Here is a 144,179-nt window from a genome sequence, read left to right on the forward strand (position 1 = left end):
TTAACAACAGTAAAAACAATTATTAACAACAGTAAAAACAATTATATTTGTAGGCCCCTAGGCCTATTGCCTGGTACTAAAGGGCGTGCCTGGGCTCTTAAATTAATCCAGAGACGGCGCCAGCCGAGCGCTGATGAGGGGGTGCCTGAAATACAGAGAGGGGGCGTTCACATTAACGCACGTCACCACTTTTTGCCAATTTAATTTGTGTGTACCAATACAAATTAAAACATCTCCAGTTAACTAGCAGAGCATTTATTTTGTTCGTTTGTCAAATTTCTCTAGAGTCGTTCTCTAGCGCTGAAATGTGTTGTTTTTTTAAATCAAGTGATCAAAGTGCTCGTTGCCGCTTCGATCAGTGAAGCGGATACATTGTTGTCTTCACACGGACGCGCGTTTCAATCAGTTGCGGAGAGTAGACTAACACACACACACAATTATACATACAAATAAACTGGTAGTGCTATTACCATACAGCAAAAAAGAGGTTGAAATGAGATCAGATCCAGATGGATTAAGCTGAGATAAAGCATTCTTGTTTATTTTTGTTACATTTTAATTACATTTTAATCTTACACGTGTGTAGCAAAAACTTTCTCTGTATTGAGGTTTGACTGTAGTTATAATAATAGTGCAAAAACGTGTACACTTCAAATAAAATAAAAAAATATAAACATTGACAAAAAGTATTATTTGAGAATTACTAAAATATACATTCAAATTCACATCTTAAAAGTTATTAATTTTGTCCAAAAACTATATATATATATATATATATACTGTATGTACTGGGCCCTCGATACAGAATGATGCCCTTAAAAATTATCCAGAAACGATTTACGGTGAAGAGGGAGACAATAGCACTGTTAACTGTAGTCTCAGTAGAGCTGCAATCTTCTCTTCGATGAGTGAAACCTCCTCAGCAATAACTCTTTCCATTCGTCTCTGAATTTTCTACTTAGGTCATTTTCAAATGCCAGCTGGATCAGATGTGCTTTTCGTCTATGCAACATGCTGCGTCTGTGCTCAGAAAATACATTCTTAAGCATTGAGAAAGAGTTCTCGCACATAGCAGTCGATGCCCCAAATGTTAGTGCGTGTTTTAAGGCAGTCAGCAACACAGGCATGGCTTGGAAAATGCTGGAGTACTTTGAAAGAAGTTTGACCAATGTCACTTTCTCGTCCTGGCCTGTGGACAGTGTTTGCCAAAACTGACGTGCAATTGTGAACTGAGACTCCACCATTTCGGTGCTCGTTAAATCCAGTAGTAGTTGCACTTTCCCCGCATTCAAAAAGTTCTCACTACCAGGGTCCAGTGCATCCAAAGCTGCCATGTAGTTGCTATTGCGTTCACTGAAACGAACGGACATTTCACCCAAAACAGAGTCAATAATGCTAAAAAACAGCCGCTTGCACTCCTGTTCAATGTTCACTTCTTGCTGACCAACACTTTCATCCACAATGTAGTCTTGCAGAGTCTTGCTGGCCTGTCGCTGCCGTTTCGGAGGGGCAGGAACCGCATCATCTGCACCTATACTTTCAGCCCACAGTTTCGCAAACTCTGCATCTGATCGTAGACTTTCAATGCAAGAAGAAGCACTGCCAATGAGCCGAATTGCCGTCATTAGATCCGTTTGTTCAGCTTGCAGCATCCTATTCGGTGGATCCATCAGGCACAAAACTTTGTACATCACACAGGCAAGAAATTTGAAAGTCGGTTCTGTGATGGCCTTGTGGAGTCCAACAGCTTCAACTTTTATGTCAGCACCTTTTCTTGTGGTTGCGATTCCATTCAGAAAATCCACAAGGGTGTCGTGCGATTTCAGCACCAAGGACACCGTCTCAAGGTGTCCAGTCCATCGTTGATCCAGCAGCCTTTTAAGCTTATCTCCCTTATACTGTGCAGCTACAGTGGGCTTTCTCAGAAATTTGTACAGTGCATTGCAAATGGCAAAAAAATCTTCAACAGCGCTCTCGGATGAAACTGCATGCACTATAACCAAATGTAACTGATGATTAAAACAATTAATGTAGTGCACTTCTCTGTTTAATTTGTTTTGAATATGTTTCTGCATGCCTCCTTCTCTTCCAGACATAACGCTGGCCCCGTCATAACATTGACTTAATATTTTATTTGTATCGAGACCAACATTTGACAGCTCCTCAAGTACGATGTTTGTGAGTGACAGGGCATCGCACTTGTCTGTGATCAATACTCACAACAGCCTCTCTTTCACTGTGCAGTTCTGGTCAACATATCGAAGAACAACAGCGACATTCCCTTGGTTCCATCCACTTTAATTGTAAACCATGACTCCCCAACATCTTTAACAATGTTCTCTGTCATGATTGTACTCATCAGTTCAATTAAATCATTTTGAACATCGTGTGATGTGTACGTAGCATTTTTTGGAATTGTACTGAAGGCCTGCGCTAGCTCTTTGTTTTTTCTCAGCGTGTAATCAAATAGAGACCGGAACAGTCCACTGCCCGCGTCACCTCTGTCATCAACTGAATCAACGGTACCCCTCAATGGCAGTTCGTTTGATACCAGGAATTCAATTATGTCAATTATTGAAGACACATAAAGGCGGTTTCGAGAAAGCTGATCTGAATTAACTAGGGTTGAAATCTCTTTTCCTGTGGAACATCGCAATTGCTGCTCTTTCCAAATAGCCATGCAAGCTAGATGCTCTTTACAGTTAGCATGTCTGTAAAATCCTTTCGCTTTATCTGTTGCATGCTTCCAGTTGCAAAAACCAGTACTTGTAAACACAGAGTCACTCCCGCCAAATTTCCGACAGGGAAAACAAAATGCCGAATCTGCTTGCTCTGAATATTCTAGCCATTCCCTATCATTGTACCAATTTGCCGAAAATGACCGTTTACAGTCGTTTTTGTGTTGTTGTTTCTTTGGAAACTGCTTTAAACAGACCTGGACTGGCTTGTCTTTACTGAGGTCCTCTGGTAAACTATACGATGACGGCGTCGTCGAGTCCTTGCTTTTGGCGGGCTGAGTAACTGCCAGTGCCGTTAGCGCACTTTGTCAGAGTCCACACAGCTTATTTGGAGCTCGAAGAAGAAGTAGCAGCAGGTGTTGTGGGTTCTTTCTTTATAATCCATTTACGAATGTCCATTGTGAAACTAACGATATAATGCAATATGCAACCTTGAAGTTATGGAATGTCGCTCTACAGTCCGTAGCCGTCTGAACTTTCCCGTATGAGACATTTAACATAATGTTAGATGAGCGAGCACGCAAAATCATACGACCAATCAAAATTCGACTTTGCCTAACAGACTGTCCTTAACTAAAATATTATTAATTTAGCTTAATATTCACAAAAATAAGAAAATGTGAAAATCTAATTGGCAAATGTGATTTTTAAATAGCATATTTTATCAGTAGAATCCCGTTTACATTCATGGTGATCTGAGGGGCGGAGAGTCCCCGTGGCGCCGGCCCTGAATTAATCCCAATAAACTGTATATAATATATAGAATTCTTGCTGACCTCCTGTTTAAATGTCTGTTTGTGTAACTTTACTTGTGCTTTGAATAACTAATAAACTTTTAAACCACAACCCTGTATACTTACTTGTGTGTAACTGGACACACACACACACACACACACACACACACACACACACACACACACACACACACAACCCGTGATTCACCCACCCCAGTCTTAAGGTGCATACACACTGCCAGCGACATCGCGCGACAGCGACTCAATACCATTCATTTTCAATGCGAGCACAGCGACTTCCGGCGACACAAGCTGTCGCGACCGTTGGCGCTAGATGTGGGCGTGTCCAGCGACGTGACAAAGTTGAGAAAAGTTCAACTTTGGAGCGACTAACGGAAGCGACAGCCAATAGGAGAGAAGACGGGAGAGCTCACGTGATCCTTTCTCTCTCTCTCAGCTCCTGCAGTAACGGAAAGGTGGATGAAAGGCTAATTCTTGCTGTTAGAAATGTTCCAGTGCTCTATGATATGTCTCTTCCCACGTACAAGGACATTTTTAAGAAAAATACTGCGTGGAAAGGTGTATCTGAGATCGCGGGGATTTTATGGACCCAGACAGACCGGCGTTTGCATTTTCGCCGCAGATAAACAGCCGCTATGGCAAACAGCACGCCTTGTTTCTCATTCATCTTTGATATAAAGCATTTTATGTACTGATTCCATTTATATTTAGTCTTTTCCCTCCAAAATGTTTGTTTTTAGTGGCAAGAAAAGATATTCGCTGTCAACAGCAATGGAGTGGCATCCGTGAATGTCATTTATAAACGTTACTAGACAACCAGTAGTGGGAACACCCACTAGCGACTTCACTGCCAGCCACTGGCGACCTGCAGCGATAAAGTCACTGGCAGTGTGTACGCACCTCTAGCCGGCAAATGAGCTAAAACTTAACAGCTAACCGTTGCAGGCCTGGAGCGTCGCTTGTGTTCGGTGTGGCCAAACAAAATGACCCCTTCACTGCCTTTGGAGCAAAAGAAACAATTCAAAAATACCTTAATCCCAAGTGGTGGTTCTTCCGTCGAATTACCACACCGTCACAGGCAGTCTCTCACGCGCGATGACCAGGGGCTGATAATCACTCACGCGACAGGCATCCTCTCAGTGACGAGACGTTAACTTCAGCAAACCGTCAAGAAATACAAAGTCTTCGGCTTCCAAGTTCACAATGCAGTCCGATTTGTGTGCACAAGACCTAAACAAAGTCCAACTGGCAAATATACAACGTTTGTCACGTTCTATTTTACAGTTTAACCAAAAAAGCATTGAGCAAATCCTCGACGCAACTTCTCCTCAGCTATATCATCTTTTTTTTTTCTCTTTCTTCCCGGTTGCGCCCTTTCACCTCACGTACAAAAATCATATAGTAAAATATTTTTTACCACCAAACATCAAAATATTACATGTTACATTATACATTTCACTTCACCAATGAAATCCTTTAAACAAAAACTCTTAGAATAAATTAAACACATACTTGAAACAAACACAATTGTATATCAAACTACAACTCCCTTTTATTTACCTAAAATGAATAGAATGGATATGAACTACAATAAATTTGTTTCTTGAGCTTACTTCTAAATTCTAATATTGTATAACTTTAAAATAATTTAAATCTAAGTTATTTAGCACTTAGTTAACTTAAACTTAACTTAGATTTTTAGCACTGCGCTACATATTTAAATAAAAAATCAGAATTAATTTGCTTCTAGTTTCCTTAACCAAAATAGTTAATTTAATTCTATATGAACACCAAGTTAATAGAACTTAATGACATATGTTTTGGAGACACCATTACTCAATTCAATTGAGGAATGAGTTTCCTCATCAAATGAATAGTCAACTTTTTTTTTTATTATTATTATTATTAGAAGTATAAAATCCAACCTTTAAGAATTACCTGCTCTTCTGCAGTTTGTTGTTTGGATACATGCTGATTTTTCCCATGCGGCTTACTTTGTACCTTGACAAGAATGTTTAAAAGAAGAGTAAAAACAGCCATTTTTGCTTACCCTGCTAGAAAGACCAGTTTATACATGAACCTTGCAGGTTAATCTAGATAAAAAACCTGATGGGGACACCGACATCATCCACAATACAACATGCTGTATGCTGATGATTGGCCATGCTGGTCTTTTCAGCAGGTTTGGTTTCAAATGTGGCTTTCATCTCACCAGTTAAAAATAAGTAGGATAGCACCCTGATTGAGATCTACGTATGTTCAAAATGACGACTTTCCAACACAGGCTGATGTTCACTACTTTGTATTTACACTCTAAAGAATCAACTTCTGAGTTAAGGGAGAATTACCCAGACAACAATCTTGCTTCAGCTGGATATCGGTCTTCTCCACACTGAGCTACAGGTTGGTCAGCTCCATACAATTACATTGCTGCTCATGTAATCTCCCTTCAACCAATTTCTTTTCTATTTTTAACCACTCATAAAGCTGTTATTTCCTAGATGAATGCTACAATTTTGTCAGTGGAGTCATGCATTGTCTTTTTAACTATGTTGAGAGTCCAGGATTTGCATTACATTCTCATTGCATGGGAAAACATGTCTTGTGATTTAAGAGAGTCATTTAATAGTTTTAAATCTACACAATTACCTCATCACCAGCCATGGGACTGTGGCATTGATTTACTGCCCAGCACAACTCCATCTGAGAGTAAGCTAATATTTATTTTGGAAACGTATGCGTCACATTGCCAGAGAGCATGAGGTTGTGCTATGTGAACATGGTAGTTCAGCAAAAGGTGAGCTTGTACGCTACACTACCCTTCGATAATAAATAAATAGATAAGTAAGGTATCTTGTTGTTTTGCCATCATGTCAGTGCAGCTGCCAGCTAAATGCTGGCCTGGTTCTGAATTATCCCCGCTTGGACGGCTATTTTTCCACTGAGAAAGCTGATCTTCAGAAAGCTGACAGCATCTCTGCTTGGGAGTGGCGACAGGTGATCACACACGCTCTCTCTCTCTCTCACACACACACACACACACACACACACACACACACACACACACACACACTCACATCCATCCTGGTTTATCCAATAATAAGAAACAGCACAAGATGTGATACTATTTCTGAAGTGAAATATTTTAATTACTTATGGAGGCTTGGACACATCATTTGTTTTGAACCAGCAATGGCAGATTCTGATCCGTTGCGTAAGGAAGTAGTTGCACAAATGATTACCTGCGGTCGAATCACAGCAGTGCTGATGTAGGGCCATAAAGTAGTCTTGCTCGTGTGATATTGCTTAAATATTGGCAAAGCATTTTTCCTTAAATCCCGGTGAACACACACAAAAAATCCCTGCATTAAAACCAATAAACATGTATGATCTTGCAGATCTGTGTGTCCTAATTTGCAGGCGGATCATTCTGCTTTCATATCTCCATTGTACAATTGAGCATTTGATTGGTAAAGATTTCTGCTCTGGCATAGAGAATTTTATGGAATGATATTCCGGACATTATTCAAAAGGAATTGCAAATTGTATTTGCAATTGCGTTTTCAATTTGTGGACACATAAAATGTGACATAATCCAAACGCAATTGCAAATCGCGCATTACGGTTTGCATTTTCGTTTAAGCGAACACACAGTGACTGCCAGATTTCAAATGGAAAAGCAAAGTCCGTTTGCAACTGTGTTTCCCATATCTTACGAGTTTTGGCCCTGTCATATTTAAATAGCAATTTCAATTACCACGTCTGCTTTTTCACTTTCTCAGCGTCGCGTATGTAGCCAGCCAAAACTCAAATGGAATACTAATTCCCTTAGTATTTCCATTTCCGATGCCGTACACAGAAACCTGTCAATCAGGGTCAAGGGTGGGATTATGCTATGGGGCGTGTTTGTCTTGGGAAGTGACATCACTCACAGTCTATCAGGATCAATAATTAGCACTGCACTTTATTCATCTATAATCTCACACTGGACTGTCAACATATTCTCCTCAATATACTACTTCATATATATATATATATATATATATATATATATATATATATATATATATATATATATATATATATATATATTTCATATACTCCTACTTATTGTATTGTATATTGTGTGTATTGTTTACTGTACATTGTATATAATTATTGTGTTGTGTAAGTATGTGTACATTTGATTTGTAAATTGTTTTGTGTAAGTATGTTGTTTACTGTAATTGGTATATGTCTCGTCACTGTCATGACTGCTATGTTGCTCGGAACTGCACACAAGAATTTCACCTGCACTTGTGTACATGGTAGTGTGACAATCAAGTGATTTGATTTGATTTGATTTAATAAACCGGCGTCTGTTCAGGGCATCACCTCTTGACCGCCGACTGTGAGTGACGTCACTTCCTAAGACAAACACGCCCCATAGCATAATCCCACCCTTGACCCTGATTGACAGGTTTCTGTGTAAGGCATTGGAAATGGAAATACTAAGGGAATTAGTATTCCATTTGAGTATTAGAAAATCAGTTATTTTGTATTCTTATAATAAAGGTGGCTTAAATTTCATTGATTTTGATTCTCTTAACAATACCTTAAAAATTAATTGGCTTAAACGTTTCCTTCACAATCAATCTTCTATTTGGAGTATAATCCCAAGATATATTTTTTCTCAATTAGGAGGTATACATTTTCTTTTAATGGGCAATTATTCAATTAGTAAACTTCCTGTCAAACTTTCCAATTATCATCAGCAGATGCTTATGGCTTGGAAACTTATTTACAAGCATAATTTCTCGCCACACAATTTTTTAATTTGGAACAACTGTAATATTCTTCATAAGAGGAAATCTTTATTTCTTGAAAACTGGTTCAATAATGGGGTGATATTAGTAAACCAGCTATTTGATAGTGAAGGTAATTTATTTAATTATTCCGATTTTGTTTAAGGATACCAATTCCCAGTATCTAGTAAAGAATTTAATATAGTTTTCAAGGCCATCTCTTTGGAAATCTGTATGCTGTTTAGAAACAATAATAGTGCTACAGTGACTTCTGTTTCTCCCCTAGCCCTGAATCTACTGTGGTTGGTTCTATTTGTTTTTCAATACATAAATCCAATTATAAAATTAGGTCATTATTTTTGGACCCTGTTACTTCAATTCCTTCCTCCATTTCTTATTGGAATAACCTTTTTGATGATATTAAATGGTCATATGTTTGGTCACATCCTCAGAAATTCTTTCTAACTAATAAAGTTAAAGAAATATCCTATAAAATTATTCATAGATTTTATCCAGTTAACTACATTTTTAAAGAAATTTGGAAATGATATTGATACTTCCTGCTCTTTTTGTGAAGCCTCCTCTGAAACTGTTGATCATTTGTTTTGGGAATGTCTTTTTACTCGGTCTTTCTGGAACAATATTGATGCTCTGATTGTCCAAAAGGTTTTATGTAACTTTTCTTTATCATATAGACACATTCTTTTTGGATTTTATGTTAAAGACAAGAATCTAATTAATGCATGTTTTTGTATAAACCTTCTTTTATATATAGGAAAGTTTCATATCCATAAATGTAAATATATGAAAAGTAAACCCCACTTTAGCTTTTTCAAAGAAGAATTGAAGATGTATTTAAATACAATTTCAACTTCTGTTAACAAGAAAGCAATGAAAACGTCCAGAATTAGTGCCATGTTTAATATTCTCTCTTAATGTTTTTTTCTTTTGTGCCCTCTTCTTCTTTTTTTTCTTTCTTCTCTTACTCTCTTTTCTTTTTAGACTATTGTTGAATATATTTAAATTTCTTTCACATTTCCTCTCTTAATGTATTCTGAACCATAATTTCTCTTTTGTTTTGAAAGATTGTTTATATTTCTTGTATGTATCGTCTTGTTCTGTTTGTTAATATTGCAATAAAAAAAAAAAATAAAAAAATAGTATTCCATTTGAGTTTGGGCTGGCTACATACGTGACGCTGAGAAAGTGAAAAAGCAGACATGGTAATTGAAATTGCTATTTAAATATGACAGGGCCAAAACTCGTAAGATATGGGAAACACAGTTGCAAACGGACTTTGCTTTTCCATTTGAAATCTGGCAGTCACTGTGCGTTCGCTTAAACGAAAATGCAAACCGTAATGCGCGATTTGCAATTGCGTTTGGATTATGTCACATTTTATGCGTCCACAAATTGAAAACGCAATTGCAAATACAATTTGCAATTCCTTTTGAATAATGTCCGGAATATCATTCCATAGAATTTCATAGCAGAATTATTAATCGACCGCCTGTTCTAGATTAGTGGTTGCAGATAACATCTTCGACATTGCTTGCTGCATTCATGCACAGAGAAAACAAGCTATAAATGATTGTACATTGGAAAAAAAATACTTTTCTTAAATGAAGGCAGTGTAATTTGTGAATTCAATAATTTTTATTTGTTTAAAGATCATTAAGCATGATTTCAGCTCATATATATATATATATATATATTGGATAAAATCTGACTTTAGGACAAATATTTTAATTTGCTAAATCCATGGTTAAACCCTGCTGTACATATAAAGAGTGCATACACAAGACATGATCGTTTGATATATATAAAGTCCAGATTCACTTTATGCTGCTTTAAAAATGTCAAGGAAAAACAAGGGGGGCACATGGTATCTACTAATATAATAGCTAATTATTATATAAACATCCACAGTCTTAGATTACATACAATTCCAACATATAACATTTAAGGGAATAGGCCATTAATCATGCAACAATACTGAAAATAGAAAAACATTCACTGCTCTTCTGGATAGCTTAATATGCCCTTTAAATCTAAACACAAAAGAAGAATAAGAAATTACTCATTATAATTTACAGGCCCAAAGTCTGATAGTATTATATCAAATCAACAGTATAATCATTCTGTGGAGACAATTGAAATATTTTTCTTGGTACCAATCCATGTTTTCATTATTGTCATAAACGACCCAAATAAACTTTAAAGTTGAAAGATTGTAGACATGTTTTATCACTTGTAGAGGCATGTTTGATGACTAGTTTAAAGTAAATAAAGGTAATTAGAACTGAAAACGTCATGGTTACTGTTGTAACCTCCATTCCCCGAGGGAGGGAACGAGACATTGTGTCGAATGAAGTGACACAAGGGGTCTTCCTAGGATGCCAAACGTACCTCTGAACTTGAGAAAAGGCCAATGTCAAGTTGGCAGACAGAATTTGCATGCCCCGCCCTGGACATACGGGTATAAAGGGAAGACGGGCAGCGAGTGTCAGTCAGGATTTTACACTGAGGAGCCGAAAATAAGGTACGTCCGTTTACAGTGGTAGGTTTAGTGCTGTGGCAGGAGGGACATAACGTCTCGTTCCCTCCCTCGGGGGAATGGAGGTTACAACAGTAACCATGATGTTCCCCTTCTGTCACACACTCGACGTTGTGTCGAATGAAGTGACACAAGAGGTCCCATCTAAAAACGCCATGGACTGACCATGTTACGTGAACTGTCAAGACAGGTGAAAGCAGGCTACTGCGTGCTAGAGGCAACTGTGTAGGCTGCACGTAGCCCTCCCCAACGCCCCAAAGATATGTCACACACAGACCTTAGGTTCCCCGCACCCATGAAGGGGGGAATAGGTGCAACATGACTAGCATGGGAGCAAGCCCAGCAGTCCGGCCTTTTCTCTCACTATGTCTCTCACATAGGACATGAAGCATCTGGGGCTATCTTAACGCTATGAAATGCGTTGGGGAAGGCGGTTTTTCCTGGTTCTATTCTTTCAGGGGGAAAAGACCCTGCGGAGGCCACATCCTGCCCAATCTAGGGGGAGGTAACATGAGGCAAATACACTACGAGGGTTGTGAAGCCGTACGTGGGAATGACGCAGTGGTAGGTCAAGCCTAATGAGGGGGGGATTCTACAAGCACGGTGACTGGGGCAGCGGGGCTGCCCAAGGGAAACGTGGGTCCGCCGACAGGGGGACTGTACTGCAGGAAATACATCACGGGAAGTTTGCCTGAGAAGGGAACTAAGCCTGTGTAGCCCAACCCCAGTACAGAGCACCTGTGACTCGTAGTGGGTCTGGACGTGAATTGCTCTGCTGAATTGGCAGGCCAGAAGGCTAGGGAGAACACCATCCAGGGAGCGATGCTTAGTGGCTAACCTAGGATAGAAGGCGCACTGGATCAACTTGGTGAAGGGTGCTGTGTTCAAATCGATTGTGCCAAATTACCGAATTCTATCGGCTAAGACCTGACAAAACACGGAACGAGACCGACTCAACCCTGAGATTGTAGAATCTGGTGAAGGTATAGGATGTTGCCCACCCTGCTGCTCTGCAGATGTCTGCTAGGGAGGTGACATGGGCCAGTGCCCACAAGGATGCCACACTTCTCGTAGAGACTGCTCGAACCCACAAGGGGGCGGGCACAGCCTTGGTGTGATAAGCTAAGATAATAACATCAACGACCCAGTGGGCTAACCTCTGTTTGGAGATGGCATTCCCTTTCCGGCATCCGCCAAACCAGACAAAGTGCTGCTCAGAACATCTAGAGCTCTGCGTGCGGTCCAAATAGATTTGCAAAGCACGTACCGGACACACCAATGAGAAGGCTGGGCCTGCCTCCTCCCGGGGCAGCGCTTGCAGGTTCACTATCTGGTCCCTGAAGGGTGCCGTGGTGGTGCTGTCTGATCGAATCAAGAAGTGTTTGCCCTGAATTAGCAGCCAGCCAGCGTGACGGATTGGAAAACGAGAGCCATGCGTCCAAGCTCCGTGCTAGGGGCTCTAAAGGGATGATTATATGGGTAGAGAGAGCGGATGAGCGAGAGGCACGGTGATGGGTGGAGAAGGGTGTCCTCCACGATTTCGTCAGCTCATCATGCACTTCCGGGAAGAAAGGAACCGGGGGGTACGCAGACCTGAGGAACCAATCATACAGCCGCAAAGGCTGTGGGGAGGACGGAGGGTTCCAGTCCAGCCCCACGCTAAACGCTGAATTTCGGACATCTGGGCTTCGACTGAATGCGGCAGCCCAGTCGAGTCATCCGCATCAGACGCCGGACCACTCTCCGATGCAGTGGCAAGCTCATCCGGCTCGGGGGGCTCAAGAGGATAGGCAGGCTGGCCGTTAGGTGAGCCGCTGTTGCCTCGAGCCCGGACAGAAGTCATCGAGCATGTCGGGGGGGCGGGTGGTTCACGGGGATGTACCCGGCGAAGCCACGCCCGCTGCCATTCCCAAATCGCCTCCATCGCCAGCTGGGTCATCCTCAATCCCGTGGGAAGGAGCGATGCAGCGGGCGGCTGGAGTGTCGTTCCTTCTGAGGAAGGAAAGCCACAACCGCAGGCGTTGCCATAGTCATGTTCTCGCAGTGAGAACATGAGCCATCCACAAATGCTGCCTCGGTGTGATCGCTGTCAGGAACGGAGAGCACTCTACCGCATCCAGGAACTACACAGGGGCGGAAGGGCATCTTTATAAAGACGCGTCCTGAAAAGGACTTTCAATGCCGCTGTGTATTGCTCTTTTAGAGAAAATACTCTTAATAAAAATGTCTCTTTTACTAGAGCTGTCGAAGCACCCAGGGGCAAAGCTGCACAGCTGTGCAGAGAAGGAGAAAGCCGCTGATATACACCGTAGATCCAACAGCATACGCTGGTCAGAGATGAGAGAAAAACCAATTGGGACGTTCAATGCCGCTGTGTATTGCTCTTTTATAGAAAATACTCTTAATAAAAATGTCTCTTTTACTAGCGCTGTCGAAGCACCCAGGGGCAAAGCTGCATAGCTGTGCAGAGAAGGAGAAAGCCGCTGATATACACCGTAGATCCAACAGCATACGCTGGTCAGAGATGAGAGAAAAACCAATTGGGACTCGCAGCTCGCTGCTCACACAACCGGTCAGATCTGAAGAAAATTTCTGAATGAAACAGACGCATTTCCCTCCCTTTATACCCGTATGTCTGTGGGCAGGACATGCAAATTCTGTCTGCCTTTTCTCAATTTCTCATTGGCCTTTTATCATAGATCAGAGATGTAAAAGGCTCTCAAGATAGACCCCTAGTGTCGCTTCTACATTTGCAGCCAGTGCTGAGGCCAAAAGGCAGAATAGAATCAGGTGTTTCTTCATTTCTAGAAATCTTTTTTTTTATCAGAAATGTACATATTTGACATTCTTCTCAGGATGTCACCAGCATCATATTTGTTCTGTCTTAAAAAATCTAATTCCCTGAAAAGCTAAAAGAGTCTCCATCCCTAAAGATGCCATATTTCCTTCCATATTCTCACTGTCTAAAAAAAGTCTGCTTTACTGCCCTACAAACAATTCTCACTGAGAGTTCAGAGTTCTCCATCTGTATGCTGGACCTACTCCTGTCATGACACCCCAGCATAAATCAGCTACCTCAGTTGTCGTGGCAACAGAGCCCGAGAGATGAGCCCCACTCAAAAGTCACATTCAAAGTCTGGAGGGGCAAAGCAAACATCAGAGCGTATCAGACTGGAAAAAGAGTTGACTAAGTACACAATCATTTTTTGCATCCTGCACAGAGACAAAATACCCATTATAAGCCATGTTGATGTGGACATTGGCTCTTTTGCTGAGGTGTGCGGCATGAAGATATTGCATGACTGAAGATGATTTATAATCACAGACTTTTTTGTATTATTTCATTGAATTCTAATTTATTTTATTTCCAGCAATTAGAAAAAGCAAAACAAATGACAGAATTGTCATTGATCATTATTATTCATGATTAGTATTATCAGCATTGCATTAAATTATTATTCCGTAAGTAGTGTAAAAATATCTTAGAACAATCATCCAATTATCTCAAATAACTATGCACTGGAATAAAATATTGAGACTTACCTGAGCTGTGAGGTTGCAAATGAAAAGGGGAGGAATCTTTAAATTTGGAGTGGCAGAGAGTCACCGAGAGGCAGTCAGTCAAAGCACCTCTCACTCCCTAATCCCTCCCTCTCAGCACTGAATTACATCAAATGCCCTTCCTCTGCAATGGGGTTCACAAAGAGAAACAACCAACTAAAGCTTTAGTGTGGTTAGGATGAGGATCATAACTATGCAGAATGACACTGCTGCAATGTTACCTTCCTTAAACATTAAAACAAATAATATATATTTGCATTTTACTACAAATTTGTGATACATTAAATTTTTTGGGGTGGAGACCATAATTTGTCCTTTATTCCAGCATGGCAGATTTTTGACAGACATATACAGACAATTAAAATGAACAGCATGTATTTAAAGCCACCTCTAGATGGTGCTCACTTCTTATTTTAGCTTTGTATCTTTGCCAACCTGCTCACCTGCTCACCCTATCATATTATTTTGATAATGATTGGTTTGGATTTTGAATTTTGCAGTGTTAAGCCTATTTCTGTTATGCCACTGAGCATCAGCATCTTATAAAAGTTAAAATATTTATCTAAACATTTTTTTTCTGATAAAATTTTATTAGATTACGTCAAACATTTAAAACATTGAGTGGATGCTCAATCACATTGTACTCCAGAAATCAGCCTAGCATGATCTAAATCCGTTTTAAATAACTTGAAATCAATCTTAACTATTATGGAAATCAAACTAAAATATTAGTGATGATTCACTAACCTAAACTAGTTGGAAATTCCAATATCACTAAATCTGTTCTCTTTAAAACACCACAACTATTCCCGAGCACTTCCCTGATCCCTGACAGATGGTGGATAAAAGTCCATCACCCTACAAAGACAAAATACAGTAACTATACCGACACTGAAACTGAGAAAAATGCTTTAACCTTGTGTGACCCTTGTATTTTGGCTTCATTTAAACCGACTGATCTCAGTTCAGGACACTCTGGTCTGTCAGTAAAGGGTTAAACTTTCAACGTATGAGTCATGTGACAAAACAACATGGCGCCAATCACAGCAGAGTTTTTCTTTGGGAAAAACTTCAACATAACTAAATCTGGTTTACTACAACCTAATTATGTTATTATATTGAAACCCGTTTGACTCAAAAGAGTCTCTAGTTTCATCCGATATGCCATTTAAAAATGTTTTGAAATGTATCGTAAAACACCACACTTCTTAACACAATGTGCACTATTGTGTACAATAGCACTAAGTTTTCATTAGAAATCCTGTTTTTTCTGTGCATTTTCACATTGAGAAAATAAATTGCTTTCAGAGGCTTTATATGGAGTTAGGGTGAAAATAATATGCATTCCGAACTGTCCTGAGACCAGTGCAGTCAGCACATTGGAGGTTAAACCAATCACTAATAGGGAGTAAGGGAGCATCCTATATCTTTCCTATGAAGCCAAGTGCATTCAATTCAAACTTCAGATCAAAAGTGCCATTTCAGGCTGCAGATGATGTTTGAACCACTAAACATGGTTGACAGACAGAGACAGGGCCATCCTTTGGGTGGTGCAACCGGTTTGAATATAAATCATTGATATTTTATTGCCAATGCAGAAAAAAACATTGTAACGCAAAAGTAAAATCAAGTCAAATAATTTGTAAACATTTTCTTTGAAGCCCATATTTATAATGCATTGTAAAGGCATTACATATGCATTATACTGCATACATAATGTCACATAACACACCTTATTTCAAGTTATAACTTCTCATAAATAATTATAATAATTAAATAATTAAATAATGGTGTTTGCTCTCCTTTTCTACATATCGCAGTGCTGTTTTGTGGTTCGTTCTGCATAACGCAGCTGCACATTTTAGCTTATCACGGCCCATTTGGCCCGTTCCGCGGCAGATCCACTCCCCCGCACTGTTCTCCCAATGGCCAGTCCACCCCTGATTGGCCCCAAAGTGTGTCGGGCCACCGGAAAAATGCCCAGTATGCCAGATTACCAGTCCAGCCCTGCTGAAGATAATGCCATTTTGGTGAAATGCATCCTATTTTCTCAGTGGAAAAATAGCCGTCCAAGCGGGGGTATTCCTCTCTATTTTGCGATAGCTGGTGCGCAAGAGTCTTTCACTATAGAAACCACAATCTCTTCTGCCATTTTGTCCTCTCCAATGTGGAAACTCTGGTAAGAGGTAAGCGCCTTGAGTTTGGGTAATTAATCAGTCTGTTGTGTCTCTCAGCTTAATGCTGAAGTTGTTAGTTTAAAGCCATTTAAAGCTTTTTCCTAGCTTTAGTAGTGTAGTAGTAATAAGAGCAAACACAGAGTTCTGTTGAATATAAACACTGAGTGACACTGACTCACTTCAGGTCACCAACTGGCTCATTTTACACACAAAAATGTTCTTTTGCCTCCACCTGCTGGCTAAAATATGTATTGTCACAAAATTAAATCTAAAGAGACAAGTGGCTCTTAAGACATAAGCACTGCTCTTACACATGCTGTGAGACCATCAGCACTAATGGAACGTCTCTCATCCATTCAGATCCGAGGACCGGAACTAACTGTTTTGTGTGTGTATATATATATATATATATATATATATATATATGCATATACAGTTGAAGTCAAAAGTTTACATACACTTAATCTGAAGTAAATAAAACAAATTTTTTTTAACCACTCTACAGATTTAATATTAGCAAACTATAGTTTTGGCAAGTTGATTAGGACAACTACGTTGTGCATGATACAAGTAATTTTTGAACAATTGTTTATAGACAGATAGTTTCACTTTTAATTGACTATATCAAAATTCCAGTGGGTCAGAAGTTTACATACACTAAGTTAACTGTGCCTTTAAGCAGCTTGGAAAATTCCAGAAAATTCTGTCAAGCCTTTAGACAATTAGCCAATTAGCTTCTGATAGGTAGTGTGCTGAATTGGAGGTGTACCTGTGGAAGTATTTTAAGGCCTAACTTTAAACTCAGTGCCTTTTTGCTTGACATCATGAGAAAATCAAAAGAAATTAGCCAAGACATCAGAAAAAAAAAATTGTGGACCTCCACAAGTCTAGTTCATCCTTGGGAGCAATGTCCAAATGACTGAAGGGCCCACATTCATCTGTACAAACAATAGTATGCCAGTATAAACATCATGGGACCACGCAGCTGGAGGAAACAGGTAGACAATTATCTATATCTGTGGCAGGGCGGAGGGCGGGGCCGGGTCGTGATTATACACACCCGGTCCCTTATCAGGCTAATCAAGCCTCAGAGAGGGATAAAGGCCGACTGCGGAGGATTGTGCGGGAGAGAGAGATCGTTTACTGACATGTCCGTCATGTGTGTGTTGGTGTCTTTTGTTTCAGTTTATTATTAAAATATTATTTATATTGAAAAGCCGGTTCTTGACTACGTTACACTGGTGCCAAAATCCGGGAAGGAGGAGGGATACGCCGCAGTAGAGTTCTCGCCACTACCGTCCACCCCAACGGAGCAGCCACGGCCATCTGCAGGGGGAAGAGGAGCCCGGCCGCCTGGAAGCGGACGACGGCCACCGACCACGAGGGGAGAAGGGGCTCCTAACCGACCACCTGGAGCGGTCAGGGCCGCTTCCAGGGGCGGAGGAGTCCCTTACCAGCCTGGCAAGTAAGTGTTTTTTTTTTTTATCTCTCTCTCTCTCTCTCTCTCTCTCTCTCTCTCTCTCTCTCTGCCACTCCGCATTGGCCTTTTCCCTCTCATAAAAATTTTACAGTGTTTTTTTTTGGGGAGTACTACACTGTTACAGGAAGTTTAATTATTTTTGTTTCCCTCCCCTTGTCCCCTCCCTCCTCCAGGTAGACGGGGATGACCTGCCGGCAGACGGGGCAAAAGGCACGCCTCTCCCCAGGGAAAGTACGTCATGCCGGGGGCTCCCCTGACTGAGAGAACGAGGGAGGAATGTGGCAAGGCGGAGGGCGGGGCCGGGTCGTGATTATACACAGCTAATCAAGCCTCTGAGAGGGATAAAGGCTGACTGCGGAGGATTGTGCAGGAGAGAGAGAGTTTACGGACATGTCCGTCATGTGTGTGTTTGTGTCTTTTGTTTCAGTTTATTATTAAAATATTATTTATATTGAAAAGCCGGTTCTCGCCTCCTCCTTTCCATTGACTACGTTACAATATCCACATTAAAACTAGTCATATATAGACATATGCTGAAAGCCTGCTCAGCAATGAAGAAGTCACTTCTCCAAAACCGCCATAAAAAAGCCAGACTACAGTTTGCAAGTGCACATGGGGACAAAGATCTTAATTTTGGAAAAATTCTTCTGGTCTGATGAAACAAAAATTGAACTTTTTGGCCAAAATCACCATCGTTATGATTGGAGGAAAAAGGGTGCGGATCACAAGTCGAAGAATACCATCCCTATCGTGAAGCATGGGGGTGGCAACATCATATTGTGGGTGGGGGTACTTTGCTGCAGGAGGCACTGGTGCACTTCACAAAATAGATTGAATCATGAGTAAACATATATATATATATATATATATATATATATATATATATATATATATATATATATATATATATATATACAGTATATTTTACAAATATATGCAATACATTACCATTTCTGCAGATTAAATTAAAATGTTGCTTGTATTATAATGCATTATACTCTAAGGTATAAATAGGTTACTATTATAATGTATTAAAATTGTGTTTACAATTATTTTTGAGAATTTATAACATATTATAAGGTGCAATATGAGACATTACTAGTGCATAATAATGCCTTTACAATGCACTATAAATATGGGCTTCATAGAAAGTGTTAAAAATCATTTTAATTTGTGCTTTTTTGTATTCCAAAGCAGCTATATAGAAAATCAGCTGTGATGTCTATAATGTCTCAAAAACATGAATAATCAAAACTTCTGGAAACATGATAAAGTCAAGTCATTTTTATTTGTATAGCACTTTTCACAACAAAGTGTTTCAAAGCAGCTTTACAGTAAATAATGCATAACAAACAATTTAATAAAAAACTGTAATATCTATAATGTCTTACAGTGATCATTGTGTAGTTTGATTAAATATGATTATAAAATGTACATAGAAGTTAAATAATTAAATAATAATTGTATTTTGAACCCCTGTGAGCAAGCTGAAGGCGAGGAACACAAAATAACTGAACACAGTTCAGTGGAAAGGAGGAAGCAAAACCGGCTTGACAATATAAATTATAATTTAATGACAAACGTAACCAAAAAGACAAATACACAAACAGGTGTCAGGCAGCTGCACGTAACTCTCTCTCTCTGTTGCACTGCCGTCTCCGGTCACCTTTATCCCTTTCGGGCTTCATCAGCCTACTTAGGGGCCGGTGTGCAGAATCACGACCCAGCCCCACCACAATAATCTTGGGAGAAACCAGACTCACTCTACGGGCCAGTTCCCCTCTGGCTAAACAACATGAATATAATGCCAATATTAGTTATTTATGTGCAGTACAAGTCATGGTTTAAGATTAGTAAACTAAGTAAATGTTAAGGTCCAGTGTTTAAATAAAAGAAATAAAAAGAAATTTCTTTTTTATGGACTTTAAGATTTAAGATTGAAGTCCATCCTGGATTAACTGTATAAATTCACATAGATGCATTGTCATAGATGTTTTGTTAGCAATTATATGATAGTCTATGTATTCCATTTCAATAGTGTAGTCCATCAATAGATAAAGGTGATGCAGGCAGAGATAAATTATGTGGTGCATCACAGTTTAATCTGTAGGGCATTTTGGTGAGGTTCAGTGGGGTCCATCCGAAGTCCAAGGTTCAGGCATTGGCATATGAAGTATCCATGTCTTACAGTTGTAGCTGGCATCAGTTCATCCTCTTTAAGTAAAAAAAACTAAAGTGTCTAGCTAGCACCAGCTGTATTTTGTCATCATCTCTCAGTGACATGTAGCAGTGGAGTCTGATAGGAATAGAGCTGGATCTGGCAGTCACTGATTACCTCGGGATATGAATTGTTGAGACATGGAGAAAAAAATAATAATATTAGTGTTGATGCCATTCAATTTTATGCAGAGATCACGATGGATATTTCTGGTTCCGGCAGACCGATTAAAGCAGCCTAATTGTGAGTTGATGGATACATTTGGTGTATGCCTGACTTAGTAGATAAGTCTTTAGTCTAGACTTAAATTGAGTGAGTGTTTCTGCAACCCGAGCATTGTCAGGGAGACTATTCCATAGTTTAGGAGCCAAATATGAAAAGGATCTACCACCTTTTGAGGATTTTGATATTCTTGGAATTATTAACTAGCCAGAATTTTGTGATCGTAATGAATGTGACAGAATATAGCATGCCAGAATGTCACTTAAGTACTGTGGAGCTAGACAATTCAAAGCTTTGTATGTAGCAGAATTTTCAAATGAGTACAAAATTTAACAGGTAGCCAATGTAAAACCGATAAAACTGGGATAATATGATTGTATTTCTTGGTTTTAGTCAACACTCTAGCAGCTGCATTTTTAACCAATTTAATTTTATTTATTGAACTTGCTAGAGATCCTCCCAGTAATGCATTACAATAATCTAGTCATGAGATCATGAACGCATGAATTCATTTTTGGCATCAGCAACAGAGAACATGTGGCAATTATAAGTGCAGTCTCTGTACTGTGATGGGGCATAAATCCTGACTGAAATCACTTATACATTCCATTTATCTGTAGAAATGAACATAGTTGGGAGGACACTACCTTTTCTGGAATTTTCTAAATAAATGGGAGATTTGAAATTGGTCTATAATTAGCTAATGGTTGTGCCGGAACAGGATGAGATGGATTCATATGCAGAAAAAGGTTTCATTACAGAATTCAAAAACACAGAGGGCAAATCCAGATAAGCGAGGTTAAACAGAGTCCAAAGTCAGAGCCAATAGATCAGTCCAAAAAACAAACAGACGTAGCAGGGCAGGGGGAAAAAACAAACATGAGAATGAACATTAGAATTTACAACTAGTGTTTCTAAAGTAGTTAGCAAAACAGGATAACTACATTCAATAACCAAAGAAGTCAAAGTGAACAGGCAGGGTATAAATAGAGTCCAAAACAGCGCAGGTGAAATTAATATTCAGGAGATTGAGAGCGAAGAGTGTGGGAACTGGAAGAAGTGGGGTGGATTGTGGAACTGGATTCCATGACAATTGTATAGGATCAAGCGGTGGCTTCTTAATAAGCGGTTTGATAACTGCCATTTTAAAGTTTCTTGGGACCTGTCCTATGGATAGCGAGGAGTTAATAATATTAAGAAAATGTTCTGAGAGTACTAGGAATACCTCTTTTAAGAGCTTAGTTGGTATTGGATCTAACATACATGTTGCGACTTTTGATTTTTTAGTGAATGATTGAAGTTGCTCATGAGCAAAATATGAGATACTGTTTTCTGAGGTGCTTTGATAGTTGATTGCATTTTCCCAATTTCATTTCAGATATTTTTTATTTTATTAGTAAAGAAATTCTTGAAGTAACTACTATTGTGCTGTGACGGAATATCTGATTCAGTCAAACAAGAGACGAGGTAACAATCTGAGATGTCATCGCTCTGCAGTAGAATTTCTATAGAATCAACATCAACTCCATATGACAGAATTAAATCAAGCGTATGATTATGTGATGAGTTGGTCCTGTCATATTTTTCTGACTCCACGAGAGTTGAGATTGTGAATAAATGCTAATCCCAATGTGTAATTTTCAATATATATGTGAATGTTGAAGTCACCAACAATTAAAGCTCTATCTACATTAACTACTAGATCAGATAGAACATTTGTAAAATCACCAAGGAAACCAGAGTATGGCCCGGGAGTAGGGTTGCACCAGCTGTGCGCAAGTTCTCACGTAATTTAGGATGTAAAGTTCACACTAAGGGCTTAGTTAACTACTAGTTAGTTTGTAACCAAGTCAGTGCTTAATTTGGTTGCACCACCTGTTCTTAAGGCAAGACTTAAATAGTAGGTCGTAAGCTCTCCATAAAGTGATGCGTAGTCGCATAATATGATGTTTACCTGTATTGATCCAATAAGCAGCCTTCAAATTTCTACACAGAACTGTTAAAAAGCTGTGAATTTCAATTTGATAGTTACGGTTGATGTTCAAATCTTGTTTGTCCACGTAACTGTCAGCTGTAATAAATGATATCCCCATTTAAATATGATACCTAATAAAAGTAGATTTGATAAATATATTTGCCCTGTGTAAATAATAGTATAAAATAAATAAGGGGTGATAAATAAATTCTAATACAACAGGCTGGAAAAATACACATTATTCATTTTAATATCCTATATATATTTTGAATGTGTTGAAACTTGACACTGGGTGACACACTCTGAAAACTGCACCTTTTGAACAGTTTCATGCTGAAGAGAAGCTTAAAAGTACGTTTTTTTTCTCTCTCGTAAATGTGTAAATGTCAACATCATACTGTATGTCGAAATGATTGATGCCTGTCACGCAAAACATGAGCTCATTGATGTCATAAAATATTAGTCTGATTTTTGATTCCATTCGTTACTCCTGGTCGGTGGCTTCCGTAAATATTTAGTTCATACGTAGGGTTACGTCCTACCTAATCTTAATGGTGCAATGCTCAAATATTTAGTAGTGCATAAATTGTGACTCAGTGGCCCTTTACGCCACAACTAGGCTAAGTTTTAACTTACGCACAGCTGGTGCAACCGGCCCCTGGTGGTCTATATACAGTAGCAAGCACAAAAGACAGAGATTTTTTTTTTACTTATATCTGACGGTGTCATATTAAGCATTGTTAGTTCAAAAGACTTAAACCTGTCCTCTGAGTAACGCCGAAAACTTCACTATAAATTGTAACAACCTAACCTCCTCCTCAACCTTTCAGATGAGGCTCATGTTTATAACAATAACCTGGGGGAGAAGATTCATTTAAACTAATATATTCATCTGGTTGAAGCAAGGTTTCATTGTATTTTGTCTTTTCAGGGCTATGCAGTGTAAGTGTTATTTTTTATGTATATATGAATTGCTTTTTGTTGATGAGTGCTCTACCATTAATAATAAATAATTTTCTCTGTCTCTTTCTGACTCTCAAATCACAGATCAACTTTCTCACATCTACCGTAAGTATCCACATCCACCCTTTCTCAGGAAATCTTATTATAAATTCAACCAAATCCCACTTTAAATTGCTAGAGCTGAAAATTAACATGTTAACCACTGTGAATTGCTTTATATTTCCTCTACTCAGTTATCAGGAAACATCTTGGTGTGCCATTTTTGTGATGGCTATGATGATTATGAGTCTGAATATGAGGAATGTTTGTAAAATGGAAATATTCCTCTCTCCACCAACACCAAAAAGAAAAAACATAAGCACTCCAAAAATGGAGCACAGGAAATTGTGGTATTATACACTGGTATAGGGATATTTATGTAGGGATAGAATTTTATACAAGAATTACAGTACAACATTGCTTGTTTTACACAATAAATATGCATATGTCGATTGTCCACTATAAACCTATACAATTTTACAGTAATAAGATATAAACTGCTTGTTTACGTGGGACAAACGGAAGACTGGAATGCTCTCATATGGACTTCCTGTCCCAGTGTGGGATCAGACAAACTCTTACTCTGTATTTAGAGGCCACACACCCTATAGTTTAACATCCTAAAATAGACACGTACAGGAGAGGAAGTTCGGGTTAGTGCACACTAGTGTGTGTCAGTGCATATTGTAAACATTCTTAGTGTGGCACTCTTATTTTCTTGTATTTATATTCCCGCTTCAGTTAACATGCCCCCGCAGCCGTCTGAGTGTGGAGGCACGAGTAGAGTGTTGGCGAGCAGGAAGTGATGCTGTTACCTTAATGAAGAGTCAGGTTGATAAATAGCTCGTTCTCCCGACATACCGTACCATTAAATCCAGCCTTTAACTTTAACAAAACACAGTACTCTGTTCATTTAGTGGATTACTGCTACTTTCTTGTACTTTATTTTTACACTGAGAGAAAAGAAAGGTAAGGTTTTCAAACCTAGCCCATACATAATTTATTTAGAAACAGAAATGTTAAAACATGATAAAAAAAATACATTGAACAGTATTTTATACTCTTAAACTCAAAATTGTGTATTTCAGAATGAAACTTGCCATATTGATTCTGTTCCTGCTGGGAGCAGTCTGCGCTAATCCAGTGAGTATACTAGAGTGAACAACCAAACTAGACTTGAATAACAATCAGTTCAGTGGTGATGTGCAGAATATTGTAATGCATTACAAAAATGACTTTTTATGATTTTCTTGTGATATTTTCTTGTGTAGATCTTGCATAAAATGGCTATGGAGATGCTTAAACATGCATCCAACTCTGTAAGTTTAAGTTTAAATTTAACTTCAATAAACTAACTTTAAAGAGTTTTCTTACAAACTTTTTGTATTCCACAGTCAGAAAGTTCCTCAATATCTGAAACTTCTGAACAGAGCATTACCTCAGAACCTTCCAAAGAGGTATGCTTTCAGGAAATTTCAGTCAAATTCCATGTCACATATATGCAAAAATTAAATTAGATGTGTATCTAGAGGCAGAAAAAAACTAAATACTGTAAATGTATACGTAGTGTATTCATACAGAAATTACTACACTTACTGCCCAAAGGTTTTCAAAGCTGTCCTTTTTTTTTTTAAACAGAAGTCCAAGGAAAATACCTCTGACAGCAACGTAAGTGGAAACATTAGAACTTAAATCTTATTAGAACACGTTTAAAAAAAAAAAAAAAGACTTATAAGGTTATGGAATCACATTTATTTCTTGATTTTCTTGATAGAGCTCAGAATCACTTGAGTCTGAATCAGCTGAACCGGTAAATTAACAATTAATGTTTACATTCAAATATTATCTTTTCAAAAATGTGCAAAATCACAGAACAGGTGAATCTAACTGAAAATTTTGTAACATGTTATTAATATATATATATTTATTTGTTTTTTCTCTGATTCAAGATCTCTAAAGAGAGCCAACAGCACTCAGTAGAAAGTCTGGTAAGTTTTTACCCCATTATATATAACAAAACTCATGCTACATCAAGCCTATATATTTAAGAGATTTTCCCTATACTTAAAAAGTGAAAATGTGCAGTTCATATCTGATCAGATCAAATTACACAAATTATTTTTGATGGTGCAACCTAATGTATTCATGTTGATTCAGCCATAATTATTATTTTACATACTTAAAAAAAACATAGCTCATTTAGTTTTATATCTGGTTTATGGTTATATTTAATTATATTTTTATATAAATACACTCACTGAGCACTTTATTAGGAACACTTGTTGAGCTACTTATTCCATGCAATTATCTAATCAGCCAATCGTGTGGCAACAGTGCATAAAATCATGCAGATATGGGTCAGGAGCTTCAGTTAATTTTCACATCAACCATCAGAATGTGGAAAAAAAAAATTGATCTCAGTGATTTCGACCATGGAATTATTGTGGCATGATTGTTGGTGCATGACAGGCTGGTTTGAGTGCTTCTGTAACCGCTGATCTCCTGGGATTTTCACGCACAACAGTCTCTAGAATTTACTCAGAATCTTGCCAAAAACATATAGTGTTCCTGATAAAGTGCTATGTGACTGCATATATTTATTAAATAAATGGTTTTATATTATTGTTACCAAATGAAGCAAATTTTTTTATGTTATCTGAATACGTTCATTATACACAAAATAAAGTTAACGAAATTAGATTTATGTGGTAACATCTACATTTTATCCATGTCATAAAATATTATGTTAAATTATTTTTCAATCTGACTGTAAAACTAAATTCATTTTAAGGGTAAAATAATGTATTTGTTATGTTATTTTTACCTATAGACTGGAATAAGTGAGACTGCAGTGACATCAGATAACACTCAAAGCAGTAAAGAGAAATTTCGTAGGGTAAGGAACAACAAAAGTGCATACAGCAATTTATCTCAGGAATAACGACTAATATGCATATCATGATGAATTCATACAGGGCTGGATATACACTCTCAAATGGGTCAATGCAAACTACACCAGCAAAGTGCCAGCAAGCAGTCAACTAGATGAGGATGACCAAACGGATGATGTACAATCCATTGACAACACAGACAAGTCTACTAATGCTGTATCAAAGAAAAGTGAAAGCAGTGAATCGAGTGAGAGCCAGGAAATGGTTGCTCTGAGCAGCAATGGCACAAAGGAAGAGGATAACAGTGCCAACACAAGTGAAAGCACAGAACACAGCTTCACTGTTGATGGTGCTGAATTTAGCTCCAGCAATAGCAGCAGCAGCAGCAGTAGTAGTAGTAGCAGCAGTGAAAGCAATGAGAACAGTAACAGTGCAGCGGATGACAACAGTCACTCAACTGAGTGTCTACCTGGGACCGACAGCAAAGAATGTGACAGTGAGGAAAACTTTCCCCAGGATATCGGTGATGATGGTGCAACTGACCCTTTCAATGGTTTCCTAATGCCTGATGAATCTGAGCTCTAGCAGCAGTAAAAAAATAAAATAAAAAAAAACATACATTTATATTATTCAATGCTCTGATATACGCAAGTGGAAATCCCAGGAACATATTAGAATGAGAATGTGTTTTTAACAATTAAAGGGAGGGTATTTAAGTACATTTCTGGCTATTCTAATATAAACAGGTCAATATAGCCTAGATTACTATATTATTTTTAATAATTTATTAATATATATATATATATATATATATATATATACATACATACATTCATACATACATACAAAATGGGTATATATGTGTGTGTATGCATGTATGTATATATATATATATTATCTTTAAATTACCTCAGTCTACATCTTCATCAATTAAATATATTTACAAGTATTTACAATCCAAGTTAAGCTCCATTGACAGCATTTGTGGCACAATGTTGATTACCACAAAATAAAGCGAGATTACAGAGTGGCACTTACAATGGAAGTGAATGGGGCCACTCAAAAGCGTTAAAATAATCACGGTTTCAAAAGTACAGCTGCAAGATGCAAACAATGTGTGTTAACTTGATTTTAGTGCAATAACGTCACTTACTAACATTTTCTATGTGACGTTATAGCCAGTGTTACAACTTTGATGCCATGATGACATTACAATGTAAACCATGAAACAGATGTAAAATTGATGATTTCAACAACTTTACAGCTCAAATAATACACACGTTTTAACAGAAGAATTAATGTAAATGCTTTTATAAAATTATGTGCATCACATTTCTGCCTTTAAACTCTACAATAATTGGCCCAAATCACTTCCATTGCAAGTGCCTCACTGTAACCTCAATCTTTTTCTTTGCTTTTTTCTTTCTTTTTTTTAAAGAAAAGGAATGTCAAGTCGAAATGATTTTTTGGTGGTAATCAGCATAACATAAATGCTGTTGATTGAGCTTAACTTGTATTGAACCCAGAACATTTCTTTAAAATATACTGTACTCTATAAAACATATGTTTTATTTCATACTGAATTAATTTGAGCAGACTATGCTTTTTATCATGTTGATTCTTAAGCCTGGTATTGTGTGCAGTATTTGTATTTATAGAGTTTGTGGTCAATTATTTATAATGTTGGTGTAAACCATTTTCAAATAAATAAATAAAGAAGCAATGGGCTGCTTGAGTACTGTTTTTCCCGATGTGTTCACATAGCATTCATAGCACTAAAACGTATTGTTTGTTCCTAAGATCACATTTCTAAAATGATGGGAAAGCCTTGCTATTGCAATTTTGCAACAATAGAGTAATTACCAATTTCTTTGACTGTAATTTCACAGATAGTATTGATACCTTTGTAGAAGCATGCCTAAACAAAAGCATGCATAAAAGGCTGAAATAGCAGCAGGCTATGCAAAAGCACATTTAACAGTGAGCTGATTTTAAAGAGTGAAGTGTTCATTGTCATTCTATTTCCATTAAAAAAATTTCAACTTCAAGATTGTTTTGCTAAAATGTATGTTTATTACGTTTTTTAATCACCATTTTATTCACTAGTTAATAAAAATAGTCCTGCAGTGTGGCAAATGCATTTTTAAGAGTACACATATTCTTTGAAGTGTCTTAATTAATGAAGTTGCATGCATAATTATAATAAAATATTTAACATTTTTAATTGTTTTAGATTGTGCACATCACACCACAAGTGGGACATGGCAATATGTTTATAATTGGCTTGTACAGTATGCACACCATTTCTATCAAACCATGTCATTGCTGATCTGATACCACAAGATGGTGGCAAACTTTAGAGAAAAGTGGTGGAGTTTCCCTGTTCAGAACATCATAAACTCACATAAACATTGCATTCTGAGCGGGACTTTCTGCTGTTTCATGTGTGCTGTTTTTGGAAGAGGGATAAAGACACCTTAGACTAAGAATGAGGGTTTAGACGTTGTAAGTTTGTTAATTACTATATAATTAAAATGGTGCAATCTTCAGATAACAAAGTAAGCACCACTGGCATTCATTGTCTAGACAATCGACATAATGTGATCCAAGATAATGACATGGCATTATGTGGCTATTATGGAAATTGTATAAAACAATGGAAGGTTTTTTTAATGGACAATAAAAAGAAGAGATGGTCTGAGAGGAAAATTTGAATAATAATTCTTTACATTTATGTAGCACTTTTTTTTTAGACACTCAAAGCACTCTACATAGTGTAGAGGGAATCTCCTCAACAACCACCAGTGTGCAGCATTCACCTGGATGATGCGACGCCAGCCATAATGCGCCAGTACGCTCAACACACACCAGTTTTTGTGGTGAGGAGAGTACAGTGATGTAGCCAATTCAGGGATGGGGATTATTAGGAGACCACGATATATAAGGGACAATGGGGGGAATTTTGCCAGGACACCGGGGTACACCCCTATTCTTTATAAGAAGTGCCCTGGGATTTTTATTGACCACAGATAGTCAGGACTTCAGTTTAACATCTTATCCAAAAGGTGGTGCCTTTATTTCTTTCTTTTTTTTTTACAGTATAGTGGCCCTTTCACTATACTAGGGCATTAGGACCCACAGAGACCAAAGGGTGAGCACCCCCTGCTGGCCTCCCTAATACCTCTTCCTGCAGCAACCACAGTTTTGCCCAGTAGGTCTCCCATCCATGTACTGGCCAGGATCAATAGGCTCTATGCACGTCGCAGTTCCGGGTTCGCGTGTACTAGGCTATCAACTTCCGGTTCAACTTCCTGTTTATACACAGACAGATATGGCTCTCTTTTATAGTCATTGTCTTCAAGACTTACCTCGTCTGACGGTAAATGATGTAGACCGACTCATAAAAAAATCATGTGCTGCTCCTAACAGGTTTCGAGTGGTGTGATTTTGTTGTATGTGCGCAGGAGGACATGCTTGTTGAGCGTATATACAAAAATATTGATGTAATGTGCACCATTAGAGACCGAGAAGATCTGTTTTTTTTTACCACTACTGTTACGAATGGGCAGCGAAGGCAGATGAGGAGATGCGGATCCAAGTGCAGTTCAACTTTTATTGAGGAACAAACAAGGCAGGTACATGGAAAACACGGGAACAAAGGAAAAACCCTCGATGGCGAAATTAACACAAGACTGAGGAAAACGGGCAGGGAACACACACCAGGCTAACAACATTCAACGATAGACCAGGACTAAACAAAGAACCAGGGTATAAATACATAAACATGGGACAAATGGGCCAATGAACAAACAGAACTCAAACAAGATAACAAGGTGATTAACAGAAGCAAAATGGCAAATTAACGAGGGCAGGTGCAAACAATGAACGGTGAACACGAAAGCTAACAAAGAGACTATGGAGTTACAGAAGGGACAAAAGTGAAAACTAAGGAATGCAAAGGTGACAAAAATGGCAAACAAAAGGGCAACAGTGAAACAAGACAAGGCAAACATAACAACTACCTACTGAAGTGTTTGCATGTTTAGGTCATTTTTAGATAACCAGTGAAGTATTTCTCAATTTCTACAATTGTACAAATGTTGCTTTATTTAATGACTGTGTGTTACAGTGTGGCCACATACCACTGGTGGTCCATTCAATTATAATATACAGCATTATATTTATTGTATTCTTATTTATTTACACTATAAACAATATTTACATATATACACAAAATACTCATATATATATATACACACACACACATACTATATTTATACAATATAATATATATACACCTATTTATTATATTACATTAGACATGTATATGTACATATATATTTAGATTTGTATAGGCTAGTTAATAAATACATATGTTATGCATTATGAAATTATAATAAAAAATGCATAAGGAAACACTGTCTTAGTTTTGTCTGTTGATCAGATTCATGAACAGAGTGTGAAATCCATAGTTTTTACAAAAGTATATGTACAATATTTACATTTACCTTACCACATTAACAAGGATGAGGGTTTGTAGACTCAGTGGCTCCATGCCTTGACAAGTGGTCCACATTGGTAGTTCACAAGCAAACATGCCACTGTAAACAGTTGGTTTATGCTACCAGAAATGGACAAGGGGATGACTGTGTCAAACAACTTATGCTCCTTCACTCGACGGATAAGACGTTCAACATGTACCCTGAGCCTGGCCACAGACTGAGTGTGTATCACTTCATGAGGTAGCATTTGTTTTCCCTTGGTCAGGAAAACAGGCCGGTGAACTTTGCATGGCACTAGGCTATCAATTAAGAAGCCCTTATCCACCATGATGGCCATGTCAGGAGTAAGAAGGTTAATGATCCCTGACTGTTTGAACAACTCCCTGTCACTTATAGACCCTGCATAGAGTCCAGACACAAATGTTATTGCACCATGAGGTGCCATTCCTATTAAAGCCTTGAATGTGCAGTGAGACTTATAGTTTGAAAAACCTCACTTTGTAATAGCAATGGGGAAGGTGTTTGGCCGCGGATCTCAGTACAATCCAGGATAACCTGTGTGTCTCGGAAAAGATGAAATTCCTCTGGCAGATGGGCTCGTACTCTCTCTTTCGGCATCCAAATGCACACTGACCCCAGGACAAAGTACAGGAAGTTGGCCCAGGTTGTTATGATGCGGCTCACAGTGGCCTGATGTACATGGAAGCGATGACCAAGGTCCTTTTGCTTGAGGCCCAAAGCAAGATGCATCATGAACAGGAAGTCTATTGCAGGAAGTGCCCGAGTGTTTCCAGCCTCCTTGGTGACTTTGGAGTTGGTGACACGAATCATTCTGTGCATTGCTGGTTCAATCAGTTCCCAGAAGGCCATCAGGTGGTTATAGGTTGCAAATCTGTCAAGAAATAAACGTACATTGGTTCTCACATGGCATAAAAGACTTACACTTAGCTTTATAGTATAGTAATTTCCAGTTTAGGAAATAAGAATACTGAACTACAAGTAACTGATACAACAATCTTGTAATACATCACGAGTCATGAAAATTATGGAATTCGGTATGTATGATTAAACTAAATCTGATTGCTGTTGAAGACAACAGATGTTATTCATACTTGTAATTATGTTAGCCTATGTTGTTGTTATTATTTTGGTCGGTGTAGCCTACTTTTACGTGCAGCTAGCTTATACAACTCCAATAATATTTAATAACAACGTGGACTTGTGTTTTCAAGACAAAGGCAACGCTATTACAAATGCTTATCACAGGCAATATAATTTTACCTTGTATAAAAGTGTATGTCCTCATCGGACCCAGCAAATCTCTGGAGACCAAAGCGAAGTATGATCTTGGTCTGGTCCAACTGCTTCCGTAGATCTTCTATCTCCCTCGTCAACTCCTCATTTTCATGTAATACCATGTCCACAGCTGCAGCTTCGGAAACTGAACAATAATCGTGTCCAGTCCTCTCCACGTCAAAGTCCATATCTTGCTCTACATCCGAGTCAGGATCAGGGGCAGCGCTCTCTCTCGCCGTTCCACGGTTCCACTCAAACAGTGTATGGAAAGCACCTTTTTTCAGACGTCTCAGTCCCTTCCATAAAGTCATCAGGTTTGAAATGAATGCTACACACCTTTGTGTTTTTGTTGACTTGGAAGTCATCCCTCCTGATCTTAATGATCCATTTTTTTCTGAGATCCTCTTCCACGGGAAATGAATGAAAACTCACAGTCGAGTTGTATCTTGCCGACACTAACGCACGACGGCACACAACAATGTTCCGAACTAGGTCTCATTAGCTTTTGATATCGGAAAACCCTTTTCTCCATAGTTCAGCTGCCAAGATAAGAATAACTAGAATGTTTGTCGTTGTTAATTTTCGCGTGTCCGATCTAATACGGAACCCGGAAACTGTTTGCCCAGTATAGAGTGTAGTCGGAAACACGTCACAATCCCCGCTGCATAGAGCCTATGCTGCCTTGCTTTAATGGGCTACCGCGCAAGAGCCGCAGGGTGATATGGCTGCTGGCTAAAGTAAAGGGATTCATTATAGGGACTTCAGTGACTTCAGTGTATCACTTGTAAAGAAGCATACAGTATTTGGGGTAAAGAAATATTAAAGAGAAAACCATTGTAAAAAAATAAAAAATTAAAAAAAAGGGAATTTCATTGGATCGGTTTTCCTGTTTCCTTCTTAATTTGCAGTCAACTTTAAAGGGTAACTAAACCCTAAACCAACTTTTTTTAGTTAATGATCTGTAAGAATGGGGCTTTATTAGTACTGGTCATTGATTCAAGTAATTGTTTTTACATTTGTTTATGAAGTGTTTTAATTCTACAATATATGGTGTAAAAACGTCTGAGTGCTGCCCTCTTCAGGTTGAACGGTGGCTACTGCAGTTGAATTTTCCTATTGGCTGTTTGCGGTACTTCGTGACGTAAGCAGTGACAGCTGACGTAAGCAGGTTCCAGCTCACCATGCCCTTGGTACGAGCTACCATGCCCATGGCAGTATAAAAACCATCTCGTTTCATCAAAACCACTGTAGCGAGTCAGGAGCTGGAATTGCGAGTATTGAAAACGATCAGGATAGAGTATTTTAGCATCTATTTAGCATAGCATTTATATAGTTATTTAGATTATTTCGTGTAGCCTAGGTAGTTAATTAGCATATTTGTTAGTGTAGTATTGTTAGAAGCATAGTTAGTTAGTAGCATAGTATTGCGTCAGTTAGGATAGCTTCAAGTTAGCGTAGATTATCTGTATTTAGTACAGTGGTCAGGATGGTAGGTAGGTGTAATGTTGCTGGTTGCAACAGCACTGCTGGACTGTATTGCTTTCCATATAGACTTGGAAATTAGAGCCAGGGGTTGCACGTCCTTGTTCTGGAAGACCATGAGTTCCGCCTAGAGCTGTAGGAGTGTGCAAACTGCATTTTACGCGGGATTGCTTCTCCAACGCAATGGAGGTGGAAATGGGCTTCTCCAAACAGCTTGCGCTGAAAAGCGACGCAGTGCCAAACGCTGCTCCTCCTGCATGGACACCACCACCTCAGCGGCGTCTTGAGGTGAGTGATCATATATATTTGAATCACAATTTATGGTTAGGCTAAAGTTAATCCTCTGGGGCCGACAAACGCGTGTTCGCGATGCGGGAGTGTTAAACGTATTGCAACCTTATACATTGTATTACAGTATTGACTACCTGTATAGTTTTATTTGGAGATATGGTTTTGTACATGATGACGTTACGCTTTACGTCACATTCTTTTAAGTTGAGAGAACAGCTAACTGATGTTATGTTCAAGTGAAGCTTGCTAAATAAAAATCCTGCTAAAAGGATAAGTGAAGGTGAATGCGCACTCGGATGCTCAACAGGGAGTTAAAACCGCAGTTTGAGCCAGCGGCTCGAATTGATATGGCTCCGGCCCTGTGTCCACAGACAATTAACCCTCCTCCACTTCAGGTGAAGGTGGGGGAGAAAGGTCCTCGACTTCAAATGACCGCTCCGTGGCAAAGCTACTTGCGTCACTCTAGTCACTCTCCATTTTAGAGTCTGACAGCAGCTGTCAATTAATCTGTCACTACGGGTCTCAGGTGCACGCCCCCCCCACTCATCCCCGCCCTCGGTTCGTCCCCTCTATCCCCGCTGGGGTCTGCCCACTTTTCGAGCATTTTTCAAATATTGCTAGTGGGTGGAGTCAGACTCTGAGCAGGGGTTTAGTTACCCTTTAAAGTAGTCATTGCAGCAGCTAGCCAAAGTGTTACAGTATGATGACAAAATAAATAAATTAACAAATAAATACAAAATTAAGCAACATCTGGGTTTCTGTTATTTTAAAAATAAATGTACAGCTATAAAACGCATTTACTTTTCAGATCTGTGAATTATTTTCTTAACATATGCCTGTAGAAGATCTATAAACCTTGCTAATAATGCCAGTGAGCCAAGTTCAACAGTTGCTCTGTTTACATGCTATACAGACAGACGTATGAATTTTGACTGACATGGGTGCATTTACACTGAAAACCAGCGAGAAGCGAAAGCTTCCTTTATTTTAATGGGTGCATTCTAGTCTGTCGCGTCACATCACTGGCGGTGAAGAGGATGGGACGCAACGTTCGTGTTCACGCACCAGGTGGCGTCCAACTGATCTTTTATCTTCACAAACCACACAGAGACAGAACTGTCTATCAAATATGTAAAATGACAGCTAAAGCGCACATGACTCGACAAATAATACGATTAGATGATGCCAAAAAAATGGTCTCTAAACTATTTTTCGACATTTATGTGAAGTGGAAAAATATACCCTATTTGAGATGGGGGAAGTCCCTTCGAGGAAATCCCCTCTTCATAAAATAATTTCGAAATTGAGTGTGGCTCTTACACAGCTCTACGTCTTTAGTGTACAGCAGACGCATGTGTTGACGCTCAAACCTTTTTTACAACGTATGGGAAAATAGTACTTTATGTGCGGCGGTTATTTTTTGTTTTAATGCAAGAGCGGATTATTCGGTATGGATGAAATAAAGCGGGAGAACGAGGCGCTGAGGGCGAAGTTACGCAGCTGCTCTAAACTCAACACCTTTTATCACGAAACACAACAAGAAATTACCCATTTAAATCAGATGGTTTCCTCCAAAAATGGAATTATTGCCGATTTGAGGGCAAGACTGGCAAAGTATGAGAAAACTGTGGTTATAGATGGAGAAGAACCGTATATTGTTGGACCGTCGAAATCTCTTATCGAGAGTTTGTGTAAGGAAATTTGCAAATTTCAGCAAAAACTCAAGGATTCAGAGGCGGACGCCGCCCAGAAACAGGAAACCAGTAACACAGTAAGTAAAATAATTTTGTGATTTTCCCCTACTCCTCTGCAGTCATCTGACCACCACGCCGTCTGTCAATTTTCTTTTTTTCTTCTTCCCCCAGCACAATTTATCTACTTCCCCCAGCACAATTTATCTGATTGTTAAACGAAAAGCTAAACGCAGCGCAACGAATGGAACAACACTAGCGTCTCGAGTCGCGTTTGTAACCGTTAACGTTTCTTTATAGTGGTCGTTCACACAGAACACGTCCTTGCGCTTAAAAAGAAAAAACGCCGTAGCGCCACGAATATAGCAGGATGTAGGTTTCTCGAGACACGTTTTAAAAAGTTTATATACTTTTCAACTTGACATGGCTCCTGCGCGATACGCAACAATGTATATACATTGATTAATAAAAACGAGACGCGCCGTAACGGTCAAAGACGTCCGTAAATAGACTATGAACAGTAGAGCCATCTTTGATTTTTGACGGAAATGAATATGAGGCTGTTTGGGATAGACTTACCATCTCTTTATTAACATACACTGTGTTAAGCAATCAAAATGCTCATAGGTAACATCTCATTTTCCACAACTCATGTTGTCTAGAGTTTTTTGTCTACTGACATTTCTTGAAAATATATTTTTATGATGTAAACGAAAATATTTTAAACAACTGTACAACCCATTTAGACTTTAAATCTATCCCACACAGCCTCATTTTCATTCCTGTCAAAAATTCAAAGATGGCACTACTGCCTTCAGCTGCTATTGTAAATATGCGTTTCCCACTGGGATGTTGCACATGTATGACCCCTCATGTTGCAACTATGACTAGGAAACTCAGATAATGTTGATAGCATAGTTTCTAAGATGGAAAGTGTAAACTTTCAACTGAATTTACGGGAGAGTACAGTTTTTCTAGTGAATTACTTCTCATTTTTCCAAATACAGCTAATTGTTAGCGCTTGCCATTTTGTAAAGTTTATATTATTTGTGAAATACTTTAGTTGTAGGCTAATGTCTTTTTTCCTTTGTATGTAAATGATAGGTCACTCATACATGGATGCTTTAGTATTGAACTCTGATGAATCTACACTACATTTATTGCCCACTTTCACCTGACCTGTGGGGAAATGGCCATGAAGGAGTCTTTCTCTAGAGTGCTATGAGTCTAACCTGACTGTTTGCTTATTCTAGGAGATCCAGAGATTGCAAGAAAAGTTAAAGGAGAAGGGTCAAGAGCTGGAGACGATCAGGAAGAGACCCGAACAGGAGAAAGAGAGGGAGATCCAGCTACTGCGCTCCACCCTGGCCGACAGGGACAGGGCACAGGCCACCAGGGCAGTCCTCTGCAACTCTCTTGCTGAAGAAGCCACGCAGTTGAGGACCCAGCTGGGGGCCACAGTGCAGGTGTGCCAGGAGCTTTTGAGTCGGTTGGAGAAAGAGAAAAGCAAGACTGTCACGACGGATCAGAGAGCTCAGGTTCATGAGGTATGGCAGGGAAATGCAACACACCCATTTTCACTATTGAAAGCCACCTTCCAGCACCCAAACTCTAAATTTAACTGCACTGTTTGGAATTGAACAGTATTATCGACAGATACGATGCACACCAGGATCACCATGTATACACTTAGCAATTGAGTTTTTACAATTGTTTGACCTTGCTCTTTTTGTATCTTTACCAGGCAACAGATTCCTCAGAGGTTTCCCATCTAAATGTCATTATCAGCAAGTTGCAAGAGGAGAATGACCAGCTAAAAAAGAGAGTTGCCTATGTAAGGACCACTTGATGGAATTGTTATTTGATCACCAACTGACAATTGTTGTACCCATGTCATACACAGAAAATGTTACTCTGTACCTTTTATGCAAAGTAAAAAAAAAATGGAACTTGGAAAATGCCCTCTCATTTTCTACTTCACATGTTTTAATTCCTTTCTTCTCAGGTGGAAAATTTAAACTCAAAGTGGCAGAAGTATGACTCCACTAGAGAGGAGTACGTGAGGGGGTTGTGTCAGAAGTTGAAAGAATCCAATGGCCTGGCATCTGCAGGTCCCACCATGACCCAGACACCAACAGTGGGCAGCGCGGCTCTGATCCAGCAGGAGATAGCACAACTAAATGGCATTCTGGAGGAGAAGATGATTGAATGTGAGAGACTCAGAAGAGAGAGGGATGACAATTCAAGAAGAGACCAGGAGCGCATTCAGATGCTTGAGCAACAGGTCTTTATCAGTTTTCCACATGCACTTTTTGATGCACCAACCAGCTGAACTCATAATTCATTTAAACAGGAATAGTATTTTTGTTTTTGCCTTTCTGCACATTAACCCAGTGCCATAATTGTTTGCTCTCTCATAGGTGCTGGCCTATATTGAGGACTTTAAATCGGAGAGAGCAGACAGAGAGAGGGCTCAAGGAAAAATTCTGGACCTTCAAGACCAAGTTGGGCGACTCCAGTTGCAAATCCGCACACAGGCAAGTCTGCATATTTCTACTAAATAACTCAACCATTGTGAGTTTCTCAAATCATTGCAGCTACTTCATCTCCAGTAGCACACACTGTAAAAAAAAATTTGTCAGGTAACGTTAAGAAATGTCATCTAAATTAACTGGTTCTATTCAAGTAAAAAAGTATTATTTACTATGACTAAATCAAACTTTTAATAACATACATTGTTTCTTTGTCCCACAGAGCATCCAAGAAGCTTCTTCCTCACGACGACTCCAAATGGGCTTAAAAAAAGCTCCCCACCGACAGACCAACACTGCCGAACCTCTAAGGAACAGTCCCCCAGAAACAAGCTCAAAAAGAATTATCAGTAACTCGGCTCCGCAGGGAGCCGCTGAACTGCAGTGCCCTCGTTGTCTTACTACGTACGATGACGAACACACGACCGAATACCTAAACCACTGGGACGAGTGTGCCAAGCTGTGAGTCTCTGACACCTCACTGACTTTTTACAGGGCACAACAAGCACTGAGGATTGAATCACTACAAACTCACTGACTATGGAGTGTGTGGCAGAAAGGGTCTTGATGAAGGCAGAGGCATGTTGAAACAGGATGGATTCGGAGGAAAAGCTTTGTTTCATTTCATTGATTCTTTTTTATTTCTGATGTTAAGTCTGGTTGTGGCACAGTGCTCATGATATGACTTAGAGTTGGTCATTCCTAGTTCAAGGTCATTGAATGCAAATGGTTTGTTTGTTAATTAATGATTATTGCTAAATTCAATCTCAAACTGCTCACATCAGAATGGCGAGCATGTATGGTTAATAAGTTGGTGAGTTTCCCCATTTGTTTGGTGTCACAATTTGTCTAAGAGTCTTTTGTTTGCGTTAAATCAAATTTTTGCTTAATACTGTATGGCAGGTCTGTGTAAAATCCAAACGGATGCTAAAATTGGTATCATATACCTCATTGATATGTATTCGGTTTATCAACTGGTTTGCACTTTTTGCTGTTTTAATTATTGCCAAATTCAAATGATAAAAGCACATACCTATTATATTTAATACATAAGCTTCTTTATTAGTAAACTTTAAAATATCATTTATACAGTTTATTGTCATGGTGCTAATTGTAATGTAATGTTCGTTTATATTTCTTTCTCTTGTTATTTGTAGGCTGGATATATTGTTATTATTTGTCTTGGGTTTGAATTAATATTAAATAATTATTAATTTTTACCAGGAAATACAGAGCAGCACACACTATTAATAATCTGTTGATTTCTGATCTATTAATTTTATATTATATATATATTTTTTTATGATAATAAATATGTTATTACAAATAATATTCTAAATGGTTCAACATGTGATTGCTTTCTCAGACTTCAAGGCACCTTTTGACTGTAAGGTACTTGTCAAAAATACCCTCCCCCTCTCTGCAGTTGAAAACATTCTAGTTTTAAGTATGAGAGGAAGTTCCCTACATCCTGGTAAACTGAGACGAAGTATTTGTTGTGTCTGACCAAATGGCTTTCAATTGCAGTGCATTTGAACAGTTTAAAGGGTTTTTAATTGAAAGGTTTTTATTGAAAATATCAAACAGACATTTAAATGCTATAAGAACAAAAGGGTTTATTTTTGTAATAAAATCATATTTGCTAGAGGCCCTTTCTTTTCAATATATGTGATCATTTGACAAGTTGCCTTTGTTTGTACATGGCTAGAGGTAATTATTAGTTGGAATTAAGGAAACCAGACACTGAAATAGAAGTGTGATAATGCGGGTAAAATCATGAGGCATAGTTTGTCATAAAGCATTTAAATTCAAGTCCCATGGGATTTGAAAGTGTGTGTAGTGTGCAAGTGGTGGAAAGCCCCTTCCCAAACAGAACTGAAAGGACAGGCTGTATAACTGCAGCAAATTCTCAGCTGTCCTGAGGCCTGGAAGTGAATAGCACACTAGAGAAGCAGGCCACTGTAGGGTAGATGGATATAGCAGTGCTGGTTATTTAAAGGGGAGGAGGCTATAGCCCTATTAGAATGGTATTAGCTTTATATGGGGATGTGGGCTTATGTAATAATTAGCAGTGCGTCTCATTAATTTGAATCGAGTGCGAATCGGTCACGTCATTAATTTTTACGGACTGCGTGTTCCCACGACGGTAAAAATTACACCGTGATTTACCTACTATAAAAAATAACATCTGGCCTGTAAAAATAACATCTGGTACTATTAATTCAGTACAAATTGGCATGTTAATAAAAAGCCAGTAAATTCCACTTCCTAGCCATTCAGCCCTTTAAATATCACTGTTTCTTAAGTTCTTAGAGAGCCTGAAGTGGATGTTGATAAAGGTAACCAGAAAATGTAAGGCACGCTTCACAAATTCAGTTCCCTTTCTATTCAGTTCACTTGACAATGTGAGAATCGGTATGGGAAATTCCTTCTGAATTCCTTCTGATATTTGAAGCACTTGTACAATAATGCCAATCCTGAGATTGGCAAGGGTGTTTGAACACCACCCCTTTAGGCGTTCACACATTCACACACTGCTCATTCCCCGGCAGAGTTTGCCGGGATGACACACAAATATGTGTCTGTGTGTGGTGTTCACATAAGAATATTCTCTTATAAAATAGAAAGCATTCGCTGTATGAGACGCATTTCACATGCTATTCACTCCCCACCAGAGTTTTCTGGGATGTTACATGAAATGTTGCTCTTCAAAAAGACATAAACTTTCTAATTTCTCTCCCCCTCCCCACCGGAGTTCGTTGGGACTGGTATGTTACACAGAATGTTGCTTCTGTGTGTTGTGTTAAAAGGATGTTCTCATAAAGAGAAAAGCACTCATTGCACTGCACAAGGCACACACACACCCGAAGAAGCCCTTCATGCTTCTTTTTCCGACGCATTACACATGTATGTGGAGCGCACCTGCCAGTTTAGGCTGTCGGGATCAGCTTTTTGTTTGCTATGGAGGATCCACAAAAGGCATGTCCATCTCCAAGCAAAGGCTCTCTCACTGAATCGATGATGAATGCCCCTCGCTTAGGAATCACAGCGCATGAGATGCCCTATTGGTGTGAAAGCACATTCATCTAGAGGCATGGCCACTTCATAGGCACGGATAAATGGTGTGTCCTTGCAGGACATATGCTTTGCAGCAGGTTGGTCGTCACAAATACTATGCGGAGTCCATCTCTTCCAAAGTCCTCTCTGTCTTGAGCGCTTATTGTTCCAACACTCAGCAGGTGAGCCCAGGCCCTTTTATTACGGGTGGTCTACCTGATATATGTATATTTCGCTACAGCCACCTGTTTATAACAGTGAGTCACAGTGACACGCATGCGCCCTTGGCGCCATTCGTGCCGTGGTATGTGATGTTAGAGCCAGCACTGGAGAGGTCTCATGTGTAAAAGACCTAATGGTATGATGGCAGATGTTGCTGTCATAAAACCCAGCATTCACTGATGAATCGTCAGAATGCGCTCGCTCGTGAGGTGCTCATGGAGTTGAGAAAAATTCCCAAAAAGGAGATTTGTTGGTTGGGAGAAAGTGTGTTTTTCACCCAGTTGACATTGAGACCTAGACTGTTCAAATGGTGAAGTATTAAGTCTCTGTGCTCACATAACAGAGCCTCTGATTGGGCTATTAATAGCCAATCATCAAGATCATTTAGAATGCGCATGCTGCTTATCTTCAAAGTGGCGAGCACTGCATTGACAGATTTCGTGAATGTGCTGGGAGCCAAAGACAGGCCGAAGGGGAGGACAGTCTGTGATGCGATACAATTTGAACATGAAAGTATGCATCCTTTAGATCTATTGATGCAAATCAGCCCTGTGGGTGGATGTGCAATAAGATCCGTTTCTTAGTAAACGTTTTGAATGGTTGTTTTGCAAGCACGTGAATATCTTCACAAGTTGAAGCGTCAAGATTGGGCAAAGAAATGCATGTAGACAGATTTTTCAAAGGTTTTGTGGACAGATGAAATGAGAGTGATTGTTGATGGATCAGATGGATGGGCCGGTGGCTGGATCACTAATGGACACAGGGCACCACTTTGAGTCAGGTGTCAGCAAGATGGAGGAGGGGTACTAGTATGGGCTGCTATCATAAATGATGAGGTAGTTGGACCTTTTCGAGTTGAAGATGGACTGAAACTCAACTCTAAAGGCAACTACCAGTTTCTGGAAAGTATTTTTTTCAACAGTGGTACAGGAAGAAGTCTTCCTGTACCACTATTCAAGAAGGCCATGACCTTAATGCAGGACAATGCTTCATCACATGCATCCAAGAACTTCACTTCTTGGCTAGCCAGCAAGGGCCTCAAAGATGCCCAAATAATGACTTGGCCCCCTTCCTCACCTAACTTAAATCCTACTGAGAACTTGTGGGCCCTTCTCAAACGTGAGATTTACAGTGTGGGAAGAAAATACACCTCTTTGAACAGCATTTGGGAGGTTGTGGATGGAAAGCTCATGGCAGTTATTGAAAAGAAGGGTGGCTATATTGGTCTCTGAATATTTTTGAAAGGCTAAAAATGTTGTTTACAGTAATTGTCATTTTGTGTTACTTATTTGTTTCACCTACTCTTAAAATTGAGAGTAAAATTGAGTAATTTAGTTTCCTAATGATTGTGCACACTAATAGTTGCCTAATAATTGTGCACACTTATATATTCCCCTGAGAAAGACAAAACTAACATGTTTTTTGTTAAACATTCAGGTTTGAGGTTCAATATCATTTTGGATTGACTGAGGGCATTGTGGTTGGTCAACAATAAAATTAATCCTTAGGAATACAATTTGCCTAATAATTGGGAATGTAGTGTAAAATAGGTCAAAGCCCGGCTTCTTTTTTCGAAATGAGAAAGTAGCAGCTGTATAACCCTTTGTGGGCATGGCATTCCGGAACAATCTCAATACGTTTTTTTGCCAGGAGAGAGTTCTGCCCGAAACAGCCGGAACCATGGACAATATAATGCCATTGAAACGAGGTGGCTGTCATGCAAACTAGATTGTATAACCATGTTCGATAATTTTTTGCACCCAATCTGACACACACTTGAGAGCTTGCCATGCATCTACCTAATGAGACAGCGGGTGCATTGGTCCACTCATTATAAAGAGGAGATAAAGTGCCACTCGCCATAGGGAAGCGGTTGTGCATAGTTTGTGTGGTATGAGAAGAGTGAAGAGAAATTGAGCCCCTTCTTTGAGAATGTAAGTGCATCTCATGCAGCAGCAATGAGTGCTTTTCTCTTTTCTTGTTGAAAGCATATTTATACACAACACACAGAAACAACATTTTGCATAACATCCTGGACCCGGCGAACTTTGTTGGGGAGGGGGAGTGGAACAGCATGTGTGTCGAACAGGGCTTTCTTTGGATCTGGGCCGAGAAGACCAGTGGGCTCCAGATTCCCCTTCTCGGCGTTGAGCCGGTCAGGAACGTGCCAGGTAGGATTTCTTCCATCAGCTTGGGATTCTCACTGAGATGGGCGAGGCTTTTGCTTGGGCCATGGTTTACATGGTGTCACCGATGGCTCAGTGGCGGCGGGAGTTGGGTTCTTCACGGGAGCGGGACAGATGAGAAGCAGTACTTCTTTATGGCAAAAAAATCACTTGTGACTGCTTTTTAAACATCATACATCTCTGTGAGCTTTAACCAGACATGCCGGTCCAAAACCACCAGATTTACTCATTGCTTCCGATGGCCTGCGCAGTGATTTTTGTAGTATGCAGTGCCAAGTCTGTGGGCATGAGGAGTTCCTTAAACACTTCGGGGTTCAAGCCTTACTCATCTATATCTTTGAGAAGTTTGGCCTGGAAGACTTGAAGCACCACCATGCTATGAAGTGCAGAGCCGGCCTGGGCCGTCACCTTATAAGCTTGTCAAGCCAGTGTGGACATCAGTCGACATGGCTTGGAGGGGTGGGACTTCCATCCCATAGCGGTAGTTGGGCAGAGATGGGCTGCAACCGCCTTTTCATTAGGGGAAAGCTTCAAATATCCCTTCTCCTCTGCATGGTCCACTTTCTGCAGCTCCGATCTGGGTGGGAAATGAGTAGGGAGCGCACCCCATCCTTGTGAGCTCTGTGTGGACCACTGGTAAATATGGTGCAGGTTTTTAGGCTGCAATCTGCTGGCAACAGCCGGCCTGCAGGAACCACTCATCCAGGCAGGACTTTACCAGCTCCTCTGGAGGGAACACTCGATACCGAGCTCCTCAATCACCCATGTGAGGATGCGAAGTAGCTCTCTGTCAGTGCCATGTGCCATTTACTTTTAACATCCCGTGGACGGATTTATATTATAAATGATACAGCTCCGGGATGCTGCGAGAAGTGGGTAGGAGTCTCACTGAAGTGCTAGTGTGAAGACGACGAGCATCTGAAACTAATTGCAGGGGGCGGGTGAGTCTTCGTTGCAGGTGCAGAGATTCAGGCGACGAATCATCCTGTTGCATCTGAAGGGAAGTCCCGTCCACTGAAGGGTGTATGTCGATGGCAAAGAGGGCTTTTCAAGATAAGATGTAGTCATAGTCAAGATGCCTTGAATGAAGAAAATTATGAAAATATGGTAATTGAGCACCTGCTTATATAGGCCAACTGCGTGCCTAAAGGGGCAGGGCGGGGCTCAAACACCATTGTCAATCCTGTACACCTAATTATTCATGCAATTATCTAATCAGCCAATCGTGTGGCAGCAGTACAATGCATGAAATCAGGCAGATACGGGTCAGGAGCTTAAGTTAATGGGGAAAAAAAAAATTCTCAGTCATTTCGACTGTGGCAGGAATGTTGATGCCAGATGGGCTGATTTGAGTATTCCTGTAACTGCTGATCTCCTGATATTTTCAAGCAGAACAGTCTTTAGATTTTACTCAGAATGGTGCAAAAAATAAAATAAAAAAATCCATTGAGCAGCAGTTCTGCGGATGGAAACACCTTGTTGATGAGAGCGGTCAACAGAGAATGGCCAAACTGGTTTGAGCTGACAGAAAGGCTATAGTAACTCAGATAACCACTCTGTACAATTGTAGTGAGCAGAAAAGCATCTCAAAATGCACAACATGATGTGCAATGTGTTGCCGCTAGTTTTAGCGCCTTAGCCAACCTCAGTTTAAAATGTATATTTCAAACAACATTCAAATTCAACCTTAGAAATCAAGAGTTCATGGCAAATTTGCCACAAACATGGCAAATTGTCAATTGTTGCCAAAGGTTTGCTGCAGGTTCACCACTACCGATAAATAGCTGTAAACTTCTGGCAAACATTTGTGGTAAATCATAAGCTCATTTGCATGTGAAAATATTGAGTGGCAAATTTGTCTCTAGTTTGCCAGAACTCTAGGTATTTTGAAAGCGCACACTGAAGTGTGGCTAGTTGCTACATTGTTTATTATTTACAATTCGTTGGTTAGACCAGCATCACAGCTAGGCAACTCCCCTACTTACAACAAGCCATGAGTGATAAGTGCATGAACATACAGCACTCAATTTTGACGGTTGAAAAAAAGCATCTTCAGAGTATAGTATACTCCGTTTTGGATGGAGTATACTATAGTTAACATACAACATACAAGTTGTGTGTGCAACGGGACCCTGTCTCATGGAGCAAGCATATGTAAAGAGTTATCACTCCTTTTTCTCAGTTTCATTCTACTGAAAACTGTTTGGAAAAATAATGTAATCTATGAGAATGCTGCACATGATCTCCGATCATCTCGTGAGGTGCTGTGAGTTTCGCTTTATTTCCACGGAGCAGTTCGCTCTTGCATTGTGAACGCAACACTGCAGGTTCAGTAATATATAGAGGTATCTTTGTATTAAAGAAACGAAGACAAAAGTGATTAAATCATAAAATAATACAAGACACGTTTACATTGAACCTAACATTTAGTTCCATTTTCTTTTCTTTAGGCAGCATAAACTGTATTACCAAAACGCAATACAAACACATTTGGTAAGAACACACATTTGGCAGCATTTTTTGGGAACACAAGGGAATTTATTAGGCTTATTTATTATGACGATTATTAGAATTATCTTTACATTTATAACTGTCTTTAGTTCTTAATTTGTATGCTGTTAGTAATTTTCACATGTTGCCGCATACTGATACTTGTGTGATGGCAAATGGGGCCGTTGGAGATGGTAAATGTTTGTATTTGGGGAGGTGGTTATATATATATGATTTTTAATCACTTTGTTATTTTAATTGCTATTTTCGTTTAGTTTAAAGTGCAATTTGAATTTAGAAATGTCTTTTGTTTAATTTTTTCATGTTTCAATAAATTAATAAAATTTTAAAGCAAAATCAATAAAGCAAAACTATTCACCGACCTTGGGGGTTGACCATATAATTGGATATCAAATTTTAAATGCAATTATCATTAAAATATTTTTTACATATCGTATAGCCCAAAAGGGAAGTGATTTTATGGAGACCCGCGTACTCAATTACATATTTTAAGTGTACATTTCAATTACGTGTACTCAATTCCATATTACAACATATTACCTATTATGTTTGCATATTTGTTTGTTTTTGAGTAGTCTATGGCAATATAAACATTTTATTTTATTGAAAAATGTTTTTGAATACAGTAAATTATTTGTTTGTGGTATGGCTCTTTCAAAAAAATGCATCAACCAAAAATAAAAAAATTGGCTCCTTAGTGAAAAAAGGTTCCCGACCCCTGATTTACACAATGTCATTCCTCGTGCCATTCCAAAGTCATATTCTTCCGTGGAATACATGACGAGAAACAAAAATGTGTGGTGAATGAGGTTCTCAATTTTCTGCCTAACAATCTGGTAACTGGCCTTAAGTTCGTGTCAATATTCATTATATACAAGATCATGTTCTGGATGGTTGTCTGTCAGACATGTGAAAGAGCATCATGGTCCCCTGAGTCAGTAAACCCTTGATGAGCTCAGATGCAAGACCCTAGCTGGTGGCAGGAGGGAAAACTCCAGCAGGAGTTTTATGCTCTCTATTTCAGTCAAGTCACAATTTCGAAATGACATAGCCCAGGCACAAACACTTCAGAAAATGCTTGCGGCCAAACCTTTTGTCATGTTTTGCACAGAACAGTGTCATTTTATTACCTAGAGTCATTTATTGTGAAGTCATCGAGAATATCGTGTACTCTGAAGAATGTAACCAGAGATTTCAGAAAAGCTGAAGTGATTGATGAGTGGGCCTGCTGTAGTTTTGTTCTTTTATGAAACCTTTTTCCTCGGAGAAGTGAAAAGTAGGCAGGAAGGGATTCCCCACCCACACACGCACACATGCGCACGCACGCACACATGCGTTAGGCCCACAGATTGGTGTACTATTGCAGAAATGCACACACACCACAATCCACCCTCACGAAGTGGGAATAATTAGGTCAAAATATCACTTGACTTTTACTGTAATATTTTTATAGCAATTTTTTACGTTCAAAATTGTAAAAGTGGCAACTACAATCTTCATTAAAGGAATATTACGGGTTCAGTGCAAGTTAACCTCAATAGACAGCATTTGTGGCATAATATTGATAACCACAAAAAAATATTTACTTAGAAAAAATAAATAACACATTTACAGTAAGGCACATACAATGTAAGTGAATGGGCCAGTCCATAAACATTAAAATTCACATTGTTTCAAAAGTATATCAAAGATATACACATTATGTGTGTAAACATGCTTTTACTGTAATACAATCACTTACTAACCTTATCAGTGTAATGTTATATCCAATATTACAACTTAGTTGCCAAGAAAATTCAAAGCTGGTAAACCTCATTAGTGATTTTATCATACTACAGTCATAATAACACACAATGTTTGTGGCTATACTCTTAAAACTGTTTGTATGCCATTTTAATGCTTATGGACTGCCCCATTCACTTCCACAGTGAGTGCCTGGCTGCAATTGCTTTTAATTAAACAAGGGATGAGCTAAAAATATTTTCTGTGGTAATCAATATAATTCCACAAATGCTGTTGATTAAGATTAACTTGACATATGTAACATGGAATATTCCTTTAAGATTCAAAAATTAAAATAGCAGTTTAGCGCTTCAAAAGACTCCTTCCAAACTGGTAAAAAAACCAAAATGTCCTTGTGCTGTTTTTTTTTTACCTGTTATTTACCAAACAGGCACACCAGAATTATCTTTGACTTCACCTGCCATGTTCTTCCAAGAGGGAAAACTGTGAAACACCATGCCAAAACAGATAAAAATGGCCTTTAATCTATAAAGCAGGGAATTCCCAGGCATTGGCTCACTACATTGCTACATTGAAATAAGAAGCACATTATTTAACACCGATTGTTGTTGTTACCGACTGTGGTAGAATTATTGTGGCCTGTCGTGTAATTTAAAAAAATTTTTTTTAAGAGAGATCAGGGCTCAGACAGAACTCTATTGTCAATTCCAGTATGTGGAACGATGGGGGTTTTCCCTTCTGAGCTGTCTGTGTTTCTCCCCAGCTCTGGGCCATCTTCAATGGAAAGATCTTCACTAGTGATTACAAACTGCACTATCTCATCTCCAATCTCTGAATCCTCTCTAATAAGCCCAGCTCTCTGTCTTTGAACCTGCCATTGTCCAAATCCTGATTCAGAAGACTGACAAGAGATGTCTGGGCAACACACGCAAAAAAATTCCAAGCAGGAGAGCATAATTAAGGACAGTTGTTATACAGTTGAAGTCAGAAGTTTACATACACATTGTTTTTTTTTTTACTAATCCACAGATTTAATATTCGCAAACTATAGTTTTGGAAAGTAGTTTAGGGCATCTACTTGACAAGTAATTTTTCCAACAATTGTTTTCAGACTGTTTCACTTTTAAATGACTATATCACAATTCCAGTGGGTCTGAAGTTTAAATACACAAAGTTAACTGTGCCTTTAAGCAGCTTGGAAAATTCCAGAAAATTATGTCAAGCTTTTAGACAATTAGCTAGACAAATAGGAGGTGTACTTAATTGGAGGTGTACCTGTGGATGTATTTTAAGGCCTGCCTTCAAACTCAGTGCCTCTTTGCTTGACATCATGGGAAAATCAAAAGAAATCAGAAAAAACATTGTGGAGCTCTACAAGTTTGGATCATCCTTGGGAGCAAATGCCTGAAGGTACCATGTTCATCTGTACAAACAATAGTATGGAAGTATCAACCCCATGGGGCCATGCAGCCATCATACCACTCAGGAAGTAGACGCATTATGTCTCGTAGAGACAAACATAATTTGGTGCGAAAAGTGCAAATCAATCCAAGAACAACAGCAATGGAACTTGTGAAGATGCTGGAGGAAACGGGTAGACAAGTATCTATATCCACAGTAAAACGAGTCCTATATTGACATAACCTGAAAGGCTGCTCAGCAAGCAAGAAGCCAGACTACATTTTGCAAGTGCACAAAGGGACAAAGATCTTTTTGGAGAAATGTCCTCTGGTCTGATGAAACTGTTTGGCCATAATTACCACCGTTATGTTTGGAGGAAAAAGGGTGAGGCTTGCAAGCCAAAGAACACCATCCCAACCATGAAGCATGGGGGTTGCAGCATCATGTTGTGGGTGCTTTGCTGCAGGAGGGACTGGTGCACTTCACAAAATAGATTGCATCATGAGGAAGGAACATGATGTGGATATATTGAAGTAAAAGTCATCATCCAGGAAGTTAAAGCTTGGTTGCAAATGGGTCTTCCAATTGGACAATGACCCCAAGCATACCATCAAAGTTGTGGCAAAATGGCTTAAGGATTACAAAGTCAAGGTATTGGAGTGGCTATCACAAAGCCCTGACCTCAATCCAATAGAAAATATTTGTGCACCAGACTCAGTTACACCAGTTCTGTCTGGAGGAATGGGCCAAAATTCTAGCAACTTATTGTGAGAAGCTTGTGGAAGGCTATCCAAAATGTAAACAATTTAAAGGCATTGCTACCAAATACTAACAAAGTGTATGTAAACTTCTGACCTGCTGGTAATGAGAAAGAAATAGAAGCTGAAATAAATAATTCTCTCTACTATTATTATGACATTTCACATTCTTAAAATAATGATCCTAACTGACCTAAGACAGGGACTGTTTTCTATGATTAAATGTCAGGAATTATGAAAAAAACTGAGTTTAAATGTATTTGGCTAAGGTGTATGCAAACTTCTGACTTCAACTGTAAATTGACAACAAGTCAATGTACAATATACAATTAATTCTGGAGAAAGCAGTTGTCACGCTTTTGTTTAAATATGTAAATTTGCAATAAAAAAAAGAATTGTACATGTATGGAATCATCTTGGGTAGTTGCACATAAAAACTACTTTAAACTTCATTTTGACAGTATAAAGTGAAACTGGCCTCAACCAAAAATGTCTTATTAAAAAGATTTGACAGAAATGAGGCAACTCCAGCATTGCATAATTGGTGACCATAGGTAGACAATCTCTTTACAGAAGCACTAACAGGAGATTCTCAAAATCTCCCGTCAATGGCTTAGTCTCCAGTCCCAGGCAAACAAGCATGAATTTTTCATTACATTTTAAACTAGACTGAGTGTATACGGTCTAAAATTCACACACCTTTAAAATGTAGGTACTCAGGTACTGAATACTATATTCAGTACCTGAGTACCAGGACCAGGCAGGCAAGATAACACGCCTCTGACATTATACAGCTTCGGTTCATCCTTCCTGAGGGCTTTTGAATCAGATGCTTTGTTCACTTGCAGGATGTCATCTGCATAATAGTAAACAGATTTTGGCTGGTTTATCTTGCTATATATAGAGTATAAATATGCTTAAATATATCACATAACATACTGTAAATGTTTTATAAGAAGATGAGCAACAGTTCCTATAATCTTTTATATCTGTTTCTTTGTTACTCGTTAAAAAAGGTGGTAGGCGTTCTACCACATTGAAAAAGTTTTTTGGCAGGAAGTGAAGAAAAAAAAAAAAGCCCTGCATAAAACAAAGTTTGATGATGACGGATAGTGACAAAAGTTCCCTTTCAGTGGGAGTCTAGGGTTTAGAAATAGTCCGTACGTGGTTTTTTAGATTAAAAATATGCCCTTCCTCCCATTTAAAACTGCTATTCCAATACTTTTTTTTGTAGAAGAGTGAGGTAATCATTTGAAATGAGAAACCAAAATCTTGTAAAGTTTTCAAGTTGCTATGTTTCAGGGTTTAAAATACACCAAGTAAAATATATCATCTGCCCATTCAATATCAACATGTTTATAAATTATAGTTGCGTCTCAGTTTGAGTTTACTTCTTCAGAGGTCCACAAAAAGGTTTCAGTAGATTGGATTGGGCAAAGTTTACAAATTTCTTAGAATCTCAGATTGGTCAAGAGCCATCTCATTACCACATCACTCCAAAATTCCCAAACAAGATGGAGGATTCAAACAAGAAAGTAAAAAAAATGTTTAGTCTATTTACAGTAAATGTTGCATGGCTTGTACAATGAGTAATGTCAAGCAATACCAATAATAGAACAATTAACTACCAGCAATTGATTGTATTGTGAAAATGGGCAGCTCTATATCACAATAGGGCTTTAAATTGATGGAGGTATTGAAAAATTTGCTGAAATCAGACAAAAATAAAAAGTAGTTTTAGAGGTGGTATTATATAATGTATTAAAAAAGCTACATGGTGTCAATTTTGAATAAATGTTGACTTTGAAGGAATATTACTGGCTCTATACATTATATTGTATAATATTTCTATAATCAATATCTCATAATATTAATTACCCTAATTTATTTTAAAATCGCAGTTGCCATAAATAGCATGCAATGAAAGTGAATAGGGCCAGTCCATAAACGTTCAAATTCTACAAGATGTACATTTTATACGTGTTAACATGATTTGAAAGAGAGTGTTAAAATTGCTTATGAGGCTTTACCAGCATTGCATAGTCATGGTAACAAAGTTATAATATTGGATATTGCTTTACACTGATATGGTCAGTTAGCCATTTAGTCACAATCGAATCATGTTTACACACTCACTAAGCACTTTATTGTGAACACTATGGTCCTATTAAAGATCCTGACATGGTCTTCTGCTGTTGCAACCCATCCTTGTCAAGGTTCGATGTGTTGTGCATTTTGAAATGCTATTCTGCTCACTTTCAAATGTACAGAGTTGTTATCTGAGTTACTGTAGCCTTTCTGTCATCTCGAACCAGTCTGGCCATTCTTGGTTGACCTCTCTCATCAACAAGGTGTTTCCTTCCACAGAACTGCTGCTCACTGTATGATTTTTGTTTTTACCACAATTCTGACAAAACTCTAGACTGTTGTATGTGAAAATCCCAAGAGATCAGCAGTTACAGAAACACTCAAACCAGCAAGCCACAGCCGAAATCACGGAGATCACATTTTTCCTTCATTCTGATGGTTGATGTGAACATTAACTGAAACACATGTCCTGTATCTGCCTGATTTGAAGCATTGCACTGCATGATTGACTGATTAGATAATCGCATGAATAAGTAGGTGTACAGATGTTACTAATAAAGTGCTCAGTGAATGTATTATATACATTTTGTGGCTATACTTCTAAAACAATGTGTATATTAATGTTTATGGACTAGTCCTATTCACTTCCATTGTAGGTACCGTACTGATTTTTGCTTCTTTTTTTAAATATTTTTGGTGAATGCAACCAATTCACACAAAAACAGCAGCCAGCATAATTAACACCTGTGTAAATCTGCATTCATTAGAGCAAAAGAATAGCTAATAACAAAAAGCAGTTACATGATACATTTCAGATTCTCATTGAATTTAAGGTGCAACTTAAACTTCATGCCCTTCAACATGCACTCAACTTTTAGTAGATGAAGCAGAACTACTTTATAGTTTGGATTGAAAAGAATGGTTTCACAGATTAGTGCGAAATCAATATCTTGAACCAGGTTTGTACCTTTCACACCTTTTAAAAAGGTCACACTGAAACAAAACCAAGCAAAATAAAGTTAAAACTATTAAAAATGTCTAAATTATTATTATTATTCCAAGGACTATTATTATTGTTGACTAAATGGATGCAGCCAGTGTAAAACTGTAAAAATCGAGTAAAAATGCCATTGTTAGTGTTTAATGTGCATATGTTCTTACCAGAATTACAGGGATGGCCCCGAGTGAAGGTGCCAAGTCATGCAAATAAGGGGTGTTACGGTGCTCCTTTTATGTTGATCAGCAATCATTTTGTACTTCCCCCTTTATTGGACAAGGTTAGGAATTTGATAACCGTTCATATAAAACCAGGCGACCAAAGGATCTGACCTCAAATAGGAATAAAAAGACACTGACACAGAAATCTCCTGCCACTCTACTGTATTCCATCTTTCAAAAAGAAAGACAAGATTTTTATATTACTTAACAATATGTTAAAAAGTAGCCAGTCTGGCTTCAGTGTTAATACAATATACACTCTATAACAGATTGATAGTGTGAGTATTGTTCTTTTTGATTTGATTCTCAAAGTATTCTGAGCTTGGTACAAGTTTGAAAAAAAAAAAAAAAAAAGAGAGAAAAAAATAAAATGGTAACTTGAGCACAGATGTTATATTGAACAATTTTTAAATGGAACTAAAAACTGCTGAGAACATTGTCAAGTATTCGCCATTCCCCTGATAAAGGGAGAGAGAGGGAGCAATGAAGTGAAGCTGACCAGTCTGATTTTTTTGACAAAGAGTTGAGGAGGTGCAGTGCTAGGTGCAAAGTTGAGCAAAGCCACAGCTGATTTGAAAATGATGTTTTTTAAATTCAACTTTTCATCTTTAAGGTCTTTTTTGCAGTGCCTTTTAAAGTACATAAAGCATCTTGACAACTGCGAAGGCAAGAGAAAAACCAGAACATGGCATAGACCTAAGTAAAACGGCCAACACACAGACAAAAAGCACATACGCTTGAAATGAAAAAACAAACAAAAGAAAACTCAAGGGAAAAAGAAAAAATAGAGTAGCATTTTGTGGTGTTCTTTTGACTTTGCTCTTTTTTTCTCCAGAAGTACTACAGGAATACAAGTCCAAATTAGGTTCTTTGAGGAACCCTCAGCAACAAGGACAAGGCAAGGCAGCATGGATAATGTAGACCAGAGAAGCGGTTGAAGCATAGCAGCACTGGGGTCAGCAGTCAGTCTGTAAGAACATGGGAGAGAGAAGAATCGGTAGGAACGCTAATAGATTCCTGCCATTGTCTCATGAAAGGAAGACCCATTAGTGGGCAGCAAATGTGGCCTTCTTCAAGCTAAAATTGGACCAGTTGATGGACAACCTCTGTCTTGTCTGTCGTGCCGAGTCCAAGCAGAACCTGCGAAAGGAATGTATTAATTAATTTGGAGATGAGAAAAAATAAAGGCTCTGAATGATTAATGATGGTTCTGAGAAATTATGATGGCAAACACAACCAAAATAGTACCTTTTGAAATATTCCACCTCACGCTCCGTCTCGTCAATGTCTCCACTGTCCAGATCGATGTCTTTGGGCAGAAATACATCATCTGTTGGACAATAAAAGAGTGCAGACTATATATTCCATTCAAATCTTGATACATGTATCTTTTTGATAATTTATCTTCATTCAAAGTGGCATCTCACAAGTCACAACACTCACCTAATGAGTTTTTCATCTTATCTCCTTTTTTCTTCTTATTCTTCTTGACCTTGCCTTTGGGCTGAAGGGATTCGTTGTTGAGGACTTTGCCATTCTGTTGAGGAGCATCTAAAGAGTGAGACTCAATGACAGGAGAGTTCCACTCATCTTTCCCTCCATTCTGCTGCTTTTTTCCATTACTCCTCTCCTCCCTTTTGAGCTCATTTACAGATTCCTCTGAAGCTCTTTGCCTGGATTTGGCATCAGTTTGACAGCTGGCCCCATTGCTGGCTTTTGGAGGTTCTGGAGCTTTGAAGGCCTCAGCTGGCCTCTTGATGGCCTCACCATTGGTCTTTGAGCCATTTGCCTGCTGTTTGGGTGTAGCCTTGATGTGGATTGACTCTGGTTGGGAGGTGGTGCCATTCTGGAGGGCAGGAAGCTCAGAAAGCCTCTCTTTGCAGATCTTTGGCCTTGGCTGCTGGGATGTGCCATTCTTTCCATAGGTGGGGGATTCAGGTTCTAGATGTGGCCCTTTGGGACCAAGGCAGATGAGACTATGCAGTAGCTGGGTTTTACCATTCTGCATGTTCTTTTCCAAAACACTTTGTGCTGTCTGCCGAAGAGGCTGGGGGTTGTTGGTTGTTGAAACGAGAGGAGGATTTTCAGACTTGGTTGCCTCCTTGGCTTTGTTGTCCTTCTTCTTCTTGGATGCACGCAACTGCTGCATTTCCTGCAGACGGAGCAGCTCTTGCTTAAGCGCCTCCTCCTCCTCCTGCTGCCGCCTCCTCCTCTGTTCCTTCAGAAGCTGTTGCTGTAACTCCAGTTCCTGAGCCTCTGCCTCAAGACGAGTTTTCTCCTCCAGCTGCACACAAATATACCACCAGTTAATTTTGATTGAATAGAGATTACATACATGACTTAAATTGAGAAGAAAGTGAGTTTACCTTCTTTTGTTTGTGTCGGGCACGTTTGGCTGCTTTGGAGCTGCTAGCTGGTTTGCTGTCTGCACTGTTGATGAACTGCAGTAGGTCTTCCACCCTGCGATGGTCCTCCACCCTGCGATGGTCCTCCACCCCCTCCCGCTCCAGCAGCAATTCTTCCTTCTTAGGCTGTTCCTCTTTCCGCTTAGTTAGCCGGAGTCGCAACTTCTCCCGCATCTCTGCATAGTTTCTACTGGTGGGTGCAGCAGGGGGCTACAGATCACATATGACATGAGCAAGATTAGCTTCCTTAAAAACAGCTTCAATAGTACAAGCAAAGATTGACAAACTGGTTCCACGTGCATTTTTTACATGCCTGAACTGTTAAGAAGAATGAGATTGATTCAATTACACTATGTTAGCAGTGTTCAAAGTCCAGCCCACGGGCCATCTGCGGCCCTCAAACTGTTCTGATGCGGCCCACAAGAGATTTTAGAAATAGAACAGAATTTGGCACACTATAGGTATGAAATTCATATTCTGGATGTTGCTATCTCATACAGCCACTGCTAACAGCTCATCGTCTCCACTAGTGCGTTCTGTGTTGTCACCACCAATTTCATCAGTTGACAGAGTTCAATAGGATTTTGGAATTCTGGAATACTCCTTATTTTCAAGGATGAAGCGCCAGGCAGAAAGAATGATGCATTCATTAAAGTATTGGCATCAGGTTAGATACTTTACTCATGTACTTGTTCTTGTTAAAATGTCCCGATACCTCACGTTTCATTCTGATGTTTTGTTGAAACAAACAGAAAACAATGTTCACAGGCTTCCTAGTGCCATTTAAGTAGGGACTCTGCACCAAGATGCACCATGCTTGCACCATGCATGTCTACAAAATAAAATTAAGTGCAAATATTTTTATTAAAATGTAAATCGTTTTTGTAACGCAAGTAACAACAGAAAAGAAAATATAGCAGAATAGTTGAAAAATAAAGAGTAATTCCTTGTATCACTTCATAACAGGAAAATGATTCTGATTATCATGATGGGTCACACCCAACACTTCTCCATAGCAACTTTATATGTTCTTTGCAGTAACACTGAAGGGATGCCAAAAAGATAAAAATGTGAATAAGTTAGTATAATATTTTGTATAAGACACATCACTGTTCTATTTTTGTTGAGTGTTGAGTGTAATAGCCCATACATTATTTACATGTAGGGCCTACACAAGCATACCATAGAGCACTAAATATTATTATAAATATCAATATAATTTAAAACTTGAAAAATATTAAGCGTTTAATATAAAGATTATGCATAGTGGCAATGTAGAATCATCCATCACTGTAAATTATTACAGCAATGGGGCCCACGGCACATTATCTTTCAAAGCATTTCGCCCCTGACTGAAAATGTTTGGACAACCCTGCACTATGTTTAAACCATACAACACTGACTGAAGAGCATGATAAAACATCAGGGCAACTGTTTATCAATAGAACAACTTTTTATTTTGCAGTTTAAAGTGAAATTCAATTATATTCGTACCCCTCCATGGCCAAAGAATTCACAGTAGCAGCAGTCACAGTACTTCCCTTCCTTCTGATTGGTGGAGGTCGATGTGGAGGAGCTGTGCTCTGAGCTGCTGTCCTCATCCGGGCTTTCCTCCCCTTCATATGGCTGGTGCACGTAGCCTCCGTTCCCTTCACAGCGATGACCCTCACAGTCTGGATCACTAACATAAAAACATCCTGACTGTGAGTTTATGGAGTAAAATTAAATATGTAATACACCTCTGTTGAAAGACTTGAATATGTTGTGCTTTGGAAGATTGAGCCCCACCATGAGATAAAATTTGCTGGTGTCTACCTTGGCCAGCACCAAAAAAACACATATAAACCATTCATGCAGGGCTTTTTTTTATCAGCAAGAACAATTAACTAGATCTCCAATCACACAATAGGACACATAAATTCTACAGAGGACACACCTGCAAATGCTATTTGGACCACTGACAAGACCGTCGACCTGGGCTGTTGACTGCTCACCAGATGACAAGCACAGACCTTGTTGGACATCCATGAAGCCTGGGGTCTGAGTTAAAGTATTTGGGAAGGGCTGGGTGCCTATACTGGGCAGGTGTGTACTGGGGGCAGAGGGGTGTGAGGTTCCACAGAGAGGGGGAAGAGACGCAAGACTGGTAGGGCTATTCCTAGGTGCAACAGGAGATGGATGTCTATGGTCCTCTTTACCTAAATTATGGAAAACTTCATCTGGACAAAAGGAGAATTAGGAAAAATCTTAGAAATTAAATTGTAAAGACTCAAGAAGGGTAATTTAGCTGAAATGTGGATGTGGTTATTACTTGATTGGAAAGTGGTGGTGCTACTGGAGACAGAGGAGGTCGCAGAGGATGTGGCCATCACTTCACTGGCCTCCATGAAGGCATCTTGGTAGTTGAAAACACACTTCTTCTTAGCGCCATTCTTCTTCTCTTTGCTATCTAGGGTGGGGTGGGGGGTGGCAGCGGTGTCCAAACTGGAGGAAAGAAGGGGCATGTCGGGAAGGGGAGGGCCCAGTATGTCACCTTTGATCAAGAGAAGAGTTTCAGTGAGGTCAGGGAGATTTGATTAATTCATTTTGAACTACTCAAATAATTTGTTTGAATAATTCAATTCTATAAATCACAGCCTTAATCACTTTTCTCTAGAGGTTAAGAAAACACTTGTAAGACACTACAGTACTTTTTTGGTTTTATTTGATTAAGTGTTCACAGCTTAAAATGCCTTTTGCGTAACTGACCAGGTAGTGGCTCCTGGAGTAGCATAGAAGGGTTCCAGTTTTTCATCATGTGTGTGTCCCAGAGGTTCTCTAGCTTTAGCGAGGGGCATGGCAAAGAGCCGTTCCAGTCCCCCGCAGTGCTGAAGCAGCTCTGGTAGACATGCTCTGGTAGGGTGGGATTGAACACTTGCTGCTTTCCACCTGTGTGACCGGACGTGGGGGTGGGAGGGAGAGTCTAGAGAAGATGATGTGGAGAAATGGGGGTCACTGCATTAAAATTTCATCAAGGTATATTCTTTTGAAGTTATTCACCATGATATCCAGTGATAAGGGAATTGAAAATGCAACAGGAAATGTATGGCGACATTACATCTCTGCTTGATAAGGAATCAGAGTAGTGCAGTCGCTTCTACCAGTGGTGTGGAAAGGGACATGCCCAGTAGGAAGTGAAATTATTGCACCTGTGCCTCTTTTTAAGATAAAAGTCACCTCCTTGTGGCTGGAAAATAACACAACACAGTCACGGAGCACCTTCAAGGTTAAGTTCACCCAAAAATGGGAATACTGCCATCATTTACTGACTTGATGTCTGACGTGTTGATCCAAACCCAAATTATTTTCTTCTTTTTTATGTGGAAGATTAAACGTAAAATTAGGCTAAATGTTAGCCTCAGACACCATTCACTTTCATTGAATGAAAATAAATAAATAAAAGTGTACAGTGCCTTTAACATTCTGCCTAACATCTCCTTTTGCTTCCATGGAATAAAGAAATCTGAGTTTGGAACCACTGTAATTTACTGGCAGTCATCAGTAAATTACAATTTTCATTGTTTTGGGTGAACTCACGCAACTCTCACAAGCCAGGCCGGGATTTTTTGTGTGTTTTTGTCCATGTGTCTAACCTTGCTGTGTGTGAGTGGAGGGGTGGAGTAGAGGGTAGGCAGCAGTGGTCTGGGCAGATGGGAGAGGTTGTGTAGAGGAAGATGGCCGTGGATATGGGGGTAGAGGTGGAGGGCGGGGTGGGTCTTCTCTGAGAAGAAGGGGTGCCCCCCTGCATGCAGCCTGCTGGTAGGCAGGCAGGTGGAGCTCAGGCTGGAAGGGCTACCGTCCACAGAGCCCTGATTACACACATGACACTCGCATGGCTGCTGTACCCGCTCCACCTAATAATCATAAAAAATAAACATTAAAACATTGATTATTATTCAGTCAGTCTGTGTTCTGTAATGTAACCACTTACAACTACATACTGTAGCTTTGAGCTATTCTAAATAGTTGATAGAATATTAAAATGCTTTTTAAAGTATGTTCGTAAATTCCTGGTAATGTCTTTTCAGAATCTACCTGTGAGTGAGGGTATGAAGGAGGAGGGCAGTCATGTCCTGAGAGTGCCTCCTGGCATGGAGGCTCTCCACCACTCTTCCCTTCCTCCTCATCTCCTTCAGAGGAACTGCTACTACTGCTGCTCCCCCGGGGAGACTGGGAGACCAAGAGAAGAGGGACTTAATACCATACATAAATAATTTGTATTTGTATGAGCTTTACAGAAAATTATGCTTTAACATAAAATTAAGCTGTAATATTTGTAATGTCTTACAGTAATCATTGTGCATTTTGATAAATATGTGATTGTAGTCTGTGCCTTAAAATAAATATTTGTATTTAGACACCCAGTAAGCAAGCTAAAGGCAACAGTGGCAAGGAACACAAAATTAATGAGATGTCTTACAGGTGCTGTAAGCCTTTATTCTTTTTCATAGAAAGGTATGCAAAACATTTTTCCTACTTCCTGAAAGATATTAATGAAATTAGATCTCTCACACCTATCTCTGTGACAGCACTAGAATCTGTAAACAGCAAACAAAAATGTGTCCACAGACTGCAATCTCTGCCTGTCAATCATTTAATGTGTTCTCGTAGTTTTGTAGTTGCAGCGTATTATTGAGGCATAACACCATTTTTATGCCATGTTGTTCATAAGAGTTGACAGTTGAGGGTGCTATTTTGCTGCTGTTGCTTTTGACAACCACTTCTGCTTGATGTCGGTCTCAATAAAGCTAATTTGGTAAAGCTCAGAGTGCGGTTTGGAAAAAGGAGGCATGGCCAATTCAATGGCTCAAATCCCAGAACAGCTAAAATTGCTTACAGCACCTTTAAATTATAAATTAAAATTTCAAATTTTAAAAGGTCAAATTCCAAATTTCAACTGAAAATACAAAATTCCTAAAAAAAAATTCTCATTTAAAATTCCAATTTTGTATTTAAATTTAAAAATTATAATTTAATTATAATTTAAAAATCCAAAAGTCATATATTAGATTTCATATTCAAAATGTAGCACTTCCATTGAGGGTCATTCTGACCCATATTAAAAATATTTTTTAAAACACCACAACACCACAGAAGGGTTCATTTGGATTAGATTTGAAACCAGTTGAAAAAGGCTCTGTTTATTGTATACAAAAAACAGTAGCTATATATCACATACAGATGATCAGTTAAATGAGAGCACAAACACTGCTGCATACTTTATCTTTAAGGGTCATGCTCTCTTCCCCTCCACTAAGCTGGCAGTGGATGCCATTAATGCTGGCCACTACAGCAGGGCCCTCGTACCCACTCAGAGAATAGATGGCAGACAACGGAGGCACTTCATCATCACTAAAACAGGGACAAAAAGGAAGAAAGCAATAGAAACTTAATGACTCTGCCATTCGAGATATTGCATTATAAAAACTGATGACACGGTTACTGAAAAACAGATACTGATTGAGATCAGCAGAAAAGTACATGATGAAGTAATTAAAATCACAAGTATAGTAATGACTATAATAATCGCATAACCTGACCCATTAATGACTTTTGCAGACATATTGCAATACTGTTCACAGACGGCAAATTACAACTTCCACATATTACTAGAAGTAGAAAAAAAATCCCAGGCTCATCCCTCACTATTGACAGGTCATAAAATAAATATATATATATATATATATAAATGCCTAAAAGAAACTCATGATTAACATTAGAGAGAAAAAAAGTCATTCTAATACAGAGGTCCAGGGAGAAATCTGAGACGGCCTGGGTAGCTCAGCTGATGATGACTAACACCCCTGGAGACACAAGTTCGAATCCAGAGTGTGCTGAGTGACTCCAGCCAGGTCTCCTAAGCAACCAAATTGTACCGGGTGCTTGGGAGGGTAGAGTCACATGGGATAACATCCTTGTGGTCATGACGTGTGGATGTGTGGAAATTTGTGTGTGGATCGCGGAGAGTAGCATGAGCCTCCACATGCGGAGTCTCTGCATTGTCATGCACAACAAGCCACATGATAAGATGAATGGATTGACTGTCTCAGAAGCGGAGGCAACTGAGACTTGTCCTCTGCCACCCGGATTGAGGTGAGTAACCGCACCACGACGAGGACCTACTAATTAGTGGGAATTGGGCATTTCAAATTGGGAGAAAAAAACTGAGGGAGAACCTTTCAATAGTTTCAGCAATTTTATGTTTAGCCATTGTTTGAAGATCAGCCAACGTGTGGAATGGTTGGAGAAAACTGTGTGCTACATTGTGTTGTATTACTTTACACACAGGATTTGTATGCAAAATTAATGCATAGCTTTTTGTCACTGCTATGTACTATGATGAAGGAACATTTAGATACATAAACTATGATGACTTAATACAAACCAGTGAGTTGTTGAAACACAAACATTTGTGTTTCAATTTGATGCTGTCACTCCAGTGATCCTGACTGTATTTGTGGCACAGAAATATTACTCTGTAAGAAAATGTATGCCCCTAAAAAAGTCAAAGTTGTGATAATTTTTGGTTTCAACATGTCACAAAACCACAGTTTAAAGGAAATGGCATGGCCCACATCCACATGTGTTGTGTTTCCTCATGCCAACAGACGACACATGAAAATAATCACTTGGCAGCCTTTGTGCATTTCAGACATGCACATGCAACTCAAGAGCTCGTTAGAAACTGACTAAGGATTTTTAAGTGTCCAGGTAATCTGATAACTTGCATTGCTGGGAGAAAGCACATTGTGTAAACTCACAATGTGGTGGTGCCATCCGGTGGCAGGATGAGGCGTGGATGTTGTTGGATGGGGGAGCCTGGGGCAGAGCCTGAGCCTGAGCTGCCCGATGACATGCTAGGGGGGTGCACCTCTGACAGGTAATCCCGAGGAGACTCTGCATGCAGGGGCAGCTTCAGATGCATGTCTTCTGCCATAGGAGCATCCATGATACCACAGGTGAGGATGTGAGACAGGCTGCAGTCATCACAGGTGCATCTGAAGGTAAATACATTTATCTATTAATTATGACTACACATGCTTATGATATACATTACCAGTCAAATGTTTGGACACACCAACTAATTTTTATTATGACTATTTTCCACAATTGAGAATAATCAAGTCATCAAAACTGAAACATAACACAAAATGGAAGTATGTGAATAATGTAAAGACTATTGAGAGACCGATATACCGGCTGATAACAGTGTTCGCTTGGCCGCTAAACAGAAGTGTTAACTTTCTCGTGTCAGTTCCAAAATCTACCAATAGATTTGTCAATGAAGAGTCAACACTTTCTGTTTTAAAGATTTTTTATTTTCAAGTTTATTTTGAGTAAATATTGCATTAAATAAGTGGTTGTTTCACTTTAAAAATATTGTGTACATCTGATTTGATGCTGTTAAATTGTATTTAGTTTATTGTCATTTCATCGGTCATCTGCCATCCTGCTCTTTTTATATTGGTATAAAACAATGAAAAATCAATTTCAGTCAACCAGTAGTAAAGACCCAACTATGTTAAATAAATCAAAACTAACTTACACTTCAACTTCTTTAATGTATCCATCCTTTGGCAATATTACAATTATGCGAACTCTGGGAATTCTCTGAACCAATTTTCATGAGGTGTCCACGTGAGATATTGTTTTATTATTCATTCATACTGGTCACTTGTTGGCTAATTTTCATTCACTATACAGACCAAATCACCTATTTCTTTTTTTATTATCATTATTATTATTACAATTCGTAAGGAAGTCATCACTGGCACAGTTAGTTTTTGTCTACAAAACTAACTGCAAACATTTAAGCCAAAAGGTTATTTTAAGATCAAGTAACATTCAATTAAGTGTGTCCAAACTTTTGACTGGCTGTGTACAATAACAGTACAGGGTGTAGGCTTTTCCAAACTGACAACTTTCTGCAAAAAATGGAAATGTACCTTCGTCGATAGTTGCAGTTGGGACAGTCTGGGATACTCAGTCTGGAGGACAGCATCTGTTTTACTGTGTCTGTAAACTTACTGTCACCACCCAGAGACGTCTTACTGTTTGGTAAGAACTGGAATCACATTATATACCAATATTTGTCATTTTTACTGTAAATTGCCTTTAAATAAATACATTCACAAACTCAAAAATTGGGAATTCACTTGCATCACCCACATAAGCGCCATAGATCTGTGTATAATTAGAACATTTCTGCTAACCATTAGGCCACGGCTCTGACCTCAAAAGTTGCTGTCATAAGGAACAATCCAGGTGTTTTAGTGATATCAAGGGGTATGCAAGTAAGTTTCGACACATTTTGTGTCATGCTCTTGAGGAAACATTCAGTGATGTGCTTTATCAGTTTTTGTAATCATCATCAAGCTTTATTATGAGCCAGGGTCTTTCAGGAATACTGAAAAAGCTTAAACAGAAGGCTATTACCCATAGCAAAGTGACATGTTTTTAGTGGTTTGACTGCAGGAAAGACAATTCTGCTGTATTTTAAAAGGCAGACAAGGTTAAAAGAGTGAATCAAAATTACTTAGGAATAATTGTTAGGCTATTACTAGTGTTAAAATACTTTGGACTTTGCTTTGAATTATATATTTGGTGACAGAATGGGCAATATTCTTGTGGATCAGGAATACATTAATACATAATTTAATATTATTAATCCCATTAGTTATTAAGGGACAGTTCACCCAAAAATGTTAATTCTCTCATCATTTACTCACTTTCATGCCATCCCATATGTTTATGACTTACTTACTTCTGCTGAAGATTTTTAGAAGAATATCTCAGTTCAGGGGCCTGGGTAGCTCAGCGAGTAAAGACGCTGACTACCACCCCTGGAGTCACAAGTTTGAATCCGGGGCATGCTTAGTAACTCAAGCCAGGTCTCATAAGCGACCAAATTGGCTAGGAAGTGTAGAGTCACATGGGGTAACCTCCTCGTGGTTGCTATAATGCGATTCGATCTCGGTGGAGTTGTGCGTGGATGCTGCGGAGAACAGCGAAGCCTCTACGTGCACTATGTGTCCGCGGTAATGCACTCAAGCAACATGATAAGATGCGTGGGCTGATGTCTCAGATATGCAGGCAACTGAAAATTTTCCCCCGCCACACGGATTGAGGCGAGTCAGTATGCCACCAAGAGGACTTATATACTTAGAGCACAATGGGAATTGGGCATTCCAAATTGGGGAGACAAAGGGGAGGGGAAAAAAAATGAATATCTGAGCTCTGTAGGTTCTCACAATGCAAGTGACCAGACCTTTGAAGCTCTTAATATCACATAAAGGCAGCATAAAAGTAATCCATATGACTCCAGTTGTTTAATGCATCTTCTGAAGCGATGCAATCACTTTGGGTGAAAAAGAGATCAATATTTCAATCCTTTTACTAACTATAAATCTCTAGTTTCACTTTCTGAAATTGAAAGTGGAAATTTATAATAAAAAAAGGACTTAAATATTGATTTTCCATAAAAGTAATACAAGGTGACTCCAGTGGTTAAATATATGTCTTCAATAGCAATATAATAGGTGTGGGTGAGAAACAGATCAATATTTAAGCCTTTTCTTACTATAAATATTGTGATTTTCTTTAGAGTTTGAAAGGTCTGGTCACCATTCACTTACATTGTATGCAGAGATACAAAGCTGAGATATTCTCCTAAAAAAAAAAGCTTTGTGTTCTGCAGAAGAAAGTCATACACATCTATGATTGCATGATGGTGAGTAAATATTGAGAGAATTTTCACTTTTGGGTGAACTACCCCTATAAGAATGCACTTTACACACAGATTTCTGGGTAATGTATGCATCTAAATTGGGAGACATTTGCCTTACTAGTCAGACTTGGTTTGAAGGAAAAATTACCTGGTCCTCAAAAAATCTTTTCTGTTTGAAGATCTCTGCATCTTCTTTGAGCATCCATTGCTTAGTTCTTAAAGACATCTATAAAAGACAGAAATTTGTTTAATTCTGCCAAATAAACAGGCTATATATTAAGGACTAAACCATGAACGAAGATTAATAATATATAGGGGTGAGTTGTGACTTACATTTTTATTAATTAAAGACTTATGTGGGTCAGTCCTTTGATTTGTGAGATTCTGACCTTCAACCTTGAAAAGCAACTGCAAATAGGCAAAATTGGTTTTAGATGCAAGATCACTCAAAAACAGGCAACAAATATGATATTTACTAGATAAATCAAGTGAACAAGTGCTTGTCAAATGCTCTCCGCCTCACTGTTTCTCTTCCACTAGTTTCTAATTTTGTTCAAGTAAGTGCTGTTGACACTACTACGGTGGCAGTGTCACTGTCATCATTATTTAATGTGTATGTGAAAGAAATATGTGAATTCCAATACGACAGTTCACACTTGGGTCTCATGGCTGCAGACTGGATATGAATCTGATCTTAGACCACATTTGAACATAGTCCAAATTGGATTTGAATAGATTTTGGGCACTACCCATCCTCTAGTGCCATGGCACACTTTTTACAAATATAAAATACCACGGCACACCACTATCCCACATAACCATTATTGATAGTTTTCTCTTTTCAAAAAGGTTTTCTGTCCGTCTTAGTAGCGAGTACTTGGACTAATTACTCGAGTACTCGTCGAGTACTAAAGGGGCAATTATATGTTCACAACTGTATATATAATAACATGTCTGACAAATGTCTATGGCTGCAGAATTGCGTCTTTTTGTTCCAGTGTAACGTATATTCATTATTATAGGATGTTATAAAATAGTATGTTACAAAATGTACAAAAGATTGCATAATCAAAATATAATGCATCATATTTTGTCATTATGTGAAGATTTGCTGCCCAAATCTGAATGTGCACAAGGTGGGTCTGCCTGTTCTTCCTTCAGGTTACCGTAGTAATCTTAGTAAGTGCGCACCAGTTTTTTTTAGTGAATGTCTGAACAGTCTATTTTCAAATAACAGGAAATGCCATATCCATTGTGTTTTAATATGCGTGTTAAGTTGAAGTTCAGTTTTGAAGATGCTGCATTGTGTTCCATTTAACTGCGCTCTGTCTAGCTGTTTGAAACGGTCACCTGTGTAAAAGTGTGTTTGTGTCCCCAAATGCTCTGTATTGTTGTTGCTGTGATTCATGAAGCATTCCATTCAACTTGAGTCTGAATTTCCACTTTTCAACTGATGAAAGTGCAACAGAATGACACTTTATATCAGATATCTAACTTGGAAACTCGAGCGGAAATCTTCATTAATTTCGTGAGATGCAGGTGTGCGTTACATCGCGCAGGGAGGTTTACAGTCAGTGACAATCTTTCACTTTTATTAAATAATATCCATTAATGAGTCAAAGTTCTTACATTAAATGATAGTAAAGCATGTTTACCAAAACGTTTGCAGAGACAGTTGTTCAAAACACGATTAATTACACTAGCTTGGTTTTTATTATTTTAAAGATAGCATTGCATCATCGTATCAGTTTGTTTGCCATGAGAAGACACTAATAATCAATGTACCTCACAAAGTCACAATGTAATCAATCTCAAAATTAAAAATAAGCTTCCTCTTTGACACGTTTATGCTTAGTTGTCATGTAATTGTCACTGGATTTTGTATTAAGTGAAAAGTCACATCATGCGTGATCACTATCAATCATCGTTTTCATGATCGATCATTGCTGCCACGTCCGAGTACATGAGTCCTCAAGTACTAGTGCACATCCCTACTGTATAATGAGGTCACAGGTGGCAAGAGCGCTAATAGGGTAATGAAAAAACAACAAATGAATTCTTGCAATGCTGCAGCAAATTACAGCGATGCAAACTCATGAGGGGTGAAAAAGGTGACTTTAGCCCATACATTTTTTTCTCAGGATGTATATATTTTTTAAGAATATGCTAAAAGAACCAATTCCAGTGATTTTAGTGATTTAAGTATAGCAAATTAGCTTCTGTGTCACAAATATGTTCAATTTTATTAACTGATTAGTTCAGTTACCCTGTGACAGAGCGGAGGGCGGGGCCGGGTCGTGATGCTACACACCCGGCCCCTAATCAGCCTCACAGAGGGATAAAGGCCGACTGGAGACTGCAGTGGGACAGAGAGTGAGATTTACGGGCAGCTGTCTGACACCTTTATGTGTTTGTCTTCTTGTTTTTAGTTCTTCATTAAACTATTATTTATACTGTAAAGCCGGTTCTCGCCGCCTCCTTTCCATTAATCCCATCACAGACCCCAAGAATGCGGTGCGGTAGCACGCAGCGGCTGCTCCGGATCCAAAATGGTGCTATTTTTGTTACTTAGCCCAAATTGTACCGCACATGGACATCGGAGCAACCAGTGTTCGTGTTTACCATCACCAGACACCGCTCAAATATAATATTCATGCAACAACCAAGGTGCATGATGATCTGCAGGAGAAGCTACGTGACCTCGGCTTGCTGCGGAGACCAGGCCTCCAGTCCTCGGCGTTGCCTGATGCCGATGGCCGGGGGAGAGGACATCGTAAGTGGTGTGCAAGGAACGGAAGCGTGGTAAGAGGGCGTGGGTGCATGATAGGCTAAAAACAAAACCTAGCCGGACGGCTCTGAAATGTTTGCTACCTGGACAATAAACTGGACTACATCCGACTCCAGCAGACTACGCAGCATGAGTTTAGAGACTGCTGCGTCTTCGTTTTCACAGAGACGTGGCTCAGCGACAGAGTTCTGAATGCTGCATCTCTGCTCTTCAGGACTGTCTTGAGTGTACTCACTGGCATATGTTCAGGGCAACATATGGCAACTCTACCAACTTGGAAGAATACACAGCATCAGTGATCAGCTACATCAGCAAGAGCATTGATGATGTCACTTTCTCCAAGACCATCACCACAAGCTCCAACCAGAAGCAGTGGATGACTCCGGAGATACGTCACCTGCTGAGGAACCGAGACTCTGCCTTTAAAGCAGGCGACAAGGTGGCCCTAAGAACGGCGAGGGCTAAACTGTCCCGGCCATCAGAGAGACAAAGCACGCACATGCCCAGAGAATCCACAGTCACTTCAAGGAGAGCAGCGACACGCAGCGCATGTGGCAGGGCATCCAGGCCATCACCAACTACAGGACAATGACAAAGATGCCTCCCTTTCAGATGCGTTGAACGACTTCTAAGCTCGGTTTGAGGTGCAGAACAACATGGTGGCGAGGAAGACCACCCCCTCCTCCCAACGACCAGGTGCTCTGTCTTACCATGGCCGATGTGAGGAAAACTCTGTGTAGAGTCAACCCATGGAAGGCTGCTGGACCAGACGACATTCCTGGCAGAGTGCTCAGAGGATGTGCAGACCAGGTGACAGATGTTCTTACCGACATCATCAACATCTCTCTGAGCAACGCCGTCGTGCCAACATGCTTCAAGACCACCACCATTGTCCCCTTCAGTTTGAGTATGATTTTTCATCCAAAAAGACAACAATAATGGTCTAATAATTCGATATTCAGAATTTTAGAATTATCGGCATCGGCTTATACATTTTTCCATTTGGCCGATTTATCTCTTGAGGGTGCTGAGAATTACCTGCTTGCATGTGAAGCGAATGAGACATGTAAACGACCATTCACGGTTCGTTTTGTTGAAACGTGCCATCATGTTACTACAATAACAGACCGGAGTGAACACACAGTCTCATTTATGCGGTCCAAGCTCATAATATTAAAGTGCTCGCCTGTTTCATTCTCCCTCTCTCTCGCCTCAACAGTGCCTTGTAACTTTTAACTGTCTTGTCTAATGATAAAAAAGCCATATACCATATACCAATACTAATTTTATATACCATCTGCAAATATGCCCATATCTCGTTTAAACAGATGTAATAAACCAACCTCACGAAAATCCAGCGTTTTCTTTCCGTTGAGCGCTCATCTAATATCTTCCTCTGAAGTGCGTATTCTATCCAGAATCAAAAACTTCCGGATCAGGAACAAAATTTCCTCTGATTCACAAATCATGACAGTCAGTCAGTGACAATCCAAGCCATTTAAACTATCAGGAGATTGCTGCTCGCGCTGCAACCACACAAGTGCATGAGTGCAACTTCAAAGTAAAAGCACTTCACTTGTGCGATAAGTAAATGTCTTATTCACTATGCACTGTAAATACAATTGGTTTGATTCAGTATATTTTGAATAAATGTGATTGCTAACGTTGACATGCCATCCATGGTTGCTGGACTACTGTGTGCACTGGCATTTCTTTCTTCCTAATATATAAAAAAAATTTCATGTGCAAATAAATGTAAAAAATTTGATGACTAAACAGAAATCAGAAGAAACTACTATGTACCATTTAGAATACAAAATCATTTTAGATTCTTCTTTACAAAGTTACTACTGAGATCAGAAATGTCCTTACCTTCTCTCTCTCTACATATGTGTGTGTGTATATATATATATATATATATATATATATATATATTATTTTATTTTCTCCCAATTTGGAATGCCCAATTCCCACTATTTAGTAGGTTCTCATGGTGGCGCTGTTACTCACCTCAGTCTGGGTGGCGGAGGACAAGTCTCAGTTGCCTCCGCTTCTGTGCCATCAATCTGTGTATCTTATCACGTGGCTCTTTGTGCATGACACCGCGGAGACTCACAGCATGTGGAGGCTCATACCATTCTCCGCGATCCACGCACAACTTACAATGAGTCATATTTAGAGCGAGAACCACTAATCGCGACCACGAGGTGGTTACCCCTTGTGGCTCTACCCTCCCTAACAACTGGGACAATTTGGTTGCTTAGAAGACCTGGCTGGAATCACTCAGCACACCCTGGATTCAAACTCACGACTCCAAGGGTGGTGGTCAGCATCAATACTCGCTGAGCTACCCAGGCTCCCAAAATGCACTCTCAAAACATTATTTGTGAAGCAAAAACATGTGAAAAACACTTTGGTGTATAGTGGTGTCACTTCATAAACTTCAATGTATTCTGCAGCGCTATTCATGTGTATAAACAGTCACATTAATTGTAGCTTTTCACAATCACAAAAGTGACTGATATTGGTTTGAAAATGACGAATTTCTCTGAAAGGTGATGAGTTTGCATCCCTGAAATTATTTTTTTTATTTTGTGTTTATGCTTTTATTTATTTTGTGGAATATGATAATTTTCCAAGGCACACATGACAATCTTTCATGGCACACTAATGTGCCGCGGCACAGTGGTTGGGAGACACTGCTCTAGTGTGAATGTAAATGTTTTTTTTTTGTACAAACGTGCCTGCTCATCGACATAGTCGTCAATCCTCTTCTCGCACTCCAGCCATTCTAGAGCCACTGCACTCATCTCCTGGTCAAGCTGGTGGTACCTCTCCAGCAGCATATGGTACATATCTTCACTGTATGAGTCATAGGATGTTGTGCCCTGCCTATAAAATAACAACATTATAATGGAATTACAGCATCTAAAACATGCAGGCAAAGGAGTACTATTAGAGAATGCTGACATTTTACCTGATTCAAGAAGACCATACCTGAGCTGGGTCACTAAGGCAGGTAGACTGTTGTGCAAGATAGGTTCAGAGAACACCAGATTCTCAAAAAGGTGCTTATTATGGAGCTCCCATGTAACTTGGAACTTCTGTAAATGCTCGTTCTCCTACAGGAGAAGAACAGTACAAGGTCAAGAACAGTACAAGATCCCAGTTACACTAACATGAGATCACCAGAGAAATTGGGAGAGCTCCCATCAGCTGAGCAAGCAAAGGTTAGGTTTCATTTTGAGAAGAGTAAGTCAGACACACAGACATAAACTACATGAAATAAATAAAAATAAAAGCAGTATTGGATATCTTTCTTTTAATATCAGACTGAAAAGGCTTTGATGTGGCTATTTGTAAGACATGATACAAATGGCCACAAGAATTGTGCAAATGCTTTTACAGACCTATTCACACAGTGTATTCAGTATGAAAAACTTGGGTATTGCTACAGATTTCTCAATTCAATTTGATTCCGATTCTCAAGCTCCGATTCTCAAGCTCCTGATTAGATTCATTTGGAAATATTTCAGTTATAATGTCCATTTCGATTACATTTGCAAGAAATCCTCTCTCAGCTAATGTTGTTAATCATACAGGGTATCTTCTAACTTGGTACGTTATAAAAATACTGATTTTAGAAATTGTATTAAATTATTAGTTTGTTCATCATTTTGGTCATATTTGTTTTTTTCAATTAACCTTTTTATTGATTTATAAACATATAACAAAATAAAAAACACAACATATATAAACTGAATCAACACTTAACCCCCCCCAATCACCAAACCCACCCTATCCCCCAACAAACACCCCTGTGGTCTCAAATAGTTACAAACACAAAAACACAAACACAAAAAAAACATAATAATCATATATAATTAAAACTAAACATCTCTCTCCCCAGCCCCTCCCTGAGAGTACCCCCAAAACACCAAGTAATTGCCCCACTTCCAGTCAAACAAATTCTGAACCTCCAGCCTTCTGCTTGACTTCGCTTAAAAAAGCAGCCACCCTCCCAATCTCCACACACCACTCCAGAAATGAGGGCAACCTATCCGACTTCCATCCCCTTAAAATAATTAGCCTGCCAAACATAATGCTGGTCAGAACACAATTATTTATGTTTATATCCCAAAAATGTATGACCACCACATTGCCCAAAATACAAAGTCTGGGGCAGAGTGAAATTCGAGTGCCTAAAACTTCAAATAAAAAACTCTGAACTTTCAACCAAAATTCCTGGATTTTAATACACCCCCAAAAAGCATGGGTTGTGACTCCATCTTTTGATTGGCATTGCCAGCAGGTGGGTGTGTCTTTAAGACCAAGCCTATCCAATCAAAAGGGAGTCGAATAGAATCTATGTAAAATCTTAAATCTTTAATCTAGCACACCCTTGCATCTCTAGATGCAGACTTGACATTTTTTAGATTCCTAGTCCATACTCCGTCCTCCAATACCAAATCTTTCTCCCATAATCTCTTGAGTTGAAGCTCCATCCCCCAGACTCTGAATTAGCAGGGAGTAATACACTGATGCCTCATGACCTTTTCCAAAAGATGTAATCACCTCTCCCAGAGTATCTTCCGCTTTAGGGGATGTGTGCCACTCCCAAAAACAATATAGAGCATGTGACACAGCTGTAAATACCAACAGAACTGAGATCTGGGAATCCCAAAATGTTGAACCAAATTTTCAAAAGCTGTCAACCCTCCACTCTCATATAGGTCACCGAGTTTACCAGCAGAAAGGGGACTTATTAATGCATAATTTAGGGTTCAGCCATATACTTGAGGCAACATATAAATAAATGTCTGAATGAATCACTCTGGACACTTTTGTCCATACCAAGTGCAAATGCGAGATAACGGGGTGTAACTTAACTTCTCCGATTAGTTTGATAGAAAGGCTTTGCAATGGCAAAATAGGGGCAAGAAATTCCTGTTCAACACAAAACCTGGGAGGGGCTCTCTCAGGTGGATGTGACCAGTGGGCCAAATGTCAGAGACCGAATACATAATAATAAAACTAAATCTTGAATAGGCCTAGCCCACCTTCGTCAGTCAGTCTATGTAACTTATTAAAATGTAATCTAGGACACAAAGTCATAACGTAATCAATCTCAAAATCAAAAATAAGCTCCCTCTTTGACACGTTTGTGTTTAGTTGTCAGGTAATTGTCACTGATTTCGAATAAGTGAAAAGTCACATCATGTGAGATCACTATCGATCATCGTTTTCATGAGCGATCATTGCTGCCCAGTCCTAGTACCAGAGTCCTCAAGTGCTCTTGCCCATCCCTAACATCTACCGGGAGAGATTGTAACAGGTAGTTTAATTTTGGAATACAATTCATTTTAATAACATTAACCTTCCCAATCATAGAAAAATTTAATTAAGCCCACCTGCCCATATTGCTTGAAAATATTTTTATTAAGGGGTCAAAATTAACTAAATAAATCAGACAAATTAGATGGGAATAAAATGCCCAAATACTTAATGCCCTGTTTGGGCCATTGGAAGGCATCCGGCTGGACAGCTGTTTCTGGGCAGTGTGCTGTCAGAGCCAAAGCTTCATATTTAGAACAAATGACTATATATCCTATATAAATAAATTAATAATTCTATGGAGGCAAGGCATAGAACTAACTGGGTCGAAGACAAATAATAAAATATCATCTGCGTAAAGCAAAAGCTTATGCGCCACACATCCCGCCATCACCCCTGGAAAATCATCCTCCTTTCTTATCGTAGCTGCTAATGGTTCAAGGGCAAGACAGAACAATAATGGGGAGAGCGGGCAACCCTGCCGGTTGCCCCTATCCAGAGTAAAATCATTTGAAATTAATCCATTTGTTTCAACCGCCTCTACCAGGTGTCTATAAAGTAAATTAATACATCCAATGAAAGTTTTCCCAAACCCGTATATTTCCAAAATCTTAAAAAGAGAATCCATTCTACCATAATAAACGACTTGTAGGCGGCAAGTGAGATTGCATTGACTGGTTTCTGATCATTCGCCACTGACCACATGATATTGATGAAACGCCTAATGTTATCAGAAGAGCTGCAGCCGAATAAATCCCACCTGATCTATGTAAAAGAGATGTCATAACTTAATCTGTTAGCAAGAATTTTTGACAATATTTTAACGTCTAGCTGGATCAGGGAAATTTGACGGTAACTTTGGATCTTTGTCCTTTTTAACCCTCTGGGGTCGACGGACGCGCCAGCTGGATATTTTCCTGCTGGATATTTTCGTCATTACAGCAGAAACAACTTAAAATACTCCGTCATTTTTGGGTATACAGATAAGTGTAAGACATCATTAGAGACTATAAAGGGTCTACTTTTATTTGTGTACACTCACAATAACAACAATATCTTGTGCTTTTGTAAAATAACGAAAATAAAAAGGGTACAGCACAAAAAGAAACTAAAAAGGTGCCCATTTTCCTCAGACGGTCAAGTGAATGTTCAGTGAGTCACTTGGCTGCAAAGCGAGCGCCACATAATGACTTACTCATTACATTGTCTTTATAAATGGCATCGCTTGTTGGGGACAAGTAAATATTTAGCAGCCATACTTAGCATCTATTCCTTTTCTGGCCAGGAACTTCAGTGTAAAAGCGACCATCCAAGCACAAACGTTTCTTGAAGGAGTGTTATTCTACAAAACAAACTCCAGCCCCTAGGCTGAACCAGCACAAAAAATTAAAAAAAAAGTCTGACCCTCGATGGCACCACATGACTCCCCATTTTGGTCACATTTAAGCTTTTTAAAACTGTACAAATTCCATGTAATCCATCAATATATATGATGTCTTAAAATTGCATATATTATATTGCATATACACTCACTGAGCACTTGTGCAGTTTACACCTGATCTGGGACCGGTTGCACTTAGCCTAGTTGTTATTATATTACTAAATATTTGAGCATTGCACCATTAAACTTAGGTAGAACGTAACACTACGTATAAACTAAATATTTACAGATGTATCCGACCAGCAGTAACGGTTGGAATAAAAAAAGCATACTGATATTTTATGACATCAATGAGCTCATGTTCTGAGTAACAGGCATCAATCCTTTCGACATAAATAATGATGTTGACATTTACACTCGTTTACATTTACGAGAGAGTGGCTTTTCAGCATGAAAGCATTATAACTTTTTCAGGATGCGTCGCCCGGTGTCATGTTTCAAACCACTCAAAATATATACAGGATATTAAAATGAATAAATGTCTATTTTTCCAGCCTATTGTATTTTATCACCCCTTATTTATTTTAGATACAGTCCCTATATATTGTTATTTACACAGGTCAAGTATACTATTTATCATCAACTGTAACAAGATCAAACTGAAATTCACAGCTTTTTAACAGTTCTGTGTACAAATGTGCTTATTGGATAAATACAGGTAAACGGCATATTATGCACCGACTTGGTTTCAAACTAACTAGTAGTTAACTAAGCCCTTAGTTTGAACTTTACGTCCCAACCTACGTGAGACTTTACGCACAAGCTGGTGCAACCCTGCCCTGATCCATAAAAAATATTTTTGATGGTGCAACCTAATGTAATCAGGCTGATTCTGCCATTTTACTATTGTTTTTGTACCTAAATGAAACAAGTTAATTTAGTTTTATATTTGGTTTATGGTTATATTTAATAATATTTCTATACAAATACACAGAGCACTTTATTAGGAACACCTGTTCACCTACTTATTCATGCGATTATCTAATCAGCCAATCATGTGGCAGCAGTGCAAAGCATAAAATCATGCAGATACAGGACATTTGCTTCAGTTAATGTTCACATCAACCATCAGAATGGGTAAAAATGTGATCTCAGTGATTTCAACCGTGACAAGAATGTTGATGCCAGACAGGCAGGTTTGAATGTTTCTGTAACTGCTGATCTCCTGGGAGTTTACTCATAATGGTGCCAGCAACAAAAAACATCCAGTTAGCTGCAGTTCTGCAGATGGAAGTGATTTGTTGATGAGAGAGGTCAACGGAGAATGGCCAGACTGGTTTGAGTTGAAAGAAAGCAACTCAGATAACTCCTCTGTACAATTGTAGTGAGCAAAATAGCCTTACAGAATGCACAACACGTCGAACATCGAATAGGCTACAACAGCTGAAGACCACGTTGGGAATATTATTAGGACCATAGTGTTCCTAATAAAGTGATCAGTAAGTTTACATACAGTTTCTATTAGTAACATTTATATTGTTTACATTTGTAATTTTAACTATTTTCAAGTATTTACACTGACTTGTAGAACAACTGCTAAAATGGTACGGTCTCTTTAAGAAAACCAGCAGTTCAGTGAGTATCAGTGTTTTTCGTTTGAGTGCACATTGATGAGAGAAGTCGCACAGCTTCTTTACAGCATCCGTGCTATGTGTGATTAGAATGAAATGTTCTTATTTTTGTTGTTTTTGATCTACAACTGACTGTAAAGAACTGGAAGGATATTAAAAGACACATTATTCAATGACAAATGGATTGCATCTATCTAATATTTGGACAAACATGCCTACATGTAATGAGTAAAACAAAACTTTTACTCTCAAGAAGCAGTGAAAGGATCTCACTGCTAAATTCTTCACCCCTACACTACTACTGTTGGGTGAAATCTGAACATTTGCCAGTGGCTAATAACACACATTTTTAATGGCATAGCAAATAATTTGGTTGCATATGCAAGTGATTTACTCAACCTTGGGATTTAAGAATTGATATGGAGATTGTATAATGAAGATCACAATGCATCTAAAAATTTAGATTTTTACCCACTCCTATATTTGGTATAAGACTCAATGTAAATAGAACTTAATGACACTAGTGATAGCAGCAACATACCAGAGTGAGCAGGAAGCTGCTGATGGTGCGGGCAGCCAGGCAGAGTGCATTGTACTCTTCTAGCAGCAGTGAGATGAACTGGTGGGCCTGTGGGGGCCCCTGAGCCATGGCACCGGTTACCTTTGAGCCCGTAGACAGATGCTTGAGTAGTCGCACCTTCATCTCTAACACATACTCCCTAGCCTGCTGCTCCAAACGCTGATATAACTGATAGGGATCCTTCTCACACAGCCTGAATAAAGAAAACACACATCAAACAAGAAAGGACTGCAAAATGTGTCTAATGACACAGTGTTTAGGAAACTTAATGGGCACATTAAAATCATCATAACTTCTAACAAAATCATTATGAATATATCATCAATAAATTAATATATCATCAATCGACTAGCCCTAATTGAGCATAACTTCTGAATTTTAATCTAAAGTACTTAAGTTTCAAAATAGATATTTGTTGTTATTATTATTATGAATAGAGATGCACTGATAATTTTGTGAGGCACTGGATTGCTGAATTTCAATAAGCAGGATCGTCTGGTTCCAATACTGATCTGAGGTGACATGTATGACCACTCAAACAAAACGAGCAACATTTTAAGAATGCCATGGTGTTAACAATCCTTGGGGATATCAATCTACAAGTGGCTTACTGAACTGGGATAGGAGATATATTTTAACACTGAAAAGAATTAATACCGGTCAACAAGTTCCTTCATGCTTTCTTTGTCCCGGTCGAGAGGATGATCCTGATCATCAGCCAGCGGAGTCCCAGTCTGCCGGTAAATGCATCTGACCAGGTATCGCACTTCAGACCAGTGATTCTGCAGCTGTTGTGACTCCCGCTCTGACTCAGCTGTGATCTCCCTGATCAATGAAACCACAAACAAAAAACGTAAACTTCTATGTCTCATTAAGATGAATGAAACCCATGTCAGCTGATCCCAGAACAATTAGTGATACTGATGCAGAACTGACCTTCGCTCATAGCAGGCCTCACAGCTACACACTGTGTCTGCAGTGAGGGGAGTACTGAGATCTGGTGCAGGCAACGTAGGTGCTCCGATATTCAGTCTCCCTATGGCCCCTATAGGCTCCAGAGATAAACCGCCATTACTCACCGGTATGTGTAATAGGAAGTCCTGATTCTGAAGAATAACAACAAGAAGAAGAAAAAAAAGAGGTGATTTAAATCATTTCATAAAAGAAAGCTGAAACTCTCTTACTATGTATCTCAAAATCTGACTCTCTGTGGCAACATCCTTCACACATCCTCATTCCATTCAATGTGACTTTAGTAGAGGATATAAAACATCCTTAAAAGCATAACACACTTATTATCAACATATGTTTTACCATATGTGTGTTCAAGTGCTTTGAAGAAAAGGTTTGAATGAAAATATTCCGATACAATGGAATGTTTTAATAATTAGTCATTTTATAAGGAATCACTGGATGGATAACAGTTAGCACTCAGTTTTCATGTCAAGCACAGTGTACTTCTGCACTTCTGGCAAATATATTTTGATAAAATTAATTTTCCATCTTTACAGTTATCCTCCTAGTTCTGCCAACTAAATTTTCCAGCCACACCCAGCAGGCACTTTCATAAGTGCACTTGGAAAGAATAGCCCAGAGGAAGCAAGAACCTTATTAAATTATAAACCAGTTACATTTACAGTAAGAGTCAACCACAAAAATACTGCAGCTCATTAAGACTACTTCTGCTTAAACTTGAAAGCAGAAAGTATGGGTTAATTCTTTACACAAAGATCAGATGCTAACACATTAACGGCAACAAGACTTCAAATTAGGGCTGAAACCATTAGTCGACATTATCAGCAACAAAAAATTGTCGACAAAAAATGTAATTCTTGGTAAGTCGGGGAACAAGCTGAATAATCAGTTAAGATCTAATGATTAATCGTTGCAATAATCGCAGAATAGTCAAATAACCGTTCTATAATCTTAGGGCTGGGCGATAAAACGGTATCGGTATTTATCGATGGTACAACTTTAACGATAATGATATAAAAAAAAATTATATAACGCTCGATAGTTTCATTTAAATGCATTCAAATGTAAATATACATGAAGTTTGGTTGCACAAACAACCCTCAAGCATGCGCCATCCCTGGATCATAAACAGCCTCATATGGCTTGATAAAGGAGCGTGCTACATTGACAAGCAAACAACCAATAAGAAGTTGTGTTGCTGTGGGGTTCGGTTGCACCATCGCCATGTGACATCAGAACACATGATCACATGCAAAAATTACTGCCGTGCCTGCCGGCAATGAGGAGATTATGAATAAAAAAAGGACATCAGCTCGACAGTGTGGCAGTTTTGGTTTCTTTACTTCTGACCAACATCAGAACACCGTTGTGTGTAAGCTTTGACGTCCCAGCCAAGAACGGAAACACAAGAAACTAATTATTTAATCATTTTAATTTCCACCCTTTGGAATACGAAGCATGTTGTCTGCCACAACCTACATCTACCTCACCTCAACAAACAACCCACGTTAGTTTCTACTTCAAATGAACATATATTAAAATTAACTGTTCAAATTGTAAATTGTGTGACACAAATATAAAATGTCTTTGTATAATTGATCAAGGAGCTCTTAAAGTATGTTCATACAACAAACAAACATAATAAATGCATGACAGCTATAATTCTATGTAGCTTCTATTAGCAGATCAACAGATGTGCATTCTTCCAAAAAGAGGCCCAATGTCATGTTTTTCATGGACTGGGAAACAAACCAAAGTCCAAAACACCATAAGCAGGGTTCCCATAACTTTTGACTGTTGAATTTCCATGACTTTACAAGTAGAAGTTTGTGATAACTGAATAAGTTGCAGTCTCATTTAAACTGTCCCGCATATCAGAGCCACAACAGACACGTATGAGTCTGTTCTCTAACCGTCTGATTCATATAGCACACAAAACTGAAAAATGCTTTCTCAATCAACTCAGCACAAATCTGTTTGGCTTGAACTTCCGCAAGTAGATGCACACAGGACACATTATCAGTCTGCGTTGATAGAATGAGCACTTTTGGAAGACAAAAATAGTCACAGAATTTGACCAAGTTTCCAGGTTAGACATATCAAATCTTTAAAAGATATTTCTCAGAGTTTCATTTGAAGCACGTAGCAGAAAGTGAAATGGATATCCAAGAGCAGAGCAGTATTTTTTGCATTGTTTACTGATGTCTGTTAAATTCTCCATAGTGGTGTTTTTTGTGCAATTGTTCCGAGACATGTGCATTATTAATGTAGGGCTGTCTCAATACAATCAAATATCGAAATATTCTTACGATATTGTATCGATACTTAGATCCATCAATCGTGATATATTTATTATATTTTCAGAGTAGTCAGATATGCTTCTATGAGACACAAAAGAGACTAACTAATCCTGCAGGATTCATGGTTTCTCTCATGGATATGCTGGACCTCTCTCATGTGTTTGGATCTAGGGCCGGGCAAAAATATTGATTATCTACTTAATCTTAATTTGTACAATCCCAATGTCTATCCTTAAAATGCCAAGATTGCTTTTTCTACATATCTGCAATTGCTAACAATCAGAAAAATTGTCAGTGGCAGGTAATTTTTTAGATTTCAAGCACCAGTGTTTGAGTGTTGAAGTGGCATAGAAGTTCAGCACAGAGATCTTTTCACTGAGTAAAAGTTGACTGAGTACAAAGACCTGATCCAAACAAACCACTTGTTGATTAATAATGTCTCTTTTAATATCCCTTTGATTAAACTTGTGCAACATCATACCTCACTTTCAGTTTCACTGTAATCAATTGTGCAGTTTTAATGCTGGTGTCTCAGAGGTCAAAATGTGTGGTTTAAAGTGTTTTAGATTGTTTCTCATCATGTGAGCACATGTAATACAGTGAGAACTGGGCACTTTTCAGCTCGAGAGTGAATCTGCACTACATTTACAGATGATTGTACTATATTAAACTGTATATAATGCAGAAAATAATGTATAATATTGCTAAGGGTCCTGAAATTTGAAAGTCCTCCTGATATGCCAAATGTAATGTCTGATTTCACCAGTAAATGTATATCATAGCAAACATTATTTTACTGAATAGTTTAGAAAAATTTAATCAGCGAATACACTATTTTAAAACCTACAATATTCATTTAAAATACATAAAATTTATGTAATCAGTGGCAGTGCACAAGCATATGTATCTAACACAATTATGAATTTTTTGGCTGGGCAGAATTATTAATATTTCTATTCTGGTGTCACTATTGTCCTCTACTGGGCTGATTTTAAATTGTATTTGTCCCACTTACTCTTTAATAAACAGTACTTTTTGTTCTACAAAGTTTTACAAATAATGAAAGGAACTGTTTTGCATATGTACTGAAAGAAACAATAATAATAATAAATTCAACTTTCATGATTCAGGCTTTGTTCAAAGTTTTGTGAGTATAGAATCATGAATTCAGTAATGTAACTCAAACCAAATCCTTACGCACTTTATCGTGTCTGGATTTTTTTTTAAATGTTCTCCCTAATTTGGAATGCCAAATTCCCAATGTGCTCTTAATCACCTAAGTGTGGTGGCGTACTGACTCGCCTCAATCTGGGTGGCGGAGGACGAATCTCAGTTGCCTCTGAGTCTGAATCCGTGCATCTTATCACGTGGCTTGAGCACGTTACCATGGAAACGTAGAGCTTGTGGAAGCCCACGCTATTCTCCGCAGCATCCACGCATAACTCATTAAGCGCCCCACCGAGAGCGAGAACCACACATTATAGTGACCACGAGGAGGTTACCCCATGTGACTTTACCCTCCCTAGCAACTGGGACAATTTGGTTGCTTAGGAGACCTGGCTGGAGTCACTCAGCATGCCCTGGATTATGACTCCAGGGGTGGTAGTCAGCGTCAATAATCACTGAGCTCCCCAGGCCCTATCATATCTGTTTTAAAATTAAAATATATTTATCAAAAAAATTATCAAAGATTAATCGATTATCAAAATAATTATTAGTTGCTGCCCTAGTGACGTGTTTCACAATACATATCGTGTCGTGAGGTGGCTGGCGATACTCAGCCCTAGCCATTATACACTCAATGAGCACTTGATTTGGAGCACCTGTACACCTATTTATTCATGAGATTATCTAAAAAGCCAATTGTGTGGCAGCAGTGCAATGCATAAAATCATGTAGATAGGGGTCAGGAGCTTCAGTTAATGTTCACATCAACCATCAGAAGAATGTATAAAACAAAATTCTCAGTGATTATGACCGTGGCATGATTGTTGGTGCCAGATGGGCTGGTTTGAGTATTTCTGTAACTGCTGATCTCTTGGGATTGTCAGACACAACAGTCTCTAGAGCAGGGGTCAAGAAATTTTTTCACTAAGGAGCCAATCAATTTTTTTTCTGGTTGGTGCCATACATTTTTTGGAAAGAGCCATACCACAAACGAATAATTTACGATTTTTAAAAACAAGGTTTTTAATCAAATTAAATGTTTATATTGCCCATAGACTACTCAAAAACAAACAAATATGCAAAAATTAATAGGTAATATGTTGCAATATGGAATTGAGAAGACGTATTTGTGTGGGTCTCCATAAAATTACTTTTTACAATTACAATTGTTCATGAAAAATGTAACTTCCCTTTTGGGCTATACGATATGTAAAATTTTTTTATGATAATTGCATTTAAAATATCGTGATATCCGATTATATGGCAACCCCCAAGGTCAGTGTTTGCTTTATTGATTTTGCTTTAAAAATTGTATTTAATGAAACACGAAAAATGTTAAAGACATTTCTAAATTCAAATTGTGCTTTAAATGAAACGAAAAAAGCTATTAAAATAATTTAGTGATTAAAAAATCTTATATATAACCACCTCCCCAAATAGAAACATTTACCATCTCCAACGGCCCCATTTGCCATCACGCAAGAATCAGAATGTGGCAACATGTGAAAATTACTAATAGCATACAAATTAAGAACTAAAGACAGTTATAAATGTAAAGATAATTCTAATAATCATCATAATAATAAATAAGTCTAATAAATTCCCTTGTGTTCCCAAAAAATGCTACCAAATGTGTGTTCTTACCAAATGTGTTTGTATTGCTTTTGGTAATACAGTTTATGCTGCCTAAAGAAAAGAAAATAGAACTGAATTTTAGGTTCAAGGTGAACTTGTCTTGTATTATAATTTAATCACATTCATCTTTGTTTCTTTAATACAAAGACACCTGTATACATTACTGAACCTGCAGAGTTGCGTTCACAATGTGTAAGAGCGAACTGCTCTGTAGAAAAAAAGCGAAACTCACAGTACCCAGATAATTTGCTGCATTCTCATAGACTACATTATTCTTGCAAACAGTTTTCAGTTGAAAGAAAAAGGAGTGATACATTATTACATGCACTTGTTCCACGAGACAGGGTCCCGTTGCACACCTCAGAACAAACAGTGATTCAGGTACGACCATTGGCGACTTTTCTTTTGTCTGTTCTCAAAAACATAATAAAGTGTGTTTCTTCAAGCGTGTCTTTTTGACAAACAGCAATTCTTGTCATGTGTCACTCCGAGACGTCTTACAGGTCACCCACCTGTTGCTGGTAGATACGCAAAATGACTTGTGCATTACATACATTTGGACGAGGAGCTCGCATACTGGATTGAGCCTTGTCGAATTTTGCGGGTGGCGGGTGCTATATCACACATAAAAAATAACTTTCATAAAATTGCTTGTAGAAAATGCTCTTAAGAGCTAAAATCAATAGTTATTGGGAAACAAGGCCTAGAACTCTATGCATGTGAGTGTCTTGCAGAAGCGCTTTCATTGCACTCGTGAACAGCGGAGCTCACTGCGCACATATAAAATCAGACACGCATCGGCTGCTTTTATTTCGTGTGTTCTTCAAAATGTAATCACGTTTCGTCAAACATGCAACATTGTGTCTAATTTCTTGTAATATATCACTCCAAGAAGTCTTACAGGTCGCCTTCCACAGTGACTGGTACATCAGCAAAATACTCTGCATGAAAAATTTGCATTTGCACGGGTGTTCATTTCAAACCTTGTTCACCAGGAGCAAGCTGTACGATAAATTTGGAAGAAAGAAAATCAAAACAGTGTCACTGACTTCCAGCTTTGCAAACGCACCCTCAGTTTCTGTTGGAAAAGTATCTCTAGAAAGTTTTAAACATTCTTGTGTTGGTGAATGGTGAGACACCCGGCGAGTCACTTAATTTTTAAGAGCCAATTGTGGCTCGCGAGCCATAGCTTCCTGAACTCGGATCTAGAGTTTTCACAGAATGGTGCCAAAAAAAGAAAGAAAAAAAAAAACATCCTGTGAGCGGCAGTTTTGTGGACTCGTTGATGAAAGGGGTCAACGCAGAATGCCCGACAGAAAGGCTACAGTAACTCATAACCACTCTGTACAATTGTATTTAGCAGAATAGGATCTCGGAATGCACAACATGTCAAACCTTGAGACAAATGGGCTACAACAGCACAAGACCACATCTGGCACATTCTTAGGACAATAGTGCTCCTAAAAGAAGTGTTCAGTGAGTGTATAAATGATTTTTTCCTCCATGTCGGTCTTTTATTATTGAAAGTTACATCTCTGATAACCCCGCCCCTAAACCCCTAGTAATAACGGAAGAAAAATAATAAAAAAAATACAGTGATTTGTCACTTAACATGTCAGTTAGATGTTTATTCCTGTCTAATTGGGTGGTTCTTCGCCAACTGAAGCTGCTATAGAGCCCAGACCTATGCCGTAGTTATAGGTTGTTTGTAGGGTTGCAACGGTATGAGATTTTCACGGATCGATAACCATCTCAGAAAATTTAATGGTTTCATGGTATCACGGTATACAGTATTACACAATTATTATTATCAGTTTCAATGAAACTTTAATGAGTGAAAACATAAGTTAATGTTTTTTTTTGAGAGGTTGAACAAATGCTTTATTATAATTGAAACAGGAAAAAAAAAATGTAATGGCGGTATGTGTAAAAAAAGTCTCTTGAAAATAAATAAGCTAACAGAATTATAATAATAAATTATAAACATGATAAATAAATAGCAAATAACTATAACATGTTATGTAACTAATGCATGTCAGTTTACGTGTTAGCATATCATGTTAAATTAACAACTAAATAAAAAAATAACATCAGCTGAGTGAGCTTTTAAAGTAATGTCCCACGATTATTAATAATTAACATATACAGTAGGTGTGCGACAGCACAGCCAGACTGCTCCTGTCTGTACCTTTAACTCAGTGGTTCTCAACTGGTTTTGCTTCAGGACCAAGATTATACATTGGAAATCAAGTGGTGACCCACAGTAAAAACGTAACCTGTATTTAAATGTATCCTGGGTCATATTTCTTGTTATCTTGCATAAGTTTTGTTCATGGTTTTCAAGTACAAGGACATCAAGGGACATTATTTTTGTTGTTTAAAATCTACAGGAAGTTTTCTCTACCCCCTTTTAAAAATTGAAGAGCATATTTACTTATATGAGCCCATTATTATCCCATTTGTTTCCTAATTTCAAACATAATTCAAAGAGAACATACATGTTACACAGGAGAAAAGGCTCCTCATTACCATGGTTAGGTCACTGTAGCTAGTCTTGAATAACAGTAATAATAAAAACAACAAATTATTGTATTTATGAAAAAATAAATACTAGCTTAAACACATCTTTAAACTTCAACTACATCTTTCACTGTTGATATAAAATGAGGTCTAATAGATTCTATCTTTAGATTATTTCATAAGAAAGAAAATATTTTGTCAAAATATAAGTTACTTTTACTCATGTAAAATTGTAAAACAATTTTGTAAAGGTGATTATGAATAATGAAAAAAATAATTTGCGCATAGCACAGTTTTTCTCTTTTCCTCCTCAGTGATGGAATGTCAGAGCTGCCTACTGTTAGATGGGTTTGACTTGACTTCCTCCATAACACTTTAAACTAGAAAAGTCTCAAAAGAATTGAATTATTTCCAGATAAAATCATTGTCTCATGGCATTAAAAATAGGGCAGATCAGGAGCACATGCTTCACACTCAAAGGGGTGCTGCTGTTGTCATAGGTCTGTCTACGAGAGACTAAACATGAACTAAATATTTTTACAGCATTTATTAATCTTGGTTAATGTTAATTTCAATATATAGTAGTACATTTTTTAAATACAAAAGTTGTACAGGTTAACATTAGTTAATGCACTATGAAATAACATGTATTAACAATTGTATGTTTATTACCTAGCATTACCAATGATTAATACATCTTTCCCTCATCTTTTGGATGTCACACTGTACATTTTGCAAAGCCATATTTTGTACTCACTATTTAGAACAATTTACCTTTTAAATGCCCTACATGGTTCAAATTAATGCATAGAATTTAAAGGTGCACTCAATCACTTTAGTCTTTGTGTCATCTTGGACTTACACTGACACCTAGCGACATGGATGCAACATCATTTAAAATCAATAGTTTTGAGTTTCATATGCCATTGTAGAAATTGAGTATTCACAGTCATTACTTTAATCTATGAGTGAAAGTGTCAAATAACAGGATGGTTACTGAGATTAAGCGAGTAGTATTCAGCTAGTCATATGATTCTAAAATGGCAGCCCCCATGTGCGGACCCTCTCCATGTAAAATAAAACAGCTTTTATAATGTTATTGATATTAAAATATACTGGAATATAGGCTATGCATGTACATTAAAATGTTAAATGCTGGATTTAAAGTGAATTCATTAACATTTACAAACACGCATATGGACACAATTCTTAAAAACTTTTTTTTGGCAACTGACGCAGAAAAGAGAGAAATGTTTAATGTGCGTACTCTGTGAGAAGCGCTCTACAAACAGCGAATCAGAGACAAGCATCAACAGCTTTTCTTTTGTTTGTTCAAAATAACAAACTTGTATTGCTGAAAATAATTTGTTTAAAAATTCCATGACTTTTCCAAAACATTGTTTTACATGAGATTTCAAGGCCTGGAAAACACAATTCTTAAATTCCATGACTTTGCAGCATTTACATGAATGTACGAACCCTGTAAAAATGAAACCACTAGCCCTAATTAAAAACAAAATATAACTTGGGATGTTAGTGGTATCACACAGCTGTCTTCATCACAGGTGCAGAGCAAACACCGCAGTGCTGTAACTGCTACAACTGGCAATAAACATTACCTACAGATATCTAAACTTATATTTTGTTATAACAAAAGCATAACTTTGATGACAATCAAATGCTTAATGCCATCATTACTGTAATCCAGATTCATTATTTGTCTAAATAATTTTTTTAATGATAAAAGGCACAGGAGAGACACACAAGTGTTGAAGGCAAAAGGGACGTACCAACAGAGACTGGTCAAGGGGGGGTTGGCGGTCGTCCTTCTCCACGGTGCGTTTGCAGTCAGAGCAGACATAAAGAGGCAGTTGCAGGGCATTGGGAGATTTGGGCGACTGGGCAGTGCCATTCTGACCGGATCCTCCCACATCCTGAAAGATGGTGTCCTTGCGTTCGCTACGACATAGCAGGCAACGGTCACTTGTGGTGTAGGGGGCCCTCTGGTTCACCCCGAAAGTGAACGGGGTCTGAGGAATGAGAAAGAGAGAAAAGGATCAGCAACCTTTGTAAATGACACTTTTTATTGGAGTATACTGTATACTGTTATAATATACAAATCATACTAAGGTTTTGCTCATGAATATTTATTCATTTGATAATCCCCCACTGCCCAAATAAACAGAAGTTTTTTTGGAATAAAAAAGGACCATCTATGCCAGAAATCACAAAATTGTGTGAAAAAGAATTAGCCCCATCCTGATTTATTCTGTTTTTATGTATCTCAAACAAAAAAAATTCAAAAAATCTACTAAAATGTAATAGAAAACAAAGGCAATTGTAACATAATTTTTTTTTAAAATGATCATGTTATTTATTGAAGCAAAAATGTTATTCAATACCAACTCTGCCTGTGTGAAAAATTATTTGCCCCCTTGGTTACTAAATCCCCAAAATTATGAAACTGCATTCATAATGGGGTTCAGCTGGACTAGACACACCCAGGCCTGATTACTGCCAGCCCTGTTCAATCAAATCAACACCTAAATTGAACTTTTTCAGCAGCAAGATGGCTCTCACCCAGCAGCACACTATGCCAAGGTCAAGAGAAATTCCAGAATTGATTAGGGAAATAGGTGATTGAAATACTGTGTAATAAGTCTGGGAAGGGTTACAAAGTTATTCAAATGGCTCTGGGACTCATTATCTCCAAATGGAGAAAACTTGGAACTGTACTGATACTTCCTAAAAGTGGCCGAACTTCCAAAATTCCTCCAAGAGCACAGTGATGAAGTCGCAAAAAAGCCAAGGACAACATCCAAGGAACTGCAGGCCTCTATTGCATCAATTAAGGTCACTGTTCATAACTCCGCTATCAGAAAGACACTGGCCAAAAATGGCATTCATGGAAGAGTGGTGAGGCGAAGACCCCTGCTAACCCAGAACATCATTAAGGCTCATCAGTTTTGCCAAAGTTTTCACATCAGTGATATAGGTGTTGGATAACTTTTTTGCTTCAATAAAAAAAATATATATTTGAAAACTGTATTTTGTGTTTACTCAGGTTCTCTCTGTTTTAGGTTATATCAAGTTTGAAGATTTAAAACAATTTAGTATGAAAAATACCACAAACAAAATAAAATTGAAGAAATCATGAAGGGGACAAATACTTTTTCACATCACTGAGGTTGTCTTATGTTCCAAATTGCATATAGACTATAAATACTGCGTCCCTCTCTCTCTCTCTCTCTCTCTCTCATGCAGCAGTTTATTGTACACTTGGCTTGTTGTTTAATGCGAGAGTGCGCAGTGAGGAAGTGCATATTTATTGAACTAAAGAAGTTACAGATGTATCAACCTTAATAATAATTATGTTAATTCAACATGCAAATGACGCTATACCGTGTCTCTGTAAGCAAGTGATGCAATAAAACCATCGCTCCCATTTATAATCAACAAGGTTTTCTACATCACAAGCGCATGACGTTCGCGCAATCTAGTTTTGCCTCATGACATTGTGGTAATCCCTCATAATACAGCACCTTTGAAAAGAAAGGCAGAAATAGCTAAACATTTTTGTGTTATGCTACCAGAACTACTGCAGGTTGTAGAGAAATGCTTCAACACCTGTTAATCTTAACATCTCTCTAGACTAGAGCTCCATCTGAGGTATACAGGTATTTTCTCTGCCATGTAAATCAGTCAATTTTAACATATAAATTATGTTATAATATAAATAAATAATATTAATTCTAGACTATTAATAAAATAATTAACCTGAAAATATATTATATGTCTATATATATATACACACACACTGAGCACTTTATTATTCATGCGATTATCTAATAAGCCAATTGTGTGGTAGCAGTGCAATGCATAAAAATCATTCAGATATGGGTCAGGAGCTTCAGTTAATGTTCACACCAACTATCAGAATAGGGGAATCATTTTATTATAGCTATGTAGACATGTCCCATTGACATTCTACGGACGGTAAAGTCATGATACTCTCCTATGATAGAGCCATGGAGGTTGTTATTTCAGTAAATAAAAGAATCTCTGACATTGCTTCCCTGTCAGTGATCAAATTGAATAAATGAGCTCTTAGTGCTATATTATAATACACAAAACAAGCCCAGATGGGGCTTGTAAGAAACATTTTAATTACCACAGAAGCAAGTCAAGTCTTAACTATCACCAAAACACAGAATGAGACGTTTTTGTCTACTCATGATAAGTTCAAACTTGGCACTGATGCTCTGACACGAATCATGAACGGAGGCCTCACGATTGCTCTAACAAAGTGGAGAGTCACAGTCTACCTGCAGATTAATATTGTGGAGGATGAGATATTTAAGGAATTAAATGCCCATGGCAATAAATATGCAACCTATGGAGAAACTAGTTCTTTCAATTAGTCAACCTCCCTCTTTGGGAAATGTTTAATGTTACTTGATTGGCGCTATTTTAGTGCATTTCTTGTGGAAGGCGTTGTTTGGAAAATGTTAATAAAGCATTATTACAAATTGTTTTATTTTCTTTCCCAAGATAGATTGCATTTGAATTTTGACAATAAAATAAATATTATATAGTGTCAAATTTTGCACAAAAATCTGTGATTAATCACGATTAACTACAAAAAATAATGCGATTAAAAATGTGAAAACTGTCAGCACTAATATATATCTTTAATATACATATTATCTGTTTTCAATATATTATATCATAAGGTTGTCCTCTCAGGATTCCATCTGTTTTGCATCCATCTATTTTCAGTGCACTTTGTCAACACCAAATGGACATTTTTAATGTAACCATTGTGAATTGACTTGAACTCTTAAAGTGATAGTTTACCCAAAAATGAAATTCTGTCATCATTACTCGCCCCATGTTGTTGCAAACCTAAATTACTTTCTTCCGTGGAACTCAAAATGAGATGTTAAGGATAATGTTATTTTTAAAGATTCAGTGAATGTGAATGGTGAATAAAAATCTGCCAAAATTCTATCGTGAGTAATGATAACAGAAATGTCACTTTTGGGTGAGCTGCCCTTTTGTTGAAGTATTTTTTAAAGGTATATTTTAAAGGTTTCTGCCAAGAACAAACATGTGTAAATCAGCACATGAATCCATCACGTCTTGCTGGGAAACAAGTAACTGAAGGCCAAAATGAAGGCTACATACTTTAAAAATCATTCCATCTGAATATATTGATGTAAGAATTGAGAAAAGTATGAGAAAAGACAGATTGTTGTAACTGCCCATTCAAACGGAGCGGGGCAAAACGCTCTTAACTCGAACTTGTAGCATTAAAAAAAACACATGAATGAACACATTTGAGGGCATGTAGAACGTACAACTTACTAAAATGCGTCTTCTCTCATGTAATCACCCAGTCTGTAAATGTTGAAATGACAATAGGAAAATATCAAGCTCTGGAACACTTTGGGGATCAGCGCCTTTGCACATTGCATGCAAACACACACACACACACACCAGTGACCATTGCATGCCCAATCTATTCTCGGCAATGGAAGGCTATCCCACAGGTCTACTGTGGTACAAGTCACAGAAAATTTTACTGATGGTAAAGGAATGTCACAACACACAGTGCATTGCACCCTGCTGCATATGGGGCTGCATAGCCGCAGACTGGTCAGAGTGCCCATGATGACCCCTGTCCACCGTCAAAAGTGCCTACAATGGGCATGTTTGGGTTGGAACAGGACATTGGAGCAGTGGAAGAAGGTTGCCAGGTCTGATTAGTACCGTTTTTTTTACATAACGTGGACAGACTTTTACCTGGGGAAGTGATGGTTCCAGGATGCACTGTGGTAAGAGGACAAGCCAGTGAAGGGAGTGTGATGCTCTGTGAATCCTTGGGTCCAGGCATTCCTGTCAAATCTACCTAAAACATTGTTGCAGACCAGGAACACCCCTTCATGGCAATGGTATTCCCTGATGGCATTGGCATCTTTCAGAAGGATAATGCACCCTGCTACACTGTAAACATTGTTTGGGAATGGTTTGAGGAACATGATGAAGAGTTCAAGTTGTTGCCTTGGCCTTCAAATTTCCCAGATCTTAATCCGATTGCACATCTGTGGGATGTGCTGGACCAACAAGTCCAATCCACGGCGGCTTCACCTCGCAACTTACAGGACTTAAAGGATCTGTTGCCAAAGAATCTGAGCCAGATACCACAGGACACCTTGAGGGGTCTTGTAGAGTCCATGCCTCGGCAGGTCGGCGCTGTTTTGGTGGCACGCGGAGGACCAACAGATATGCTGATAGGCATATCCAGATAGGCAGGTGTTCATAATGTTTGGCTCATCTGTGTATATTTTGATATATCGTGCAGCCCTAGCGTATGAATATTTAAGTTACTTGTCTAGACACTACCAGACAGTTACCCAGAGACATCTGGATGTCCTAATTAATGCATTTTAGCATAATTTTGCATTAGGGCTTACTCAAAAGACTTTTTTAGTTGAATGCTGCATTTGTGCAATAACTTTGTTTTTATACAAAGGCAAACTTTGCACTTTTTTAAGATTGACTTGAATGTAAAGAAATGAACAGCAGCCAACTGCAGAGTGAAATGTAATTTGTGCATAATGTTCATTCATTAAGGAGTTTTCGTTTTGATGCCATTATATACAGCATAAATTTAAGAGTTTGATCAGTCAGAAATCACTTGCACCTATTCACCCAAATTATTTCATTTACAAATGCAAGTGTAATGCTCATAATCACATAATCACAAAGATTTTTATCTTAACATTAGGTGTTCTCCAAAGAGTTCTGAGATATGATTTTTTGCTTAATCCCCATTCACAAAACAGCTAAGAGCATGTTTTAGTAATAAGAGGTGGCGTTGACCTTGTTGCTAAGGATGATGTCAAGTTTTATTAGCGCACTTTTAAATCGCCCTCAGTGATTGTCAGACATGGAACCACATTTTTCAGCTAAGACAGACAACAATATATAGAGCAATTTGTAGATCGGTGATTGTCTCAACTTTTTTGCCCCTCGTGAGTTTGCATCCCTGTGAGTTATAACATTTACAAAAACAATGACAGTCGGACCACTGATTTAAAAAAAAAAAAAAAAATCGTGGTATTTCAGCCTTAATACTTTGGGATGTGAATTTTATTGTCAATAATTCAACGATCGTGTCCACATGTAGTATGCAGAAAACAAAGTATCTAGTCATAAAAATAACATTAGCAATAAAACGCAGAATGTCATGGAATATAACATATTAGGATGAAAATTAAAGTCATCAAATTAAAATTGTGATATGTCCTAGTATGATAATTATAATAAAAATTATCTGATTTAATTGAATGAATAAATAATCTGCAAGTGATGCATGCGTCAAAATGAAAGTGTACAAGTGGCTGCTTATACACTGAAAGCACCTCATCATGATCATCATGTGCACTCTTGTGCGTGTGTGATGACAGATCAGAGCACTCTCAAGTGTGCAGCACATATAGACTTTGTATTTATTTAATTAAATCACAGCTTTACGGGAATTGATAAATCACATTAGGCCATGGACCAAACTGCTTATCTGGAGCCAAAACTGCTTATCTGGTGCCAAAACAAAAGCTTGATTTAAATGGATACATGTGTTTTTGATAAAATATTACAGTTGTTGGGTGCAAAAAATATCCTGAAAACGTCTTGGACATTTGTGACTTGAAAAGAGTGGGAACTTCTTTCTTTCTTTCTATCTGTCTATCCATATTTTGCTGTATATCTATCTTTGTCTATCTGTTGTCTGTCTTAGCTGACATATTGCGGTTCCCTCTATACCAATCACTGAGGGCGATTTAAAAGAGCACGCTAATAAAACGTGACGTCATCCATAGCAACGAGGTCAACTCCACCTTTTTTTAATAAAACTTACGTTTTGTGAATAGGTTTTAAGCTCAAGCTCCTATCTAGCCGAACAATAATCATTTTGAGTTTCAATAATGTCTTTTAGTAATTGTAGAGTCGAGGGGTCAACTCTCCGCTCAACACCAGTGTCAAGCGGTGCTTTTAAAGCGTCACTGAGGGGCTAATTTACGAACTTGCCACACAAGAAAGTGCGAGGCTTGCACAATAAACATTGAAATCATTTATTTGGAAGAGAAAAAATTTCAATTGCTTTGATTGCAGAAAGTAAAAAGAGGACTAGTTTATGATTAGGTCTTAGCTTTTTTTATTTTTTTTTTGGTGCATGTAATTACTGTAGTCCAATAACTGGGGTCTCGGCTACTGTGACAATGTTTATGAAGGTATGTACATCTTCATAAATTCTCTCTTCAAATAGATCTTCATAAATTTGGACAGTTTTATTTACAGTATATTTATAGTAGCGTTGTGCTCTCAAAGACATCTTTTGTGTGAGACAAAACGTGTGTGAAAAACACTTTGGTGTGAAGTTGGAGCCGAGGTTGCACTGACACATCAATTCATAGTCTTCAATGTATAAACATCAGTAACTTTTACACATTAATAGCTCTTCCGCCCTTTTATCAAGGTTAACAAAGTAGACTCATATGTTGATGCTGAAGTAAATGAACAACATGCCCCTCTCATTCATTCGGTCAGTACATGTACCAGGTCATTCAGTTTGTTTATAAATGAGAAGTTTCATGAGAGCCGCTGTCATGATAAATTGAGTCCGCCCAGTAAATCGAGTCCCCATGAGGGTAACCGTTTGTAATGCCTGAGCAAAAACCATAAATCATGTTATCGTGATAGCATGTCATTGAAGTCTAGGCTAACAGAAAAACATGACATATCTTTCATTTTACAATCAATAACTTCAGTTATATATTATTATGTTTACCATATGATTTAAAAGACATTAAATGTCATATTTACAGACATAAAACTGCATATACCATGAAGTGAATTTGTAAGTGTGACGAGGAGGGCGGGGCTGGGCCGTGAGTCGGCAAGGCCGGCCCACAATTGGGCTAATCAGCCGAGGAGAGGAATAAGGCAGAATCGGATGCGGTACATCGAGAGAGAGCCACACACATCTGCCTTGTGCGTTTATGTTTGTGTCTTTTAAGTTTTCATGAAACATTATTTTGACTGTTCAGCCGGTTCCCGCCGCCTCCTTGCCCATTTTAAACCCTGTTACAATAACATTTTTAATCAGGCACTGAATAGCGTACCCACTGAGCCAATGGAATCGCTGTGATGTCATATGGGGACTCATTTTATCATGACACCATTTCTCACAGTTCACATGCTGCTGTAGCCAAGAACATGATTGGCTGTATCTGTAACCTATCAAGCGATCAGCCGCAATTGCAGAGCACATGATTGGCTGCTGCTGTAATCAATCATGAGGGTGCAATCACCCTTAACTGCTGATGTTGTTTCACAATGCGCAGCCACCGGCAGTGACAAAACGATAAAAATTTGAGTATTTGACTCCTATTCCGAGTCCCGATCATTACCATGTTTTGTACATGTGACAGAAACCTTGCTAGCAAGTTTTATTATACTTAAATATTTTCCAAGACTTTTTTACAGGACATTTAGGTATTTTTCTAATTCTCCAGGACTTTTCCATGCCTGGAAAACTGCATTGCAAAATTCCAGGATGTGTGGGAACTAGGGCTGGATGATTTGAACAAAACGTCATATTGTGATTATTTTGACAAATATTGTGATTGCGATTTGAACTACGATTATGATGGTAATGTTTTCCACATGTTCAACTGCAAAAAGGCTACTGGGGTTTTCACACTTGTGTGAAAAAAGAACCAAACTGAGACCTTTTTTTCAGTTCAACCACAAACAAATAAACATATAAACAGTGAAACACGTCTTCTTCATATTCAAATGTTACCATCCACCTGTTTTTGTCCATTTTGTGACAGGGTCTCAGCCCACTAATCATCATCATTAGTTTTTGAAACAGTCAACATGAATATTAGGGATGCTCCAATCAGGATTTTAACATCCGATATCGATCTCCAATTTTCTTTTCATCTCATCAATCTATGCTGATCATTTAACTTTTTATCAGCACCTCTGTCAAAACTGATATATGTAAGCTTTCTGCTCAATGTCACTGTTAATTAAATTACCTTGTTGGTAAAACCATAGTTATTGCCTAGATTTTGCTGTCAAAAATATTGTTGGTTGAGTGAATAATGCAATAAACACAAAATATAGTTTTAAAATATAAATGTTACTCTTTATTCTAGGCCTTAAAAACTAGTTGGCTTATATATTTGTTTTTTACTGTATATAATATAGTCCTAAAGAATGAGGCTTAATGTCAAGTTGAACTGATAATCCATTGGTATAATTACATTTCATTATATTTAATTTAGTAATGCATTATAGTATAGTAACTAAATATTTGATATAGATTTATTATATGTACGTTCCTTCCTTTTCATTTTGTTGAATGTTGGTAATATTAATTCCACTTTTACTTGTTTCCACGGGGAGCATGATAAGGGCAAAATGCACTCTCGTGAGGTAAACAAATGACAGGAGAATGGAGGAAGAGAAGTTTCTAGACTCTACAGGTGTTACTGTTAATGCTGTTTGCTCAGCAATCATTTAATAAAGACGTTTGAATTATAACCCATCTTGTATTCTGCGTTATTATTATGATACCTGTGCCTTGCAGAGACTGAAATGCTTCACGCAGGATTCGCTAGTTTAGTGTAAATAAAGCTTTTAGAGCATGTAAGCAAACGGAACCGAACTCTGAGCACTTCTGTTACTCCAAGCATGACAGGGAGTTTTCAAGCACAGAACCGCTCTGAAAACACTGTAACTTAATATTGACTGGACAGAGCAGCGCAAATAAACTTTGAGGAGAGCAGAATATTTATATAATTAAATTGCAGCCCTTTGCACTTTAATAATCGCACAAGGTCATAACGTGGTTTCGATTTTATTTTGATTAATTGTGCAGCCCTAGTGGGAACCTAGACAGACAGACAGACACAGAGAGAGAGAGAGAGAGATACAGGGTTTTCCTGCATAGAGAATTACTAGGTAATTACTAGAGACCTAGGCCACCTCTGTCAAATTTCGTGCCGCCTCTGTCTGTCTACAAAACTCAGACACATGAGACTCCTCTGCAACCCGGATTGAGGTGAGTAACCGCACCACGAGGACCTAATAAGTAGTGGGAATTGGGCATTACAAATTGGGGATAAAAGAATCCCCAAAAATCCAAATTGGGGATTTTTTTTAAGGGGATAAAAAAAATACAAAAAATGAAATTCCAAATTCATCCATGCTACCGTTTTATTGAAATGTGACCAGGGAGTGCAGAGTTGTCAAAGCATCTCTGGTGTAATTGGGTTGTTTCGGTTTGTGGGAGAGGTAACTGCATCTCTAACTAAGTTTACAGTCAAAAAAACACCCACACGATTCAGGCGATAACTTTTTTAAATGTCAACATTTGAATATTTATAATATTATAATATATTATTAAAATACATCGACTCAATAGTGGTCCAGGCGATATACCTATTTAAATAGTCAAAGTCATAATAATATTCTAATATATTGTTTTTAATGTGGATAGATGACAACAGCCATGCTTCAGATTTTCAAAGAGTCAGGGACTTCTAAGCTGTCGTCGCTTTAGGAGCTAAGCATTAAAATGCTTCATGAATAAATTAAATTACAATTTTACGAGTTTTAAAATTAGGAGTGGCACGCCCCTAATTTTTAAGAGTTGCTACTAAATTTCCTCATTATGAGCTACTTTAAGATTTTTTGTGAATACAGGCTCTGATTTGGTATATCCTCAAAATGCACTAATGGCCGTCTACTATAGGAGATCACACTCAAAGACACAGAGTGCAACACTAGTGCTTCAAAACAGACTCGACTTACACCGGATCAGTCTTTCAGGAAATCACAGCTGTGCTGCCATAGAGAGGAAATGCAAATATGTCAGAGGCTCAGAGCACTGCAGAGGTGATGCAAAGAGAGAGATTTGCCTGTTACCTGAAGGACTCCTGAGAAGTCAGCATTCACTGGACCTTCTGAAAATTGTGGTGCGCCATTTACTGGAACCTGAAGAGAAAGATGGCTATAAATCAACTCATTCCAGTCTCAAGGTTATAACCCAGTTATTACAATAATGTAATTACACAGCACGTTTACCTCTTCAGTTCAAAGCAGAAAGAGTGCAAACTAAATTCACTAGTCATAGCTGTCAAATCGAAAGAAAGTAAGCTCTGCAGCAGCAGGCAGCACAGAGTTAAATAAGTTCACCAACAGAGGTTGAACCAGAATGAACCCTTGACAATATCAAACCTTTTGTAGCACAGTCCCTGTTAAATATTCCAGCTGCAATGAAATATCTACTGTATATTATTTTTCAAATACTGCCGCCTCTGGCTGTCAACAAAACTCTGGTGGGTGTCTTTGTGGAAAACACTAACAAATGTTGAACTCGGTGGATTGTCATTTGTAACAATAAGAATAATAACAAAACTTGTGGTCGAATAGTCGCTTGATGTCATTTAACGTAACATGAGATCATATAAACAATAATGATGGCACGCGAGACAAGAGCTGCAGCTCGAAAGTCTTATAGAAACACAGATCACAGCTTGGTGATATATCTTTATTTCATCCTTAATTAAAGTTCATATAATACGGGAGCGTTACATGTAAAAAAGCACAAACTCCGAAACTGTCATTTTCTGCGTGGTCAGAGCTGCTTCAACCAGACGCGGAAAAGACCCAATCTGAGTGGGAGTCGAGAACGGGAGAGATTTAAAGTTCAATCTTAAGTGAAAAATAACACTAAAATTACAACGATAAAAAAAGATTATATATATATATATATATATATATATAGGTTTTGGATAGACTACATTGACAAATACTAAATGTTAGTCAAATATGACTAAAATGTCAACAGTTTTCATTGATTAAACCTACATGATGGATGAAACCTACAAAAATGGAATACAGTTGACTAAATATGATAAAAACTAAAAAGGACATTTGACACAGGACTAAGACTAAATTCAAAAACAGCTGACAAAATTAACACTAGTATTCAGTAGCCAGGTCATTAGGAGTGTATTATGCAAAGCCAAAGTTTAAGTGTTTTTAATGTCACTTTTTTATCAGTATGCTAACACCTCCGCCTCATTTTGAGCCAGGAAAAACCCTGTGATGTCTGTTTTTTTTACTTTCTGACCCCAATTTCTGCAATTCTCCAGCTGTGATCCTTGGAGGTTCTTTGGCCACTTGAACCATCCTCCTCACTGTGCATGGACACTGTATTTTTCCAAGTAGGGTTGGGCGATGTCCCCTAAATTGGCAGTTGACGATGTTGACAGTAAAACATCACGATGGATGATGATATCGTCGGTGGGGGGTTGGGGGGATTATATAATTTCATGTCATTTTTAAATTATATGAAAAATTATAATTTCGTTATTTTACTAACCCAACTAATGACTCGTCGGCGCTTTATCAGTAGGTTGCACGACACGTGAAGCATTTTTTTTTTAGCTTTCACTTAAGAAGAGTTGTGCACTTTTTATTTTAATATATCTCTTTACATAAATACTATTTTCCACTTAAAAACTATAATTTCGTTATTTTACTCACTGATGAGCAAAAGGTCGAGGCAGAAATGACCATGTACCTGCAGGAAATGGCCATTGATGGGGAAGAGGACCCGCTGACTTGGTGGAAAAGCGAACGACAAAAGGTTTCCGTTCATGGCAAGATTAGCACAGAAATATCTGTGCATATGTGCTACCAGTACTCCATCAGAGCGGGTCTTCAGCACAGCGGGTAGTGTAGTTACTCAATCCGCAGCTTATTAAAACCAGATAAAGTGAATATGTTGGTATTTCTGGCCAGAAACATCGAAATTTAAACATGGTCTATGGTGAAAGATATTAGACTTCTTTACGCATTTTTCGCCATCCGTTCTGGAGCTATTCGATTTTGCATATTATTTTTTAAGCGTTCATTTGTGTAGTTCATATGACCACTTTACAATATTTCAATAACATAATTTATTTTGTAGCCTGTGCTGAAGTTAATTGTGCTGCTAATTATAAGTGAAATGTTAATGCCGAATTTCGGTATGAGTGTTGTAGGCCTACCCGTTTTCATGTTCTTTATTTGTTGTTCTTCTATGTTTTAATAAATGTGTGTTATTCATATTCACCTTGTTTCTTTCATTTGATTTGACATTATGGATTTATGGCCAAGGAAATTTTTCTTTAAAAGTATTAACCAGACAGAAGTTATTTGACGTTCGCTGGTCTGGGTTTATCTTAAACTGCCGCTTCAGTGTATACAAGAGCTATGTGACAATGAGCAAGATTTTCTGAGACACTACAACTACTAATAATTAATTAATAAAGGCTATTTTCTTGTAGCCTACAACATAAAATATTTCAATCTAAATGTACAGTGTAAGCCATGTAAAAAAAAAGACAAGAAGCTAACAATGTCAAGATCAATATTTGTGCAGCCTGCCTGACACGGTATTTTCACAGACCAACACGTCACGTCTCTGGCATATACCACAGTATTTAAAATAGCATATATGCATTAGTTATATTCTCAATTTAATTTACAGAGCAATCCCTGCAAAGTTTTTAGGTTAACTATAGAAGAGACTAGGATTAGTGAGTCACACTAGCAAGACTCGCAAAAGGGGGCGTGGCATCACGATGGTGGCTCTACATCGTGATGTTGGTCAGCCATCACGATGGACGATGATATAGTCCATCGGCACAACCCTATTTCCAAGCCTATTCTAAAGATCCTTAGTTGATTGGAACTTATATAATTATTGCCCTGATGGTGGAAATAGGCATTTTCAATGCTTTGGTTATTTTCAGACACTTTTTTTATTTATTTTTTTGCTGCACATCAGAAATATATTCTTTAGTCTAATCCACTGTGATTGATGATTAAGGAATTTGGCCTGTATGTTACCTCATATTTATAACATGCTGAACAATGTAATGTTCCAAGTCACCCAGGTGCACTAAAAATTTCAAATATGAATGGGAATAAACTTCAGATATAATTTACTCATAAGAATTTCTAGGGGTGCCAATAATTGTGGCCAACGTGTTTTGGAGAAATATATTTTTTTCACAGCCTTCTTTGCTCGTATTTTCCAATGTAGGGATGGATCGACTAGGAAAAAAGTAGAGATGCACCGATCGAACAGCCAGGGACCAGAATTAGCCGATTTTCCACATGCTCGGCCCGGACCGGTAACCGGCCGGTCAGCCTCACGTCTTACCGATTCCAAGCCGGTCCGTTTTGTTGCCAGCGGCGCAGGCAATAACGTCACAGCCGCATGTAAACATGTCATTGCCGTGGGAGATCTTCACTGTGTGAGTGAAGAATGTATAAAGTTCGAAATGTGTAATAATTGTAAGGCCAAAGTAAACCGTGGGGGAACCACCACAATAACTTTCGGATCAACAAACCTAATTAGACATTTATAACACCATCACCCAGCTGAAAATGCCAATTTTAAAAAAGAAGCTAAAAAGTGAAAGCGGCTAAAGCTAGCCAGAGCTCAGAGCCAGCCACAAGTCAGCAGCCTCTCCTATCATTCCTTGGTATGAGCAGCGAAAATACCAAAGCAATTACGAGGAAAATTATGGAATTCATGGCCCTGGATGACCAGCTGTTCTCCATAGTTGAGGAGAGAAGGATCAGAAATCTGATACATTTCCTCGATAAAGAGTATGAGGTACTTTCCGATATCACGTTGCCCGAGTTGTTTAATCTCGTGTCATGTAACACACGCAGCCTGTTATCTGTCAACATTTGGGTACACAAACCGGGGGAGAAGGGAAGGGGGGTGCTGGATGGCAGAGGCAGGCTATATACATACAAATTGTGCCGTTGTGATTTAACGTAATTTATCCCACCGTGTCCGATATTAAAATCAGTGCGACACACATTGCAAAAGGCGTGGGCATTGTCGATATGGCTTCGGGATATGAAATTCAATTCTTCCATCCAGCTGTTGTTAAATGTACATGTATATTTAGTTTTTTTTTTCACCGGAGCACCAGCTGAGTCTTCTCCTCCCCTCTACCAGTGATGCTTGATTTAACATCCCGTGTCTACTGCCTGCGCAGATATCAACAGCGCAAATGGGTTGTAGGTTGCCAGATTGTGGTCATAAATTATTTGTAATGTGTATGATGTGTCGATTGTGTGGGTAGGATGCGTTTCATTCAAGATCTGGCAACTGGACCACCTTGGAATAATATATTGATGTGATTATTCATATAACGTGGTTTGGGCCATACAAATTACGGGAGTTTTTTTGGGAGAAATAACAAAATGGGAGACTCCCGGGAAAAACTGGAGTGTTGACAGATATGCAAGCCGTTCCCGAAGCAGTGCCCAGTTTTACAACTGATATTTGGACATCTAACGTAAGTTGAGCATATTGGAACCTTCAGTTTTTCAGATCTTTGGAATTGTTTTGTTAGACAAGTAATAAAGAGAAAAAGGTCCATTTATAAAATAGTGGAAAATGACATCTGTTATATAAAGCAACTCATTTGCAGTTAATTGTTATTTCTACATCTTTCTAGTCACAGAGCACTTTATTTTGAGAGTTGTTTAAGAGAGAGAAGATCCTGTAACTTAGTGCAGTTTGGGGGAAATTGTAATGTTTAATAATTTATTTATTATGAAAATAAAATTTAGCATTGAAGAAAGGTAGATTTTGTTTGTATATGCAGTCAATAATAGTTCTTAGAAAGAAAATCTGAAAAAAAAAAATCGGTATCGGCAGGTCACACTTTCAAAAAATCGGAAATCGAAATCAGCCAAGAAAATTGCAATCGGTGCATCTCTAGAAAAAAGTTTCTCAAATATTGCAATTTGATTCTACTGTGTTCCTTTGCCTGCAGTGGACAACACTGAAAAACTGACAATACAAAAAACGGCTATAGAATACAATGTATTGTTTACTAACATATTATTGAACATAAGCAAATCATTGGCATACAGTTCACAGCAATCCATTTCGCAAGTGAATTTGTCAATCAGTTCGAGATTTATTATGAGGGCTTGTTTAAGGACCCGTAAATTTCAACAAGCATCAGACATGCTTGAGTAGCATCTCGGGTGTACTGCGTCATAAACATAAAATGTTTAAGTCACTGTGTCAATTTAAATATAGTTTAATACTTAGAACGCATCTAGAGATCCCTTAGTTCGAATTTGCGCTCCATCAAATGTTTTGAACGCAAGAACGTAACAAATGTCTGTTTTGTGCTCTCTGGTTGTTTTCTTCACTGTATAAACTGCGCGTTGCCACACAGCTGAAATTTAAATTACTGCCCTCTGGAGTAAACAGGTGGTACTACAACCATGCATTTCTCAGGAATTTTCCTTATTACAATCCGGGGGCATTGCGATTAATTGTGTTAATTTTTTAATCAAATTAATCGCACTGAATTAACGTAAAATTAATCGAATATATATATATATATATATATATATATATATATATATATATATATTAGGGATGCACTGAAATTTTTTGTTTTGGCCGAAAGAGAAAAAAGGCTGAAAATATGAGCCGATATAAATGCCTCCCTGACCCTCAGTGCTCAGGTTTCACTCTCGATCGATATAATCATAAATCTCGGCACTGCCAAGCAAAGGCCGATGTCAGCGGTGTGGAAATACTATATAATACTAATAAGCAGTACTGCCGCAACCTATACGCATACTACGCAGTCTGCGTAGGGCACCATCTTTACCTAGGAGGGCACCAGATCCAAGTCCACCGGGTGCCCTTCCTCGCAAGTTATACGTTATTCAAGGACCTGAAAGCAGTTGTGGAACACAGTCGATCGCTTCACCCTCATATCATGTGAACGCGACAATCCTCTTGACTACTGGCACATGAAAAAATATTGCTTTCCATTGCTTGCGTGGACTGCATGCAGGTATTTATCTGGCCAAGCACCAGCACAGAGAGAGAGAAACTATTCAGTGCAGCATCTCATGTTCTTGAGTTGCCAGAAAGCTGAGCAACTTTTGTTCTTGAAGTGAAACCTGACACTTTTACTTAAATAGAAAGCAGTCCAATTTGCTATGTGTATAGCAATTACATAAAAATTTGTTTTGCCCTGCAAAGCTTTGTTCTTCACTTGAGGCTACATCTGTCATTTACAGCTGAGTTTGGTTTTAGTTCAATTACTGCTGTTTTACACTGTTGTTTTGCACAATAATTTTATATTAAAGTATAAATACGTTTACATAAACAGAATATGTAACAGAATATCCGGGTGGCGCCACCCAGATTGAGGCAAATCACTACGCCACCATGATGACTTAGAGCGCATTGGGAATTGGGCATTCCAAATTGGGAAGAAAAGGGGAGAAAAAAAAAGAAAAGGAATTGGCAAATGGAAAAAATAGTCAAAGTAAATTGAAAATGAAAACAATAAAAAACATTGGCAAATGGATGAAGAAAACCAACTGGCAAATGAATGAATAAAAGCAACTGCCAAATGCTTTTTGTAAAACACAATTTAAAAAGTGCATTTTAAAATGACTTATTAATGTGTTACTTTATTGTTACATTTCATTGCATTTTAAACATGAATTAAACATTATTTATTAATGCACAATTTTATTGTTAAAAATAATTACATTTATAAACATGAATTAAATAAACAAATGTATATCTATCTATTTGTCCATTAACTGGTTTATACTTTATACAATTTTATGTTCAAAATAATAGATTGATCATTTATTTCTTCAATCTTTTTTAATTGGCACGCCGAGGTTTCCATACAAATCAAGATCGCGATACATCAGGAAATCAATATTCTACCCGCCCCTATTTAATACATGATCAAATAACAATTTGAATACATGTTTTACATGTCACTGTAAAGCATGGCAGAATCCTTATTGTTTTTTGGAGTAAAACAGATTAACACAGGCCCAAAGTTGTTTAACATATCGCCAGCAGGTAATCGGTGGATCAATAAATCAATGCTTGCGAGACAAATAACATCATAGCAGGATGTATCCATCTATACCTAACTGACCTTGACTCTCCTAACTGCGTCTGGAACTGCTTTACATGACAGGGCCACAGTTGTCTTGGGAACAGGTTAATATGACGTCTTGAGCGTTCTCTTGTTTAAACCCCAAACAATATCCACTCATGACTACTACATCCTGTACACAAGCTCTGTACAGTTGATCACATGCAGCTTTACTTAAATCAGTTAAATTTAGCTGTCAATTCACATCAAGATCGGAATAGACACTGACAAGACTAATTTCAGTGAGGGTCAACAAGCTTTCTGTATTTAGTTGCTAGCTAGTGTAAGGCGGGGTGCCAAGGTGTTTGTATTCAAAGGACAGAAGTCCCCAGGGAGGCAAAGAGCAACCATCTCACACACAACTGAGCAAAAATTGCCTCACTGTTGTCTTTCCACATGTTCCCTCTCCTCCTCCCCCTCCTGTCCCTCTCAGCCCAAAATCACCTTAAAACACACCTTAAATCTTTTAGGTAGCAAATGTCTAATTACATGTCTGAATATTCATGATTTATATCTTTGAAAAAGTTTCAGTGTAGTCTCATTAACTGTAATATACATAACACAGTTTTGAGAATTTAGAGGAATTCTGGAGGCGTGCATACATCCTGTATAAAGGTAAGGTGTGACCCTAGGACATCCAAACCTATTAATCCCCAAATTCTTATTGTCATTCCATTTGGTTGTGGTCTGGGTATTTAAGGAAACTTAGTTACAACTAACATTGTTCATTAGAATTTTCTGTAGCCAGAAATCCCTGTGGTGCATGAACTACGTACTTTGCTGAAGTCAGGTATGCATCGGTCACTCTTAAGATTCATCTTTGACGATTAGAAGTTTTGTATTGATTATTTCTGAATTGATTAATTATGTAATTGGCTTGAAACATATTTACCTGACTAATTAAATATTAAACTTGATTCCATTCGGACTTACCGGTATTCTGATTGCCTTTAGTAGACTGTTAATTTCTTCTTACCGCAAATCTGTGATCAGGGTTATTACATGCCAAGACCCAGTATTTGATGGAGCAGGGAGCACATTAAAATCTTAGCTTTCTGAATAGCTATTTGGCTTTAAGGTAATAGTAATAATAGGGGTTAAGTGTAATAGTCTGTGAAGACTAGCGAAAGTACAATTTGGGACAATTTAATGTTGATTGACCCATCCAAATAGTATTAGGCATGGCCCTTGTTTAATGCTAATATTATTCTAGTCAAGTGTAATTGGAAATTATAGAACTAAACAACTACTATTTGGGTAATGGTATGTTGGTCGGCCTTATTCAAATAATATTAGTCATTTATTCTGTCTAGCAGTGTTTCCCATTAATTACCTCGACTGTGGCGACCCGCCACAGTTTCATACTTACGAACTGAAATAATTTTTACACTTCTCATAATATCATAAAATATCTATAGCGTTGTGTTTTGTGCTGATGCTTCGCACAGCGTCTCTAACTCCCAGTAAGCATTTGAGCAGCAAGTTAAGCACAGGAAACCGCTTTGCTTAATTTCTTTGCTGGCTCAAATTTTTACCACAGCACAAAGTTCTTCATAGATCTAGCCTCTTAATTTTGCTCTAAAAGTGCACCAGATTGATGCATTTAACTTGGAAATGACCAACATTTTCTTACAGGGGACCCCCTACAGTGGCACAAAATCCCGTGGTAATCACTGTCTAGAGGTAATTTTAAGTTAATTAAGTATATATAGATTTATAGAAACAAAACAAATCTACTAATTAGGAATAGATAAGCTACGGTAGAAATAAGTACTTTAGTATTAGTCGTTTACCTCTGGCTAAAGATCAAACTGACAAATTTGTGACCGGGGGACCCATGTACGTGACCGACACGAATAAGCCACAGAATTCCGAATGCACAAGTGCAATTTAAAAAGTATAGTAGGGCTGCAACAACTAAGCAATAAAATCGATAATTATCGATAATGGAAATCATCGACAACTGATTTCATTATCGATAAGTTGGATATTTGCAATAAGCATGGAGAAGCCCCGTCAGTGACATCACTTCACTTCACAACCCAGTGAAAAATGTGTTGCATGATGAAACTCACTTGAAAAAGACAACCCAAGTTGTCCACCTCATGAGAGCACTTTATAAACATTTCAAAGAAGATCGTAATAAGCAATTAAGCATAAAGTTTAATGTGGAGCGGTTGCTGCATCAGATGCCTTTACAGAGCGATTGTGCTGTTTGATGTGCTGAAGAGATGTTTCTCTCCAGCGCATCACTTACATTTTACTGCTGTCTATGTTTTATAATGTAAACAAGTTAAGAATTCAAAATCAGCCGCGTATTTCACAAAACTGTTTGTTCTTATCACAAATGAGTCTCCGAGAAAGGGAGCGCAATCATATTGATTAAACTGTCCAACATCATACCGTATTTTCTGTTTCAATGTAATCAATTGTGCAGCTTTCATGGAAATCAGACTGACCTCTCAGCAGTCAAGGTGTGCTGGTTTTCAAAGGGTTTTCTCCTGCCCATGTAAGCGCATGTAATACAGTGAGCACCGGATGAGTTTTTTCAGGGTGAGAGTGAATTTGCACAGGATTGACGGATGATTGTACTATATTAAACTGTATGTAATGCTGAACATAATGTATAATAATGCTAAGGGCCCTGTATTTGACAGTCCTACTGATAATGCCACATAATGTAATGTCTGATTTCACAAGTAAATTTATACAATTGCAGTTATTTTGTTGGATAAACACACAATTTTTTGAAAAGAATAGTTTAAAAACATGTAATCGGTGAAAATACTATTTTAAAAATGATAATATAAAAATACTTAAATGTATATATTCAGTGACAGCGTACAAGCATACTGTATGTAACAATGTATTTTTCAGTTGGGCAGAATTATTAGCATTTCTATTTTCGAGTCACTATTGCCCTCTGCTAGGATTATCTTTTTTCCCCACTCCATGCATCCCCTATGGATCATTTTACTCTTTAATTATGAGCAATGTTTGTTACGTTTTACAAGTTAAGCAACTATTTTGCATATCCTGAAAGTAATAATAATTATAATAAATTTAAATGTAACCTTTTATGATTCAGGCATTGTTCAAAGTTTTATGGGAGTATAGAATTGTTAATTCAGTGTTATAAATCAAACCAAATCCTTATGCCCTTTATCATTTCAGTTTTTTTTTTATTTATTTTTTTCTCCCCAATCCGCACAATTCCTAATGTGCTCCAAGTCCTCGTGGTGGCGTAGTGACTAAATCTGGGTGGAGGAGGACGAATCTCCGTTGCCTCCGCATCTGAGACCTTCAATCTGCGCATCTTATCACGTGGCTCATTGAGCGCGTTACCTTGGAGACACAGTGCATGTGGAGGCTTCACACCATTGTCCGCGCCATCCACGCACAACTCACAATGTGCCTCACTGAAAGAAAACCACATTATAGTGACCATGAGCAGGTCACCCCATGTGACTGTACCCTCCCTTGCAACCGGGCCAATTTGGTTGCTTAGGAGACCTGGCTGGAGTCACTCAACAACACCCAGCTACAGGGATGGTTGTCAGCGTCTTTACTCACTGTGCTAACCAGTCCCCCCGACAAATCATATTTTTATCTGATTAATCATAGAAATAATAGAACATTAACCGATTATCAAAATAATGGTTAGTTGCAAACCTAAAGTTTAGAATTGACTAGAATAATAAGTATCCAAATCTAAATAAGATCTCAATTAATAATCAATAATAATTGGAATCTCAACCTAAATCCAAAGTGTAATATAATTGGAGTCAGATTAAATGATTAATGGAGTCAGATTTAGTTTTAACTAACTCAAATAGTAATGACGCTACAGCCACATGCGCACAAAAAAGACGAACAAACAGAAACCTTCACAACTTCGCTGGATTCAGTCGTTGGGCCAGTGAGGTGGCATTTATACACTAGTCTCAAGTATTGCAAAAGAATACATATGAGCCTCAAACTGTTGCGAGAACATGCCATTACAAAATTGTTGATAAATTTGAATTCAATGAAACATTCTCCATTTAAACACACAATGTTGTACTGTCCGATGGCTGAAACTGCATTAACTTAAGTCGGCGCTGTTGACTTTCTGCAAGCAAAAGAGCTGAAATTCAGTCTAATCATGAAATGGTCTCTTTTGCTCATGTCATCACAGAATGATGATCCTGTTAAGCTACATATGTGATTTCCTTGGAAACTGAAGGGTACCCACAGAAAGAATATGCTGCTGACAAACACTGAACACTGGACCTTGTGATGAGAGTGAAAGTTCTAAGTGCTCGACCAGACCAACGGCTAGACAACAATACACAACTGTAACAAGAGGAAAGCAGTTGAGCAAATGAAGTTGTTGTGGTTTCTGTTAGTGTATTCTAAGAGATCACATTTGAGTCAGATCATATTTACTGTATGTCCAAAACATAAAATTTGCATAAGCCCCATTTCAGAACCACTGATAGATAAATTAAAGGATTTGTTGACATAAACTGTTGCCTAGTTCCAAGCACTTCCTGTTTGCACGCACTTGACACTTTAATAGAGTTCAAAGGGGCATCTGTTACTAGCAATTTCGTTTAATAACTTAACAATATCCCTTGAAGTCTGACATTGTTTATTTATCTGTTCAACAAAGGTGTAAAGTGACTAATTAAACCTTAATTTACAAAACACAATGTGGGCTTTTAACCGTATAAGTACAAGGTGACAATACTGTGAACTGTGGATGGTAAACAGTGATCCTTCCAGCATAAATACTGAATTTAATCGATGTTTTAATTAAAGGAGGATGGAAATTTGATCTTTTTATTCAAATCTATCTACAGAAACATCAGAACTTCACTTGACAAGTTAGCTTCACATCATCTCTAAGTAAAAACCATAATCATGCAAACTTCCACAACAACTGTACGTTAGGATGGTACGTTATGCTTATGCATGGAATCACTCTGAAATGTGTTTTAACGTGTCTTTATTGTTTTTCTCACACATTTCTGTAATCAGATGAGGAATCATTTAAGATTACAGCTTTAGATCAGTATACTTCAGCTTAGGCTCCGTGTAGACGCGAGATTAGCTACTAGAGATCCCCAAGGCCTCAAATGTCAAGGGATCTGGATTAAACAACAACGTATTTGAGCTCTGATGCACCATTAAACGCTCCACATGACCCAGCCGGTGCTCACCTCTCCGTTGAGGCTGGGGATGGTGCTCAAGTCTCCGTGTGCGGTGCCGCTGTAGGGTGTTGGCAGAGCTCCGGCCTTCCCTGTGCCGCCGCCCCGCTTATTCTTCCTGCGCTTCGCTCCGCGTTTGGCGTCAGTAGGACTCATTTTTACCCACGAAATACACAGACAGCGTTCCGTCCACTACCAGCAGGGTCTAGGGTACAGCGACAGCGCTCGCGCTGTTGGTACAGGTGACGTTTAGGTGTTTTAAACAGATATAATGTAAGAGCCTGCCGACCTGCTCAGAGTGTAGCAGACTTCAAATTCCAATATGGCCGGCTCAACAGGAACTGGCCAATAGGGTTTACGTCATGACGCCATTGCGTATTAGGGTTTATGGGAAATTGAGTTTTAATATGTCACGTCACGTGTCATGCTCATTTCGAAATGGCATACTAAGACCCTGTTCAATACCCCCACTTGCGGTTCTGGTCATGCCTACTTACCCACTTGTCACGTATTTCCGGTGTTTGGCCACTAAGTGTGCACGTAGACGTGAAGACTGCGAGTGTATGTATGACTTTTGATTGCAAGTTGGGACACTCCTAGACTTAACGATGTTGGTGCTGTTTTTTTGTTGGCGCTGTTTTTTTCCTTTTCACTCAGCTTAAGACTGATTGTTTTTGGTAGCAGTGACTGTTATAGCCTCCTTAAAATAATAAACAACTGAACATTTTACCCATCTTTTCATTAATTAATACACTACTGGTTGTTGGAAGTGTATTGTGCTGTAGAAATTTTGTAAGTAAATTTTTTTATAATGTTTATTGTCTGAAAATAATTGTAAAAGTTAATTATTTTTTTACTCATTTAGATTTTTAATACTTCGCACATTAAAAAAATGTTTAACTGTATAAATTGCGTCGTCCATAACTACTGTAAAATATTAAATATAAGCAATTTCTTTCTACTATGTTACTCAATACACAGCATAAAACTTAATTAAAAATAAAAACTTTATTCTATGAACCTGTGTGATTCATTAATATCTACTAATACAAACCATTTAAATTATATGCTTTGGCTTGTCATTTATTTCAAATGACCAAAGACTGCTTTACACAATTTATCGTTTCATACAACAAATAAAAAAGCATTAAAACCTATATTTAAAATACATAAAGAGAACGAACCTGTGGTAGTAGTTGAAACATTTTTTATTTTAAAACAACATTTTCTAGACACTGGCTGATAAATGACCAAAATGAATGACAAGCTGTATTAGGCAAGAACAAACAAAAGAAGGTGATTACTGGGTGAGAAGGATAAAGAGGTTTATAAATATACATATAAATAATATTTTGTAATTATGATGCTGACATTAAGATATTACACATTATATAGTGTTGAATACTTTAATTTATGATAAGATAAAACTCGACTCGACTACCGCCACTTTTGGGCCAGTTGCTATGTAAAAGCCGATTTCTGTTCCCAGTCCAGCCCTGGATAGCAGTATCATTTGTGCACGCAACTTTCGAATTGTAAAAAGAAATAGCTGTGCGGAAACAACTCCGTGGTAAAAAAAACAAGGTGCAGACATTCCTCTCATTAGCAACGAACGAAACGAAAAAGTCTTTCAGGAAGTGTCTCAGCTGTTGGCCGCACAGCTGAGACACAGCTTCCACCGGACCTAACAACAGTGTAGGGAAAAGTAAAAAAAAAAACCTTAAAAGTGACTACAGAACCATCAAGGAAAAGTGGAAGTGGTTTGACCAAATGGACGCTATCTAGACCGGCGAGCAATGGGAGGGAGAGTGCCCACGTTGGAGGATGGTACATTTTGTTACGTTAACTCTATACTCTGCTTGATAGCTTCACTTTATTTAGTTGATCAGCTACTGGAAAGCTTGCTTCTAAAACAACCAGGCCAATTTAACTGTTACATTTGTGTAAAACCATGCAACAACTACTTTATGCAGCACAATGAGCTAGTAGCTAAGAGCTAGCGGTCATGTTATTGTTTTGTGTTGCGTTTAAGATGATGTCATGGCAGTAGAGGTGGCACAAATATGACGATCAGCCAATAATCCCACATTGAGGTGGCACTAAACAGCAGTGGAAAGCAAGCTCAGAAAAGTAAAGCGAGTAGAGTCAAGTCTAGTCAAACTATTGCCATTAGTCTGAAAACCCGCTCCAAAGCGGTTTTCGCACTAGCTTGTGGATTTAAGGTCACTGAACTTTGGCATGTTTTAGATATGGAACAGTCTTGAACACTTACTTCCTGTCGCGTGCACGTGCACTCAAGTGGCCAAGATCGCAAGTGTGGGTATTGGGACAGGGCCTAAGCATACCACCCTTTGGGTGCTTCTCATTTCTAAAATTGAACATTATTATTTTTTCTCAACTTTATTAAAACTTTTCATATAACAAACAGGCATTATCATTGTTAAACCCATCAACAATAAGTCCAAGCAGCATATCATAAACACAAGAAAAATAGTAATATAAATAAAATAATACCAAAACATGTAAAGCAAATTATAACATAGATTAAATTACATTACAGGGGGATTTGTTAAAGTTTCCATATATGTTGCCATTAATTTAGAGAGTTTTAAATTGCTTTAAAGATTGAAATGAAATTTTAAAATAATTTTAAATGCCTCAAAACATGGAGAAACGTCAACAAATCTACATTTGTTTAAATAAAACTTGGCTACAATCAACAAATTATTACACAAAAATTAAACATCTTTGTTTTGCATAAAGACACCAAATTTAACTATGTGATAATCAAAGGCAGTAATTACATTTTCTGTCTTCCACCACTCATACAATCTGTCCCAAAATTACTTAACAATAGTACAATTATAGAAAAGATTATCTTTTTGACAGAATGTACATACATTACTATACAAATTAAATCTTACTCTTAGATATTCATTACATGGATAAATGTAATAATTGTTTTGAAGTGTACTCTTTCATATTAGGTAACAAAGGAAATGACACATATCTAGTTCTAACTTTGATAGTGTCAGCTTTTGAAAACCTTTGAGATAAAAACTTTTATTTTAACAGGAAGAGGAAAATATTATTTTGTAATTAGTGATCTCAAAAGCTTGTTATTACATTTATCATCCAAGAAATTATAATAGTCAATCAACAAATAACAGATGTAGGTATTACAGAAGAATATTGTAATATACCTTTAATTAGATTCCTCAAAAGAATATTGCTAAATCCAAATGACATTTTATCTTAGATTTATTGTAACTTAACATGTTACCATCTTCATCCATTGGCATTACAGAGCAAACTAATTTTTCAAACTAGTCTTTATAAAATAAAGATTTCCTCTTGTGTTTCCAAATTAGAATTATGTGGTGTAAAATTATGCTTTTACAGCATTTTCCAATATAGTAACACCTGCATATGAAAATCAGATAACTTAAAAAGCAGTTTTATTGGGTAAAATTGTGCATTCTAGTTTTCTTTCCTCGTTTCATAGCTCCACCCTCTTATAAAACAAAGAAAGGATGCAATGAAAGGATGCAAGGACGGAGGAAAAGAAGCCAGATGTACTTGTAAAATGAAATGTCCTGCTCACTCAAGCATCACTTCAGATAGAGGACTTCACGGACCTGCTTGGATCAGAACACCCGAGGTCCAACCTGAGACCCGTGCAGGTTCGGATCCAAAACTTTGACGAGTGCCTCGGACACTGGTCAGGACTGATATTAGTAGCCTCGGGACTCTGGTCATTTTAAATAAATGTGCTTTTACCAAATGAACCAGATAAGACCCGAAATCTTTTAAAATATGTTAACTTTTCATGATGTTATAAAACATATTAAATAATTATATGATGTTATTATCTCACATTCTCAGTTCTCAGTCAATCCGCTCTCCTGTTTATCAACAAATAAAAATTTCTCAGTTCCTTAATTTTTTTCACTCTTCCTAAAAATATTTTTCTCTCTTCAAAATAGTTTTTTTCTTTCTCTTCAAAAAAATGCACGCGGTACCAAACTTGGCCACCAGGTGCCACTATCAGTAAACATGTAATCTTATGCTTTCTCTGTTGCTGTATAGTTGAATATTACATTTATTATTTATTTAAGGGTTTGCAAACCTTAATCAAGACAAAATCAAGTTTGATATGGCATTCGTTGTCATGTAACAACTTGATTTATTTTTTTGTTTGAAATTGTTCAAACAAACACTCGTATTCCGTTTGCTCAGTGTTACATCATCTGGTTGAATGTGCGTTTCGTCTGACTCATGCATTAACATTACCAGATGAACCCCTAACACCTGAGAATTAATCAAGTTTTTAAACTACTACTAATAATTTCGCCATGTTTCCCGTTTACCTCGATAAATTCCTTCGCTTCCACCAAGTAGTCTAACACTGAGCAAATGGAATACGACAGCATAAATCCAGTTGTTACACGACTATGAATGCCATATCAAACATGTGTAACCTGATTTTGTCTTGATTAAGGTTTGCAAACCCTTAAATAAATAATAAATGTATTATTATTCAACTATACAGTATAGCAACAGAGAAACATTAAACGCACAAGATTACATATTTATTGATAGTGGCACCTGGTGGGCAAGGTTGGTAGCACATGCATTTTTTTTTACAGTAAGAGAGAAAATAAATGTAGGGAGAGAGAACAAATTAAGACTTAGGCTCAAGAAGGAGCTGAGACATTCTATATATATATATATATATATATATATATATATATATATATATATATATATATATATATATATATATATATATCTTGCGGTTCAGGGCTTCCTTATAAAGGAGCTAATTCGGTTCGGTATATAAGTCACGGAAGAGGAGAGGAAGAAATTTGAGGGTGAGTATAAAAGTTACATGCTAAAACGTCGTTGGAAAATTTAAGTGTTGACCGCTATTCAAGTTTTGTATTAAACTCAACTAAACAGTTAACGGCACATAACCTTGAACTTGTAACTAAGCCCAACAGAAAAAAAAATTTGTTCTTTGAGAAAAATGACTTTATTCATCAAATAAGAGGAGACACTGAAACGGAAGGGTTGTTTACACTTTTGTGTTTTGGCGAGCAAGTGGGGCCCATGAAAGTTACGTTTGGTACGCTTATGCTTATCTAGCCAGTTTAGTATATTTACAACTCTATTTTTGAATATAGGCAATTTATTTCTACTTTATTTAATAGTCTTGTAAAGTGGTTATACAGGTTAGAGAGAAAGAGAGTGTATGTGTGTGTGTAGAGAGAGAGACTTTGTGTAGAGTGCGTGTGTGTGTTTGTGTATGAGTGTGTGTGTTTGTGTGTGAGTGAGAGAGAGAGAGTGTGTGTGTGTGTGAGAGAGAGAGAGAGAGTATGAGTGTGTGTGTGTGTGTGTGTGTGTGTGTGTGTGTGTGTGTGTGTGTGTGTGTGTGTTTGTGTATGAGTGCGTGTATGAGTGAGTTTTTGAAATCCCCAAGATCCCTGTAGATGTTCAGACTAAGCAGGACAGAAAATAATGCAATATTTCTGCATCAGATTGAATAAAAATCACATGAACACTGTATGAAAGCATTGCTCAGTTTAAGATGCAAACATTCTTAATAACGGTGCCAAAGTATTAATGTTTTACACTAAATTTGGTAATTAAATCACATATAATGCTAAACTAACATTAAAATATTTTTACAGGTATCCAACTAATCATTTCTGGTGATTCAGTGATTTGAGTTGTTCATATGATATTTAAGCAATATCACAGGAGCAAGAGTGTGATATGGTCCTACATCAGCACTGCTGTGATTCCGCCACAGGCGGAGTGCCATAGGTAATCACAGCAGTGTTGATTTAGGGCCATATAGCACAATTGCGAGTGTGATATTGCTTTTATACAACAAGTATATTACATATAACATTATTATTATGTTATAAAACAACAAGTGCTTATATATGAACGAGTACATTTAAAAACTTTGGAAAAAATGAGTAAGGTCATAAAAACCCATTTGTGCGTGGAACTACATTCTTGCACAGAATAATATCACGGCTTGTGCTGTTTTGAACAACAACAAGGATGTATGGATGGATGGGTGTGTGTGTGTGTGTGTGTGTGTGTGTAGAGAGAGAGAGAAGGAGCATGTGTGATCACCTGTTGCCACTCCCAAGTAGAGACGCTGTCAGCTTTCTCAGTGGAAAAATAGCATCCAAGCGGGGTTAATTCTCTCTATCTCGCTGTAGCCGTTGCGCAAGAGTCATTCACTACAGAATCCGCAATGTCCTCCACCATTTTAAACAATGTGTATCCAATGTGGAAACTCTGGGTAAGCAACTTGAGTTATGTAATTAAACAGTCTGTTGTGTCTCTCAGCTGTGATGAGCCTTTATGCTGAAGTTGTTCGTCGGGATATCTCAAACATTTATGCAGCACTAACGAAAATCTATGTATATATATATATTTGTATATTAAAGCCATTTAATTTCATAGCTTAAGTAATGTAGTAGTAATACAAGTCATCAAGGAGCACTGTTCTATGTAAACAGTGACTAACAGATTCACCTCATGTCACCAACTGGCTCATATTACACTTAAAAAATATATTTTGCCACCACCTGCTGGCTAACATATGTAATGGAAAAAAAAAAAAGAAACACATAGCCTACAGTAACTCTTAACACATATGCACTGCTCTTACACTTTAGTTTAGGATGACAAACACAAACGGAGTGATACACACAGTGAAGATGGTGTCAGACCATCAGTGCTCATGGAACATCTCTCGTCCAATCAGATTTGAGGACCAGAACTAACTGTTGTATATAAGGGGAATATACACAGACCAAGTGCCATTCTCAAGTGAAAACAGTCCAAAACAGTTGTAAACAAAGATGTCGTTGGATTTTGATGTGAGAGGAGAAGAGGATGCCGTGTTGGATGGCATGAGGGTGAGTGAACCATAAGAGAATTTGCTTTTTTGGGTGAACTTTTCCTTTAATGTAGACATAGTCATATAATTAACTTATGGGACATTGATTCTGTCTAACATTTTGGAAACATTGCATCTAGTGTGCTACGGCATGCTCAAGAGAAATCTCTCTTAGCAAAGCTGCACAAGGAGACTAGAATAGAATCTCTCACTGAAGATCATTCTGATTATTGATTCTGGTAATTGGCTATTGACCTCAGTCTTTATCCTCTTAATTAATCCTAATCTTTCTTTGGATGGATTCATACATGTTTATATGTGTCTTATATTTTAGTTATTAATTTCAAAGCAGCCCTCCTGATGTTGCCATCCTTGTTCAGGGAGAAACTTGAAAATGTCATCGTGCTTGGGGAGGTGTGTATATGGACCTCTATTTCTTTATTAATTTTATGTATGTGATCAATAAAAAGTTTAAATAATTAAAAACGGCATTTAGAGTTGTGCTACAGTTATACAATGTGAATATTAATTACTATTCCAGCATATATTCAAGTCCCTAATTTGTTGAGTAACCTTAAGTAAAAAAAAAATATTATGTGTGCTCTGTCATTTAGAATGAACCATCATCACCATATCCAACTGTTCAGCTACCAGAGTTCACTGACTGGAAGTCTGTGTTTACAAGAAGAGTCACTGCAGTGGTCATAGCTGATGGGTTGGAGATCTGCAGGGCTAGCGGTGTGGATAAATGGGCTCTTGTTGCTTTTTGTTCTTACTTTGTCTTCAGCCTGGCATATCCATATTTCTTCAGCGGTATGTTCTGAAACTTGCTTTGGATGGTGACAAGCCTCTGTCTACTCCTGTGACTAGAGTCATTAACCACTTATAATAACATCTATAATAACATCTACCAAAAATGCCTCTGTTGTCCAAAATGTTCTCGGAGAACATTCACACAGATATATGTATGTCAATATTAATGTCATATTCCCTGTTGTTTTTGGTGTTTTATGTTGCAATTATTGTTTTAGTTCTTGTTTCCTGTTAATTTTTGTAGTCCTTTTGTAGTTTCATTTTATGATTGTTTTTTCCTTGATTGTTTCCGCAGGTGTTTCTTGTTTTCCCTTGTGTATTTAAGCCCTTGTTTCCCCTGATCAGTTTGTCAGTCTTTGCATGTATTGTTGGATGCTCTGTGCCTGGATCCCTGGGTTTTGTTAGTTTGTTTATTCTTTTGTAAATAAAGCTATTTAGATCCTCATTCTTCACTGCCTTGTCACAATTAAACCTAGTTTTCTATTTGCTGTATGTTTGAGATTGAATTTTGAATTTGACTTTATGAACTTGATATGAATTGTATTACAATGTTTGGGTTCTTCACATTTCAACATAACTCTTACAATGTTTTCATGTTTGCCATTTAATGCTCATTTTAAATGACTGTTTATATTGTATTTTGTGTATTTGCTGTTTAATGTATGTTATAACACATATTGATCCACACCTGCTGTTGAGAAATGTGCAAAGTTATTAACTTAATGTAGTTATTTTTGTAAAAACAGATTTATAATAACATTTAATGTAAACCTGTTTCAGTAAGGTACTTTTGTTACACCTAAAGGATCAAAATGTGCTCTGTCACTGGGGTGGTACCCTAAAGATACAAAGTTGTAAATTTTATTAAGGTCCATTTTCTACCTTTTACGTAGAGTGCAGGATTGTACCTTAGGGTACAAAATTGCCTTTTAAATGGTACAAATTTGTTCATCAATTAGAGGTACAAAAAGGTCCCCTTAAAGTTACCACCCCCAGTGACAAGTTCATGGTAAGCAAATAATAATATCCCTATTTTAAAAATGTTGTTTGTGTTAGGATCAATATTTTTGATACAACATCAGTATTGTAAGTATCAATACTTTAGGATCAATCCACCCATCCCTAGTGGTCTCTTGACAAGTAAAGAACTTCAAAACTTCATAAGAAGCAGACACAATCAGTGAAATAAATCACACTGTGACTTTAGGTTTGTTAAATTTTCTCTCATTTCTAAACGTTAAATGTTGAAAGTTGCAAATAGCTTATTTTTTATTGTGAAAGTCCTGATAATTAGCTTACTAGCTAGGTGTGTTGTTTGGTGTTCCAGGGATCATTTATCAAGAGTCTGCTAATTCAGTCTACGTTTTTAGACCGAAATTCCTGGCTACATGATGGGAAATATATGTTTGTGTGTAAAAATCTTGATTCTTGATTCACATTATGTTTATTTTAAAGTCATTATATTTTGTACTTCCTACACCTCCTAGAAGCAAACAGGTCTGTGGATGATGCTGTCAACATGGGACTGCATTATATCATGCAACACATCGACAGACCTGGAACTTATGCAAGTGGAGTCTATTTGTGGACTTCAGTTCAGCCTTCAATACCATCATGCCAGATCTTCTCTCAGCCAAACTGACCCAGCTCTCTGTGACAGCCACAATCTGTCGTGGATCAACAGCTTTCTGGCAGATAGGTAGGAGCTAGTGAGACTGGGGAAAATCACATCCGGGTCCCTCACTATTAGCACTGGTGCTCCTCAGGGATGCGTTCTCTCGTCACTGCTCTTCTCCCTGCATATGAATGACTGCAAATGACACCTCTGTCAAGCTCCTGAAGTTTGCAGATGACACCATGGTCATTGGCCTCATCCACGACGGTGACGAGTCTGCATACAGATGTGAGGTTGACAGCTGGTCCTAAAACTGTGAGCCCTACAAGTTTACATACATGGATGTAAACTTCTGACTTCAAATGTACACCGAGATTTGGAGCTCTGGGGCTGTCGCAGAAACAACGTTGCTGTAAAGGGATTAATGGAAAGGAGGAGGCGAGAACTGGCTTGACAATATAAATAATATATTAATATAAACTTAAACCAAAAGACACAAATACACAAAGGTGTCGGACAGCTGCCCATAAACGGTCACTCTCTGTCGCACCAACGTCCGCAGTCGGCCTTTATAAGGGACCGGGTGAGTAGAATCACAACCTGGCATTTCGTAACCCCCCCCCCTCCCTGTATGAGTGTAGTACCCCATCAAAAAAAAACACTGTAAAATTTAAAAGAGAGGGAAAAAGTCAACGTGGAGTGGCAGTGGGATAGAGAGATGAGAGAGAGAGGAAAAACCCCACTTAGTCGCCACTCTAATGGACGACAACCGTGCCTCCCCTTCTAGGCAGCCGGGCTCCTCCGTTCCCCGGCAGATGGCCGTGGCTGCTCCATTGGGGTGGATTGTAACGGCGAAAACTCCACTATGGCGTATCCCTCCTCCTTACCGGGTCTTCGGCACCAGTGTAACAGGATTAAGGGAAAGGAGGAGGCAAGAACCGGCTTGACAATATAAATAATATATTAATATAAAACTTAAACCAAAAGACACAAACATACAAAGGTGTCGGACAGCTGCCCGTAAACACTCTCTCTCTGTCGAACCACCGTCCGCAGTCGGCCTTTATCCCTCACGGAGGCTTGATTAGCCTGATAAGGGACCAGGTGTGTAGAATCACGACCCGGCCCTGCCCACCGCCCTGTCACAGTCACATATGAACTTTTAAAATACTTGGGCCTGGTTGCATAAAGCACCTCAAGTATAATTTTCCCTTAAGAACACCCTAATGTTTCCCTTAGAATTAAAGGAGTTGCAGAAAATAACCATTGTTGGGATGTTATCGATCAGTGGACTACTATGAGTCTTCATAGGTGAGTTTCCTCAATTTTGCAGTGGTTTGTTTGTATGTTGGTTGTCTGACAACGACGTTGATTGTACCTGCTGTTGTGATCGTATCTTGAAACAGTTCACATCAGTAGAATCACAAGAATCTTAGCTTTCCAAATATATGTGCACATAGCATAGTTTTTTACTTAACAATTCTCTGTCATTTTGGGGCATATGGATAATTGTAAGACATCATTAGAGACTATAAAGGGTCTACTTTTATTTGTGTACACTCACAATAACATCAAAACCTGTTGTTTTTGTAAAATAAAGAAAATAAAAAGGGTGAGCTTTAAGCAGTCTCAATGTTTAGAATATATTTTATCTAGTGTTTATGCTGCCTCATTATCTTCAACAAATCTTGTGCTTGCAAATATGTGTCAGGTGTAAATTAGTAAAATGCACAATATGCCCGTATTAGAAAATCACCATCTTATAATGATTTCGGAAGGATCATGTGACACTGAAGACTGCAGTAATGATGCTTTGATCACAAATTGAATTTTGAAATATATTCAAATAGAAAACTATTCTTTTAAATTTGAAAAATAGTTCAAAATATCACAGTTTTTACTGTATTTTTGATTAAATAAATGCAGTGTTGGTGAGAAGAAGAGACTTCTTTTAAACGGTAGTGTAGGTCTAAAATTAAGTAAAGTCTTTATGTAAAGAAAATGTATAGTCAGATTACTTCTTTTAACTTAAAACTTGATTTTAATCATTAAGTCTCCTCATATTCATTCTCTTTCTGTCACATGCCTCATTGATAGGCCCAGGAGAGGGTATTTTGTCTCCTCAGGTGTGAATTACAATCAATATTCATTATAGTTCACACCTCCTAGCATATGACCTTTCTAACACTAAAAGTGTCTTACAAAAGTTCAATTACTATATTGTTTGGTATGAATGAGTGATCAGGATGGTTTTCACATAATGTTTAGCAAAAATTCTAGGCTACAAGATCCAGTTCTCAAAAGGCTTGTGGACAAATGTTGCTCACATATTATTGTAGCCCAGTTTGTGCTGAATACAGTGTAAACAGACTTAGCCATTAATGTGTTTTTAAGCAACTGAAAAAAGCACAAATGTTAAGGCATGTGAAAACTTCTCCAGGGCCCAAAACACCCTCAGACCCCAGAGAGTGAACTTGATATTTTTTCTGGGTTTTTTTTCTTTTTCATTTAAATGACTATTAAAATTTCACTATCATAATTAATATGTATAAAAACAATTTAGCCTATACATTTTAGAGGGGGTCAAATAGAACCAATGTAAAATCTTGACTTGTATAAGGCGCACACTTGCATCTCTAGATGCAGTTTTTTTTTTTTTTTTATCCTAGCCCATTCTCCCTCCTCCAATTTCAGGTTTAAATCTTTCTCCCATAATCTCTTGAGAGTGGTTGATGCTCCATCCCCCAGACTCTGAATTAACAAGGCGTTACCTTGACCTTTTCCAAAGATGTGGGATTTTCCGGTATGATTAAAACCTTCATGTTGCGTTACAACATCCCTTCTAGCATACATTTTTACAGCAAGGTTATTCATTCTATAGTGATGTACAACTTCTAAATGTTGAATATATATATTGAGTTGAGTATGAAATTCACTTTATGTTGATGCAAATGACATAAATTAAAGTATTAAGTTAAATTAAAGAATTTGTTTTGTTAGTTAAGGACACTAACAAAAATGAATCATGGTTTTATTCAGTAATACTGAAGTAGCCATATAGTGACCATGGTTTTACTATAGTAATATTGTAATAACCATGACTGATGTAACAATGACAGCTGTCATCATTGTTTTCTTGGCAGAAATCATAAACGACATGTAAATGGTGAGCTCTGCTCACTTTGCTTAGTTTTAAATATTTTTATGTCATAAACCGGTGAGATTCAATACACCCTGCTGCATATCTGTTCTTTGAAGTCAGCATGGCAAATAATTCAAAATCCTCAGGCTCTGGAGATATGAAATTCAACATCAACTGTCCAACATGTCTGTGATGCTGACGAAAGATGTTGCTGACTTAGAGGATCTTGCTATAATATGTCGATCGATTACTGCGATGGAAACAGAATTCTTTGAGTTGGTTACAAGAATCAGGGATGTCGAGGGACAGATTATTATCTGGAGTAATCGGAGAGGAAATTAGCTGCTAACCCACTAGCGACCAAAGTAGAATTGGAAAGCTTTTGGAAATACTGGAGGATTTGGAGAATCATAGCCAGCAAAATAATGTCCGGATTATTGGAATTTCTGAGCATGAGGAAGGCTGAGATATGGTGAAATTCCTAGACAAGCTCCTTCAAAGTCTGCTCGACATAACAGGCCATAAGCTGGAAATTGAGCAAGCTCACAGAGTCCTGGCTCAGAGATTCTCTGAGGGAGACAGGTCCATTCTGGACACATTTATGAGATCATCCAATAAAGATCTTGTTTTATATGACGCAAGGAGCAATGGAATGCTTTCTTGGAAGAACCACAAAATCAATGGAAGATCGCTTTTGCTCCGATGTTCTCGGAAATTGAGAATAGATACTAAGGATGGCTGCAAAGTATTTACATGTCCCCAGCAAGCATTGTCTTTCATTGAGGCAATGGGGTGAGGAAGCCATTTGATGTTTCTCATGTGGTGTCCAAGCGAGCTTGTCTCGCTGTACATACACTTAGCTGTCTTAGGAAGCTAGGCGACTTTTTTGTTTCTTTTTGTTCTGGTTCCTCCTAGTGGCTGGAGTTTGTTTTGTGGAATAACACTCCTTCGGGACTGTTGTAGATGAATCTGCCCGCTCTTTGTACTTGTGCCTCCTATTAAATGTTTTGTGAGTAGGAAGAATCACGTAATCTGCTGCGCTCACTGAACATTCATTTGACTGCCTGAGGAAACTGTTTTGTTTTGTTTTGTTTTTTTTGTGCTGGTTCCTCTACAGGCTGGAGCTTGTTCTGTGGAGGAACACACCTTCGAGACAGTTTTGTGAATGTATCTCCATGTTCTTTGTGTTTATTCTACATATTGGCTGAAGTATGCTTTACAGATTATTTTCTGTTATGTCATTTTTCTCACTAAATTTGTATAGAATCACCGGACTTGAGTAATGCAATGGCAAAATTGTCATTGGGACTCTTGTAGGCGTACATGGACTTTTTGAGTTTAGAGGGATGGACACCGGTTGGATCTGCCGTGCGTAGGGTTGATGTGCATGTTTTGTTTTCTGTTTGTTTGGCTCTGGGGGAAGTTCGGGGTTTGATTGTTGCACTAATGGGGAATGTGGTCTTTATAATGGTTTTTTTTCTAATATGTGAAAATATGAGTAGACTATCTTTCTCCACGTGAAATGTGAATGGGATGGGGCACCCCATAAAAAAGGAAGGTTATGTCTTTTCTTAAAACGTAAAAAAATTAGATAGTGTTTCCTCAAGAAATGCATCTTTACCCGCAGGAAACTTAAAAATTTGGGCAGATATGGGGTGGACATGTTTTCTTTGTGCTGGTGTAGCATGTCTGGATCGGACACCCTCACACACAAAGACCACACAACCACTTGAGATCTAGTGCTCCTGTTTAATCTGTAACAATGAAAGATCATCAATGGATCAAAAGGGCATCAGCTTTTCTCTCTCTTCCAAATACACACAGAGATTCACAGAGAAAAGCAACAGTGCATATGCTCATCAGCCTCGCACATAGGTAGACTTAGGCTATCGCATGTTTTAACAAAAATTTCTATTAAAAAAACACGTAAATAAAATATTAACTATAATATAGCAATATATATAACAATATTTAAATTTCTTGTCTTCCTTATGAAACATCACATTCATATTCTTATTAATACATTTCAATAGTTTATAATACATTACAATATTTGATATCCTAGATTACATTAATATATGCATTTATTCAAATATTTATATGTTATAGCATACTATAATGAAACAAATAAACAATAATAATACTATTCATATGCATAAATCCAAATTAAACATTCAATGTATTTAAAACCATTCCACATGTAGGCCCGCACCACGTGCGTCACACACAGGATGTTTCCCCTTATAACACTCTACGCACAATATACATTCATTAACATTCAACCAGATCTCTTTTTTTTTTTAATAAAGCATAGCCAATTAACCAACATACCTGTAATAATGAAAGATGATCAGTGGATCAGCAGAGCATCAGCTTTTCTCTCTCTTCCATATACACACTGAGCATAAGATGCTAATTAGTTAGAGCTATGATGAATTTCATAAAAATCTAATTACAATTAAACACACATCACCACTAACACGATCAAATGCTGCCATCACTTAAATCACACTTATTGTGCAATCAGTATATATTTAGACAATAAACATCATGTTACCAGAGATTCACAGAGAAAAGAAACAGTGCATATGCTCATCAGCCTCGTACATAGGTAGACTGAGGTTATCGCATTTCGCACAAGGAAAACTGTGCAGGTGTTCCACTGATGATGCTCCCTCCCCAAACAAACACCAGAAGAAAAGTTTTGCTATAACATTATTTTCTTTTAACTTATGAACAATAATGGGAACACAATTTTGTGAAGTTCAATTAATTCTTCTAATAACAAGACATAACTGAGATTGAACATAAATACAGACAATATATTTGAAAATAATACAAATACAAAAGAAAAAAAAAACACAAAAGTCAAAACAATTAATGAATAAATTACACCAGTTACACTGGCTCAAGTAAGAGCAGGGGAGTCATTACATTGATAAATAAGCATCTACAATTGTACTAAACAGATTAAAGATAAAATAGGATGAGTCATTATTGTTTTAGATGAAATTCAGGGGCAAAGGTTGATTTTGGCTAATATTTACACACCTAACGCTGTTCGAGCCCCAATTCGAGATTTTACATCAGTTCTATTGGACCACTCTAGATTGTATAGCCTTGGTCTTAAAGACACACCTGCCTGCTGGCAATGCCAATCAGAGGATGGAGACATAACCTATGTCTTTTGTGGGTGTGTTGAGATTCAGGAGTTTTGGTTAAAGGCTCAGAGTCGGGTGTGCAATGTATTAGGCACTTGGGTATAATTTTGCCCCAGACTCATATTTTGGGTGATGGGTGGTCATTGACATTGAAAATAGACAAATAAAGAGTTGGGTCTTAACCAGTGTCATGATCGCCAGACAGATCATTTTTCAGGAGTGGTGCTTGGAGATGGGTAGGGTGGTGGCCTTTGAGGAGGGGTTGTTTAATAGAATGGGGAAGTACAACAAGTTCATAGTGAAATGTGACAGGTTTATATCGTTTATTGATGGGTGATTATTTTTATTATATACATATATTTTGTTGATTTATTATATCTTTTTTGTTTGTGTGTCTTTTTGTTTAATTGTAATTTGTGGGGTTGGGGATTGGTTAATAGTGGGGGTTAAGATTGATTCTCTGTATATATGATTTGTTTTTCTGTATTTATTTATGAGAAGCAATAAAAATTATTAATCTGAAAAAAAAAAAGCAAAAAGAAACAATCCAAAATAGCCAACTTCCTGTTGGGCAGAGCTTATGTCTGTCAGCATGAAAGTTGTCCAGCTTGATTAGATCTATATATGCACAAAGTTTGGTGACAGTAGCTCAAATGGTATGCACAACAGTCCACCCTGGAACTTTGCCAATCCCTAATGGCCAACGACTCCATTACCGAACAGTACCGAAAACCTTGAAAAGAATAATAATAATAAAACAAATCTTTAGAAGAACAATAGGGCTCGCATTTTCAGTAATTGGGCCCTAATAATCCTTAGAAGAACTATAGGGCCTCACACTTTCAGTGCGAGGGGGACGTAGGGCCCTCACAAATTGTAGCCAGGGCAAGCTGGAAAACATATGCCTCAGTTAGTGTGGTGCTAATATTGATTTGTGTAGACAGATGAGTGGGTGATAACTATTCTAGGGTTCTGTATTCCAAACTACAGTAAAATTAATGTAAAACTTAAAAGGTAATTTACCTCAAACTGTTTAACGATTTAAAGTATATAGTTACTGTAAAATGAATTACGGTAGTTAATTGCATAATGTATATTAAAATACACTATATTTACTTAGTTGATTGTATGTCATAAATTGTAACTTTGTTTACTTTAAATTTCAGCTCAGACATATTAAAATTGCAGTATAAAGTACTGTAGAACTAATCACTGTAGATGTGTACATTTAACAGTTAAAGTGTGTTTACAGCTATAGAGTAAAATCACTTTAGTAGTCACTGTTCAGTAGTACAGTCCATTAAAGATTAAAGAAATTTATACTTTTTTTCATGTAAAACAATGTATTGAATATTTAATTCATTCATATGTATTCAAATGTTTATTACAATTTTGCTACTGAATTAAAAATTAGCGGAATCCATATCTTGTCCTCTTCAGACCTAGTTAACAAAATATTAAAATCAGTTTGAATCATGTACGTCACAAATAAATTCCTTAATTTTTGTCTTTGTATCAAATAGGATACAGAGTTACAAATTTGAAATGTAATTTTTTTAAGGAATTACAATTAAACAGATTGTAATTCAAAGAAATTTTAAGTTTTAATAGATCAATTTTATCAATAAGATCAAGAAATAAACATCATACAAACTTTTTTTTAATAAACATACCATGGGGGAAGAACACCTTGCCAGAAAGCTTTAATTTACCCCAAAGTCTTTAAAATAGAGCCAAAGTTGCATATTACTTTCTGTAAAAATGGAGGGGTCAATTTTGTCACTTTGTGGTCCCCATGCTGAATAAGAACAGATTTAATCAAAACACTAAAGGAAATAGATTCTCAGTTACTATAATGAAAATTATCAAATGCATTTGCATTATAAAACTTTATTGAAAAATGTCAGAGATGAGTTAAATCATGAAAAATGCACAAAACAAGTTGTCAAATGAACTTGTACATGTTAAAACTAAAATGATGTAAACTGTTTGGGGATGAAATGAGGGTATGCTAGGTATTCTTTTGAACGTCATTCTGAGGGGAAACGGCTGTCTATGAATGAAATCTGTGCATACAATGAATATTATAAAAGATAATTGAGAAACGTTGTGCTCTTGCAAGGCTAATAGTAATACTATTTAACCTTATTGTGGAGTGTTATCATATGGTTTGAAGCATGTACGTAGAATACGCTGAGGATGTGGGATGTGTCCCCTACACTCTCGATAGAACTAATTTTGAACCCCACACTTTTTCATTGGGCAAAGGTGATTACGTTGTCCTTTTTTTCTGTTTTTTTTTCATAATTTTTTTTACAGCAGATGTGTAAATATGTAAACGTTAATGTTAAAAATCACTGGTCAATCTCTTAAGAGATAAGACAACTATTGGAATGGTCAATGTGTTTATTGTTCAAGATGTCAAAAGTGTAGTAGATGGAAATAGACGTTTATTTGAAAATGAAAAAGAAATTATTTCTAAATTCGACAATGTTTTAGTTGATGCGTTCAGCCTTGAAGATGTATGGTGTGAGATGTGACCTGAGCAGGAGTTAGAGCACTTGAAATGTCAACAAGAAATCAGAGATTATTCCTGATCTATCCATACAAAATGAAAGAAGCAATCTACTTAGGTCTCTGAACTCCAAACAAAAATATATTTTCTATCGACTAATACAGTGGTGCTTAGAGAAAGTTAGAGGTAAAAAGCCAGAGCCTTTCCATGTACAGTGGGTACGGAAAGTATTCAGACCCCCTTAAATTTTTCACTCTTTGTTATATTGCAGCCATTTGCTAAAATCATTTAAGTTAATTTTTTTTCCCTCATTATTGTACACACAGCACCCCATATTGACAGAAAAACACAGAATTGTTGACATTTTTGCACATTTATTAAAAAAGAAAAACTGAAATATCACATGGTCCTAAGTATTCAGACCCTTTGCTGTGACACTCATATATTTAACTCAGGTGCTGTCCATTTCTTCTGATCATCCTTGAGATGGTTCTACACCTTCAATTGAGTCCAGCTGTGTTTGATTATACTGATTGGACTTGATTAGGAAAGCCACACACCTGTCTATATAAGACCTTACAGCTCACAGTGCATGTCAGAGCAAATGAGAATCATGAGGTCAAAGGAACTGCCTGAAGAGCTCAGAGACAGAATTGTGGCAAGGCACAGATCTGGCCAAGGTTACAAAAAATGTCTGCTGCCCTTAAGGTTCATAAGAGCACAGTGGCCTCCATAATCCTTAAATGGAAGACGTTTGGGACGACCAGAACCCTTCCTAGAGCTGGCCGTCCAGCCAAACTGAGCTATCGGGGAGAAGAGCCTTGGTGAGAGAGGTAAAGAATAACCCAAAGATCACTGTGGCTGAGCTCCAGAGATGCAGTCGGGAGATGGGAGAAAGTTGTAGTAAGTCAACCATCACTGCAGCCATCCACCAGTCGGGGCTTTATGGCAGAGTGGCCCGACGGAAGCCTCTCCTCAGTGCAAGACACATGAAAGCCCACATGGAGTTTGCTAAAAAACACCTGAAGGACTCCAAGATGGTGATAAATAAGATTTTCTGGTCTGATGAGACCAAGATAGAACTTTTTGGCCTTAATTCTAAGCGGTATGTGTAGAGAAAACCAGGCTCCTCACCTTTCCAATACAGTCTCAACAGTGAAGCATGGTGGTGGCAGCATCATGCTGTGGGGGTGTTTTTCAGCTGCAGGGACAGGACGACTGGTTGCAATCGAGGGAAAGATGAATACAGGGATATCCTGGACGAAAACCTTCTCCAGAGTGCTCTGGACCTCAGACTGGGCTGAAGGTTCACCTTCCAACAAGACAATGACCATAAGCACACCGCTAAAATAACGAAGGAGTGGCTTCACAACAACTCCGTGACTGTTCTTGAATGGCCCAGCCAGAGCCCTGACTTAAACCCAATTGAGCATCTCTGGAGAGACCTGAAAATGGCTGTCCACCAACGTTTACCATCCAACCTGACAGAACTGGAGAGGATCTGCAAGGAGGAATGGCAGAGGATACCCAAATCCAGATGTGAAAAACTTGTTGCATCTTTCCCAAAAAGACTCATGGCTGTATTAGCTCAAAAGTGTGCTTCTACTAAATACTGAACAAAGGGTCTGAATACCATGTGATACTTCAGTTTTTATTTTTTAATAAATGTGCAAAAATGTCAACAATTCTGTGTTTTTCTGTCAATATGGGGTACTGTGTGTACAATAATGAGGAAAAAAAATGAACTTAAATGATTTTAGCAAATGGCTGCAATATAACAAAGAGTGAAAAATGTAAGGGGTCTGAATACTTTCCGTACCCACTGTATTTGTTACTGGAGGTGAGGAACAGGAAAGTCACATTTAATCAGAGCTATTCATTATGAAGCAACCAGATTATTATCCCAAACTGCAACTGCACCAGACTATTGACAGCACCTGCTGGAATTGCTGCTTTCAACTTAGGTGCCAAGACCATCCATAGTACATTTTCAGTTGGGAGATATGTAAAATTGCCTCACACTCCTTTAGGAGAAGAAAAAGTACAATGCGTGTGGTATTTAGTGACTTTCTGATTATAGATTACATTTCTATGGTAAACCACAGCCTACTAGCACAGGTGACTACTCTCCATTTGATAAAGTTAGTAAAATTGCTGTAGGAGTTTTTTTCAGTTGCCCTCGCACTTTCAGTGCTTGGGCCCAAATAATAATGATCCTTAGAAGAACAATAGGGTTTCCGTATTTTCAGTGCTTGGGCCCTAATAATAATCCTTAAAAGAACAATAGGGATTCCACACTTTCAATGTTTGGGTCCTAAAAAAGGACATTGAACTAAGAAGCACTCAGTGTCTTTTTTATTTATAAAACAAATGTGGTGTTGCAGTTCTTGCTTCGGCCAACAGATGGCAATTTAAGACTGCAGCTGTTTTAACACTGAAAAAAGAACCTTCCCAGTTTCTAGTTACTTTAAAGAACGTGTTACGTTGATAATAAATAAAAAATATGCCAATTTTAAAGAGAGAGAAGCAAGAGTAAACAATAAGACAAGGACAAATAACAATAAGAGCATTTTATTGGATTTTCTTTTGACTATTGTGATATGATGATAAAGAACACTAACAGAAAATTACATATTTAAACATGTATTTTAGCCTTCCAGAGATGATACAGGATATTGCCAAACAGATCCCTAGTGTGCTTGAAGCATCAAATACTGTACATGGCTTGGGGCCATATTTCTCAAAACCTTCAATACATCAAAAAAAATAAGCATACATTTTGTAAAGCAGAGCATGATACCTACCAACATAAATAACAATTTTTATCACAGTTTTGTATGTATAGAAACGTTTTGGGAAATCAGAACCAGGGTGAGCACTGTGAAAGGACTGAGAAAACAACAGAACTAGTACATAAATCAATAGACGACACTATTGCGTCTCTTGGCTCCATAGCGACAGAGAAATCAAAACATCGTGCACTTAATGCCTTTGACTTGACAATATCAAACTACAATTTCACATTGTTTCTAATCTGTACAAATAAGTTACAAAAAGAAGAATTCCTACAGATTTCTTGCTTTGCTGGCTCATATGAAGGCAACTCTAAACTACTGCAAAATTACTCCAGAACACAGAATTGCTAGGTGCACCCTCTTAAGAAAACACACTCAGCCCCATACCCAACAAAAGGTAGATTGCTTTCTTCTGTGTTGCAGTAGAATAAAAATTCCAAGCAGTCTATCTTCAAACATACTATATACTCAATGAAAAGAGAACATAATTTCAAGTTTCAGCAGGACAAGTTTCTTGCCAGTTTCAAAAAGTTTTTTTCAGTAGCATCTTCAATCCAGCAGTGGCCACCCTACAAAAGCAGAGCACAGTATTTTTGATATCCAAAGCAGAGGGTGGCCTTTCAAAGCACCTATACACTGCACAATCAATCACACATAAAGCCCTCAAGCCCACTCTGGAAGCCATTGATGGGTGTGCCAAACTGGAAGCAGGAAGGTTACAGAGTCCTGAAGACAAGCATGTGACCACTACACAGACACTTCTGACCATGCTAGGATAGGTAGAATGTATATACAAAGATTTGCAGGGTTGCTATTTATTTATTCATGTATTTATGTATGAATGTTTGGGTTTGTCTCCTTTTCATATTGTTTTCCCAAAAGTAGAGCAGTAGTCTAGTGTGCTATTCTTCCTCTGGATAAGCCTTGGTGGCCTCGGCTTCAGAGTTGTGCTGGGGGAAGGGGGGTGGGGACAGAGGAGATGGGGGTAGACGTGGGGCAGAGGAAGGAGAGGGCAAAGGCTGAACTGATGGTGCGCTAGGGGTTGTTGAGGCTAACGGCTTAATGGGAGGAGCACTCTTGGAGTCCTCTGATTGAGAGGACGACCGTGTCCTGTAGGAGCCTCTTCTCTCTGGGTGGGTGGAGGATGGGCTCTTTCCTGGAGGGGAATTGTGGTCCTGACAATGATGAGAAAGCTGGATGGTTTCCTTATCTAGAGCCGTGTTCTACAGGAGAGAGACGATGTTCATGTTAATGTTCACATGTGCATTGAGGTGCACCCATCCAAAAACTGGGAAAATAAAAAATTTAATATAATTAAGCATGGAAAGATCAGATGAAGTTAAGATCTGGGAGGTCAAAGGAGAGATCAAATCAAGCTTAAATATTCAACAAATGCAGCTTTAGTTTTGTTTCTTTCTTTTGCTGTCAGAGGAAGTACGTGTTTTATACCAAGCAGTGTCAGATACAGAACAGCATGTATGACCTGATTTCACTGAGTAGTCAGTATTATTGATCACCTCACAGGTGGAAGCAGACCACATAAGTGAAAGAGACTGTTTTAGCAAAGACTGACAGAAAATGGCAGAGAGTGAGAAAACACTACTGAAGTTCACTGTGGTATAAAAGCAACTCAAGAATTCTCTTGGTCTGCAAGCTGCCAATTTTCCATTGCTAGTATTTCCATTGTATTCCACTGACACAGGGATGGACTGGGACTAAAAACAGGATGGAATACGCTGGCCTAACACAACCCACAGCACATAATCCCCACTATATTTTTCACATATGCATTTAATCTAGTTGATATTTTAATGTTCAATTAAAATCCTGGGGGATTAGAACAATTTTAAATAAATTAAATCAAAGACTGTTTAGCACAAGAGCACTTGTATTAAAATTAATGGGAGAAATTAAAACGTCCAGTATTGCGGATGTAAAGAAGGAAGTCCCGCCTTACAGTTAAAAGAACCAACTACCTTTTAAATGCAGAGAACATGCATGCTCATTAACTGGACCAGCCTGGAAAATAATGTTTTTTAGTCTGTTCTTGATTTTTCTGCTGATTTGAAATATGTTCTTTAAACGTAAACTTCACCAACCAGTTTACATATTTCTAAGAATGTCATAGAATATCAATATATCAATAATTGATTGGCATGTTCTCAAATCGATATATTTTTGAGGCATTGATATATTAAAATTAACTGACATTTAAATTAGAAGCCCAATTTGCATATTTTCCAATACACTCAGTTGGCCTCTGTTTAACAGACTGGCGTATTAGAATTGGGAGACCACAAGAGGGTGATATACCATTTACTGAAGCACACACACATACAGGACTAGTAGAAGGGGCACAAGAGTCGGTAGACCAAAGTTACTACGGTTTTGAGGTTGATGAGTGTGTAGGTTTGTTAAACGATTAGAAATGGCGATGTTTATTATGCAATTTCTCTGTATGCAGGTATTTCATTCAAGCTGCTAAACCACAAAACGACATACTTGTAACTGAAAATACATTATGTAGGCTATATGAAAGATACATATAAACAATATATAATCCAGTAGTGGCTAGAGTAAATAATCTTTGTCCATTGATAATGATTTTGGTCTAATTTAATGGAAACCTATGCAAATTGCGCTCCATATCACTTCATAATGTTGACTCTGAGCGTTGACGGTGTGTGTGTAACTTTGTAGAAAATAATTGTAAAAATGTTTAGAACACGCCATGTCATCCGCCAGACACGTCCTGTGTACAACCCCCTTGAGAAATATGTTTGGAGAGAGAGCGACAAATACTATTCTGCAATGTGCAGGCCTATTTATAGCTGAAAAAGTCCTGATATACTGTATATCGATAATCAACGCGGAAATCTTCCGATTATCAATGCGTGAAAAAGGCATCGATCCCAATCCCAAGCCTCTAGATTTTGCTCCTTCTCCGTTCAAGTATAGAAGCTGCACTTTTATGCAGCTTGTATCCATAGCTGCCCGGGAGCAATCCAAAGATGGCCACCGAGAGGACTGACTTGCCTTGAAAGGGACATTGATTCAATACACTTTATTTGTATATTATAACGATATTATAAGTCATTCATTTTCACTGAAATGATCACGGAATATAGGTGCCTTCAAAACAAATGGGTATTTGTTTTCTGTTTCCTAAAGTTATCCTTTTCCAAAGTAAGAGGTACTAGAGAGCGTTTTTTTTTAATGTGAGTGCTGTCAATTTATACATTGTTTTAATCCTGATTAATCGCATAATTTTTCACAGTTAATCTCAATAAACACAGATTCTGATAAAGCTGAAATTTGACTCTAAATATACTTCTTATCCTGTTAAAATGCACTTATTTTATCTTAGGAAAGAAAACAAAACAATGTCACAATAATGCTTTATTCAAATTTTCCAAACAAAGCCTTCCACAGTATAAATATAGAAAGGCACTAAAATAGCACAAATTCAAGAAACATTAACGTTTCTAAAAGTCTAAGTGGAAGATTGACTATTTGAAAAACTAGTTCGCCAAAGGTTGTTGCATATTCATAGCAATTAGCATAAAATCTCTAAAACTCTCATCCTCCACAATATCAAATGAAGAGCATTTGATATTGTCAGAAGTAACTGATGGGCACAAGGAAAATATAGAGGGACAATGCACCCTCCCCGGTCCAGCCTTAATCGGTTTTATTTTGCAAAGTAATTTTTTTTTTTACATCTTTATTTTACCAGGTTAGTTTCTTCCAAGAGAGACCTGGCCAAAATGGCATTGAATTGTCCTTCGGTCCGGATCTGGACCGGAGTCCACCAACTGAGTACCCCTGCACTAGTGTTTGTAATAGGTTTGCTGAAGAACATTCCAAGAAGAAAGAGAAGCAAATGAAAAAGCTTTCATTCCATATTTAATCCTCACATTAGGGACTTGAACATAAAATATATAATCTGAACAATCACGAACGCATATGTGGGCATCAAACCTATAAATGCGTTGAAAATAAAAGTGTACCAATAAGACAGACTACGTACATTGATTTAGCTATGGCAGTCTTGGATCCACCACTGTGGCTAAGGTCACATCCACACTAATCCGTTTATGTTTGAAAACTACTGTTTTTAGTTTCCTATTGTAATTTTTTCTAGTGTTTGTGGTATACGAAATTCTTGTGTGGATGAGAGGTGTAAACACGAATACATTTCCATTTGTAACTTCTTCATTTACGCCTCTTAGCCACACTAGGACTGCAAAAACATTATCTAGGTGTGCATACTCACCAAACGAATGGCTCACCAAAAAAGTCATAGTGCTCCCCATGTGGCCAGTCCATCCCTTCATTGACAATTCTTTTAAGGAAAAATGGTATCTTCAGTGGTGTACTGTCACATTCTCCCAGTTCTGGTTTAAGGGTGTATGTGTATAAAGACAGAGGCGGGGAGGGATGAGCATAGCAGCTAGTGTTAGTACATACCATTGCCTTGGAGCTAGTCAGAGGATAGCAATGCCATGGGGAGAGCAGAAGCAGAGGACAGAGACTAGTCTTACTCACAGAGCACATACAGCACAAATTCATACACAGCATTATAACATAAGAAACATCTAGGTTACGTATGTAACCTCCGTTCCCTGATGGAGGGAACGAGACGTTGTGTCAGAGAAGCGACACTGGGGTCTCTCTTGAGTGCCGATATTCACCTCTGAACTATGAAAAAAGGCCAATGAGAGTTGGCAACCAGTATTTGCATGTCCCGCCCCCGGACATACGGGTATTTAAGCAGCGCAAATACGGGAGTTCATTCAGGATTTTTCTGAGGAGCCGGAAATGGTCCGGCCACAACAGTGGCTCGGCTCAGCGACGTGGCAGGGGAGACACAACGTCTCGTTCCCTCCATCAGCGAACGGAGGTTACATACGTAACCTAGACGTTCCCCTTCTATCGCTCTCTCCACGTTGTGTCAGAGAAGCAACACTAGGGGTCCACTTATAAAAGCGCCACGCGCTGAGCCATGTACGTGAACTGCTGATACAGGAGCGAGCAGGTATTCTTACGTGCAGGACGACCAACTGTATCAGGCTGCACGTACCCTTCCCCAATGCCCCATTTAAGCCATCAGGATTCCTTATCGTTACCCTGGAGGGGGGAACAAGGTGCTGGCTGCCAACCTGGGAACGGGCCAAGCCTGGCCGGGCCTCTTTTCTCTCTATGTTTCTCGCATAGAGCAACTAAGACCGGGGCCCTTACACGCATTGAGGGAAGGGGGTCTTAGCCCTTATTCAGGGCGGAGAAGACCCTGCGGAGGCCACGCCTACCCGAGAGGGGAGGCAAGTTTAAGTGGCAAAACCATCAAAGGCCTGACTTAGGGCCTATGTGGAAAAGTCGGTGCGGTGGTGGATCCAGCCTATAGAGGGGGGAACATACAGCATGGCAACCGAGGCAGCCATGACTGCCTAAGGGAAGTACGGGAGTCCACTCGCCAGAGGGGACAGAACCGTGGCGTTACACACAGGGGGAGTCCGAAGGAGGCCTTACCTGTGGAGCACCTATACCAGTGCAGGGTAGCTTGCGGTACCCTTCTGAAGGCGCACTGTTTCCCCTGGTTAGGGGGAAGGTTGCTAGATGCAAGCGATTCACCCGGTCAGATCGTGGGCGAGAGAACACGGGACGATACTGACTCAACTCGGAGATTGTAGAATCTCGCGAAAGTGTTCGGTGTTGCCCAGCCCGCTGCTCTACAAATGTCTGCTAGGGCAGTGCCCCTAGCCAGTGCCCATGAGGACGCAACACTCCTGGTGGAGTGGGCTCGGACCCGCAAAGGGGGGGGGCACGGCCTGGATGTGATAAGCCAGGTAAATGGCGTCGACAACCTAGTGGGTGAGTCTCTGCTTGGAGACAGCATTCCCTTTCTGCTGTCCCCCAAAGCAGACGAAGAGCTGCTCAGAGCATCTAGTGCTCTGTGTGCGGTCCAGGTAGATACGTAAGGCACGTACTGGACACAGCAGTGAAAGGGCTGGATCTGCCTCCTCCCGGGGCAGTGCTTGCAGGTTCACTACCTGATCCCTGAAGGGTGTGGTAGGAACCTTGGGCACATAGCCCGGTCGCGGTCTTAGGATCACGAACGTGTCTGCCAGGTGAACTCCAGGCAAGCGTCGCTAACACAGAACGCATGCAGGTCCCCGACCCTCTTGATGGAAGCGAGCGCGATCAGCAGGGCGGTCTTGAGAGAGAGGGCCCTGAGTCCAACTGAGTCAAGTGGCTCGAAGGGGGGTCTCTGGAATCCCGTAAGGACGACCGAGAGATCCCAGGAGGGGAACAGGTTAGGCCGGGAGGGAGCTATCCTCCGGGCACCTTTTAGGAACCTGACGATTAAGTCGTGCTTACCAAGAGACTTTCCATCTACCGTGTTGTGGTGGACCGCGATAGCGGCGACATACACCTTGAGGGTGGAGGGGGACAGCCTCCTCTCCAGCCTCTCCTGAAGAAACACGAGCACTGACCTAACTGCGCACTTCTGTGTGTCTTCGGCTTGGGAAGAACACCAGTCCGCGAACAGACGCCACTTTAGGGCGTAAAGATGCCTGGTAGAGGGGGCTCTGGCTTGATTGATTATATCTACGACGGCAGATGGTAGACCGGCTAGATCTTCCGCATCCCGTCCAGGGGCCAGACGTGGAGGTTCCAGAGGTCTGGGTGCAGGTGCCAGAGCGTGCCCCGTCCCTGAGAAAGAAGGTCCTTCCTCAGGGGAATTCGCCAGGGAGGGGCTGTCGTGAGGAGTGTGAGGTCCGAAAACCAAGTCCGGGTAGGCCAGTAGGTGGCTACCAGAGTGACTTGCTCCTCGTCCTCCCTGACCTTGCATAGCACCTGTGCAAGAAGGCTCACTGGGGGAAATGCGTACTTGCGCAGCCCCATGGGCCAGCTGTGTGCCAGCGCATCTGCCCCGAGGGAAGCCTCTGTCCGGGCATACCAGAGCAGGCAGTGGGAGGTTTCTTGGGAGGCAGACAGGTCTACCTGAGCCTTGCCGAACCGGTCCCAAATCAGCTGGACCGACTGGGGGTGGAGTCTCCACTCTCCGCCGGGCAAGCTTTGTCTTGACAGCGCGTCCGCCATCACATTGAGGTTGCCGGGGATGTGAGTGGCGCGCAGTGACTCCAGTCACTGCTGAATCCATAGGAGGAGATGACGGGCGAGCTGTGACATATGGAGAGAGCGTACTCCGCCTTGGCGGTTTATGTAGGCTACGACCGTGGTGCTGTCTGACCTGACTAAGACGTGTTTGTGCCGAATTATCGGAAGAAACTTCTGCAGGGCCAGAAAAACAGCCAGCAGCTCTAGGCAGTTGATGTGCCAGCGCAGTGCCAGCGCAGCGGGCCTGTCTCTGTCCCCTCGCATCTTCACGAAATCTGCGACTTTCGTGAAGATGCGAGGGGACAGAGACAGGCCGAAGGGGAGGACTTTGTACTGATACGCCTGACCGTCGAACGCGAACCGTAGGAAGGGTCGATGTCGAGGGCAAATTGAGACGTGGAAGTACGCCTCCTTCAGGTCTACCGCTGCGAACCAATCTAGATGCCGGACGCCAGATAGAATTTGTTTCTGGGTGAGCATTTTGAACGGGAGTTTGGACAAGGTCCGATTGAAAACTCGCAGGTCCAAGATCGGTCGTAAGCCGCCGCCTTTCTTGGGTACAACAAAGTAAGGGCTGTAGAAACCCTTCTTCATTTCGGTTGGAGGGACAGGCTCTATCGTGTCCTTTAATAGAAGGGAGGCGATTTCTTCGCGCAGGGAATGGGCATGTTGGCCGTATACTGCGGAAAAATGTACGCCCACGAAGGGGGGCGGAGACCTGGCAAACTGAATTGCGTAACCGAGTCGAATGGTCCGGTGCAGCCAGCGTGACGGGTTGGGCAGTGAAAGCCACGCCTCTAAACTCCGTGCTAGGGGCACCAAAGGGACGGGTTTTTGGGCGTACCGGCGGGCTTCGCAGCGGTGTGGAACAGGTAGCGTGGCGTCAGGAGGCAACGTGGCGTCCCGAGGCTCTGGTGCTGAGAATAAACTCAAAGCACTTACCTTGCTCCGCGCACCCGGCAGGGGGCGGGTTCGTGACTGAGGAGGAGGTCTGATGCTGGCGTCCTCTGGACTCGTCTGAACCGGCCGGCCGGGGAACAGTCGTGGGGCTGCAGGTGGGGACACCGCGTCCATGGAGCCGGGACTGTTGAGGCCTGAAAGCAGAGTGCCGTGAGAACGGCATTTGCGGGCCATATGCCCCAGAGACAAAGGAAATAGCTATTTTATTGAGAATCTGGGTATCGCAGCCCCCGTTAAGGGGTGCGGCAAATGAAAAAACAAAGGATTCTCCTCCTGGCCCTCCACCGGGGGACGGAGCGGTCTTACCACCTCTGGAGCTAACTTCTTGGACTCTGGGTGCGTTGTCTCAGGAGCGCCTGGGAGCCTTCCGGGTCCTCGAGGGGGTCCGTGAGACAGGGGGCGTGCGCTTCACGCGGTTTGCTCGACAATGGGGCTGAGAGCTGGGCCCGGGTTGAGGCGGAGCAGGAGCTTGTCTTCTGGCCGCGGCAGGACGCCCTCGGCGAGCAGACGGGGCATGGGCCATGGCGGCAGGCTTGCGGCGAGGCATGATGTGAGAGATGGCCTCCGTCTGCTTCTTTACCGTGGAGAACTGCTGGGCAAAGTCCTCGACGGTGTCGCCGAAGAGGCCGAACTGGGAGACAGGGGCGTTGAGGAAGCGAGTCTTGTCGACTTCACGCATCTCGACCATGTTCAGCCACAGTTGACGTTCCTGGACCACTAGCGTGGCCATCGCCTGCCCGAGCGCTTGCGCTGTGACCTTCGTCGCTCTCAGGGCGAGGTCGGTCGCTGAGCACAGTTCCTGCAGCGTGTCGGGATCAGGGCCACCCCTGTGCATGTTGCGAAGTGCCTTGGCTTGGTGGACCTGCAGGAGAGCCATGGCATGCAGGGCGAAGCGGCGCGTCGGTGGCGCTGTAGGCCTCGCTGTCAGCGAGGAGGTTGCTCTACAGGTCCGGGAAGGGAGTGCAGGCGACCTCGCCAGGTGGTAGGGGTACCGGGGCATAGATGGATCGCAACCGCCCTATCCACCTGGGGAATCGCCGGCGTACCCGTGGCGCGCTCCGCCGTCGAGGGTGGCGAGGGCGGATGAGCCTGTGGCGGTGTGGCGAGTGGAGAGGGGTGCTCTCCACGAAGGCGTCAGCTCGTCATGCACTTCGGGAAAAATGGAACCGGGGCGAGGCTGTGGCGGCGCGCAGACCCCAGGAACCAGTCATCCAGCCGTGATGGCTGTGGGGAGGATGGAGGGTTCCAATCCAAGCCCACGCTGTTGGCTGCCCGGGAAAGCATGTTGGACATCTGTGCGTCAGCCTCAGCCTGGGCGTGCAAGCCCGAAGGCGGCAGCCCAGGGGAGTCCTCTGCATCAGATGCCGCACCCTCCGATGTTGCGGCGAGCTCATCGGGTTCCATCGCAAGAGGGTCGGCTGACTGGCTGTGAGGCCAGTCGCCGCCGCCTCGAGCACGGACGGGAATCAACGAGCGTGCTGGGGCACGGGTGGTCGGAGGGGGCGTACCTGGCGGAGCTGCACCCGCAGCCATCCCCAAATCGCCTCCATCGCCAGCCGCATCGTCCTCAATCCCGTGGGAAGAAGGAGCAATACGGGGGGCGGGTGGAGTGGCTTGCTCACGGTTGTAAGCAAGCCGCGACCGCAACGTTGTCATGGTCATGTTCTCGCAGTGAGAACATGAACCATCCACAAACGCAGCCTCGGTGTGATCGCTACCCAGACACACGAGACAGCGCCTGTGGCCATCGGAAGAGGAGAGCACTTTACCGCATCCAGAAACAACACAGGGGCGGAAGGGCATCTTTATAAAGACGCGTCCTTAAAAGGACGTTCAACGCCGCTGTGTTTTGCTCTTTTAGAGGAAATTACTCTTTTAAATAAAATCACTCTTTTAGGAAAAAACTCATGAGAGTTTTTAAATCTGCACTGTCGATCGCCTAGGGGCAGGAATGCACAGCCGTGCAAACAGGAGAAAGCCGCTGTTGTGCGCCGTGGAATCCAACAGTTATGCAGCAGAGGGATGACAGGAACTCGGTGTGTAGTATGCAGCAGTTGCAGACACGACCATCGGCTCCGAAGAAATTTTCTGAATGAACTCCCGTATTTGCGCCGCTTAAATACCTGTATGTCCGGGTGCGGGACATGCAAATACTGGTTGACAACTCTCATTGGCCTTTTTTCATAGTTCAGAGGTGAATATCGGCGCTCAAGAGAGACCCCTAGTGTCGCTTCTCTGACACAACGTGGAGAGAGCGACAGAAGGGGAACTCTTAACATTTCAGCTGAGAGACATTTAACAGGGAATACATCAGAAACATCCAGTCTTAAACTGGGACATATTTTATTAAAGAAAGCCACTTAAATTGTGATCTGTTGTTTTCTTTATTATGTTCCTCAGCTGTGATCAAAATTAATGAAGCTAAGAGAGCAGGAAAAATTACTTAATAATTAGAAAAATTTTGCTGCTCAGAATAATACATATTATATATAATACATAATACAAAATACAGTATTTTGTTAAATATTTCATCCAAGGCAATTTTTTGTGCATAATTATTCTTTTCTCTCTCCCTCACGGTTATTTTGCAATAATGACCAACTGACTGTAGTTTATTCTTTGCTTTTAGCACTTGGCCAGAAGGTAGCTGCTTTTCACAATCTCAAACCACTTTCCTTCAAATCTTTATTCAATTTGAGGACATTGGCAGCTGCAATGAAATAGACCTTTTCTGGATGTTGTGACAGTGAGAGAGAGACTGTGTGTGTGTGAGAGACAGAGAGAGAGAGAGAGAGAGAGAGAGAGAGAGGCCGTCAGATTGCAGTGTTAATATCCCAAGCAGTCACTAATGCATGCATTCCAATACAAACCTTGAGAGCCCAGAGAGAAATATTCAAAAGTAATGCTCAACAAATATAATATGGCACATATTCTTACAGCAATAAAGTATTCCAAAGAGCCACCATGAACATGAAGTGGAATGCGAAGATGGGTTGGAGACTGAAAATGGTTATTTTTTAGAATTATTAGCAAGACAGCAAATGTTGCAAAACCAGTGAGAGTAAACGAGAGGCAGTCAGATTGCAGAGCCTTCTAGATTTTAATCAGATATTAGAGCTGAAGCTTATCAAAAGTAGGTTTAGGTTTGGAGTCAAATACCAAATATCCAGTGCCAGACATCACCTTGGGTCTTGGGAGTGCAAGAGGGGGGTGTGGGTACAGCCCTGCCCTTATAGTTCAAACTGTCAAATGAGATTCACATCAGTACATATTCAGGCTGAGAGTCCACACTGCTGCATTTTCAAATGATGTAGTGCATTACCGCAATATGACTCATAAAAAAGGCCATTCGATTTTTAAGCGTTTAAAGGGAAAATTAGGCCATTTTCACATATACATAATGCTGTTAATTTTGATAAAATTGCTGATTGAGAGGCCATACTATAACTACTGTAATAGAACTACTCAGAAATGTTATAATAAAATATATTATTTTACGGAACTGACCCCAATTATAGTGAGACCAAATTGAAAATGTGGAATTCGAAATATAATTTAAACCTGGAAATAAGTAGGTATGTAAATCCATTAAAAAGTTTAATCAAATGATTTACAAGATCTGCTGAGTAATTAATCATATTAATCACAATTAATCACATATCAATATTTGCTTAGAAAGCAAATAAAAATAATTCAATACAAAATATTATGTTTAATAAATTTAAATATAATATACCTTATAATAAATTTAATCATTTAGATAATTAAAATACATTACATCGTTGTGGCAGATAATTAAATAATTGATTAGATTATACAAAAAGTGGCTTTGGATGGAAGTACATTGTCTATTTCAATATCATTGAACATAAGCCTATCATTGGCCTACAAATCTTTAATCTGTCCAAGATAGACTTATTATCAGGGCTATTCTAAGGATGTGTCTGTGTGCATATGCATCAGACTCTTTTGAAAAGCCTCACTTTGGTTTGCTGCATCATAAACACAGTGTTTTGCATTTGGAGTAGCGCTCCGTGCAGCTGTGTTTGAATGCAAGAACGTGGTATCATCTGAAGTGTAAACGCTAATCCGTCCTGTATGCATCCATCAGCAGTAGGGCACCACCCCACACCTGTCAATCAACCGCTGACCTAAAACAAGAGTTTAAACGTTGCCGTTTATGAGCGGCTTTAAAGAAAATAGCCATCCAATTGGAAAAATAAAAAAAGCGGATACATACATAATCACGAGAGTTTGTCGGATCTTCTTCAGTGTGCCCGATATCAACACAGTTGAGAAGCACAAACATCTGAAGCTCCTTTAATACAGGTAATTCAATAAAATAAAGGATAATTCTGCTTGACATGTTACGTTTGTTCTTAGATTAAACTATACCGCATCTGGGAAAAACAGAGCTGTTTTTTTTTAACTTTGTCTTTTTATGCGCTTTAATATCATATAGTAACACACTGACATAGTGACTGATGTATGTCGTCATGAAACAGAGACCCTCGCCTCCAAATCCGAACACAAGGGGTCACAGTAGACACATTTAAGTGACCAGGTGTAAACAGTGATGTGTCTCACCTGACCACATGTGAGACATCTTAATACCAGTTTTAAATGGAGTGTGGTTTGTTGTCTATACAGCTGTGCATTGCCTTTTCAGCTTGAGTTGTGCTTACTGCCCCCTGCTGACCAGGACTCATAAAACATAAAGGTGAACAGTCCTAATTACAGTCTGGGGGGCATGATTAATTGCGTAAATGTGTTTAACACATTATTTGTTATATAATTAATCGCACTGAATTAATACATTAAAATCGGCAGCAACTTCACGTGGTGTTCCATTGCACTGTTTCTAGTATGAAGAAGGAAATTCTGACTATCCAAGCTGAATGGAATACAGCATCAAGGCTATCAGTAGGGTGTATGGTGCAGTGTGAACACCATCACTTCCTGCCAAGTCTTACAGGGACAGGAAATTAGGTCACATTGGGATGGGAATTTAATAAGACATGAA

The 144,179-nt window shown here is 38.8% G+C and overlaps 4 protein-coding genes across 8 annotated transcripts in view; 2 read left to right on the forward strand and 2 right to left on the reverse strand.

Annotated features, from left to right (window-relative positions):
* The first annotated feature begins 24,200 nt into the window (after window positions 1–24,200).
* On the forward strand, window positions 24,201–27,169 carry scpp1 (secretory calcium-binding phosphoprotein 1). Its single transcript, XM_052127441.1, has 9 exons — window positions 24,201–24,438; window positions 24,558–24,612; window positions 24,741–24,788; window positions 24,864–24,926; window positions 25,108–25,137; window positions 25,244–25,279; window positions 25,419–25,457; window positions 26,300–26,365; window positions 26,445–27,169. The coding sequence occupies exons 2-9, from the start codon at window positions 24,559–24,561 to the stop codon at window positions 26,943–26,945; spliced, it is 837 nt and encodes a 278-aa protein (XP_051983401.1). The 5' UTR covers window positions 24,201–24,438; window position 24,558; the 3' UTR covers window positions 26,946–27,169.
* A 7,975-nt stretch (window positions 27,170–35,144) lies between these two features.
* On the forward strand, window positions 35,145–39,618 carry tnip2 (TNFAIP3 interacting protein 2). The gene is made up of 6 exons (XM_052127253.1): window positions 35,145–35,702; window positions 36,876–37,169; window positions 37,367–37,456; window positions 37,628–37,906; window positions 38,043–38,159; window positions 38,377–39,618. The coding sequence occupies exons 1-6, from the start codon at window positions 35,382–35,384 to the stop codon at window positions 38,617–38,619; spliced, it is 1,344 nt and encodes a 447-aa protein (XP_051983213.1). The 5' UTR covers window positions 35,145–35,381; the 3' UTR covers window positions 38,620–39,618.
* Window positions 39,619–53,489: 13,871 nt separating this feature from the next.
* LOC127644247 (protein FAM193A-like) lies at window positions 53,490–110,422 on the reverse strand. 2 transcript variants are annotated; one of them, XM_052127334.1, is made up of 23 exons: window positions 110,121–110,422; window positions 97,823–97,891; window positions 87,610–87,849; window positions 78,159–78,328; window positions 77,880–78,047; window positions 77,184–77,415; window positions 71,294–71,418; window positions 71,041–71,188; window positions 65,842–65,916; window positions 65,657–65,734; window positions 63,728–63,846; window positions 62,543–62,779; window positions 61,001–61,133; window positions 59,817–59,951; window positions 59,375–59,635; window positions 58,491–58,704; window positions 58,054–58,275; window positions 57,679–57,961; window positions 57,237–57,423; window positions 55,704–55,952; window positions 54,781–55,621; window positions 54,586–54,667; window positions 53,490–54,477 (listed from the first exon to the last, which is right to left on the reverse strand). In XM_052127334.1, the coding sequence occupies exons 1-23, from the start codon at window positions 110,262–110,264 to the stop codon at window positions 54,384–54,386; spliced, it is 4,506 nt and encodes a 1,501-aa protein (XP_051983294.1). In that variant the 5' UTR covers window positions 110,265–110,422; the 3' UTR covers window positions 53,490–54,383. The 2 variants fall into 2 exon arrangements, with proteins under 2 accessions (XP_051983294.1, XP_051983295.1); XM_052127335.1 differs by lacking the exon at window positions 97,823–97,891.
* Window positions 110,423–130,861: 20,439 nt separating this feature from the next.
* LOC127643433 (serine/threonine-protein kinase DCLK2-like) overlaps window positions 130,862–144,179 on the reverse strand; it is an 86,506-nt gene continuing 73,188 nt past the window's right edge. For 3 of the 4 annotated variants that reach the window (XM_052126184.1, XM_052126183.1, XM_052126182.1), the window contains one exon: window positions 130,862–132,297. In XM_052126184.1, coding sequence (XP_051982144.1) covers window positions 131,977–132,297 — 321 coding nt within the window. In that variant the 3' untranslated portion in view covers window positions 130,862–131,976. Of the gene's footprint in view, window positions 132,298–142,315; window positions 142,399–144,179 lie in introns of all 4 variants that reach the window. The other variant, XR_007970518.1, reaches the window with a different exon arrangement.

The sequence above is a fragment of the Xyrauchen texanus genome, chromosome 5, assembly GCF_025860055.1.
Source record: "Xyrauchen texanus isolate HMW12.3.18 chromosome 5, RBS_HiC_50CHRs, whole genome shotgun sequence".
Taxonomy (NCBI): Eukaryota; Metazoa; Chordata; class Actinopteri; order Cypriniformes; family Catostomidae; genus Xyrauchen; species Xyrauchen texanus.

Bases quoted from the DNA above. Each gene is read 5' to 3' on its own strand.
- LOC127644247 (XM_052127334.1), bottom strand. From the start codon at position 110,264: ATGAGTCCTACTGACGCCAAACGCGGAGCGAAGCGCAGGAAGAATAAG. The intron at 71,419-77,183 runs GTATGTTGCTGC...CTTCTCCTGTAG, and splicing joins GCAGCTTCCTGCTCACTCTG to GAGAACGAGCATTTACAGAA. The intron at 59,636-59,816 runs GTAGATTCTGAA...TATGATTATTAG, and splicing joins CTTCATACCCTCACTCACAG to GTGGAGCGGGTACAGCAGCC.
- scpp1 (XM_052127441.1), top strand. From the start codon at position 24,559: ATGAAACTTGCCATATTGATTCTGTTCCTGCTGGGAGCAGTCTGCGCT. The intron at 24,613-24,740 runs GTGAGTATACTA...TTTCTTGTGTAG, and splicing joins GAGCAGTCTGCGCTAATCCA to ATCTTGCATAAAATGGCTAT. The intron at 25,458-26,299 runs GTAAGTTTTTAC...TTTTACCTATAG, and splicing joins AGCACTCAGTAGAAAGTCTG to ACTGGAATAAGTGAGACTGC.
- tnip2 (XM_052127253.1), top strand. From the start codon at position 35,382: ATGGATGAAATAAAGCGGGAGAACGAGGCGCTGAGGGCGAAGTTACGC. The intron at 37,170-37,366 runs GTATGGCAGGGA...TATCTTTACCAG, and splicing joins AGAGAGCTCAGGTTCATGAG to GCAACAGATTCCTCAGAGGT. The intron at 37,457-37,627 runs GTAAGGACCACT...CTTTCTTCTCAG, and splicing joins TAAAAAAGAGAGTTGCCTAT to GTGGAAAATTTAAACTCAAA.